At 39.7% G+C, this 102405-nt stretch overlaps 3 protein-coding genes across 8 annotated transcripts; 2 read left to right on the top strand and 1 right to left on the bottom strand.

Moving 5' to 3' along the window:
* Nucleotides 1–1498: 1498 nt before the first annotated feature.
* ARV1 (ARV1 homolog, fatty acid homeostasis modulator) lies at nucleotides 1499–19079 on the bottom strand. 2 transcript variants are annotated; one of them, XR_003926427.2, is made up of 6 exons: nucleotides 18910–19079; nucleotides 9224–9343; nucleotides 7369–7522; nucleotides 5888–6112; nucleotides 4197–5402; nucleotides 1499–4097 (listed from the first exon to the last, which is right to left on the bottom strand). XR_003926427.2 is itself a non-coding variant. In XM_030036038.2 (5 exons), the coding sequence occupies exons 1-5, from the start codon at nucleotides 19006–19008 to the stop codon at nucleotides 5296–5298; spliced, it is 705 nt and encodes a 234-aa protein (XP_029891898.1). In that variant the 5' UTR covers nucleotides 19009–19079; the 3' UTR covers nucleotides 1499–5295. The 2 variants fall into 2 exon arrangements, 1 of the variants encoding a protein (XP_029891898.1); XM_030036038.2 differs by having other exon boundaries at nucleotides 1499–5402.
* Nucleotides 19080–19167: 88 nt separating this feature from the next.
* On the top strand, nucleotides 19168–61305 carry TTC13 (tetratricopeptide repeat domain 13). Of its 5 annotated transcripts, XR_003926426.2 has the most exons (24): nucleotides 19168–19473; nucleotides 22897–22991; nucleotides 25847–25922; nucleotides 28778–28848; nucleotides 31117–31182; nucleotides 32697–32789; nucleotides 33923–34039; nucleotides 34875–34985; nucleotides 36496–36578; nucleotides 39913–40054; nucleotides 41386–41560; nucleotides 41970–42126; nucleotides 43254–43384; nucleotides 43729–43861; nucleotides 44357–44449; nucleotides 48674–48757; nucleotides 50201–50285; nucleotides 52608–52717; nucleotides 54120–54255; nucleotides 54976–55055; nucleotides 56219–56297; nucleotides 57482–57589; nucleotides 58310–58389; nucleotides 61155–61172. XR_003926426.2 is itself a non-coding variant. In XM_030036025.1 (23 exons), exons 1-23 carry the CDS (start codon nucleotides 19254–19256, stop codon nucleotides 61276–61278), a joined length of 2538 nt encoding a protein of 845 aa, XP_029891885.1. In that variant the 5' UTR covers nucleotides 19168–19253; the 3' UTR covers nucleotides 61279–61305. The 5 variants fall into 5 exon arrangements, 4 of the variants coding, with proteins under 4 accessions (XP_029891885.1, XP_029891886.1, XP_029891884.1 ...); XM_030036025.1 differs by lacking the exon at nucleotides 57482–57589 and having other exon boundaries at nucleotides 52611–52717; nucleotides 61155–61305; XM_030036024.2 differs by lacking the exon at nucleotides 57482–57589 and having other exon boundaries at nucleotides 19234–19473; nucleotides 61155–61305.
* A 5587-nt stretch (nucleotides 61306–66892) lies between these two features.
* On the top strand, nucleotides 66893–90362 carry C13H1orf198 (chromosome 13 C1orf198 homolog). The gene is made up of 4 exons (XM_030035249.2): nucleotides 66893–67370; nucleotides 76016–76066; nucleotides 85386–85937; nucleotides 87885–90362. The coding sequence occupies exons 1-4, from the start codon at nucleotides 67023–67025 to the stop codon at nucleotides 87939–87941; spliced, it is 1008 nt and encodes a 335-aa protein (XP_029891109.1). The 5' UTR covers nucleotides 66893–67022; the 3' UTR covers nucleotides 87942–90362.
* The last annotated feature ends 12043 nt before the right edge of the window (nucleotides 90363–102405 follow it).

Below are 102405 nucleotides of genomic sequence, written 5' to 3'. Positions count from 1 at the left end.
TTAGCAGTTCTGAGGAGAGAGTGCAAGGTGAGTAGAAGCACTTCTATGTTGTTGAGATTTTGTTTTCTTGTTTAAGTTTGTGCAGTGTTAGTGGATTCATTTACTGAAAAGATATCAATGGTTTATAATGTTTTTGAAAAAAACAATTTTTATGCAAGACTTACCTGTGCTTTTTACCTCAAAGCCTCAAACTGTCAAATAAGATACCTTAATTTTCCTTTCAGGTAGCTGAAAGTAAGATCAGTTAATGTGCCAACTCCCTCCCCTCCAAGTTTTTTAACTAATTTCAGATTTATTCTGGTACACAGCAGCTGGAGTAACTTAAAATTCACAATAAGGGATTCACAACTTGCTGTATATACTCCTAAAAGTCTTCAGATATGTATGTTATAGAACTGTATGCCAGCAAGCGCCAGAATTAAAGCTTCCCATAACATAATGAAGACTTTAAACGTGTCACCTTCTATATTCACAATCTCTGGCTCCTGGCATGTGTTTCAACATCTGACATTCATGGTGTTGACCGACTCCCAACAACCTGCAGCTGAGAGGACTTAATACTTTTCATCTTTTTAAGCAGACATGAACAAATTAATCCTCCCCCAAATCCTGTAATGGTGGAGGTATAACCATTTTATAGAGCCACGTATATGACTTGCTCAAGGTCACAGCACTAGTCAGCCTTATAGCCAGGATTAGGATTCAGGTCTTAATTCAGGTCCCCACTCCTCTGCTCAAGTAGCTATGGCAGGCAATTCTGTGCAGCTTATGGACAACAGTTCTTTTGCCTAAAAATGTACTCAGAATTATGGTTAGAGAGTATAAGAAATTATGGGGGTCATCTGGATTTATTTCTGCAGCAGCCAGCACATGTACAAACTGTATGAGTTCACACTCTTACGCTACTATGTAAAGGAATTTAAACCACATTTTTACCCAGGAAAAAAACCCCACAGTATCTATTATCCTAATGAATAGCAATTAAAACATCATTGCCAGTATTTTCTAGATGCTTTGCAGACCTGCCGTTTACCTAGACAAGGCTCAAAAGAGCTTTATAAATTTAGGGAAAAGATTTTACAAGGCTCCTCATGTTCAGATCTTCTTTCTAGCCACCTCAGTAATATAGTAAGCATTATTGGAAAGACTAAGAAGGTCAGAACAGCATTATAAGAGGCAGGAGAGAAAATGGGAGTCCTGTTATGTGCAGCTTCCTGCAAATTCTAACTGCAGTAAACTGGGTTTCAAATCAATTCAGCAACAAAATTCCTATTGAATTTTAGTAGTGGAGGAATGCATTCACTGTGTCTTTTGCCACATGAATTTTCTCTGAGCTCAGCGAGGCTACTCAGAATAATCCCAGTTTGCAGGACTGTTTATGTCTTAAAGAGATGCCATGCTAAAATAGTTTGCATTTTATAGCTTTCATGGTGCATATATTGATGAATTGGCCTTGATACCAAGTCATCAAAAAAAGTATTTTGTGACCTGTTTTTCATCACTAACTTCATGCTAAAATTTCTCCAAACTGAAAATGAATGTTAATTTTCAAAGCTCGAATTTGTGACTTTACAGAACAAAAATTAATCAAAGAATATGTCTTTCTAGTGCTTTTAGTTCCTTTCAGTTTTGGAAACAATAGCGCTTTGCTTTTCAACTCCAGATGGCACTGTGGTGCTTAACACAACCCAGCTGGGGGAGAGCTGATGGATTCCAAAAGCATGCAAGCTCCTGAAAAACAATGGCTTTCTTGTTTTATGAGAAATCAGCTGCTAATAGTTTTCCAGTGCAGATGTCCTATTTTACTTTCAGTTCGGTGAAGACTGGGCTAACAAATAGCAGTTTATATGCCTGAGATATGACTTGTCGTGGAAGAAAGGACTCGCTTGTCTGTACTTGCACGAGGTCACAAGGGTAGTAGCCCTTGCCTCCGCCAGCAAAACCTAATGCAACACACACTATTGCAGAATGAAGGGAGAAGCTCTGCTGTTGCACAGCTCTTCCTATGCACAGTGACTAATTCTATCTCTGTACAACTGGTAATTCTGCTTATAAAAGTGTATTTTCAAGGATGAAGTGCAAACCACTTAAGTAATGAGGTTATCAGTAACTTTTCTAGGGAAACCCATAGACTTTACTGTTTGGAGGACATCCTTCGCCATTTCATGTTATCACTTAGACTATTGGAAAAATGTCTACAATAATATTCTTCCTTCATATTCATCCTTTGAAAACTTAGGACGTTCATATATTTGCTTAATCATACACTCATCTATACCGCATCTTTTCTTACGTACTAATTTTTTTTGAGATTCTACCCCTAGTTTTTATAGTCTTCTCAACTCTTATTTTTGTAGAAGTCTGCCTGACACCTACATTCTCTTTTAACCCTTCCTAGCTTATACTCTAAGTCTCCAATTTTGTATAGAGTAATTTCTAAATACTTGTTACCTGACCTATGGACCCAGTTAAAGTTCCCAGCTCCCACTACGCAATCACTAAACCATTGCTCAACCCAAGTCTGAGTAACATCACTGGTTCTTCTGTGCATTTCATCTGATAGAATTCTGGAATTTGCTCCACGTGCCATTATATCCCTTTTGATTCCAAGCAAAACTCGAAGAGTTTACATGGCTTCATTTGCAGACTGTTATATTTTTAACCCAAGTAAATCCTTTCCCATAAGTTAATGAAGGAACTGAAGATATACAGAAAGGGCAGGCTATTTGTCATACATCTTCCAGCACAGGTGACTATTTCATTACAAATAGTTTATGAAAGAAGAGTTGCTCAAAAGACAAAAAGGAATGTAAGTGAGAGAGAGATGACTGTTTTAAACAGTCAGGACCTTAAAATAGCCTCAGTTCTCTCTGAAGCACCATATAGAACCCTTTTCCAAAGGCATAAAAAATGCACATACACCTGCCCCCCCCCCCCCCCCCCCGCCCCGGCATCCTTAAGCTCCCCCTAGATTTACAAAATATTGGTGTATTTGTCATGTTAGTTCTGGTAAATGAGTAGCCATAAAACCACACAAGGCAGAATGTCCTACACTACTAGACAATAACAATGCTTCTGAAGACTAAAAACCTGTACAACACCTGGTTTTGTTCCACAGCTCTGTAGCTCTTGATTTTCTTCTCCATCCTGAAAGTTGCATAAGGACAGTGGTGGCTCCTCGTAGCATTACAGAGTGCATAACTGATATGTTATTGGCATATATGACACAATTGATAAACATTTCTTCTTTCGGAATGTGTTTGTGTCCATTCTAGGTCTTCTGAATAAAACTCACAAAATGTTCTGAAATCAATTATTTTAAATTCAAAATAAAGTTTAAGAAAACTGTCCCAAAGCAAAATTTATATACATTATATTTATGGTTTTGCTGCTGACTAGGCAATATTTACATTACATGTAATGCAAAATCTTCCCCTTGCAATAGTCACATTTAAATGTACTCCACTCAGCCTTTAGACTGAAACCAGTGACAGTGCTGACAGGAAGAAAATGAAAGCAGGCCAGACCAGCATCCCTGAAGCTTTTCTAAAAGACCTACTGCTCTTTCCCTTTGCACCTTCTCAACCTGCAGTCTCTGTTGCAATGCCGTGTGCTCGTCTTGTAGGAGGAAGATGAGCACTACTCAAAGCACCTTTGGCAACGTACTGTTTTTAAAAAAGCTTTTGGGGGTGGAGTATCTCCCCAAATCTAATTATGTAAAGCAAAGCATGTTCTAGGTACTGTGTTGCCAAGGCTGCTGCTCAGCCCGTGAGCAACTGCACACCTACACTCAGTTGTCTGGCCACTGATTCACACCAGTAGCAAGGTGAATCCCTCATATACCTTCACAACTATGTGCTTGCTGGAGCAGTTGCAGTGTTAAACTGTCTCATGTACTTAAAGAGGTTGCAATTTTGTTTTTTTTGCCTTTGCTACATGCTCGTGTAAAGTGTAACACAAATGGCACATGAGTGGCCTCAGCCAGAATCAGCAACCAGTTGCTTTTCTGACCCAAGTAACTTACCGTGGCATGGGCAGTTGCATCAGACAAACATGTCTGATGTCTTCTGTGGTCATAAGCTAGACTTACTCTAAGCCTGTTTGGAATTGAAGATGTTGCAAAATATTATTTGATACATTTTGCAAAACACGGATAGGAGATGACATCTGAGGAAAATGAAGAATGGCAGTAGTACCTATAGATAGTAGAGCCTTCCAGAACTGAAGCAAGAGAATTAAACGTTGGATGGAACGTAAAGGAAACTGGTCTGCACAAAAGAAGTAGGTTCGTGTCCCAATTACTGTCTGCAGAAACCAATTCTGCAAGTTTCTTTGTGGGCCATCTAGCCCTCTCTTTGCCTGGTGGGGAAAAAGGTACAGAACTTCTATAAATGTTTCATCACTAATTTAGGCCTAAACATGTGTTTGTGGGTTGTTTGGGTTTTTTTTTAACAAGTACTACTGTATTGCTGAGCAGCCTCATACTTCACTTTTTGCTTCCACTAAACCTGCTGCCAGATGAGGGCTGGGTGTGGGGGATGTGGCTTAACATTAAATGCAGAAGAAGTGGTATCCCAAACAACCGTGTATGCTGGGGATCAGAGTCCTCCCACTCTCTTTTCAGCTTTCAGAATAAAGCAGCAGGATTTATGAGATCACTTAAAATTTCAAGCTAGTTAAAACTATAGTTCCTAGAGATTACTCTAGAACTAGATATTTTATTATTTTGGATTGTTACATAAACATTCCAGAGCATGCAACTTAGTTTTCCCACTGTAGTTTTACTCTGCAATACTTACCTTTTCTCTAATAAACTGTTTGCACATGTTCACTTCTCTCTTTGAAAATCTGTTTTTGCAGAAATATCAATTTTGGCTTTTACATTTTTTTTTATATCTTCCTCTTAAGGGAACAATTCATCCTCCTCTTTCTGCCAAAATGCAGTGATTGGTAGCACTGCTGAATTTTTTTAGTGTACCTTTTTTGTTACAGCCATAGCTATGCAGCCACATTTATAAAGCTTATTAGGATAGTGATACATTCATATTTTTTAATGGGAAAATAAACAAGCTAAGGCTGAAGTTTTATGGCTCACCACATTAAATAGCCAAACTTTTGAAGTTTCTCATTTAAACTCATCCTAGAGCTGTCTACGCTCACCACTAATGCAAGTTTTCGTTATCTATCACCTTCTTTATCACTATGAAAATAGTGTTTTTGGAGCCTGCTGGCAGAGATCATTCTCAGAAAATGATCATCACATTGTTGGTATTTCTTCAGATCTGGGCTGACGTTTCAAACATCCCATCCCATTTTCTGGAACAAGCACACCACACCATTTTCCAAAATTAATCCAAAGATGATGGCCAACCAAGGGAGCAGTCGGTTCAAGTTCAATGTAACTGCAAAAGAAAACAGAACAAAATTATCACTTACCATTTAAGAAGATCATAGAAACCATGTGAGAATTCATATTAGTTTGTATGTATACGAAATCGCACAAATCTGTTAAAAGTCTGCATTCCAAAGCCATGCATAAAATTACCATGAAATTTTCATTTTCCAGAGACGCAAAGAATTCTATTTTATGTTTCAATGATCCATGATGAGTTGTCTAAAATTCTAACTGATGGATCTGATGGATATAATACAGCATGTACAGAGATGATGGTGAGATAAGAGGTGCTTTTTCTTTTTTTAATGAAGTGTTTTGTTTCATTCACTTTCTATTAAAGTCTAAATAACACAGTTTCAAGCTAGAACTATTTCGTATCTGATACCGATTAAAAAATGTCACAACAACAATAATAATGACTTCTATAACAGCTGCATTCTCTCACACACACTCTGTACAAATAAAGTAGTAATAAAAAAAGCAAAAACGTACCTCTAATTGCCTGAGAGTTTGATATCAAGACAAACACTTTTATAAACGCAAGGCACACAGGTGTGTAGTCATGTTCCCAAATAACAGCTGGAATTAGCAAAAGCTTTCCATAGCTGGACAACAGCAGTGCTTTGAGAAGTAAAATGAAGTCAGACTTTGTTTTCAGCATTTTAGGTCTCATCCACCATAAGGTAATAAAAATGCCAACCAAAAATGAAGTTTGTTCTAAGAGGAAATAAGAGGAGTTGGAAAGAGAGAATGAAGTGCCAAAATCAAGTCCTTTTTTGGATGAATTTCAGTGAAATGACATGTCCCAAATGCAACTGAGTCACTGCTATTTAAAAGACAGACGCAAATATAAACATGTCCTCCATCTCCTGTGTTCATTTTAATAGGCAAATATGAGTATTGCTTACTTAAACTAATTCAGTATCATGACATTCAGAATAATTCTATCACAGAATTCTATCTGTAGGATTGTCATACTTGTCATTTCTGACACCATACAGCACAGGAAGTTTAGCATAAGAACCTCTTTACTTTTCCTTTTTAACAAAAGGAGAGTTTTTTTCAGCTGTCTGTTAGCCTGTAAAACAAAATCAATACTTGTCTTCTTTGAAAAGGTCACCAGCAAGGAACCCTTTCCATCCAGCATGAGAAAGAACACTACAGTGAAAACATCATTGAGATATTAGAGTTTTTTTGACACCGTGTTCCTGTGTAACACTGGAATTAATGCAGATGTCAAAGCAACTCTCACGACAACTGTAACAGATGAATTACTACTGAAGAATGAGTTCCAATATTTTTACTGACATGTTATGAAAACCTACTTCGAGCAACATTAGACAACAAATGACTTAAGTTAAACTCTGAATGTCTAAGGGAAATGCTAGTTTTAGTCTGCGGGCTTGATTTAAACACTATCAACAGAAAATGTATGAGAATAAAAGTATTAACCAAAATAAAACAAAAACCCTCCCTTGCCTTCAAATGTATTTACTCGTTACCAGTAATGACACTGCTCTGTATTTCTGTGTATTCATTAAAAAAAAATACAAACCAACAGATACAGCTTTTCCCAATTATTGTGTACTTCTGTAAGGATCATCCTTAATGTTGTATTGCCTTAATGAATAATGAACCTTGAAATCAACATAAAATATGGAATAAGGCTGAGCTCCACATTGGTCTTCAAACTATGTAAATGGATTCAGAGAAGGATTTCTGAATACTGCCACTTTTCAATATTTTGATATCTAATGCTGATCATATCAGTCTGAACTGTAATCAGGATCAAAATATGCATTTGCATTAAATGAAGGCAAATTAGAGAGTATGTGTATAATCGTTTAACCATACTGGGTTGGACATGACATCCATTCTGTATTAATTTTTGGAATATGGGCTTGCTGAAAGACTCATAAAGTTATTCAATGCTTAAAGAGTAGATAGTGACATGAACTAATCATCTATCTTACCTAAAGAAGCTATACCAAACATTCTATAAAAATCCCATTCCTTGGCATATCTGATTAAGTCATCAGGATCTATGTTTTGGCTTGAATCCTGTAGTTGCAACCACCTGAGGTAAGCTTCACAGAGCAAACAAAATACGCAGAGCTTCCCATGAATCTGGTAAATGAAAGAATAATAAAAGCATTAGTATTAAATCAGCATAAATTAAAGCGTTAGTATGAAATTGGTATTTAAAATACATTTCAACATCTCTACACAAACAACCTCTGTAGGTTTATTATTTTTGTTTAGAAATATAAGCAAATTGCTTCTGTTGAGCCACTAGATTAGCACATCATGCTTTTAACGTCAATCAACACGATAGGCAAATTAGAGGGTATAGAAAACTGCATGAACAGTTCCATACAGAAGAAGGTATATAAATGTGGTTTCTAAAGCCTGCTCTATACTTTTTTAAAATTGGGAATGCTGTTTCAGTTAGGAATATAAAAACAAAATTGTGCCGTAGCTAGTAGAATTATACTAACAAAAATTTCAGTTTAAGGGCAACTATTCCATTCAATGAACTAGTTTAAATAGCCTTGTTTCTCTTTTTCCCTGGGACAATCTCCATTAGAAGAAACTGGTAGTGTAGTTATACCAAAAATAGTTCAGATAAGGGTGAGGTACCAAAAATAAATGGAGCAATACAGCCAAACAAAACTTAAAAATATCCTTTGAAGTGACTGCAAAAATGATGTCGTGAGAGCCCATAGTTAGCATATTTCCACATTAAACAGTCTATAAGCCAGTGTGTATGTGGGGTGAATTCTGATTTTATACAGATTTAAATGAACCAATGCAATTTCTGTGTGTGGATTCTACTTTTGCCATTAGTAACTAGTTATGCCAACTGCACGTACATGCACAGGCTAAGCCAGTTTACAATTCAACTCAATTTATTTGAATAGATGAAATTTCCACAGATGGAATAGTTCTTCCTGAAGCTTCATGGAAAACATCATGAACAGTCTCCAGAAGCATTGAATTAATTAAAAATCCTTTAGTCAGATTTATGCTTGAAAGATGAGGCGAGTATGTTTATCTACATTGCTTAACACTGGACTGGCCAAGAAGTATCAACATGAACACAGCATATGCTTATGCTTGCTTGGTTTGCTCTAGATTAGCTTCCCTCTCCCGGGAAATCAATCCATAAAGTAACAAGATGGATTCTGTCAGAAAAGCTACAACTCTACACTCCAGCCTGGCCAGCACAACTAAATTGACCACGTTACTCTGCATCAACAACGCTTCATGTGAAAGCCACTATCTTTTGCTATAGTTTTGAGGGCATGGTTAATTACTCAGGAAGAAACTCATGAGAAATTAGTACAGTTTTAATTGGCATAGTATTGTCAATATGGTATGTTATACTACCACAGCTCATTTCAGAAAGAATTGTTTCCAACAGGAACTTAATTTGGAAATTAATTTGAAATTAGATCTTTCTCTTTCAATGTAGTTTAGCACATCATCCTTTTAACATCAATTAACATGACAGGCAAATTAGCAGGTGTAGAAAACTGCATGAACAGTTCCACACAGTTCCTTCTCTTCTCTTTAACGTGTAAGATGACTGCTGTATTTGCTGATATTGTGGCATCACTACTGCGGAGACAGTAACTTTCTTAGTAACAGCTGTAGTTTGAGATTTCATGTGTTGTGTTCATGATCTAACTGGTTCAGCTTGCTGGAACCTGTGGAAGAGCAGGAGAAGAACAGTCTCCAAAATTTTACAACTGTTACAATCAACTTGCCAAATCTAAACATATCTTTAACCAAAAAAAGTCACAGGGTGGAGGCATAGCAACTTACATTTATCTTTGTATTGAAAAGAATGTGCCTGTATGCTTGTGCTTTACATAAAATAGCATTAATCAAGATGATAACGGGATCATACTCAATGTATTTGTCCACAGGTTTCTGGCAGGATTTCTGAAAGTCACAAAATAACAAAAATTAGGGGAAAAAAAAGCAAGAGTTTATGAAATGTTCCTCTAATCTTAGCACAACTGCATAAATCCAAACCAGCTATTCAATTCTTACTAGTCTTTCCTTAATGTAATCTTCATTTTCAATAGGTTTTCAATCCATCCAGAAAAACTGCTTCCCTTCCCTTGACACTACAGTTGACACACAGACTTCCCTTGTAAAGCATAAAGATACATTATTGATTTTTACAGGCTTCAGATTAACACAGATAATAAACTATGCAAGGATGTAGTTATCATTTTGTGCCCTGCAGATGCAAAAAAGCAAACTACCTTTCCAAGACTCAAGAAATGCACCAGTATCTTGTTAAAGGTTAACTGATCATGGCTCATCTACTGGGTATTTTAGGGGTTTTTTGGTATTTTTTTGAAAGAAAATTAATTTCTTCTATCACTTCCTTCTTTTCAGAGATGCTTTATCCTCATATTCTACCTTTTTCTTCCTTTCAAGAAGACAGTAAATGTTTTTTGCTCTTGCATTGTTCTTCTGTACTGGTAAACTGTCCGGATGTTTGAACTGATTTTCCATTATTGACCAAACACCAATATATTCAGGATACTGGTAATGTAGTTTTCATGCACAGATACAGCCAAAGAGTCAGAAGTTACTACTAAACAGTGGTAAGACACTAGACCATTACTTCTCCAATACATCTGCTGGTTCCCGCTGTGCCTACTAGAGAGGTTATTTCACCCTGACCACTGGGAACTGCGTGTCATCAACCCCCTTCAGATTTATTGACTTACCTGCATGGGTGACCACTCCTTGACTGGAGAAATGAGAAGGGCTAACAAAAGGCTATTATACTAGCTGTGAACAGGATGGTTAAACAACAGTCTTACAAAAGGCTCACCTAGCAGACCTGAGGGGGAAATAACTTCTAGCAGAGAGCTGAGGAGCAGCAGCAGTTGATCACAGCAACCACTTCAGCTCAAACAAACGCACTTACAGGAGGGTGCTCGCTTGCAGGTCAGCTTTCTCCTGCTGCCGATCCTCCAGTTCAGCTACTTGTTTCCTCCAACCTGTCCTCAGCTAATCCCACTCCCCTGGGCCTTCACATTAGCTGCCATGCTCAGAGTAGAACAGTCATAGAAACGATCTCTATTTCCATTTTAATGAGTGCACGGCTGTGCACTGCCAGAAGAGAAATCTATGCACACAGCTTTCTGAAATGCTGCAACAGTCAAAAATGCAGCATTAGACACCACACACCTACAGACAAAATCCCAAGAAAGAAAAACAATTTTTTTTTCAATTTTATAGGGATTCCTTGTGTCCAAAGTTAAAAGGCCTTGCTATTTACCAGAATTATTATTGGAGAATTTGAGAATGCAAAATTTAACTAGCAAATTGTCTCAAAAGTCCAACATCCATATCAAGAAAAACATCCAAACAAATGCATAAATTGAATAGAGTGTCTATGGAATGTCACTGGCAGTAATCAGTGTTTCTTGGTCCAGCTCAAGAAAAAGCCCAACAAACTCATTTGGATTAGAAAAGAAAATACTGTGTATGACAGTACACAAGTTAGAGGTAATGAATGCAAAAATTGACTCAATTAACCAACAGTTTGATAGGTCTAAAATTAAAGTAAGCGACATGGAAGAAAGGACATAATTAAAAGAAGACCACAGCTACAGGATTTAATAGCGTGAAAAAGAAATTGCAACTATAATTAAAGGCAGTGTCTTGCTTCATTTCTTTCTACAGTGAAATCATGAACAGATATTCTTATAGGTGGTAATTTAGGTATATCAAATCTCTGGGTTGCTGTAGCACAGGAAAACTTTTTTTTTTTTTAATAGGCTTATTCACACAAGCACTGGACAAGCACATACAAAAGATTACTCTTGAACACAATGGGTGTCATAAAGGTTTGATGAAGGATATTCTACATACCCCAGGATTTATTATGCTCTCAAATTTCCCTACGACAGAACATTTTTTGACCAGGGTCAAAAACCTTTCTGAGAAGAGTAAAGAATGATCTTTTCAAGTGGAGGGTCCCAACCAAACACCAATCAAAAAACTTGCAGTTAAGAGGTACTGAAAAATTTTCACTGACAGCTGACATGAATTTTAGACAATTAAAATATATCAGACTAACACTCCAGGCAAAACCAATGATACAGAAATTCTACTGCAGGAATGTAAGGAGACTGCTACCAATGAATACACATATAGTGGTGTTACCCATAAGAATGGGTCTTCTGCTCCACAGCTTCTGGCAGCTACAACCAAATCTTCTGCAGATGTTTTTACATACGCACACCCCCACACCCCTGCCTGTCTTCTAGAGCTAGACAAGAGCCCTATTCTTAATATATTTTATTTCTGTTTGAGTCTCAACTGCGTGAAGGAAAAGTCTTCTGTGCTTACCCAGCCAGTGACCTAGCCAGCGTGAGTTAACTCAGTGACTTGTGACACCGGCAAACCACCTTACTGCAAAAGACTTGCATGTGCACTGCCTATATAGGACTAACTGGACAAAATGAAGATGACACTTGCTATACCATGAGAACATTACAGAATTAATAGACCCTCTAAGATGAAATTTTCTCCATATCTGGCTTTTTTGTTATTTTTTCCAGCTGTACTGCTAAAACATCTGACACTAGCCTTAAATGCCTAGGAAGGAAACCTGTGACTAGAGCCTGACTTCAGCAAAATCAATGCAAGCAAGGGTTAATGCAGTTTAATCACACATAGGGTTAACTAGATGGCTTTATCTAGTTGAAGTGATATAACTGTACGGACATCAATAATCACTAACACTTTCAGAGAAGATCAGTATGAGCAGCTCAGCTATTACAGAGAACTGCTTGCACGCTTCCTTTTAAGATTTTAGTCAGGCAGTTTAGAGTGAGCTACAAAACTGGTGCTCAGGTCTCATTCCCAATTGCAGTTCTGCACAGCAGTAGCCCATGGCCTGTTCAGCATGACTGAAGAAGGCACATCTTTAACAAAACCGAGCTTTTTCAATCTTCTTTGGGCTTTCTCAAAGAAATGCCTCAGTTACCATAACCAGTTCTAAAATGATAGAAAGAAGTAACTGGATTTCTCTCTGTTTTTAACCAACTTTTAATTTCTTCCTTAAATATGTAATTGACATCAGAAACAGGAAATAACTGGTATCTTTCCATGAAAAAACAGACATTACTTTGATTAAAAGGTACTTTCAGATTATGTTGCAGAAGAGAAAGGTCAAGCTTGACACCATAAATTCTATTTACATATCTTCTTCCAAATTGGTAAATTTAAGGAAAATTATGAATGTTTGATACTGACACACAGAATTCCAATAGATACTGTGCTCCCCTAAAAAAGGGTGTTCAATCTATTTCAATATTCTAATGAATTTAAATGGTATTAGTTTAGGAATTGTTTGACTAATCAAATATTTAGGAACATTCGACTATGCTTGACTGTTGTTTCCAAAAAACCCCCAAACCTTCCACTTTCATAACTTTGAAATTTGCTTAGTTATTTTAAAAAAATGTATTTAAAAAAAATGAGCAAAGGCAGCTTTAAGAAAAAAAAGAAATCTTCAAAAGCTAGTACAATCATGTTCTTTGTAGTGTAGTGTATCAGATTCTTTCTGATCAAAGCAATCCAAAACCGTTAAGGAAAGTAACATCTGTTTTAACATCTCGGTTGTGTTAAATAAGACAAAAGAAATACTGAAATGTTAATTCAGACTGCACGTTTATCAGCCTTTTATAAACACTACTCAAAAGACATACATCTTCTTTGTTCATGCAGTTCACAAACATATGCCAAATAAAATACAGTGTATAAATATTTGAGGAAATACCTACTGTCACTGAAGGGCAAAGTTCCTGAAGTATATGAACATGACTTTTTTAGAGTGCTCTCTTCAACATTAAAACATAACTGAATTTTTAAGTAAAAGTATTTTGGGATGTGGGTGGTGGAAAGGGGAAATGTTCTTGAAGAGGAAGCCATAGGACACAGCAGAAAACGAAAATACATAGTGAATTACCAAGCTTCATCCTGAACTAAAAATACCATGAAAACCACATCAGGAATATGTTTGCAAATCTCTGGTCGTCAGAAACACCAGTAAAACAGCCTCATTTTAGTATTTCTTTCTCCAGGGTTTGGAGTTTAGCAAAATTAAGCTACAATCTTTTGCTGGACTACATGTACAGCAAATTTTAACAACATTTACATAGCTTCAACATGCACATAGGTCCATTTACACAGGTTCATAGGGCAAACTAACACAGACCCATCATTTTCCGAGAATGCCCTTAATCCCAGTTGCACCCTTAAGCCATAAAATGTAATTAGCTGTGCTGCTTTCAGGAATGGGTTCTTTATTAGGGATGTGGCTAAGTGTCATAATAAGCTGAAAAACAAAACAGCCCAGTTTCAGATGCATTCCATTTCAGAAAACGGGAATTAAAAATATTGTTTTATAATTTTTCCTTTATGATACATTTTCCAGCGGTGAGTTGGTCTGCAGATTTGAGTTATGTAAATAAGAACAATAACATACTTTGTTTTCCAGGATGATCTTTGTACTCTTGACAGATTCTTTACCTTGCCTCATAAATGCTTCGCATTCAAAGCATTTATACTCTCTCTGCCTTGCTGCAATAAAAGAGCTTTTCAATTATTTTTTAATTGCAGAAAAGATAAATGAAGTGTGCACTGCTCAGGCAATTTGGCTTTCTTATTACAAAACACAAGGGGGATCCTGACTGAGCTCTACATATTGTAATGAATAATTTCTTTCCCTTTGTTAGGGTTTGGAATGATTAACATCTTTAAAACTTTATTTTTAAACACAAAAACATATATGTAATTTAAAACCAAATAAAAACAAATTACATGTTTTTCCTTCTATTTTTTAATAAGTCAAGTTTGCTAATTTCCTTTTATATTCATTACAGTTTGACTGCAGAATTTATTCCAGGTTAGCCAAACGTGGGTTTTTTTCCCTATAGCATTAACGCTATAGTGGCAATGCTATCTGAATGGTATTTTTTGTTACTGTTGTCAATGGTTGGTTCGTAATATATTCAGTGATGATTGGCTATATTATTTACAAATCATTCACGTTTTAAGGATCTCAAAATAATTAACAAAAATCACAATAAAGAACCACCTAGGCTTACTTTCACCATCGCTTCTGGTTCGGAATGGGGAAAACATCAGTATGTTCACAGCATAGGACTAGAACCAGCCCCATGAGTTGCAAAGCGACCACCAGAAGTCACCTTCATTGGAGGCAATCCTAACACGCCTGCACACCCCCCCACACCTCCCGCCACCCCCCAGTTATCATGCTGAAGAAAAAGCACACTGAACAGGTCTCCCTGAGGAGGTGAGTTTCCTCAGAATTTTATTATCCATTTTTAAGTACCTTTAAGTTCTTTCTAAGGAGCAATAGTCCACCTGTCTCTCATAATGGCACTTCCACAGCAGAATATATGCAGGATGAGAAAAAGGTTCATTCACTAAATGCAAATCTCAAGCAAGAAGGAATGTGCAATACCAGAGGTCTGGGCTAGGCTTCTGCTGAAAGTGGCCTTGATTAAACAAAGCAGATGAAAAAAAAGTTACAGAACTTGAAGAATTTGTGGCAGTTAGCCACCTTGCAGAGCTCTTAACAAAAGACATGACCTTTCCATCCCGAGTTTTATGGTACTGTATGGACTTCTATGTTTGACAGAAGAAGCTATCTTTAGGTTCTGCAGTATCCTTTGCAAATTTATTTCCAGAGTGGATAGTAACGCTTGTGAGGTCTTTAATGCTTGCCCACATTAAAATTACAATATGGAGCTCAAAGACACTTTTAATTATCTTAAGAGCAGTAACAAATGCTGCAGGAACTAAATTGAAGCAGCACCATGAATATTAGGCTGAATTTCCAAAACTGTACTCTAATATTGTGGGCTGGAAACAGATGTTCCCTAATGGAACCTTTTAGTATTTGCCTCTGGAAAAAATCCATTCTTCTCTTCAACAGATTAGTAAGAGAACACAGACACATGGTATTTTGCTTAGGCATTCAAATTTAAATCTTCAACCTGAAAATCATGCCCAGATCAGGTTAAACACATCCTAAAAATAAATGTACAACTAGACAAACTGTTGGGAGAACTTAGATTCTTCAACCTCAAGATGATGTTCTGAAAGGTGTTGAATGACAGTAACATCCCAAGAATGGCAAAGACCTTTTAGATGCAGATTTATTAATTTATCAAGGATAAGTTTAAACTAGGATTAGGGCAGGTCTGTAGGTCAGTATAAAACAGTGACGATCTTGGCAATGTTCTGCTTGTTCCTAATTTTCTGTGGCCCTTTATATTACACATCACGTGGAACAAATGTTGGGTTGTTGGGTTTTTTTTTCCTTAATGTGTCAGTATTTTCATGTACTACCTGAAAATGGGAATGAAACACAATTATCCCAAAGCTTTTTAACAAAAGAATTATCTAGACAATGTCCATTGGCCTCACTTCGAGTATCACTATACAATCTTTCTATGTACTTTTTACTTTTTCTTTCTTAAGCTACAATGGAGTAGCAGTACTCAATGCTCTAATTCCACAAAGACAGATGAAAACTGTTCTCAGGCTGGGTGATCACACCTTCTAATCTTACCTAGACCTCCAATTTTTCCTAAATAACTTCAGCTTTTCCTAAGTTTTTAGAGGCCTACACTGTTAAGTTTTATAAATACCTGGTATAAATGATGTTTCACACTGGTAAGTGGGACCTTTGTATTTTCTGAAGTGGAGAAGACTTTTAAGCTATCATTATTTTCAGGTCAAGATGATTCATAACACTGACAAACTCATTGTAACACTGCTCGTGAAAGTTTGTTAAGGGTATCAAATGACATTCTGTACTTGACTGGTTTTTGTTGCCAGTAGCATGATGCTGACCAACTTTTCAAGTCTCTGGCAGGAACACAGCGTTGCCTGCATGGAGTAGAATGCCTGCACAGGGTTAGTGCAGTCACAAAACTATCCTTGCAAATGAAAAGGAAAAAGTAAAACAAGAATTGCCCTATTAGAAACCATGAGGTCTTGGTAGCTAGAGACAACAGCAGTGCTTTCCTGCAATATGCAGATAAATCTGAATTCAGATCAGTTCAATTGAAGGAATCTTTTGATTTGGCAATCTTCTAACATTCTCATCTCCACTTTATAAACCATGAGCTAACATGTTTTTTACTGATGTGCTTCGTATTGCCTGTTTCTCCTGTGGACCGCTCCTACTCTCAGCACTTCCTGGGTGGCCAGATATGGAGAGAAAGGCTTAGAGATGATATGACATGCACCACATAGGAGCAACTAGGACTAAGACTGAAACTAAACCCTGGTAACCCACAACACAGACAGAGGAAACAGCCTGGTAGGAGTCAGTGAAAAATGGTACCGATCTGGACCTGCATGAAAAAAGGTGGACAGAATTCCAATTTGCTAGGAACATGTGATTCTTTGCTCTTTCTTTTACTCTGTTATTTACTCTTTTGGTAAGAGTTTGGCGTTTGTGATGAACACAGCAACTGGGACTTAAGTCTTTGATTCCACATGGGATGGCACAGCTCTGGAAGACCAGGATCTTCGGTCCTCAAATGGTTAAATGCTAAGAGGGCTGAGTGCCATCTACTGGCTCCCAGTTTGCCTTAGAGATTATCATAGCCAAATTAATAACCATAATTGATGACCTGGGTTTACAACATGTGCTAAATCTTATGTGATATGGCTGCAGGCATAAGCTTTATACTTGTCCTTTTGTATCCAACTTGTCCTTCATTTCAAAGACAAGTTCGAAGCTCCACATAAAAGAGCTCCAGAGAAAACCATTTACATTTTTATGATGTACCAATGATGAATTTTGACTACACTATTTGACTACCAATGATTTGATGTACTCCATATCCACTACTAAACATGACACATTATACTAACACAATACGCAACTAAAAATCAATTTCTCCTTGCAGTGTGCATGTCTAAAGCCAGCAGAAATCAATCTCTATTACTTTGTCTTTTACCTAAGAAAACTGCTGATCTCTCCAGTTTTTGGAATGTCTGCAGAGATTTTTGTGTACATTTTCAGCTGGTTTATGCTCTGCAGCAACAAGCCATTTTAACTGACTGCTGGGCTGGGAAAAGAGAAGGATGTGAATCAACTTTTTCTACTATGATCAGTAATTTGTACGTATCTTGTTTTCACAGCCTCTTGTTGATAACAGAAGCTGAGATCTAACATGTACATCTTTCAGCCTGAGCTAACTGCCGTTTCCCCAAATATAAACTGGCCACAGACCACTACGATCTGGTTGCCTATGATCTCTATTTTTGATCTAAGGAATGCTTGAATGACTCAAAGTTATAAACCCATAAAGGAATTCATCACAGGTTTCATACAAAGCTTTCTGGTCACCTGTTATGTTTATAGCTTCCTGGTTAGTAAATCAACCCACCTTCTATCAGCCTTCTCAAAATGCTAAGGGCTACAAAACTAGGGGAAACAACCACAGAGGAAGTTTGAATGATACACAACTAATTCCTTACAAAATATTCAACAATTGCTTGAAGCACAAGGTTTCCCAAATTTATAAGGAGCAGGCAGGATGTTGTGAAACACAATCACGTATAAAATCAAAGGCTTAGTCAAGATGTATTTGCAGATCCCTCCATTCCAAATTTTTTTTTTCCCACCCCAAAATATAGGGCGCCAAGTGATCCATTTTTTTACACGTTATGAAAAAAAAAAGTCAAAACTAACCACTGGTGACAAGGCTACATAAACTGTATCAAAAACTGAAAACAGTGATTTAGAAATAGCTGAAAACAGTGCTTTAAAAGATAATTTTTTTTTTTGCTGCAGCTGCAAAATCTCCAAGAAAACGTAGGATACACTAATAAAGTTATTTTAACATTATGAAAACACCATGGAAAAAGAAAGAACTCTGTGAGAGGCAGAGTGGGAAGGGAGAGCAGTAAACAGCGTAGAACATGCTGGTTCCATTTTGGAAAGTACAACCACTGCAGCTGGGTTAGTAATACAGCAGTCCTCGCACGTACATTGAATAATCATCAGTCAAAACCTGACATTTAGGTCCAGCACTTTCCCAGCCGCGCTGAAGTTGTCTAACCACGCAGCCGCGCTCAGATCTGCCTTTCAGGGAGTAAAAGCCAGGGAGCACAGCGACAGGGCCGCCACAGGCCAGCCGGGACAGCGCTACCACACAGCTACCCTCGAGGAACCGGAGGAAATGGCGGCCGGAAGCGCGGCGAACCCAACACCCAGGGCCACGCGCCCCGCGGGACAGGGCGCGAGGCCGGCAGCGGGCGGAGCTTCCGCCGCGCGGGGCGTGCCGAGGGGGCGGGGCCAGGCGGGCACGCCACCACGTTGCCACCGCCTGCTGAGGTCGCAGCCTCTCACTTACACCCGTTCCCTCCCCTCGGGCCTCCCTCGCCCACCGCCCGGCTCCCCCGTTCCCGTCGCCCCGACTCACGCAGATGGAGATGCGGAGCACGCCGCGCTGGTAGTCCCTGTACAGCTCGGCCGCCTCCCTGTTGCATTCGATGCAGCGGTAGGCGCCAATCGCCGCCATGGCACGCCGGAGCACGCCCCGGCCTGTCAGCGCTTCAAACCGCCTCGCTTCCGCGTTCGGGAGGGGGCGGAGCCGCGCCGCGTTGCATTCCGGGAGTTGTAGTTTTCTGCCGCCGGCGCCGTCGGCCGGGGGGCGCCGGCGCGGAACTCCATGTCCCAGGGGGCAGCGCGGCGGCGGCCTCCTCCTCCCCGCCGGTCCCGTGGGTTAGGCCCCCGCTGTCCCCGGCCGAGGCGGAAGCGGTGCGCATGCGCCCTGGGAAGATGGCACCTGCCGGCGGCGCCGGGGCCGTGAGGGGACTATGGGTGCCGCTGGCCGTCCTGGCCCTAGCCCGGGCCGCGCTGGCCTTGACCGAGCAGTACCCGGCCTTGTCCCTGCTCCAGCAGGAGCTGCACCGGCAGCGCCAGGGCCCGGCGGGGGGCTGCGCCTCGGCGGGGGAGTGGGCAGAGCCGTACTCGGCCGAGTGCGGTGAGTCGGGGCGGGGGGGTGAGGAGGCCCTTAGCCCGGCACGCCGAGCCCTGAGGCTCCGGGCGTGGTGGTGGTGGTGGTGGTGGTGGTGGTGGGGAGCGCCGGGGCGGGCTCGCCCCCCGCCCCTTTCCCTCCCCTCGCCCCGCCGGAGGGCGGCGGGGGCAGAAGAGGAAAGCGCGGCCGGGCCTCGCCTCCCTCTGAGGCGCCGAGGGGAGGCGAGGCCGGCCCGGCCCGGGGCGGTGCGGGGTCCCGGCGGCGGGAGGACGGGCGGCTGGGGCTGTACGCGTTGCTGCTGTTCAGCTGACTCATCCCGAGGCATCTTCTGTGAAAGCTGCACCCCCGAGCAGCGTCGTGCCGCCGGGTAGCGCGGAGCAGGGACTGCCGCTGTGGCAGTGAGCGGAGGCGAAGCTCTCGCCCCTCGAACGGGTAAAGCGGAGGGCCTGCAGCGTCGCCCAGGAGGATTCCTGTTGTCCCACTCGCCAACCGGCCAAGTCTAGGTGCTGGACTCTGCCTGCTTTTTAATCCCTGCACTTCGTAGTACGCAGGCATGCCAACGGCTTGTGCTTGTATTATTGAGTTGAATATGGCTTCATTAATTTTCAGCTACGGTTATGCGTGTTTTGCTGGTGAACTGGATGCTTTTCTTTACGAGCGCCAAGTTCAGGTAGCAGGTCTTCTGGTCTTTTTCAAGTTAATTGATGGCTTGTAATACGGGCACTGTTAAAACTATTCTTATGTACTTAAATACCTGTTGCATCAGGATCATGTGGCTTAAGTAATCTGTTATGATCTTTGATCATGAGCACAGTGTGAATGTGCTATGCAAAAATGCCAGTCTGAATCATAATGTACATGTAATACAGACGGAGAAAAAGGTTCTATCAATTCAGTGCAATCTAGGCACCCAGTTAGTTATATGAGAATAACCAATGATGTGTCAGGACTGCTTAGCAGTCTGCAGGGTTCCCACCCCCCTCCATAAATTCTGTGCTCATATCAACAATTGCTGTGGTCCCTAAGGACAATATATAGCTAGTGTAATCCACTCAAAATTACAAACTTTCTAGAAATACCTTGTTATGAGTTTACTACATCTGCTTTTTTTCTCCCTTCTGTATGTGTGCTTTTGTCATCACAGCTTAAAGGTCTTTAGTTAGTTTCATCTATATCAGATGCGTTAAGTAGGTATTTTACATCAGCTGCTTTTTTTGTGTGTGTGGTGGCTACAGTAGCTGAGAGCCATAGTATGTAAACACTAAATCAGATCGTGAAAGTTATCTCAGCTGACCATTGCTCCAAATGGTTCAAGCTTAAGCACGAAATCAAAAAGACCTTCACCCAGTGTTGAGATAAAATCTGTATACCGTACAAGTTAATAAATGGCAAAGCGTTTGATTACATCTCTTCTGTTACTAGGACATGAATGATTGACTTGGGATACTCCTTCAGAGGTGTATTTGGAAGACTAGATTTTGATTTAATGGTGGATGTTTTAAAGAGACCAGTGTAACTGGGATTGATATACGGAATTCTGCTTAAATCGTCAGGTACCTCAGGTGCTTTGCATGCACTGACAATAAGGTAGTCCTTAATTACAGAACAGCATACTTACCCTGAAATAGCTGTGTACTAGTTCACTCCTTGCTATTTAAATCCTGTGGCTAAATAAATTGCCAGTTGAAAAATTTCCTTAAACTCTCAGTCTTTGTTTTAGTACAACTTTCCCAGAAACTGAGAATCTTTTTATCTCATATAGTTTCTCTTGTATCCTACTATAAGGTCCAGGTTAATTTCTCTGGTTGGTGTTTCTGCTTTTTCATAAAGTTGTTAATGAGGCAGTGTGGCACAGGTTTGACTGTATCTAACTTGCAGACAAAGGCAGATCCGTTCTTCCCTATGAGTAAAGCAGTTTGTTGCCACAAGAATTGCAAGATTTGAAGGGTCTCTTTCCCCCTATAGCTTGTAACAGATAAGCTGTTCGTAGTCCTGCCACCTTATTAAAAAAATTCCTTCACTAAATTCTTGCTGTTATGCAGAAAATTATTCTGGAGGTAGGCTGTGCCTGCACCTCTTTGTTTTGGTTTGTGAAGCAAAAATTGCTCAGTGAGTCCACAGTGATGGCTCTGAAATGTCACTGACTATGTGACAGTGACTATGAACACCAACACAGAACAAGTAATGTGTTAATAATGCTGCCATAGCACAGGAGGGTTTGGCCAATGTGAATAACAAAGGGCAGTGTTGAAACCTCTTACTGGTAATACTTTTTCTAGAAACTATGGGTGGTGAGCCACTGTTCTTGCAGGACTTTCTGACTTTAAACTTTGACCTTCTGCTTTTCACCACTCTTGCTTCTGTTGTAAAACTTCTCCCACCAGTTATCGTTTATGGCTCAACTTAGTTCCAAGTTTCTATTTACAGGGAATTATTTTAGATGCTGTTTTGACTTCTCTTTATAAGAAAATTGATTCTTTTTCTCTTTTAGCACTGTACTTGTGAGAAATGGGGAGTTAACTAACTGCAACCCTTATGTAATCAGTATATAAGAATAGCACTGCCTATAAAAGTGAATTAGAAACACATGCTGCCCCCCTGCCTTTCAAACTTGGCATCAAGCTATCTTGAAATATTTCAAGTTAATAGAAGCTTTAAGAACTGAAGATTTAAAAGCTAACAATTCTGTTGGGATAGCAATTAAAGCACCATATAGGTGAAGTAGCGACTTCTATAGTCTATCAATCTGGGGGGTGTTGTTGATTATTATTGTTACTTGTTTATTTCTTTCCTTTGTTAAATGTTTTCTCTGATATGCCAACAAGCTGTTTTTGACTTTTCATAGATTTGAATCAATCTTATACTTTTTGTAATGGCCTTCTTAGTAATATACCTGTGAGGATCTTTATATATGTTCAGTTAATTACAGTTTACTATTCAGTCTGCTTTTTACATTCTTTATACCTCTGTTTCCTGGACTTCCAGCAGCAGCTCTTTCCCTACCTCTGTATGGTCCATTCCATTTATTTTCCTCTCTGGGTCTGGAATGATAATTTTGTCTTTAATTTCTTGGGCCAGAGAATGGAATCATAATGCCAGATGGGGACATGTCTACCCCAAACTTCTCTTATTTGCTTCCAGCTTCCTCCCTTTTTAACCTCCCCTGCTTTTTTTTTAGCACCTTCTTTTTTTTTTTTTCTTCATGTATTTTTAGCCAAAAGCATAAGCAGAAGCAGTGATTAATTGTATAAAAGCAGTTGTGTCAACTATTGCTTCCCTGGCTGTGTGGATATAGTGCTGTGGGCAGAAAGCACTTCATGAAAGTTCTGCCCTGTGGAGTGCCCAATGAGGAAGCTGTTCAGATGAACGTGAGGAAATGCAAGATGTAACTCTGTGAGTTCCTAAAGGTATTTTCTCTTTTTCCCCCAGATTCATCATTTTTGCACTTCCATGAATCGGATTGTGACATAGGAGGGTCTTCATCTTGTGAATCTGTGCTTTCTCTCAACACAGAAAAAATTCTGGTATGCTATCAAGAATATAATGTACAAAACAATTTTTAATAGATTGTTGAAGTTGCAGATCGCTTCAGCTGCATAACCAGTTAGAATGAAGTTCAGGCAAATAACTACAAATAGAATCTATTAATCAGTAGGCATAGGTCCCCAAAAGGCTTAAGTATGAATGAGCTCAAGTTGCTCATGAAAGTATGATTTCGTAGTATTCCATCATGAGTCTCTAGGGCTGTCAGCAGTTTCAACTAATTGAAGCTGATTTTTCCACTGAAGACTAACCTTCACCTGGATTAGTCTACCAATTAATTTTTTGTTTTTAAGTGTGCAGGGGCTATGGCTGAAAAAGGAAAGGTGTGTTAGTTTTTACCCAGATTAACTACCTGAGGATGTTTACCACAAAATGCGTGTAAGAGGAGTGATAACTTGCAATTGCTACAGAAATAACTTTGTGCACAGTTGATAAAGTCAGAGGCTTCAGACCGTATTTTGCTAAATGTAATACAGACATGGTATGCGGAGAGTATTCTAACAGAGGAAGAGTATCTCTTCATAGAGAAACTTCAAGAGGATTATTTTTTAATTTGGGTTTTCTTGCAACACTATTGTTAACTTATTGATCTTGAACAAATATAATCTTCAGTCTACATCAGAACACAGGTTTGATGTTACTTCTTCAGTCCAGTAGAGTCACAGATATTGAAAATCTTCAAATAATTCCCATGTGAATATACAAAGAAGCCTTGGCAAATTTGTAGGAATTATTGGCTATGGGGGAGCATGGAAACAATATTCTAATTTGAAGCAACTTCTCCAAAGGTGGCATTTGGAAATAAAACTACTCTACTGCAAATCCACCAAGCCAATTATTTAACTTGAATATTCTCATTAGACATTACTTCATCAGATATTGGTCAGATCTTCTGTCTAGTCTAGTCTAGTGGTACCAGCAATTCTTTCTAATGTATAGTAGTTTGTAAGAAATTTCCCTGTTTAAAAACAAAAAAAATTAAAAAAAAAGTTTTGAAGAGAGCAACAATTCAACCTATTCAGTCAACCTATTAAGAGCTGGTGCTATGATGAAAATTCTTCTCTCATTTCTTGAAGGCAGAATGACTTGCAATTTTTGAAAGTAGAGCTGCAGGATGTCTAACCTATAACTGGATTGAGAATTTGTTGAAGAAGTATGAATCCCCTTCCTCCCCCACCCCAAGAACAAAACACTATTCTGTTATTCTATGATAACAAAACAGATGAGGTAGATGAGGGCGGGGGAAACTGTGTGGTACTTCTCTTGCTGAGTGTCACATGCAGCTCTGTAATTTATAGGCTATTAATGTAATGCCAGATTCTTTTGGTTGTAGCTTGTTTTCCAATACCCAGCATGGAATCTTGCTGTATCTTATCTTTTGTCCACAAAGAAGTGTAGGCCTTTTTCGAAAATCCACCAAGGAAGAGGTTGTACTTTAGTAAAAATGATATTTTTCTAATGTTAAGACAATTATAGAAGAATAATATTTTGCAGAGTTAAATATTGAAGATCCCTTTCTGAAGTAGGTTTTCTGGAAATTACCTGAAAGCCATTGATGATATAAAAAGGTTGTGTTTGCAGATGTGTGATGTGTAAATATATATGGTCTGCAAAGTAGATTTAGTTTTCTAATTGGTATACCTGTTGAACTTTGCTCATTCATGTGCTTTTTTTAATGACTTTTTTCTATGAGGAAAAGTACTTTTCCATTCTGTTACTGTAGCTGCAGCAGTAGGTAGAGTAATAATTCTCAGAACGTTATAGTGTCATGCAGAGCTCCTGTATGATCTCTAATTTCAGTAAAAACAAGGTTTGTAAAATCTGATTTGCTAATAGTTCGTACCCTCCAAAATACTCAAGTTTTTAGAGCAGACCAAACTGTCTTCTAATCTCTAAGATTATTAGATGAATAGGGCAGAAACTGTGCAATGGGATTTGGCCAGTTACTTTTGCGCTTTGTAGATTGTTGAAATGTCTGTGTCATGGAAACAAGTAACGAGGCTTCTTTTGATTGAACAAGCCAAAAAAAGTAGAAGGGAGGAGGACAAAGTGCAGTCCTCTCAGTAGAGAAAATGGAGTTAAATATGATCCCTGAAGTTTAAGGTGTTTAACTGTCTTCTCTGAAGTTAAAGGTGTACATATGTGCTGTTTAGCTGAAGCAAAAGAAGAGAATGCTGTTTATGGAAAATACTTGTGAAAATGAGCTGAGTAGAGTATTTCTGTATTTCTGAGGGGTTGTCTTTGGCACTATTGGTTTCTGTAGGCGCGTTATTTGGGGAACAGAAATCTTAGATGAGGCTACAATTGGCTGAACAAAGTCTGTAACTCATAGAAAGTTATTGTTAAAAGGACAGCCTTTTTACTTCAGTATGGCACTGTTAAGTTAAACTTGTCTTTATTGCTGGAGTGATACTCTTTTCAGTGGTTTACTCTTCTGTAGTACCCTTTCCTTTGCAAGAGACAAAGGATTAATTAATGGGGTAAAGAGTATAAACTTTCCTATAAAGTTGCACGTGTCTTAGAAGGACTTCCAAAATTTCATGTTAAGCACGTGTAATATAGAAACATGAGTCACTGGTAAACTGCTGATAATGTCCTTTCATCTGAAAGGTTTGGTTAGCCTTATGTTAGAGAGGGTAACAGCAGCACCTGACTGAAGAGCAATTTTTCTCCCCGTGGAAGACTAGGAATGAATTTGTTTTCAGTTACCTTAAAGCAATCACATTAGCCTTAACCTTTTGATTTAAGGCATTCTCTTAAGGATTTAAGACACAGGTTTTCTATTAAATTCTTTGCTGTTGTTTGCTGAACACTTAAAAAACATGATGTTTTACAGAGTCAAGCGAAGTTGCTTGCAGAGCAAAAACGATTTCCATTTGCTACTGATAATGACAACACAAATGAAGAATTGGGTAAGATGCCTTATATAAGGTTTGTGCAGGTGAATTATGTGCTAATTATTAGCACTGAATGTTTTGAAACTAAACTGATGATTCCTTAGTGATGCATTGATTTTAAAGTGATCCTAATAAGCCTGGAAATACAGTGAGTTTTCTCTGGTCTTACAAAGAAAATATGTATCTCTCTTCCTAAAAATCTTTTCAGCTTTGCTCACTAGAATTCTTTACCACATCTGCTTAAGGAGGTGTTCAAAAAGCATTTTGATTAAATTCTGTTAAACAGTCTCAGCTGCTTCTTGCTTCCCTTTTTGTGTCGTTATTGATGACTAAAACTATTCAAACATTCTGAAAATTTTACCAATGGAGTATGCTTTCTATCAAGCACAGATCTTGGATCTGTCTTCCCCTCTCCACACACTCTTCCCATCAATGCTTATAGGCAGCAGGAAGGCTTTCTGAATTATGTCCTTATCCAGGCTGCTACTTGATGTTTTTCCAAAGCCCACTCAGTGCAGAAAATGGAGGCATTTCAAATAAAGCAACAGGAAATATGTTTCTCAAAGGACCTGAGGCAGGAGTTACTTGCACTGCTTCTCCAAACTGGTATCCTCTGTAGGAAGCAGGGGTATTATGCAAAGAGATTGTTGAGGATGTATGTCAAGGAAGGCAGCAGACTCTTATATAAGAGCAAAGGGCAACTTTACTTATAAGTTGTCTAATGAAATTAAAACAGTTGAGTAGTTTTTTGTTGACATAATTTCTGCCTTCACAGATTTATCCAGAAAAATTTGGGGGCTTAATCTTTTTTCATATTCCTAGCATACCAAACTATGTTCGTAGAATCACTCAGGGAATACCGAACTTCCATCCAGCAGAAAATATTTGATGCTTTTAGTGTCTGCTCTATAGACTTGGAATATTATGCCAGAAGGTCCCTATCCTCATGTTTGGCCTGTAGGCTGGCACCTACCCACTTTATTTCAAGTATGTCATGGTGTGAGGAGCCGGGGCCCTTCTTGTTTGTGCATGTTACTTTTAACTGTTCTGAGGAAAAGCAGTATGAAATGTATGGGGCGTTCTGAAGCAATGTTGGTACCCAAATACTTGGGCTAATGGACCATTGTTAATCTTCAGATTTTTCATAATAAAGTACTTGTAGTTTTGTGGTGTTTAATTGAAAATGAAAAGATTAATTGAAGAGATAAAATTTAAAAAAAAGCTGATACTGTATCAGCTACTAGCTGCCAATCACTTGCCGTAGTTTTACAGACATAGACTATGACCTCCTGTGTTTTGCCAAGAGTTTTGGATAGACAAAATAAACTCATTATCAGCAAGACCATGAGTCTTTATTATCTTGCTTCCTCCACTTTTTTCCTTAATACTGGCATGGTTGAGTTGATTTTATTTCACTTCACGTGCCAACTGTTCTGTGTTCTGGGATTGGAACTGTAAAGATGCTATTAAGAACTGCATAGTCTTGGAGGAGAATGAAACAAGGAAAATTCAAGAGCTCTTCAACTGGTCCTTCACTCTGCCAATTTTCTTTCCTTTTGTGGCAATGCTATGTATCTGTACCAAGTGAAGCTTTTTATGTATTGAGGAAAAAGCTTATATTGCACACAAATACTTCCTTCTGCATAATAGAAATGCTCCAAGAATGAGGCAAGCTCTGGATTAAATACAGTTCTTATTTCTCTTCCATTTAACTTTTTTCCTCCTTTAATGAACAATGCTTAGCAACATTGCCAAAACAATGTGGCTCTGCTGGCATGAAAGATAAGTGTCTGTGTCCTATTAAAAATACCTTTGTTCTAACTGGCTTATTTGTCTGTTCTCATGTTTGAGTAAATAATTAAGCCAATAGGCGCCTCTTCCTTTCTGTTTGGATGATTGCTAAAACCAATTAGAAGTATGGGGAAAGTGAATTCCCACTCTTAGTTCCACTGTCAGCTGTTCGTGCAAACTGCCTGGGGAAAAGTTATACTTTAACTTTCATGGCTCTGGTCTGCAAGATATTTGGGGTTTGTGGGCAGAGTAGACAGAGCTTAGTCCAGAGTTAAGAACTGTGGGAGATTAAAACATGCAAAAATGAAACAATCTTGAGATATTCAGCTGTCAGAACTGAACTTCAGTCATGCAAGCACAACCACAGCTTTTCAGTCTTGTGACTTGACTGTATATTTATATCTTGTGGAGATTACAGGAACATGTTTCTAAAACAGTCGTCTGTTTCTTTTTCAAACACCTGGCTTCTACTCCAAAGTGGGGGGATATGCAAGAACTTTAAAGCTTTTCATAATTTTAACATGGGTAAAGATTCTGTAGTTTTTCAATCTCATTTTTATAAATAATGGAATTGCTTTAGTTGAGGTTTTTCTAGATAATTCAAATGAAGGAAAACTTATTATGAGCTAGTAAAGTTTAGCAAGATGTGCGTAAACAAGTACCATTGGATGTTCTCTAATGGAATTATCAAAAAAAGTTAGCCAGTGTTAGCCAGGCTCACGTACAGTGGAGAAAGCATCTAGGGCTACTAAATGGGATCATGGTACCTTTCCTGGTCCAAAGTACTTTAGAAGCCAACATGGACCCTTTCCTGAACAGCTTGTAAAAAGGACAGAAAAAAAACCCAAACGAGCCACAAAACTCCAAAACAATTCTGATGAGCACAGTATAAATTGAATAATTAACAAATGCTAGGTAATGGTTGAGGGAAGTTATTTCAGTGGCAGTTCAGAAATCCTTTGACTAACTAAATCTTCAGTGCAATGTAGGAACTTGTAAAATAAGTTAGTTGTATTTAATATGTATTAAAAAAACCAGATTTTTTTTCTGTTTTATTTACATTTGTAATGTTTTGTTAGCAATTGCTTACGTGTTGATTGGCAACGGCTTGTATGATGAAGCCATACGACATTTTTCAACAATGCTGCAGGTAAGTTTTCTGTTTGGACCCCTAAAATACCACTTTATGAAATTATCCATTACAACATGTGGCTTTAGTAAAACAAAGATTCAGTTAAGGATTTTAAAATGAGAGTATTCTATGAGAGTAATTATTCTATTATTTGTTCATTTGTTTCCGTCCAAACATAAGCATACTCAGTATCTTGGTTATTTGCTGAGTATTTTTCTCATCTGTAGGAATAAACTTTTTATGGCGCTTTGACAAAAAAAAAAAGGCATCTTCAGAAACCTGACCTGTGGAAAATTGAAGTTCCTTTAATTGCCCTCTTAATGTGTAGGCTGAGATACTTTAATGTGGATTTTTTTGGGCAACAGTTAGCATGTTGCCAGTAACATCAGAAAAAAACCCAACAGAGATCACTTATTGCTAGTGGCAAGTACCGTGTTGCTTTCATGATGATAAATGTTTTTTGTATGTTGGGTTTATTCTTCTTCTTCAGTGGTAAGCATCTGATGAGTTTAATATACAAGTAAAACATAACTAATACTTCAACATCTTTTTTTTTTTTTTTTTTCTGACCAAAGTAAAGAATTCAGAATCTTCTTCTATGAAGTAGAAGGTAGCCACTTTTAAAACAAACCCAACTCTAACAGTTTAAAAAGCTTTGACTAAAGCTCATTTCCAAATACTGTATTTTTATGGCTAAGAATCTGGGACTACCAGAAGCATGGACCCTCTTTTTAATCTAAATTGGTTGTAGTAGACAAATGCAAGCTGAAAGTAATACTGCAAATACTAGCATGTATTTTTTTTTTAACTCAAATGTCATATGGCTTGTACTTAAATTGAGTGAAAGTGTGGCAATTTAATGGAATTATTCCAGGGAATTTATCAGAGGACCAGAATTTTTTTTGTTGGGGTTCGTTTGCTTGTTTGTTTGTTTTAGGTGTTTAGTGATCGCTCTCTTTTTTTGTTTTTAATGGGAGGAATGATTTTTTTTCTTACCCTAATGAGAAATCCTGCTTCAAAAACCAATGGATGTATATAATGTTTCCTGCCTTCTCTTTATTAAGAAGGAAACTTAATATAAGTGAAGATAAGCAAGATACAGCAACTGTAGAAAGATAATGTGAGAAGTGTATATATAATAGAGTACCTTTGCAATGCACACATCTCAGTTGAAATGAATATCATGCTTATTGTATGTCTGAAAGGCTGTAACGTGGCTATGATTGTTGACTCTGTCTTCTATAAGGCAATTTTAAATACACATAAAGTGAATATTAAAACATTTAACAGAACAAAACAGCCTTGCTTAGCCACTGTATTAAAATTAGGGAAGTTACCTGAAGTTGATGTTGGCAAGCGTACACTTGGAATCAGCTCAAGTCTGGCAAGCTGGCAGCATTGGTGTGCCAGGTATCTGTTGTTTTGTCAAAGAAAGAGTTTGGGTTTTGGCAGTTGTCCCAATTAAATGAGACCAGGCCTATGCTACAAACTTTTGTAGCACAGCTGTGTTGGTTGCAGGTGTGAAGATGGCTTAATTCCTGACTGGTTTTCAGGGAAACTGACTGTATAGGCATTGTTGTGCCAAGGAAACCAGTTTTGCTATTGTAGTTCTTCAAATTTGGACGGGAAACCATGGCTGGAGTAAATAACATTGAACAAGAATTAGATTCACTATGTAAGTTGCATCCTCTTAAGTGCCTGAGTTGGAAAGCCATGGACTTAAATCTAACCCAGGGAAGGTTTGTTTGAATTTTGCAGAACTATTTTGGCAGAATATCTCTAGTTTTAGTTGCTGCCTGAATACAAATTTCATCAGGATGTCACAGTTGCCTGCTTCCTAATTTTAAATTTTCAAATTTAAATTATAAACAAAACAAGCTTGGAATGGCTGAATTGTATTTGTTTATTATCACTTCAGTGACATTAGATAAAAGAAGTCATATAATTACTGATAACGTTACAAGTAATGAAGTTTGGACAACAGACTATACTAATGTGTACGTAGCTTCTGATAGGTGGTCACTGACACTATAACTGCACTGTTTAGCTCATTTTCCAGACAAATACTTCAGAACAATTCCAGTGAATTGAATTGGAAGTTGTGAGCATATGAAAGCATGGACTGTAACACAATTTCTTTGCCTGACAATGTGATTGTTCATTGCTTATTACTTAAGATCAGCAAGAAATAAATACATATTGAAGAAAGATACCTTTAGAACAAACAAACAAACCCAAAAAAACAAAACCACAGCTGATTATTGTATTCATTTTTAATCTTAACAGGAAGAACCAGAGCTGGTTAGTGCAATTTATGGACGAGGGATAGCATATGGAAAAAAAGGACTGCATGTGAGTAGATAATTATTTAAATTGCTATCTGACCAAATTGTTTGAATCCAAACTGTAATATGGTCTGTAACAGGAGGAGCTAGGCTGATTAGCACTTGATAGGTACATCCCAAAGTCTTTGTGCTGTCCTACTATAACAATGTGTCCAGGCTTTGGTAGGTACTCCATAACATAGAGGAATCTAGTGGATCATACCGCTCAAGCCATGGGTACATTTGCTTTGTGGGACTGTGGAAGTAAAGCAGCACGAAGCAAGGGTGCCAAAGGACAATATAGGCACAGTTGTGAGTGGTGGATAGTAAGGCTGAGAGCCACAGCCACTTGAAAAAGTTATCTAGTAAGATAACAAGGAGTATCTTGCCTCTCAGAGACAGCTTTATGAAGTCCCACTGAATTTTTCTCCAAATCTAGTCTGTATTTGGAAATGAAAAGGTCTTTTATTGCAACTTGGAAACATCATCAACTCTTGCAATCCAGTAGGCTTTATATTGCTTCTTGATTGCCTATGCCTCTCTATGTATACCACCTTGAATTTGTTTGAAAAAATTCAAAGTTAAATTACTTACAGTTAAGCTGACTGCTTAAACAACTTCCTGAGCAAAAGTAAGTTTAAAAGTAGACTATGGATCCTTGTAGTTTGAGTTTGTGGCCTGTTGAATCGTGATTGAATGGTTGCTGGAATTCTAGAAGCAAGAATAGTTGAATAACTCTCTGAAAATTCTTTTTGTGCAGAATATTTAATTCTTTAGTGGTGCTGACAGGAGCTTGAAGTCCCTCATATTTGCATGGTTTTAACACCAGCATAAGTTTGTTTTCTCAGTTTGGCTAGATGTTGAGACAGCTTACCTCATAAAAGTTTCTGTGAGCGACACTTTCAAGACACAAAGATGATGTTAAGCACATGCAAAATTTCTTTGCCTTGAAAAAGAAGAAAAAGATCAATGAAATCTAATACAGAACTTGTTATATAACCAGTTTGGATTTTTTTTTTTTTTTTTTCCCAGTTAAGTAACTGTTTCCGTCCTACAATTTATTGAGGACAATATAAAAACTTTGATAGGCAAGAGGCTGATGGCATCAACCCATCCACCAGTAGTACTTGGATTAAGTTACAGACAGTACTGATGAAAACACTGGTGGGCAAGAGTATGCATGTGTTAGAGTTCACATAAGAGCTTAAGCCAGCTTTGCTGCCAAGAAAGGTACCTATGGAGCCATAAACCTCATGTTTATTCACAGAGTTATATTAATAAATTATTAAAGGTATAGCACAAAGATGATGTGTACAAGCAAAGTTTATTTTTCTTGTTTATAGCGGACAGGTGGTTTAGGTTTTTTCAGCTATTTGTAGAATACTGCATCTTAATGTTATTAGCGAAGGTGTGAAGGGCTTTTAAACTGATACACTTTCAGAAATTTAGCCAATCTAATTGTCCATCACTCTTCAGAGTATATTATTCTAAGTATGCACAGTTGTTTACTTTGTTTATTTTTCTCCTTTTTCTCCTTTTCAGGATATGAAGAATGCTGAACTTGCTCTGTTCGAGCTCAGTAGGGTGATTAGTCTAGAACCAGATCATCCTGAAGTATTTGAACAGCGAGCAGAAGTGAGCATTTTTTGTCTCTTCAGATTTTTGGAGAAGTTGAAATTATACAGTATTTTCAAGTATTTCTTCACTGATTTAGTGACTAAAGCTCTTATCTGTGGTTTTTCTGTGAACATTCCTACTTTCTTTTAAAATACACATATTTGCTCTCAAACAGTGTCATTTGTGGAATGTTTATTTTTAAAATGAAACGTACACCATATGGAGTTACTATAGCCAATAGAATAGCATATATTATGTCTAAGTGTTTAGTTTTTGACATACTAGATAGCAAGATCATGTGTGGGGTTTTGTGGGTGGGTTGGTTTGTTCGTTTGTTTTTAATGAATCAAAAGATCACTTGAACCTTACTGTTTGCAGTTAGTGTCACCTTAGTAAATTTATTGTTAGGACTAGCTGGTAAAATGCCAAACTTGTAAAGAATGAGTTTTTAATCAAATGTTTTGGGTTTTATATTCATGCATATAAGTTAAATATCATTCAGATACACAGATACTTTTCATTTTGAAAATCATGTTTTGTTTTGCCAATTAAATTACAGAAAATGGATTTCAAGAAGCAGCTTTGTAGACAAATGAAAAGCATAAATATTTATTAAAGTCAGCATACTGTATAACTGCCACAATATGAAATTGTAATTCACAATTTTAATGTTTTTAATGATTCGTTAATACATTTGTTAATAATCTTGATCTAAAAATGTGAAAGGCATTCAAATAACTGGAAAATAGCCCATTTTCCATTGCGGGGAATATTTTGCCAGGATAAAAAGGTTTATGAGAATACTTTACTACATTTTCAGTTGAATGTGTTGAAATAACTTGAAATAGAGTATTTTGCTTTGGCTGACTTTTTATTTGGAATACTAGGTTTCTGCAAATGTTATTGGTGATGTTCATGTACACTTTTTTTTGGGGTTTTTTTTTTTCTTGAGAAAAATGCTTTCAGATTTTCCCTTTGATAGGTGTTTAAAGGCAATAAGTACTGAAATTTATAGCAGAACTTTCCAGCCTGTTCTAGCAAATACAGTTACTCTGTTACAGCTGAACATGGAAAAGAGTAATCTTTGTATTTCTAAACCAAATCTATTCAGCCTGTTTGCTCTAATCTATGTCTTTGGTTTATACTCTTAGATATTGTCCCCACTGGGACGAATCAGTGAAGCATTATCTGATCTCACCAAAGCTATTCAGCTACAACCATCAGCACGGCTCTACAGGCACAGAGGTACCCTTTACTTCATATCTGAGGTCAGTGGATTTGGAGAATTCCGTTTGGTTTGTTTGCGTGGATGTTCTTGATTATTTTGTTGCTGCTGTTTGTGCCAGTTGTTACTTTTGTTCAAGAGCTTCTTTCCTATTTAAATTAAAAAACGAAATAACAACAAAAGCCCTGATTTTCCTGTAGTTGACTTTCTGACAGTTCAGAGGTATTCAAGTATTTCATCTGCGTATCTATTTAATACAGAGAATCAGAGGGCAAGTACCTTGCATGCACATCTCAGGTTGTTATGTGTGTTTGAGGAGTAGGATATGGATAAAGAATTTGACTTGATTTATAACCTACAGCTGCATTTAAGTAGTATTGTTAAATGCCAGTCTAAAAAGGAAAACAGTTATGGCCAAGGCAGTAACTGTCCTGTATACTGAAAAAAAACCCCCACACCACACAACAAACAAACAAAAAAAAACCCTACAAAAATGCTAACATCCTGTTTTGCTATGTAATCTGTGTGTGTTGTTGTTACGCTTTAAGGTAAAACAAGTAACTTTATCTTCAAATATTGTGTGAATACTAAATAGCTGATTTCCCACTTTATTCTTCTGATTTCACTCTGTTTTCAGCTATTTTCCCCCTTACTTTACTATGTTTTATATAGCACTTGCTGTAAAAGTTGGAAATGTATTGTGCATTCCTTATTCTTTGATATTCTGACCAGCACTTGACAATTTTTGCTGCTTAGCCCTGAGACTGACTTCGTATATTAAGCAAAATTCTGTTGTTTACTTTTATTTTCATGAAAGTATGTATTCCTCTTTATTTGTATGGTGTTTCCTCTGTTGCCTAAAATCTTCTTTGTCACAGGATTATGCAACAGCCCATGAAGATTTTCAGCATTCATTGGAACTGAACAAGAATCAGCCTATAGCTATGCTTTATAAAGGCTTAACCTTTTTTCACAGAGGACTTCTGAAGGTAAAGTTATGTTAAATAATAGTTCATGTCCTCTATTTGAAGTTACTTCTGTAAAATAGTATAAATATCGTAGGTGTTGATACACATATTTTCTCTCGCATAAGGGAGACTTTTTAAGGCAAAAGAGTGCAAGCAAAATGAAAAGGTGCCATTGCTGACTGTAATACTTCATGGTATGACATGTAAATACTGCCAGTCTTGGTAGGTATTGATAAATCAATGATAACTGACGTGTTTATAGAGTGCTTTGAAAAGTGTTTGTATTTGGCACCTCTGCTACTAATAGCTGTATGGTTATATTCAAAATGTAATTTTAAACTCTTCCTCGAATGAGTAGAAGGTAATGAAGGAGACTGCTGATAGAGAGCCCTGCATGTGTGCATGTGTATTTTAGTTATATGTTGATTCTGAAACGCTCGTATCTAAATTGAGGGAACATAGTTGCTCCCTCAGATTCTAAAATCAGCAGGGAAGTAAGTTCTTCCCGTGCTTTTTTTTAATGTTTCACCATTTTCTGACTTAAAACTAGGCTTTATGTTTTAGGTGTAGTAATATTGCACCTGTTTCTTGTGATGTATTTGGAGATACTGCTGCCTATCAGTAATGATAGGTGATTATGTTTTTATTTTTGTTCAATAGATATTTTTATGCATGTTGTAGTGCTCAGAATATATTTGCTATTTTTTCTGAATAAGAATCTCTAAATTGACTGAAGATACTGCTTCTTTTCTTACAGCATTTAATTTCTTGCACTATAGAATTCAAGATGCTTTTCAGGCATTCCTTCATAATATAAAGTAGTTGATAATTCCGCCCTTAATTCTAAGTTTAAGTACTGCATTTGCCAATTTATACAGCCAGTCCAGTTTAAAAACCTGAGTTCTTAATCAAATCCTTTGAAAAAGATTTGTTTGAACATATGCATATAATTATTTTTAGCGATTTTATTTTTATTACATTGTATTCCTCACAGTACATGCTATTATGTGAAGATGATCACACATCCTCAGGAGTGTTTGCTAACTGCAGTAATCCCTCAGGAGTGTTTGCTAACTGCAGCTAACACAGAGTGCAGTAAAACAGTGAAAGGCAGAATAAAGATTTGAAGGAGTCTTATGGACTGCAAAAATCAAGATGTGTATTATGAATGAAGAAAGAAGACTGTAAGGAGAGACTGCTTTGCCTTAGGAACCAGGCTGAGCTTTGAAAGCAAGCTCTGAAGGGATTTCATCTCTGAATTCTGTTAAAATGCTAGAAGAATCACTCATTCTCATATCATGTTAGACAAAGAACTCCAGCTAAATCTGTCATTACCGTAAAGAATTTTGCAATATTTCATTTGTTATATGAAGATTATTACTCTATAGATTTTGTAATAAATTAACGCCTTGTTTGTTCCTTCCAAAGGTTTTGATGAGTACCTGTAAATCCATGGCTAGTAACTACTGAGGATGCTAAAATTAAACGAATGCAGTCAGTGACAAATATTTCTCTTGGTGTCTTTCTGTAGGAAGCCATTGAGTCATTCAAAGAAGCTCTAAAGCAGAAAGCAGATTTCATAGATGCATATAAAAGTTTGGGACAAGCCTACAGGTAATTGCATTCAGAAATAGTTTTAAAGTCTGTTTTCTATCTGATTGTGTTCTTTAAAATGCACTCTTTTTAAGTTTTACAGGTTTGTTACAAAACTGTGCAGAATCATATGTGTATTTGTTAGCTCCTACAGCCAGTATGGCTATGTCAGGATATGTTCAATATAAATAATTTCTAGGTTTGCTTTGTATTTTTAATTCAGTCTCTGGTAGCTCTTTGAGTCTCCCAGACTCAAAGGTTAGGTAAATGGCAGTTTCCAATAAGGTGTGTTTTAGGTATGCTAGATGATTTTTAAATGATGGAAATGTTTAATATGAACTGTTGATTAATATGCTTATTAGTTGCCATCTGAGATTATTGTGCTACTTACATTTATGAAAAACTCATTGCATAGTGCGTATCATTTTATAGAACTGCTAGATCCTGTATCAATTTATCTCTCACCAAAGAGATTTACAATTCTGAGAATTTAGCTAATTTCCTGTTTAGGGTATTTTTAATAGTCATGTAGTTTCTTAGCTATTAATCAAATAATTAAAAAAAAAAGCAATCTCTAGGAAGGCAACTAGTCACTTCTTTCTTTTTTTAAATTTACATTAAAGATAAAATAATTTAATTTATAGTTGAATAAAATGTATTACTTTAAAGGTGATCTGCAGATAATTACTAAGGAGGCAAGTACATATAGCTTGTATACAACAAGACAAGAACATAAAATAGTCAGCGACTGAATATCTCTGCCCATTGTAGTTCTTTTCCTAACCTGCTGTGTCTTGTCAGCTTTTTATTTCCACTTTTACATTTTTATTTTTGGAAAGCACTGATCTACAGCATAGATGCTGCTGCAACATAAATGGCTTTTGTGTAGCAAGGATTAAGTTGGGTAGGGTTGGTGTGCAAGCATTACATGATCATGTACTACTTTTTTTTTCTTCAGGCTTTATGTTTCTGTCAGCATACAGAACGTAGAATATTCACTAAAAGCATTGTCAATTAAATTTTTTTTTGTTATTTTTTGCTTTGTGGACTTGTGCCTTATTTACGACAGTGTCTAAATTCTGAACTCAATGTTGAATCACTAATTTCCTCACGAGTTTTTCTGTGGTACTTGTTATTGTGGTGTGTAAGTGCTTTCAAGGTGCTAAATAATAGTAATTTAGCCTGGAAGACGGGCAGTTGTCTTCTTACATTTCCAATAAATGCTTTAACTTTTTTGTTTTGTATTTGGATGTGGGACTGCCTCTCTAGTTGATCAGCTGTTCTACCCTGTGCCCAAGAAACCTTAATCTGAAAGAGTTTTATTTTGAAGGAGAGAAAAAAGCAAGCCTTAAAATAGCTCATTTTGCACTGCATTGTTGTTTTACAAAGCAAAAGTCATTTAACCAGAGTATTCCTAATCAGCTTAAATTTGTTGCTTTTATTCCCTCTCACTGTCCCCTGCCTCCAAAAGTTCTCTGATCCTCAAGAAATTATAGGGGAAGGAATGTACAGAAATCTACCTCTTTTTTTTTTTTTTTTTTTTTTTTTTTTTTTTTTTTTAAGAACTTAATGTACAAAGCAGAGTTACTATTGACTTTTCTAAATGCTCAGCAGTTAGAGAAGGTGAGGAGCTGAATAGAATATTGTTTAATAACTGAGGACACTGTAATTAGTTACAATTATGAAAAGTCTAAATTACTTTCCCATGAACACTCAGGTCTTAAAACAGGCAGAAATAATCTCATTTCTCTGGGGCACTGTTAACTTTAGCTGTTAAATTCTTTCTTTCTAAAACCTTGTATTTTAAGTTCACACTTGCTTTCTTCTGCATCAAATAAGTTTGAAATACAGTGCTTAAAAATACCTTTTAAAGAATTCTTTTTCTAGTGGAAGCAGACAATTCTGAGTCTGATTTGTCCTTCTGTCCAACATGAGTTATAGAATTTTACCTATTAATTCCTGCTTCAAATCTAGTGACTTTGGTGTTTGTGCATTTATTTGAAACTAAAGAGCTGTGGTTAATCACTGTTCTGTCTAAAAATTCTTTTTGGCAATTGTATTTAAAACTAATAAATCTTGTTTGGTTTTTTCTAGCATTGCTCTTGTTTGGATTAATTCCATCTAGCATAATTTGATGTGTGTCGTGGTTTAACCCCAGCCAGCAACTAAGCACCACGCAGCCACTCACTCACTCCCACTCTGCCCCCCTCAGTGGGATGGGGGAGAGAATCGGGCGGGGGGAAAGTAAAACTTGTGGGTTGAGATAAAAACAGTTTAATAGAACAGAAAGGAAGAAACTAATAATGATAACAATAATAGAATGGCAACACTAATAAAAGGATGGGAATATACAAAACAAGTGATGCACAATGCAATTGCTCACCGCTCACCAACCGATGCCCAGTTAGTTCCTGAGCAGGGATTCCTCTCCCCGCCCCCCCCCCGCCCAGTTTATATACTGGGCATGACATCCCGTGGTATGGAATACCCCTTTGGCCAGTTTGGGTCAGCTGTCCTGGCTGTGTCCCCTCCCAACTCCTTGTGCCCCTCCAGCCTTCTTGCTGGCTGGGCTTGAGAAGCTGAAAAATCCTTGACTTAGTCTAAACACTACTTAGCAACAACTGAAAACATCAGTGTGTTATCAACATTATTCTGGTACTGAATCCAAGACATAGCACTGTACCAGCTACTAGAAAGAAAATTAACTCTATCCCAGCCAAAACCAGGACAATGTGGAAAGAATTTTATGATCTTAAACTTATGGGATAAAAAAATCTGAAGAAAAATTGTGTACTATTTCTATTTTAATTTTTTTCATTATAGTTTCTGTGGCTATTTTTACTAAAAGCTGTCCTGCACATGGAGTAATTCCAGTCAATACATTTTTAGTTAGTTTCAGCTTTCAAACACCCTATGTTTTCTTCTTAATCAGCATTTAAGTACGTAGTATATTTTTAAAAATGTGTTTATATTTAGAAGTTTAAAAGACCTGTCATAGATAGTGTTTTCCAAGAATGCTTTCTATGGAAGTTTTGTTTCTTTTAGTTTCTGAAGAAATACCATAGGTATGTATTTTTATGGTTTATGTCCACTGGGGATTGTGAAGATTTGTGGTTGTCTTGGGTTGTATTTCGGAGTACACATTTCTGGGAGTGAAAAACTGTGCAGCTGTTCTGTTATTACCACTGAAGAACAGTTGCAGAATTACTGCTTTTGTTAAAGACGTTTTCCATTAATACTGTGTTCCTCTTTAATGATACCCCCTTCGGAAGTGTTAAAACAACTTTTAACAAGTAATTTCATTGTCACTGTTGTCTTCTATATTCTTCACTTTCCACTTTATGGAATCGCTTAGAGAACTTGGCAACTTCGATGCTGCTACAGAGAGCTTCCAGAAGGCTTTGCTCCTAAATCAAAATCATGTTCAGACGTTGCAGCTCAAAGGAATGATGCTTTATCATCATGGTAGCTTAGATGAAGCGCTAAAGAATTTTAAGGTAAGCAGGCCCTAAGTAAATACAAAATTAGAATATTTTAACAAGGACTAGTATTCAACAAGTGTAATAAAATGAGACAAATGTCAAAGGTTTTCATTCTGAGTATGTGTGTGCATTTGGACTAAAATTATTTTTTTGTGAAGTCTGTGTTAAAATATATATAAAACCTTACAGTTTTTAATTAAAAATGGAATTTTGCTAAAACTAAGATACTTCCTCTAACTGTTTTATGAATTTGTACAACCAAGCTCTGGTCGACATGTTTTATCTGTTTTTTAAACTGGTAATTGTGTTCTTGCTAGTATTTATTTTGGGTTGAAACTTAAAGTTTTTTTCATATCTGATGGAAGAAGGAATGTAGTCTTCTTTGTAACTTTAAGCTTAAAATAAGCATACAAAGTTCCAATATTTATCTAATTTTTCTGAGGTATTGTCTTTGTTTTGAAAAACTCAGAGTATGTTGTAATTCATTGAGCTTGTAAAAATGTGCATGTTTCCATAGGTAAACAAAATCTTGTGCCTCTCCACTGGCATTAAATAATGGCCTCATTTTGTAGACAGAACAATAAAGGCATATGTTAATCATATGTCCACATCCTTAAAACAAGAATGAAATAAGATGTGGAAATGATTACATCCCTTTGTGAATGAGTGTGTGCTTATCCCAAGGAGAACACTTCATGTGCATTATTACATATTTACCTTCTATAACACAATTTGTAGATACTTGTGTAATTGAAAAGATATTTCAACTTTTAGGATGGAGATGCTCTTCTGATGACATGTAACTACTAGAAGAACCAGAGCATTAAATTTGAATGATAAATATGAATTTGCTATGTATTTAACCTATAGTAAATAATTGACTAACACAATGAAGTGTACTAGTGCATGAACTAGCAAAGGTATGGGTGGAAGAAATGGCACAATACATATGTTGAACTAGCCAAAAATGACTTGTTACTAATATTGTCAGCAGTGTGTTTTGTCTAATTTCATTCAACTAATGTTGAAACTTCTGTAGTGCCAATATCATTAGAGCAAACATCTGTTTTCATAACAGTTCAAGTGTGATCAAAAACATATTTGCACTGGCAGTTCCTTTTTTTTTTTTTCCTTTCTCTCCCTTTAATGAAGGTGAAAATATTTTTTTCTTACATTTGCTAGCAATTTAAGTGCTCTGCATCATTTGAAAGAAAATTGTGATGGAAGTGGATCTTAATAATCAGTAAATCTTTTCATGCAGGTCTTCTGACCGAACAGGTTAGTTTATTTGAAGATACTCGTTCCCTCTCTTGATTTCTGGGTGCTTTGTTTCTTTAATCTCCTAGAGATGTCTACAGCTAGAACCATACAATGAAGTATGCCAGTACATGAAAGGTCTCAGCCATGTTGCAATGGGACAGTTTTATGAAGGCATAAAAGCTCAGACTAAAGTTATGTTAAATGATCCACTACCAGGTCAGAAGGCCAGCCCAGAATATCTGAAAGTGAAATACCTTCGAGGTGAGTTGGAATTGTTTTTCTTTTTTTTTTAATTTACTTAAATCCTTCGAGAACCCTGAAAGTGCAAGCATGCTTGTAGCTATAGCCATTTTAAAGAAACCATCGTACATTCTCATGAACACTCTTGAGTATGTCTGTTTAAAAAAATGTGCGCTGATTCTTATTTGTTCATACAGTTAAAATCTAGGACCACAAATGAAATACACATTTCTGTATAATGGTAAAAAGTTGAAATAGACTTATTTCTGTCTTGAAATTAGCTAATAGCAAAATTAAATTACCTCAGAGTAATGACTTATTAAAGTCATGATGGATAACTGACAAACATATAATCTGGCTTTTGTTTTTATGTAATTACATAAGTAGACTGATTATGCAAATGGTATTTAATTTTATCTCTTTCCTCCAGAGTATTCTAGATACTTGCATGCACATTTGGATACCCCTCTTACAGAGTATAATATTGATATAGATCTTCCTGGAAATTTCAAGGACCACTGGGCCAAAAATCTTCCTTTTCTTATAGAAAATTATGAAGAACAGCCAGGGTTACAGCCGCATATAAAGTGAGTAATTTTTTTTTTTTTAAAGCCTACTCCAAATGTTTTTTTCAATTTGACTTTTTTAAAGTGCTATTCCGAGGCATTATAACATCATAAATGTTTAATGCTATATGAAAGTGGAATTCCACTAAGTGTGTAAATGCTTTTCAAAATCCTAGGGTTTGGAGTTGGTTTAGCCCATAAAAGAGGAAGAATGAAACTTAGGATGACTTTCTTCACTTCTGTCTTCACATAATAATATTCACATAGTGTTGTTTCATATTCTGTGGCCTTACTGATTAACTATTCTATTTCTTTTTTCCGTGCAATTAATGTTAAGGAGTTAAGCTTGAGATGCTCAGTGTAGCGTTACGTAGCACCCTTTTTACAGTTTCTTGTTGTGTGTTAAGTTTTTATTTTTTATAGGTGTAATTTCCTAGATAATTAATAGATTTTTTTAATGGCAGCTGGGTTTCACTGGGAAAAAATCTTCTCTGGAGTAATTTGGATAACCAGTATTTTAGGGGGCGGGTGATTTTAATCAACAAAGCAGGGGGTTTATTGGAATAGGCTTCAAAAATATATAGCTAGAGGAAAGAGCAATTTCTCTTGCTGTATACTACTTTCTAGATGTATTTTCATGTATTCACTTTGCCTATGTGAAAAAATGCTGAATTAAAAACTGATGGCTTTTGTGTATATGGAATAGAATCCACCTCTTTAGCACAAGAAGCTTTTACAGAATTAAGGGAGAAGTTACAGAATAAGGCTTCTGGTTTCTATACATATTCTTTTCTTACTTAGTGTTAAAGTTCCTCAGGGTTGAGTGTAACATTGAAGGATAATGTATTATCTGTGAACTTTATTTGGTATCATTACGAGCAAGTCTGAAGGTGAAATACTGGTTGTGACAGTAATAAGATCAGCCATTGAATTCCGTAAGACCAGGATTTCATTTTAGGTATTGAGTGTAACTGCCATGTACTGTGTATGTTCAGTGGGGTGGGAGGAGGAATGAGTGTTGTTTATACTACTTTTAAGTATTTCTCACACAAATGGTATTGATTATCAGACAAACAAATCTGTGGTTTACAACTTTCAGGACTTTTGTTGCCAAGTTATGTCTGATGCATGTTTTTCTCCTCTGTAAGAGATGTGTTATTTCAGAATTTTGAAACCTATAAGCCTGATGTGCAAGAACTCATATGTGTAGCTGATCATCTGGGTTCCATGATGCAGTATGAGACGCCAGGATTTCTTCCAAATAAAAGAATACATAGAGGTATAGTGAAAATGCTCTGTAAATTTGAATGGAAAAAAATAATCAAGGTGGTGATAATTTAATGCTATACCTTTGCTATCTGCAAGTTAGTTTTATGCTCTGTTCCTTTGAAATCAGATAAAAAGTTTAAAATGAAAATAATCATTATGTCAGCAGTTTCTCAACCTAATTGGGGACTGGAAATCATGTTCTCCCAGATTTTATTGATGTTGGCAATTCTTTTCCTGTAAATACATCCCTTTCCTGCTTCAATTTTCCTGTCTGTACAAAAATGAGTGTTTGGCTCTAATTGGCTTTCTGGTTTTGTTGTTGTTTGTCCCTCTCTCCTCCTCTCCCACCCCCAGCAATGGGACTGGCCACTCTAGAAGTAATGCAAGCTGTGCAGCGGACTTGGGCAAACTCAAAAGTTCGGATGAATGGGAAAACCAGACTGATGCAGTGGAGAGATATGTTCGATATTGCTGTGAAGTGGCGAAGGTAATAGTCAAAGAAGAGAGAGAACAAGCCTTATGTTGGTTATAATAATGGTGCATGCTTCAGTTAACCAAAGGGCTGAAGTCACAGAGGAGAAAATGAACAGTTGCTACCGCACTGTAACTATAAAGTGTTCTGATAAAAGAGAAGGATGGTTTAGGTACAAGGAGTGCGCTTCTGAAAATACTCCATTTTTCTTCTTTTTTAGAAGAGGTGAAGAGTTGGGAATAGCATTTTCTGGTTGAGGCAAAGCTGTGAAAGACCATAGGATGCATTGCAGCTTAGGCTAACAAAAACTAAGAAACGCCAGTAACATAAAATGCTTATGAGTTTATTTTTTTCTTATGAAAACCGTACATGTGTTTCAATAAAAAGTTCTTTTTGTGATCTCTGAATTCTAGCTTTTGCCTAAAATTATTCTGTGTGTGAACAAAGCTCATTTAAAAATATTACGTGGAGTGAAATGTGTGCCAATATTAATGTCCTTTGTCTTTGTAGGATAGCTGACCCTGACCAGCCTGTGCTTTGGTTGGACCAAATGCCTGCCCGAAGCCTTAGCAGAGGCTTCAATAATCACATTAACTTAATCAGGTATGAGAGTTTTACCCAACAGCCTTCCCCCCCACACTAAAGGATTGTACCAAAACTTACTAGCTGTTCATGAAACAGCATATTATAGTATTGAATGTATATGTGCTTATTGTTTTGTATTTTATATTTTCTAATGGAACATTTGGGGTTTGTTTACCTCAAATTTTCCCTCATGACATTTCTTCGTCTTCCTGAATTTTAGTTGTAGAACTGAGTTATAGCAAGATCTAACTAGGATCCAGAAGATGCATATTTTTACGTGCTGTTTTTAATTCCCAAATAATCTAATTTCTACATTTAGGGTAAAGTTCATCACAGTTGTAATTTTTGCAAACGCTGCTTCTCAAAGATAGTAGCAGCAGTAATGAAACGATGCTGTTCTATTGGCTGTAATACCAATTTACAATAGAGAGGAAAAGCATAGTTCTTTTAGTTGTTTTCAGAGCAGGCCAAAGTAAGGCAAAAATGAGAAAATAAGTAACCTGTGAAAGGTAACAGTTGCAGTTTCAAACAAAGGTAAAATTTAAGAGATTCAACCACTGTTGTACGTTCCATCTTCTCCCATGCTGCAAGACTCAGTATTGTAGTCATGTCAGTGCTACCTCCCATGAAGTGGTAGAAGTGTGAGACTCAATGTGGCAACATCACTGTCAATCACAGGAGCAGAGTGTGTTTGTGTAAGTAAATATCTAGCCAGGTTTCATCTTATTTCCTTCCCCCACCCCCATCATGGGAAGTATTGAATCTTTGATCTATCGTTCTGCTTTTGTATCTATTTCTTTCTTTTTTGAGAAGCCGTGTGGAAAAATGAGGGTAAGGGAGGCAAAGCCTTCTCAAGAATTGTTTCAGGCAGAGAAAAACAGTGATATTCCAATGTACACATAGAGGCTAACAAGAATTTGTCGACGTTCTTCCTTCCACTCAGTGGAATGGACCCTAGCAGCCTCCCCTTTACTTTAGGGAGTGGTTACAATGTAGAGTTAAACTCCACTGCAGATCAGTAGTTGCCTTGCAGGATGTGCTGCTTCTTGAACAGTCTTGTGCTCAGGCTTCTTTCTTCCCTCAAGCCAAGTGTTACATTTGGGCTTCAGGCTCTGTCCACTTTGCCACTGCTGCATTTCTCTCTTCTCACACATACGATGCAGCAGAAACCACAACCATCTGTACTTTGAGACAAGGATGCGTTCCATACTTCATCTGTTTCTTCCTGGTTTTATTTTAAATGGGAGAGTAAAAGCTTAACTTCTAGGTGATCTGTGCTCACAGAAGGGGATTCATGCAACAACACTTGATTACCATGCTGAAAATAACATTGAACATTTTATCTGGGGAAATGTGTCCCTGCACTGGATCCCTGTGTCAGCAACTCTTTTTCACTGGCCAAAGTACTTTACTTGTCTTTCTCTCATTAGAGAATGCTAGCAAAACTCATGATTTACTGTTCTAGTTGTTTTGGTGATTTTACAGTAATCTAAAATAAGCTTCATGAACGTTCAGAATGGTAGGCCCACTGTGAATCTAATTCTAACCTTTTGGTTTTGGCTCAGCCTTGGCTTTTGGGGATCTCATCAGCATTTTGGTCATGCTTTTTTGATAGCTAGGTAGTGGTTCTCTGAAAATTATTGATTTGGTGCTTGTTTGGAAGGAACAATAGATTCAAAGCAGCCTAAGCACCCCCTGCCTTAGGAGTTGATCATACTTTAGTACTGGATGGTGATTGCATCCTTTTTGATTCTGGAAACTCCTCCTTGTTTGATCATTCTGCATCCCAAGTCATAGCTGTTTCATAGGTCAGCTTTCCGTAGTGATTTGTTTCTGCTTTTGGATTCCCTCCTGATGATTGCACATGAGGTGAGGGATAAAAGAAGTAATATATTAAGTGGTAATAGGGGTTTTTTAAAATATATTTTATTTTACTTTTGAAGCATGTTCTAGTCCATTATGATTTCTAAGTGACAGTTACTCTTAATGGATTATACAGATGTATATAATCTCTTTTTTGCATTACTCAACTGTAAAATGGCTGCTCATTGAAGATATTAATAGGCTACAGAGCTAATACCTTTTTGTTGATAATTGAGATCAATTTATGGTTTTTTGACTGTTTTTCAGCAAGACATACATTGCTTTATATTTGATTTATGATTTGAAAGTTATTGTCATAACTGTATGACTAAGGCTGAATTCTTCCAATAGCATGGCTACCTGAAAACCAAGTGTAACAGTAGATTTATTTAGGCTGACAAATGGCAGCCTTCATGGTTATTAAATATACAAAGATACAAGCTGTTCAGTCAAATAAGTGTAACAATAGCAGTTGGGTGTTCTTTTAGTATTCATAACAGATCTAGTCATGATGAGCTCAAGATACGTCTAGATTTTGTTTGGTCTAAATTGTACACCAGTAATTTCTGTGTGCAAAAATATTTGGATTAGATATCTGTTAACATAACTTTTTTCTTTACTTAGAATTCTTTGCATTTAAAGTCCATTATTGTTCAGTGATTCCTGTCAAATGAGTCTTGGCGTGGAGGCACTAGCATTCAGTGACTGCTGAATTAAAGATTGTTTTCCAGAGTGGCAAAATGTTTGGGGAGTGTCAGAAAACAAAAACTTTGTTTGTTTTAAATCAATTTGGGGACCTTTTGTTAAAGGTGTGTAAGAAACATCTTGCCCTTCACAATGTTTGATAGACTTCCAGATCTTAGCATTCTCCAGATGAAAGTATATTGGCTGTCACTACTACTTCATGGGTCTATAGACAAGTGTGACTTCAGCTTTTCTCCTTTCTGCCTTAAATGATCAAAGCTACCAAGTTTCATTTAAAGTAGAGAAAATGTTTTTGAAAGCTTAAGTTATTTTCATAGGCAAAACAAGGATTTGGGATCAGCTAAACATTAATTATATACTCAATATTCTTATAAAAAAAAATGAAGGCACTGTCTGGAACACTGCTAGTTTTGAATTCTTGGTGTTAGTGTTTATTAAACAAGGCGAAAGAGTGGGAATAAACACAAAGCACTTCTGACCACCCACCAAAAGTCTTTTCTTGGTACTACTGCTTCTAGATTGCCTTACGGAATGATAGGTCTGGCTTGGATGTATTTTCCAAGATACCACTAAGGGAAAATCCAGTTCCTTATACTGACATGCTTCTGCCTGTTGTACAGATATTTTTTTAATACAGATGGAAAATGATGGGACGTACAACAAGGGCAAATTATGTATATAGATTGTCTTCATCCTTCTGCTTTCCCTACCTCCCTTTCCTATGTGCAGATATGTATATGTGTTCTAATTCAGTTTTTAAAGACTGATTCTGCCATTATTCTGAGACTAGGCCTACTAAAGTGTGAGACTGTTGAATGAGACATTAGACAGGGACTTAAGCTGCCAAAAATCACTTAGAGTGTGAAAAAAAGCTAGGTGTACACACCTTCCTGTGATTGACAGTGGTTTTGCTTCCACAGAGAGCGATAACGTTTGCTTTATAAAATCTTGTTTTGTAGACTGGGAGAAGAGGAAGGACTCCTACAAATGCAATAATGGTATGTAATTTTTCTTCTCAGAGTGGTTATAATCCTAGCAGATTTCTACCAAGTTTTTAACATACATTTTTTTCCTTAGTAGTCCCAGGGGAAAAAACAACACCTTTTTGATATTTTTGTTTAACAGTTACTACTTGTAACTGTTAGGAGTCAAAGCAAAATTACTTCAATATAGAGGGGCATAGGTGAATAAAGAAAAATGTATGTGGACTGTCAAAGCAGATCAGCATATACATTGGCAACTACATAAACTGGAGAGTGTTGGTTCTCAAAGTAAATCAATGTGCAGATTGAACTCTCCTAGTTCTGCAATATCTATGAGTGTAAATAACTGTCTAAGAAAGATTATATCCTTGTACAAATTGATAATTATCATATAGATAAGATTTACTGGACATGGGCACGCTGAAAATGGGGAAATCGCATGAAATGTGGTTTTATCAAAGAACACCACCACTTAATGATGTGTGAGCTTTTGCAAGTTCACTACGGAATCTATATTCAAAATGGGGGATGGGCAATTGACCTTATCAGACAACCCTCTAGTTCATCCTTTAATTTACAAAACATTTGTGGATAAAATTCTGTCAAATATTAATGAGTAATATTTGTGTCTTAGCCCTGAAATGTTGGATTGAAAAACAAGACTTTAAAAAACCTTTTCTTTTCTTTGTAGGGGACAGGTCATTAACATGCGGTACCTGGAATATTTTGAGAAAATTCTTCATTTTATCAAAGATAGGATCCTTGTTTATCATGGGTAAACTACTGATATATTTTTTTTCCCTGCCTTACTCCCCTGGTAATACTGATTTGAAATCTACATAATATTCATTTGAGAAAGTCTGAGGGATATTTTCTTAATTTCAGTAAGTTCTAGTTTTCTTGGTATCTATAATTGTCTTATTTTCTATTGGAAATGCAAAATCCTATTCATTGCCATGTAAAGAAACTTAAACTAATAGGAAGAAACATTGTGAATTACAGTATACCTAGAAAGTAATAACAGTGTTGAATTTGTATCCACAGTTTTGGCATGAGTGCATCTCAATTCTTTCTAAAAATATGATTTATTAAAGACGTTGGGTTTCTTCCTGGTAGAATAGTGTACAGTTTCTCTGAATATTGAGATTAATTTATGAAATAGTAGGAGTGAGGAAAAAAGAGAAAAGAAGATATGGAAGGTAATTTTAATTGAAACTGGTGTTTGACAAGTAGTTGTAAAGGAGCAGAGAATCTTTACTACCTGTTACATAGATAGGTTGGTAGACTTTGTCCTGGAACAGAAGACAGTTGTAGAATCTTGAATGAAAGAATGTGACTAAAAGTAATCTGAAAATTGATGTTGGCATCTATTTAAAACTTTGATCAGTTCTTTATGAGTAAAATGTCTTCCCCACCTGTGGCTCATTTGTAGCAACAGTGTTCTGATAACATTAAAAATTAAGAAACTCTTTTAGCTTTAAACACTCTAATTTTTCGTTGGCCTGGTAACATTTATTAGAGTTCTGTTTTTCAATCTCATTATGCTACTTAAATATAAAAAAATGAAAGTGCAGAAAATACGACAGTTGAAAACATTTAAGTTTTAGAAAATTTGTGATAGTTGCTGAAGATACGCAAGTTCTGTAGTAACTGGGAAGTCTGGCTCTATTGGGAGCAAGTTTGTTTAGGGTGAGCCAGCAGCATTTGAACTTAAACCAGAACAATTTGTGCTGTGATTTTTAAAATAATTCTGTTCTTAAAATCTGGGTGTACAGTAATTAATAAATACTAGAGCAGTAGTTCAGTAGGTTTCTTCAAGGTCCAGCTGTGCCTGCATCTGTAGTATTTACACACTTTTGAGGCTACACAGATGCATATATTTTGAGAAGAGTATTTCTAACATTAACTCTATTCTTCCATCTTTCGTCATCAACAACCCCCTGCCCATGTGCACTCATGCAAACACTGTTCAGTGCTTAGAGTGGCCAACAGCAAAGTTTGAAGTTGAGGTTTGAAACTGAAAAAAATAAGCTGAGCTGATATAGGAGGAAATTGCTTTTTGAAGAATAGGAGAGTATGAATGAAGAAACTGATTTTCAGCAAAGAAATAATTAAATAACTCATTCCACTATGGCTAATTAGGTTAAAGCTAGATGGATTTCCAGAAATGCTACATGTGTTCAACCACTGCGATTCCATATTTAATTTTTTTTTCCAGTGCTAATAATCCAAAAGGACTATTAGAGGTTCGAGAAGCCTTGGAAAAGGTACATAAAGTAGAAGATCTTCTTCCCATAATGAAGGTAAATTAAATAAAAACTTCAAAAGATTATAAAAATAATAGAATGTGTTCTGGGAGATATCCAGTTCCTCAGAATATAACCATTATGTATAAGCTTAAAATGAATAACCGGAAACACTAACTCAGGTTATTTCAAACCTGCATATGTAGGGTATGACCTTCCCTTTGATATACGCAGATGTGTGATGTATATTTGAAAGGCTTGGCCTAACTGTGAATTGGTAAAGAAATGATGGGAAGACAAAATGTTTGCAATTCTTCGAAGCCAGCCTTATCAACCGGGAGGGTCTGTGGTCAGATCCACCATAACGGGCTCACAGTATGCCTGTACAGTATGAAGGAAAAAATTGAAGATGTGAGTCTGAAAGATGGGGAACATGGAAGCTCTTTTTATCTTAGGTGCATTGGTGCAGGTCAGTACATGGTGGGGCTGGCAGGGGGAATAGTTGCCTTCAGTGACTGATAGCTAATCTGAAAGGAAATCTTGGTTTACATTCTTGTGCATTGGAAGTCTGTCAGAAAAGGAGTGGGGAAACCTGCAGGTTTTCTTCTTGCTGGTGGTGGTCTTCATAGAAAGGCTTTGGATATATGACGTGCAAAATTACTTATACTCTTATCTCAACTTAAGTAATAAGGCTTGAGCTGGGTTTAAGTAAAAGGTCTTCCCTCTCTCCCCCCACTCCCCCAAATTAATCTAGGATGAGCAGTGTGCAAGTATTTGAGTTTGGGGAAACACTGTTACAAAGTATTTCATTTGAAAGGATTGGACAGGATTTTATTTAGAATAGAATAAAATTTGGGAAGAAACAGTCATTCTAAGTAGAGACAAACTCATCGCTTTCGTATCGGGTGTGTCCACATTGCAGTTTCGTATCTAAGCAAAGTTGACAGATTGCCATAGAACAGAGCTCTCTGAAGATACATTGCTGCTGCTGCTGGTAGACTGTCTGGGTTTGGATTTGTTCACGGTAGTAGTGCTCACTCACTTGTGCTCTACAGATATCTTTACAGAAGCTACATGGCTCAAGCACTAAATTTTTATATGGCTTTTTTTAATATGTATTACTAATATAAGTGTCTTCAAAGAACATACCATAATTTTGGAGGTCCTTTTTATATTACTGTCTTGTTCTTGGCCTTGAAAGATGAAGCCAAGTAGATACTAAGTGAACCTAAACAAAAACTTCTGATGAAGAGCTAGTAGATGTTGGGGTGGATAGACAATTAAATGTTCCCTACTGACACACGAATGTGCAAATAGGGCCCTGTAGAGCACCTAATATGGCTGCTGTTCAATTGTAAGCCAGAAAAAATGCTATTAGTGGAGTTAAAAATATAGGTTACTCCAAGGGGATGATGAAAATACATAAACATAGTGGACTATACATGACTTATTTCAAAATAAATGTCTCAACTGGCAGCAAATACTCTTCCTGGTTTTCATAACCTGTACATTTTGCTCTGGCTTGAGTCTCCTGTATCCCATTCCAAATTGTATCAAAGTGGAATGCTGTCTGTCATGAGAGGCTTTTAGATTTGTTTCTTTAAAATAAATGCAGATGCTCTTTAAACAAAACATCCTGGATCACAAGTTCTATCTTAAAATAAATAAATGCTTGAGTAATTCATTCAGCACTATTGCATAATAGTCATTAATAGTCCCTGTATAAAATGAATGTTTGCTAATATTGATGTAGTTCAGTTATTTGGGTAGCTGGGAATGTTGTATGTCAAATGCTGGGCTTTTGGCTTTACTTAAATACAGTTTTGTCTGGTTTATACAACTCTTTGGCTACAGTATTACGCTTAGATAATGTAGCTTTGTAAAATTCTTAAACTTTGATATTTTTCCTTCTGATGAGGATAAACGTTAATTGAAACTGTATCACAGTTAAGAAATTGTTGCTGTGAGCTGTATTCTGGAATCCACACTTGGACTAATGCAGCTACTTCTTAGTGTAAACATAAAACAGGCTCTCAAATTCCTGCTTTTGCATTTACATAGTTACACCAAAAGGTTACTATCAACATGCAATTTGGGGACAAATCCGTACAACTCAGACTGCTTTGTACAGTTGCTTTACATAAACATTGCTGCTTACATATAGCAAATATAAAAGTTGAATGTCAGTGCGCCTCATTCAATATTTATGATTGCCATTCAATACGAAATAAAGGATAAATGAAATGGTGTAGTTGTCCTGTTCCCTCAGTTTGTCCATTTTCATTTCTGGTCCATGTATTTTAGGTGTTTCAAAACAATAGCTAGGCAGTCTGTCTCTGTTCATTCTGATGTTACTCTTTTTTTTTTTTCTTTTGAAAGCAGTTTAACAGTAAAACAAGAGATGGGTTTACTGTGAACACAAAAGTCCCCAGCCTCAAGGATCAAGGGAAAGAATACGATGGATTCACAATTACAATAACAGGAGATAAGTATGTTTGCTATTTTTAGGGGTTCAGGTACATTAAGTAATGCTGAAGTATTAGCAATTAATCTTCTCAAATACCATTTCTACTTGCATAAAGCGGGTTTTGTTTTTCACTAGTGGCATTTTTGTGAATAACTAAAAATTCTTTCATTTGCGGAATTCTGATTCCTGTTGTGTTCCCTAACAAAGAGGGAATAGGGATAACACTGATGGAGTAGGCCCAGTTGAGATGATTCTCTAACATATAAAGTGAAGAGAGACCTTGTTGCTCATCTTAGATTATAAAATGCCTAAACGGGAAAAAATCTCAAATATCTTGGACTTTATCCATATCAAAATACATTTCTTGTTGTGAGACCTAGTGTGTTGTGGTGACTGAAAAGTCCTGAATGGAATGGAAATGTCTATGATCAAAGAATGGAAGAGACTCTCTGCTATTTGGATTGTTGGCCTTTTTTTATGTTTATTTTTGAGATGTTTGCAGACCTTCTATCTGCAAATGTCAATTTAGCTAGTACCTGAATGTATGAGGATACAATCAGGAGGCTTTGGGCCACTCTTTGGGTGAAATAGTAAATTTCTCACTTTATGGATACTGGCTGCTTGTCTTCCTGAAGAATGAGCATTAATCTGAAGCTCAGAAGCTCAGTCCTACTACTAACTAAGAACTTTGGCTTATTTAAAATTTAAAATTCTATGCATTGGAATTTTTCCCAAAACTTGTGTGCTTCCAATGAGTGGCATGGAAGCCAAACTTCTCTGAAATGTTAATATATCTTTTGGTTTTTAATTTTACATTCTAAACCATATACCTATATACAGTGAATTGGCATTAAATATATAGCCTCACTGTTGGGGGGAAAATATTTTGGTGTCAGTAGAATGGTCTAACTCTGTTCTGCACAAACTGTTCTGTATCAGTCAGTCTGTTTTGATCCATAGTTTGTAACTGCTTTTATACCAAAAGAATTCCATTTTGGTAGTTTAAAAGTTAACAAAACTGCACTTTACATTCTATACAAAAATCTCAAGCCCATGAAGATATTGTAAAATTTCATATTTCTTATTTTTTACCTACACTTTAAGTGAAACAAGAATGCTTGTCAGGTATTCTTCAGTGGAAATACTTCATCTGTGATTAGACAGCAATCTTTATGTATTCTTTCAGACAAACTTACAATGTGACAAAAAGTTTTTAATTTAGTGTTGTGTGGTTTGTTTTGGTTTTTTTAAACTAAAAGGGGGGCAATGCACATAATCTCCTGCTTAAGGAAAAATTATAGGAGAAAGGTTATGATGTGGTATTTAACTGTAGTATACTTGTAACTTGCCCTGGATATTAGATTATGCTTCAAGTTCTGTTCAAAAAATTTCTTACTTTCTTTTTTGTTTCATCTACTCGATAGAGTGGGGAACATACTATTTTCGGTAGAAACTCAGACAACAGAAGAGAGAACACAGCTGTATCATGCGGAAATAGATGCGCTATATAAGGATCTAACAGCTAAAGGAAAAATTCTAATTCTGTCTGCAGATCTGGGGGTAAGGCAGGTTTAATGGAAATGATGAATTCCTTGATAAAATTCTATTATGTCTTTATATATTCTGTTTAACAGTCACTGTTCTAATAATTTTTGACGGAGATTTTAAGTAATAAAATTGACTACTTGCTTAAACCCAATTATGAAAAATACCATAAGAAGTTGCCATAATTCTATCTGTTACTTTAAAATTTGCTATGCTTTGCTGCAGTAACAGAGAGAGTCCAGACAAGTTCTCAGTATCACATTGTGTTCCTCCCCCACCTCCCCTTATTTTCTTTATTTTTCTCATGGGTCTGTGTTCACTGTTTAATCATCCTTATAAGCACTACTCAGGATTTGGCTCATGATGGCTACACATAAGATGAGAAGTAACACGAATTCATGAGAAGCACTAGAATTTTGTTTGTGTTGATTTGTGTTGCAGTGAGAATCTGACTACATTTAAGCTTGTGACATCTGAGCTTGTGCTTTCCATTTTTCATCCTTTAACACAGCGTAGATGAACTGTTTCACCTAAATTTTAAAGATATAACAAAACAATTTTCTTAAACATCTCTTAATCAGACTTCAACTTCTTAGCTTGACATTTTTCACATTTGAAATGGTTCTTTAAAGAAAAAAATCATAGTACTGTAAGACTTTCCAGTATGTGTTCCTTTATATGGTATTACCTCTCTATTAAATTATCTTTAATTAACTTTTTTTTCCTCTTGCTTAGGAAGTAGATGCTGTTTGCAACTTGATCCTGTCATTAGTTTATTACTTCTATAATTTAATGCCACTTTCAAGAGGCTCTAGGTAAGTGATTGTCTTCATCATGTCTGTTGTCTTGGATACACACTGTAAAATGTCCATGTGTTGCAGTATCTTAATATATTTTCTAACATAAAAAAAGCTAAAAAGCTCTGGGTTGCGCTGTGTGTCCTGCACAGTCTCTCATTTTGTGCTGCCATGACGATGGATACTGTCTTAGTACTGGTTTAAAAGCTAGTTTCTAATGCTGGTGGTAACTATTCATAGCTGCATGTATATTTAAAATGATGAGTAGTCTGTATTTATAGACTTCAGCTCACAGATTTAAGAGTGTCATTTTTAAATTGTAATGCTTGGGTTCCTAATCCATGTTATGTTACACCACTGCAACTTCACTCAAGAAGCTTTACCAAAATGTGTATTTAAGATGAAATATACTTTGAGATAACTTAATAAAATACACTAAAATATTGTTTTAGTAATTTATTGCAACTGTTAGCATCACCACATGAAACCCTAGAATAAAGTCCCACATCGCAGATCCCTTTAGCTGAAATTCTAGTTTAATTCAAACTTGGCTACATCTAAGACTATTCTGAATCTCTGTCCCATCAAGCACTTAAGATCTTTAAGCTTATTATTAAACACAGTTCAGAAGAAAATAAAATTTAAAAAATCCTGAGACATCATTTTTATAATCAGACTTTGCCTTTATCTTACAGAATGTAAAAATTAACAGAAATTCTGAGTTTCCCAATTTAAAAAACAAAAAAAAATTAAGTTAAAAAAACCTAAAGTAACTGAACAACTTTACAGTGCCTCTAGCTCTGTTGCAGTAGAGTTCATAAACTCTTCTGGGCTACAGCTAAGCTTCTTGGGAACAGGCGTTTGCTTTGTTTTCAGCACTGTGGAGTCTTAAGAACTCATGTCTGAAATTATGATTCTGACTACTGTAGAAACAGTGCTCTTCAGTAGTTAAATTCCATAGGATCATAACTTCATTCCAGTGGTGTTGGAAAGTAACAGTGATTTCACTTTTTAAGTGTTTCATGGTTATTTTTACTTCTAAAATAAAGTAACTAGCACAGTAATTTTTACTAGCCTTCTATGAAAGAGTACTATATTCTATTTGTTTTGTAGTCTAAAAAGAGCATTATGGAAAGACTTTTACTGTACTTTCTTGGTCTTGATTTTTTTTTTTTTTTAAGTGTGATAGCTTATTCAGTGATCATGGGAGCACTAATGGCAAGTGGAAAAGAAGTATCAGGAAAAATCCCTAAAGGAAAGGCAAGTATCAAAATACACTGGTTCAGCCTTAATGGAGGAAGTCATACTTGTAAATGTGAGGAAGGAGCTGTAAGAATGAACAGAAATTGCACGCTGCTTTACTGGTGCTGAGTTAGCTGCATACTATGGTGTCTTGCAGCCTGAGAGAGTTTTGAAAATGTCATTGCTCTTCTGTCAGCAGGTGAGATTTAGAGATGGTATGTGCAATTCTGGTTAGTCAAATTGTAGCAGTTTGTGTCCCACAGTAATTACAAATATGTAACTGAAGCATTTCTAGTGTTCTGAGCTGCTCTTTCCAGCTTTCTTTGAGAAGGGTTCTGAGAATACTTGGGCAGAATTAGTGACTCATCTGGCACACAACAGACTTTTTCTGCCTTTGCTCTCAATGTATTCCAGAGCATTTAGGGCTTGGTAAGTAGAAATGTATTAGCAACTTCTCTTGATTTCTCCTTCCCCTCTATATTCTGCTTAATTTAAAATAAGTCCTAGTTTTTAAGTGACTACATTTGAATATTATACCACCTTGCTCAGTAAAGGGTTTCCCTTTCTTTATTCAACTATTGGTCTGTTAGCTGTGTTACCTTTTCAGCATGAAAGGAGTGAGAGCACCTCTGTCTCTTTAATGTGTTGTCAAAAGAATCAGTGAGAATTCCAGTGAGAATCAAAGTTGTTGAAGAAAATATCCTGCGTGGATAACTGAAGAAGGAGCGACTTTCCCTTTTGTTCTAGGAAGCCCTGAAAACAATGAAGTTTGTCCTTTCAGTCCAATGAACTCCTAGTAGCTTTTAGGAGCAAACTGCACTTGCTTAGTAGCAAGAAAGCTTCCTTTTCAGTACGCCACTAAGCTGATATCTGCACCGTTCTGTGGGAGTTCAAGCCAAGGTAAAAGGCTTATGTGGGTTTTCTTATGCATCTTCTTAGGACTTAATAGCGTAGTGCATTTTGCTGACTGATTTAATGCAGGCAAGCAGAGTTGCAGGATTACTAAAAAGCAGGATTTCTGACTTACAGGAAGCTTTTGGGACATTTTTACATTTGAGGTTTTTTCCTGAAACAGAGTGCTTGAATTGGAACAAAGCCATTTTTTAGAAAAGTTTTCACCAGCTGGAAGAAATTGTTTTCCCCAGTTGAATGAAATTGGGATTTTTTTTTAAAATTTTTTTAATTTTTTTTTTTTTTGCCAGATTCCTTAGAAGGGTATTTCTGGTCCCAGGCTTATGACAGCATGCCTTATCAGACCACTCTGAAGACAAAGATACCCAGTAGTCAAGAGTCCTGTTATTGCCTGACAGGTCAGTCAGTAGCCACAGCCAATGTAACTTCCAGTATTGGTTGTGGTGGGGTGTGGAAACCCACAGAGAGTTTTAGTGCCTAGCACGCGTGCTGACTTCCAAACTGGTGATGAGGAACAAAGTAGTCTGGGCACAGACTAGTTAGTAAGCTTACTGCTGTCTTACCAAGAATATAGGTAGCATGCTCTCAGAACCCTTCCTTGAATTCAGCCAAAGTTCACTGAACCACAAATGTGTCACCTTAAATGTTTCAGTACTAGTGAACCAATGTTTTTGAGTGAACATTGTTTTGCTGAAAACTTATTTTCAGCTGTAGATACGAAGTTGCACAGAGTTCTTGGCTATATGTAATCAAACTTGTCTGAAAACCCACTGTGGAAAGAAGTAATACAGAATGCCTGGAAAGTCCAATATAAATCTACCAATCATGTGATACAATATTTTGCAGAATACAGTATGTAGAAATGAGAAATATCCCCATTTTATTGGGACATTGTAATAAAGGGATGAAGACAGTCAATATTTTCTGGCACTGACTCATTAGTACAAACATCTTGTTAAGAGATTAGAAAAAAAACTGGATTTTTGTCACAGAAGAAAGGATATGTTTTTAAAGTTGAATTTATATGTTAAGAATATTTGAGGATTAAGGTCTTGAAATTAGGGAACTTAAAACTTCTCTAATTTCTTAAGATCTTTTTTATTTTGTTGCATTTTCAGCTGGTTGATTTTGAAGCAATGACAGCACCAGGGTCTGAAGCTTTTAGCAAAATAGCAAGGAGCTGGATGAATCTGAAAAGGTAAATTTTTTTCTTCAGATGGGGGGTGGGGAAATAAAATACAAAAGACTTAATATGTAAAATTTAAACCTATACTAAAAAATGTTACTTAGAAATTATGAGCTTAGTAAATGATTCAGTGTATTTTTTAAGACTGTTTAGGAATTGATAAGACAAGATTTGAATTTACACACACAGTAGTTTATTTCTAGTCTAACAGAGTAGTTAGTAGTCTAGACATTGTTATGTGAGTGTTATCCTCTGAGAAAATTATTTAGGTTAATATTTTCTTCATTTTGTCCAGTGGTCAAATATGCCTTTTCATTATTGTGGTTTTTTTATCATTAGTAAATCTGGTGATTTAATTTGGGTTTTTTTTCCCCATTCTTATGGATCTCTTCAAACTGTATATCAAAAGTCATTTGCTTATCCTTTAGTGCTATTTTAATTTGGAGAGTAAGTATTTTCAAAGTAAATGGAAGTTTTGAATATACAGAATTATGTTACTTAGTATAGCTGCAAGACTCTTGTATAATGCTTTAAAATTTTTATTTTCATATGAATTGATTTTTGAATACGGAACACATTAATTCCTTGTCAGTATTATGAACCTGGTGTGTTTGATTTGTCCCTTAGTGGTTATTCCCCATACAAAATCTAAAAATCAGGCCAGAGACAAAACCAGTTTTAGTATCCTTCACTTCAGGGTCAAGACACTTAAAGGGTGCTGAGAGAACTGGCCGATGTCCTTACAAGGCCATCTATAATCTCTGAAAGGTTGTGCACATCAGGGGACATTCTTGGTGACTGCAGGAAAGGAAATCTTGAATCTGTCTTCAAGAAGGCCAGAAACGACAACTCAGGGAAATTATAGGCTGGTTGGCCTCACTCTAGTCCCTGGGAAAGTCATGAAGTGGGTCCTCTAGGAAAGCATTTCAGGGTATATGAAGGAGAAGGTGACTGGGGACAGTCAACATGGGTTTACTAAACATTGTGTGACCCAATATGATTGCTTTCTGTGATAAAACGACTAGATTTGGGGATGAGAAGAGAGCAGTTGATGTTGTTTATTTTTACTTCAGCAAGGACTCCCACAATACTCTCATACCAAGATAGCACATTATGGTCTGGACAAATGGACAGCTAGATGGGTAAAAAGCTGTTTGGAGAATCAGATTTAGGGGGGTACTCAGCACTTCAGACCACACCTAGAATACTGCATCCAGTTTGGGGGCAGCTGCAGTAAAAAGACTACGATAAACAGGAGCAAATCCAGTAGGGAGCCACCGAGATGGTCAGGGGGCTGGAGCACATGCCTTAACAAGAGTGAGATGGGCTTGTTCAGCCTGGAGAAGAGAAGACCCTGACCTAACAGCAGCTTTGCAGTACCTGTAAGTGTTGAGAAAACGGAGCCAGGCAGTGCTTGGTGGCAGGACAAAAGGCAACGTGCATGAGTTGAAATGAGGTTCAGACTGAGCATAATCTTTTCACCCTGAGTGTAGTCAAGCAGCGGAGCAGGCTGCCCAGAGAGGCTGTGCAGTCTCCATCCCTGGAGATTTTCAAGACCTGACAGGATAAAGCCCTGACACCCTGGTCTGACTTTGCAGTTGACCTTGCTTTGAGCAGGATGTTAGATCACAGACCTCCCGAGGTCTGGTCTAACCTGAGTTATTCTGAGCGCCTGAGGAACTTTGCAGCTGCTGTTAGCGCCGAATATCTCATACTGATTAGTGTTGTTTAACTTAATTACCAGTGGTTCTCAGCCTGGTGAATTTCACTAGACTATAAAATCTCTTCCTAAATGAAGAGGGCTATTAAGAAGACTCAAGGACATCTTTGTTAGACTTGGGCTAAAAATCTACATGTAAATGCAGTCAAACTTGGCATTTATTAAGGAGTGACATTTTTAAACTACAGTGTAGCAAGTTGTGGTTTTTATTGCAAGTAGTCTGCATAAATATTGTGACTTGGTTGTCTTGGAAATATAAAATATTTATGGTTCCCACAATTTTTTACTGTAAATCTCCCAATTTATATACTCAACTTCTTTCCTAATCCTCTGTTCATGTTGTCTTTTTTTTTTTTTTTTTTTTCCCCAAGACGTATCTTTACCAAAGGGGAACTTCTGTCTTGGGAGCAAAGTCAGCTTAAGTCATTTCAACCCTACCTATGTGTTTCTGACCCTCTTAGTTGTACTGCTGAAATTTGTGTGAATCCATAGCAAACCAGATCAGGTAACTGATTTGTGTTAAAAGTAACCTTGCCAAAACCAAAATTTATTTTTAACCGAGACCATTTTGTAGCATAGTCCCACTGATAGTATTGCTGGCTCAAATGAGAGATGTATAATGGGTGAGGAATGAGCTAGAGTGGAGAAAATGCTAAAGTTGGCTTTGCCTGATGCTGGGAAAAATATCCATAGAACCACAGCCCAAAGGACTTGAAGTAATAATATGAAGGTAATTAACCTGAGCAGCTAATTTGTCTGTGGTAGAAGAATAATAGTGGGTAAGGTAAGTAAGGCTTGAAGACTTAAAGCAATAAAATTTTGCTTTAACTTCTGCCATTTCTGAAGCCTCTTCTGTGCAGTCATTGGTTTTGTTCTGTATAGCGAGTGAAGAGTCATGAGAAGCAAGAGCTGGCTGTGGGCAACAGGTTCTTGACTTCAGGTCCCAAATTTGTTGGAGAAGGGGATGATGAGAAGTATAAGCTAATGTGTTAACTTCCAGGTAAATCATAAAACTCTGCAAAAGATAAATAATCTTCTTTTTTTCTCCTCTTTTCAGTATTTCACCTTCTTACAAGAACCTACCATCAGTATCAGAGACTTTTCCAACCCTGAGAACGATGATTGAAGTACTAAATACGGACTCATCTCATTGTCTAAAAAAAACTATAGTTGTTGTATAATTTATACAAATAAAAGGCTAAGAAGTACTGCTTCATAAATTATTCTGAAGGGGAAATTATGGTCAAAATGGTTCGATTTCATTTTAATAGAGGAAACTTACTTGACTAGTTATCACCAGAATAAAAGGAATCTTTCCGTGATGAATAATACTAAAAAGGAAAAAAGAAGTAGAACAGCTGATTTCTTGTATTGAGATGTACTCTAACAGGAAGTAGTTGTTCAAGGGCCAAACCAAAGAGCAATAAGAAACTTGATCACAGTTGTGATCTGAACATACTGCAGGTGAAAATTTATTCAAAAAAAAAAAAAAAAAGGAGAAAAGTAGTCTGTGTTGGAAATACCGCTATGCTACTTCCCATTAGTTGGTTTGTTTTGTGTGTTGTTTTTTTTTTTCAAAGCTTCTGTCTTCTGCATGGAAAACTTCGTGAGCCATACATGTGTGAGTAATTGGTAAATACACAGGCATTTCATGTAATGCAATCCAGTGAAGGAACAGATGTCAGCTTAAAAGAATGGGTTTCAGGAAGACATCATTTGGAAACAAAAACAAACAAATGACATATTTGGAGTTAGGCTCTTGGTGAGTAAATGTCAGAAACACAGCAACTGTACATCAGTCTCCTTTTCCAAGTACCCATTGGTGGTGGTTGGCAAAAGATATCAACGGATTGACAGTATATTGGGAGAGCTAGCTAGGGCTCCTTGGGTTGTTTTTGTTGGAAGGGTCTGGCAGCATTCTGGAAAGGCAGGCTTCCAGTAAGGCCGGGCTAATTCAGTGCAAACAACATGGACAGTAGCATGAACCAATTTCTGATTGTAATAGTGATGATATTTCTGGTGAGTCCTAACTGAATTGTACTCATTTTAGCTTGAGCTTTGTGACTTTGGAGCTCTTTACCAGGTGAAGTGATTTCAGAAACAGTGAGCAACAGTGGGAAGAATGTCTGGTTTCCTCAGTGGCTTTGATCAACTTTTTTTCTTGCCTGAATATTCAGCATTTCAGAAAGTGTACAAACTGTTCTGTTTTAGATACAGCTTTCAACTTGTTTAATATTGATGGTCTAAACTGTGATTCTGTTGCTGTCATCTTTTAAACAAATACTCCATTCTTTACTTTGCTTGCTTCTAGTTTTCCAGAGGTTAGGGCTTTGTTGGGCAGGTGCAAATATCTGTCCTAACCATGTAATATGAGATGCTAAAGAGTAAGTTATTTACTAAGGAAGAGGGGAGAACATCCTGCATATCCCAAGCGTACCAATAGCAGTGTTGTGGTTACTTTTCTCTGGCTACCGCACAGGGCAATCTCAAGCCCCTCTTTAACGAAGAAAGAAATGCAGCAAAGCATCAAGAATGTTGATATAAATGACCTACTTTAATAGTGGGACTGAAAACAGGGTGGATCTATTGAATGGAGGGTCTTTTCTTGATTATTTCACACAAGTATTTATCAGATTCAAAGTGGACTCTGTGAGTGTGTGTGCGAGTTCGGGGGGCGTGGGGGGAAGTGCCACAAGGTAAGTTAGAAGCTGCTGTGAACACTGACATCCATTGTAAGAAAAGCCCTGTTGATTTAAAGTTAGATTTCACTATGTTACCTTAATCACTGGCAGAATAGGACAGCTATGGGTAGCTAGAGACCTGAGTGTTTACATGTATGAAGGATTTTCATAGAGATAGAAAATGAATCCTGGAAAGTGGATGCGTACTATGTCTACATTAGCAAGCAGTGCATCCCACGCAGTCCGAGTAGCTCACTTCCCGCATTATATGCATTTCAGAGGTTTTACTTTTGTCTGCTTGTCTAGTTTATGAACTGGCTGCTCATTGCATTTGGAGTGCATGTTAGCAATGCATCTTCCAGTTTGGACGTCTTTTGGGGGAAACAACATGTATTCTGAAACCTCTCTGCACTGTGAACCAAAATGTGGTAAGTGGAGAAAACAAGGAGACTCGCTTCAAAAGTGTGCTCTGAATTCAAATTAAAGCAGTGGTGCATATATACCCATGGGAACTTTTTTTCATGAACTCTTGTATTCTAAGATTGTATGTTGAAAATACAAGGGTAGGGAAAGAATGTGCTTTCCTTCCACTTACTACCTTTTTACCATCTATTGCTGAAACAAATGTTGCTGTCTGTGTAGTAACTCTTCCTCCCTAAGAAGTGCTGTTACAGTATTAACTTCTTGCCAGCTGACCTGTGGTGCTGTTACCAGACTGGTAAGCACAGCAGAAATAATGTTGCATGAAGGCAGGGGAAGGAATAGGAAGCAGATTTTTTTTTTTTATTAAATGTATTTAATCCTGATTCTGGTATGTCTGTGAGTAGGTCTAGAATCTATTTCAAAATTTGCATGGACTGTACTGGAGCTACAGTGATAACATGGTTAGATTTGATGAAAAAATCATGACCCAACTCCCAGCCAAGGGAATAATGATCTAATGTGCAATATCTTGAACTGTAGAAATCAACATTTGTTTTCCAAATATCAGAAAGCAAATGGTGTACCCATGTCTAAGCCCATTTTTCCTAAAGCCTATCTTTCTCTTCTGCTTGTTTGCAGGGGAAATAACTAGGTAAGTTCAGGTACATGTATCTGATCAGGGGATGCATAACAGATGAGTGCCCAAAGCGGAAAAGGAAATCTAGAAAACTGGGGTAACACCTGTTTGGAATCAAAGTTGTTAGCCATTAGTGAGCACTAATGCACTTTGTAATGTTGCTAAGCTTTTGGGAGGATAGGTATCATTTTGAGTAAGTAAGTAAAACTCATCAGACAAAAAAAAGAATAGAAGCAGAATTTCATATGCAGACCTAAGGTTCATTAACCAAACCATAATAAATGCAAAATTCACCACCTGTCTGGCTGGTACTAATGAACATGCATTTTAAACTTTCTTGATCAGAATTTATGTAAAGGTCAAAAGTAGGTATTCCTTTCCAAGTAAGGATAAAGGAGGCTTGTGAGTTTTCATGGAAGGAATAGGGTTGCTGTCCAATTGTGACAAAGGTATTTTCCCACCATTCTCTTGCTTGAGTATCTTCCATTACCCCACTAGAAATAAGCACTATTTGCTTCTATGGTGTCTTCTATGTAAAGGTCTAGAAGTTTCAGAAACCTCTATTAGATTCCATTATGGAGGAAAGGAATTGTTATTTTCTGCCTACCTAATGGAGAAATGGGTACAGTAGCCTGGAAGAGATGCCTAACTTTATGCCTTGATTGTATTCTAATAGTATGGTCTTTCCTTTAAGCCTGTAAGTTTTCTTATACCATGTATTATTAATTGAGAAAGGGAAAATCTATGTTGGTACTGACTAGACAGTTGTTGGAACTATAAAATAAGAGGCTTCTTGTTTCAGGGATTAGACCAGAGGGAGTTAGGAAGGGGGGGCAGGGAAGAAGAAAATTCTCTGGACAAAAAAGCCCACGTACAGCTATCTGGGTTTTATTCTCATTTCTTTTACTCCTGTGACTGACTTCATACCCATCCCCCTGCTGACAGACAAAAAGATGATATTAATGGGAGATCAAGGGAGGGCAGGTGTAACATGTATTACACCTCTATGAGTGTGTGTGTATATGTGTTTCAAAGGCTTGTTTCTCTGGGCGTGATACAGATGACTAAGAAAGCAAGTGAGCTTGTCAAATGCTCTCAAACAAGTTTAACAAACAAAACAGGATTATATAACTGGGCTGGTATGTGATGACTTAGAGTACTGTAATTACCTCCTAAGAACCAGATATGTGCAGAATTCTAATTATCATTTTCCATCCTCTTCTGTGTCATCTCAGACAGCTGGTCTAGCGATATCATTTGAACTCTTAAATGGAAACATTAATGCATTGCAGCCCCAATCATTTATCTATTAAGACTAATATTAAAGAAAGCAGAGTGAGGAAAAAAAATAGGCTAAGCAATGAAACCCCATTAATCTGAACCTCAATATTTGTGTGACTTCATAATATAATTTGAAGATAAAAAAAAATTCCCATGCAACTACCTAGAACAAAAGGCAAAGTAGATTTAGTCTCAAATAAATCTTCTGACATATTTATCTGTCTTTGGTAGGCTTGATTTGGTTTTGTGGAAAGGAACTATGCTTCCCCCGAGGAGACTTTGGGGGTCTTCTGGGAGTTTGGCAAAGCATTTGCTGAGGTACCACACACAAAGTTAGGACTTTATACAGGAAAAGAGAGTGTGTGTACAGTGACTGAGGAGCTATCTGAAAGGGAGAAACAATGTGGTGGGCTGCCAGGCATGCTGAGGTTAGTAGTTTAGTTCGCCAATGAAATTTGCAGGTTATGGAGGTTTGGGTGTGTTAATAAAATGAGGCACAGAATAGCAAGTAGGGAGAACTCAACATTTGAAAGTACCTGAAAGGATTTTATTGAATACAATTTCATCCTGAGTATTCTGTAATTTCCAAATACTGAGTTCCAAGTTTGGGTAATACAAGTTGCAACTAATGAAATTTGCTACGATCAGGTGGCTGTGGAAAAGGCATATGGAAACCCTTGCGTACGCCAGGAAAGATGCTCTTAGTCAAAAATTTTGTAAAGATGTTACACATCACTGATGGGCTGTCCTCTGCAATAGTGGTGTGTTGGGGAGTTCTGGTGGACAACTTCAGCCACCTGTGGTCAATAAAGATGAGTTCAGACAGCAGCAAGCATGGAGAAGGGCCACTAGAACAAGCAGGGTGCTGGAGTATATTAGTTAGGAAAATAAGACTCTAAGAGTTAAGGCTAAACAGAACCCTGCTCTTGACAGAAGCCGGTCATAATGCTGGCAACTTGATTTCAGAGAGTTGAACAGTTTGGCAACAAAACGTTCTTTTAAGATGTTGGTGTTTGTGCTGCAATTATTCTTCACCAACTGCTTTCTACCCTCGTTCTCCTAATTCATTGAACGTTTTGGAAGAAAGCATTCTTCCTCCTGTAGCACACCGAAGACTAAAAAGCCCTAGTTATTTCAGCCTATAGGAAATCTCTTTTACCGATGTAACTAATGCCTGCTGCACGGACTTGTTACGCCTGGGCTGCAACTTTATTTATTTTGCCAAAATAATACAGAGGCTTTGGACCGACTTGCCGCTGAACCTGTTGAGTGGGACGGAATAGCCCATCCCAGGCCTGACGGCTCTTCTGACAGGAGCTGCTGGACCTTCTATCGCGTTAAGAAACGAGTAAGTCTTATTTAGGAGTTGGGCAAGGCAGGTTCTTGGCTCCGGCGCTGCTCTGCCAGCTGAGGCAAGTCGTTTCCTAGCGCTCCCGGCCGCGGCAGCGTGGGAATACTACTACTGCTCGCCGCCTCTGGAACGGAGGGGAAGGGCGGCGGGGGGCGAGCGCTCGGGGCCCGGCCGCGGCCGCAGCCTGGGACTCGGCTCCGGCTCGGCACGCCTGGGGCTGGCTCCGACCCGGTCAGCTCCATGTTACCGAAGCGGGCTCGGGAGGCGGCCTCCCTCCCTCCCTCCCTCCGCCCGCCCCAGAGCGCCGGGCGGCCGGCGCCGCGGGGGAGGCCGGCCGGGGCTGCCGCGGGCGCTGGGCGTGCGGGAGGCGGGGTGTGCGGGGCGGCGGCCGGCCTTTATAGGGAGCGAGGGGAGGCGGCGTTTGCCGGAGGGGAGCGGAGCAGGGAAGGGAAGGGAGGGCGGAGGAGGCGGTTCCCGTTCCCATTCCCGTTCCCGCCGTGCGAGCGCGGCCGGCTCGGTGCGTGCGGGGCTGGCGGCGGCGGCGGGGTGGCCATGGCCTCCATGGCGGCGGCGATCGCCGCCTCCCGCACGGCGGTGATGAACGGCAACCGGCCGCTGGACGAGCGGGAGCGCAAGCGGTTCAGTTACTTCTCCTCGCTGAGCCCCATGGCGCGTAAAATCATGGCGGAGAAGGAACGGATCCGCGAACGCTACGGGCCCGAGTGGGAGCGGCTGCCGCCCCGCCAGCAGGACGAGATCATCGACAAGTGCCTGGTGGAGCCGCACGTCCAGGCCCGCTACGCCGCGCACCGCGGTGCCGCCCGCCCCGCCGCGCCGCCCGCCTCCTACCCCAGCCTCCGCCTCAACACGGGCCAGAAGGTGGTGCGCTTCGGCGACGAGGTACCGCCGCCCCGGCCGGGGACGGGGGGACGGGAAAGGCGGCCAGGGGGGCGCCGGCGGGGCCCGCCCCTCTCGCCTCAGTCGCCGCCGGGGCGCGGCGGTTCGGCTCGGCTGTGTGAGGGGGTGGGGGTCCGCCATGACGGGATCCGGCAGCGAGGGGAGCTCCGCGGGCCCGCCGCCGCCGCGCGGGTGGGGTGGCCGTAGCCCCGGTGTCACGGGTGGTTCTTTGCCGCCGAGACCGGCGCTCGGCGGTGGAGAGGAGCGGGCCTTTCTAGTCGCTAGCAACGGGGAGGGTGCGGGGGGCGTGTGTGTGTGATGAGATTTCCTTCTTTTCGCCCCTCCGTGACTCTGCGGGAGGGCGGGATGTTACACCGTAAGCGAGGGGACTTGGTCAGACGGTAAGAGCAGCAAAGGCACCAAACCGGGAGTTTGGCTGAGAGAAGCAGAAGTAACTCTGAGGTGGATTTTGCAAAACGAAGACTTAGAGAAGAGGCCGGTACCAGCTGCCCCCCCGAAAGCGGGGCATGGCCGTGGCTAGCTCTGGAAACAGCCCCTTGCTGAAAACGGGCCGTAGGGAATGTTTACACCCAGTTAAACCTCTTCCTTTTTGTTTCTAATTTTAGACACAGTTAAAAATACAACACTGAAAACATTCCAGCTCTTGGTATTTTTAACACCTAGGAAAAAAAAAAAATGCAGCCTGTTCCATGTCACATGCCAGGAAAAACACGGGTGTGGAAAGATAGATGGCAAAAAGTATGGATTTTGAAGCTTCCGAGAGCCATCTGTCTAATGGCAAAGCGTGGCAGCCCTTGTAGAAATCCACAGGTATAAGGGTACCCGGTCCGGAGCAGTGGGTCATGTTACCGAGCGTGATCCCTTGAAGAGGAAGGTCTAACAATGCTTGCAAAGACCTGGCAGTGCTCTTCAGATCCTGTGTCTCTCTTATTCTGCATATGAGATTTCCTTTGTTTTGTTTTCTTTTACATCTTGGTATGATTACAGAGCTGCTATCTTTCGCTATGTTCGTATAATATCTTAAAGTGACCTATTGTTGATTAACTTTAGTGGCTTCTACCAGAAAAAAATAATCTGCTTCTGCATTTGTAGTCATCAATCCAATTTAAAGAGAACAGTGCTGCTTTTAGTCTCTTTGCCAATATCCCTTGCAATTGAGTTTCTAAGAAGCGTTTGAAGCACATAGATACTTGGCATCGTGGTTCCTGACCAGCTTTGTGCTAGAAGACTGCTGCCTGTGTTTCACCCGTCAGGAAGGTGTGATGATGTGTCCCGCACACATCGTATCTACAGTTAGAGAACATGCAGTCAGGCTCAGTTTTGTTTAGTCCGTGATACCAGAAATTCTAGGTAAATATTTGCTAGTAATAGACCATAACTCCTGGTGAAAAAGAGGTATAGAAGGATGCAAGACAGCAAATTTAGTTGTGCAAGCAGTCTTTGAAAGGAAACCTAAACCTGAAGTTAGTTGTGAAAGGGTTTAGGTTAATGACTGTGGAAAGTAAGTATATTCAGCTTTCCCAGTCTCAGACAGCTCTGCAGTGCTTTCTGCTTTGAATTATGTGGATCCGGAAGGAAAGCAAGCAAGTTGTAGGTTGTTGTGCTACACTGTATGGAAGTAATCATTTCCTGCTTGACAAAACAGCTAGAGAGTCCATCTGAAATTTGGCAAGTTGGGGTTTTTTTCCCCTCTTTCCCCCAAAATACAGCTATGATACAAATAGTGTTGCTGTTAGCGTTTGTGAAGCCATTAACCAAAGAAAGCATGGTTCATCAAACTACGTGATGCAAGATGTGTAATTTTGGAAGCATCTGCCTCAACTGACTTCCTCCTTGACTTCCAAGCTGGAGTTAATATATATTGTATTTCTGAAGAAAAGAGATTCCACTCATTTTGGCATCCTCCGCTTCCATTTTAGTTCTTCTAACGGCACTATTGAGCCTTGGAGCCTTTCCTGGCTTCTCATCTGATAGCTTCCTCTCCCCCTGCTCCCTTGCTGGCATTCAACCTGATTCTTGGACATTTGCCCTGGCTCACTAATTGTTCCTCCTTGTCCTGCTGTTACAGAGCCACGGCATCTGGTCTTTTGCCATTTCGGTTCAACTTTCCAGGCTTGCAAATGCTTTGCCTATAGAGCTTTATTATCTTGCCCTCTTCTGGTGTGACAGCTTACTGAGCTGTACTACTGCCATCTTTCTAAGATGTAACTGCTGCACATACCGTGGTCACCCAGCCCTTGCTCAGGGCAATTAGATTGGTCCTGGCCGCTGTCCTTGTCTCATGGTGGATGGTATCCTGAGGCAAGGAAATGGAGAGTAGTCTGCATACCTCAGAATCACTCGTTGATGATGTTGCAGCGCTTTCAGTGTGAGTGTGTTTTGGTCTGATGATGTTCTTGCTGACACCTGCTCCAAAAGCTTCATGTTTCCAGCCACAGCTCATCTTCCCTGTTAACTGATGTTGAAATCTGTAGTGATCTACCTGTGCTTGCTTAAGCATGGAAAGTTGATCTCTTTCACCTCGTGTTCTTTGGAGGACTTGGGAGAAAGCAATACAAGAATGAATGCTGAAGATACTGATTTACCCATCCAGGACTCTCACCATTTCAGTCCCACTTTCATGCATGTGACCACTTTGATAAGGTGGTCCGGAGGATATATGTAGTGGTCTTGTATCTCTGAACAATTGGTTCCCTCTTTCTCGCCCCCCACTATTTCCCATATATCTTTTTGTCCTGGTTTTGGCTGGGCTAGAGTTAATTTTCTTTCTAGTAGCTGGTAGAGTGTTATGTTTTGGGTTCAGTACCAGAAGAATGTTGATAACACACTGATGTTTTCAGTTGTTGCCAAGTAGTGTTTAGACCAAGTCAAGGACTTTTCAGCTTCTCGTGCCCAGCCAGCAAGAAGGCTGGAGGGGCACAAGTTGTTGGGAGGGGACACAGGCAGGACAGCTGACACAAACTGGCCAAAGGGATATTCCATACCATGTGATGTCATGTCCAGTATATAAACTGGGGGGAGTTGGCCTAGGGGAGGGATTGCTGCTCAGGAACTAACTGGGCATCAGTCAGCGAGTGGTAAGCAATTGCATTGTGCATCACTTGTTTTGTATATTCCAATCCTTTTATTAGTATTGTTAATTTATTATTGTTATTATTATCATTATTATTCTCTTCCTTTCTGTTCTATTAAACTGTTCTTATCTCAACCCATGAGTTTTACCTTTTTCCTTCTGGTTCTCTCCCCCATCCCACTGATGGGTGGTGGGGCAGTAAGTGAGCAGCTGCGTAGTGCTTAGTTGCTGGCTGGGGTTAAACCACAGCACTTATCTAACACCAAACTCATCTCCTGAACTTGTAGCCCAGGACTGTAAGTTCTCAAAGTATAAGCATCTCTTACATTCTAAAAAACACCTTTCAGTATGTTGGCTGTGTGGGAAGGCTATGACAGAAAATAGATGTGCAGTAACAGAACCGTGGCATCCTGTAGCCATGATCCACTCATTTCGTAGTGCTAGAGCACTGCAGCACGATGTGTGACTCTTAGCAAAAGGCTAGAGTCAACTGAGTGCCGCTGCTCCTTCTCTTCCATTATCTTATCCTCATTGCGGCATTGCCAGTCATGGAGTTAATAACTGAAGCTGGACGTCCACTGTGAATGCGGTTCCTAAAAAGGATCGGTGCCAGGACACCACAGCTGCTTTTTTAATCTCCCATCTTGCTGTCAAAGAACTGAAGGTATTTTTAAAAGTCTCAAAAAGCTTGATGAAAGAAGTGGAAGTACAGAAATTGGGCTCTCTGATTCCCTAGACAGCATTTCTCTCTCAAGCACAGAGTTGGGTTGGGTGGCACCCAGTTGACTTGGCATTTACCTGTGTGAACAATGCTGTCATGGTGAGGATGCACGCAAATGCTAACACCAGCCATTACATGTTCACTGGTGTCGAGTTAAGGCTTCCTAGTTGAAACGGACCCCAGGATACACCAGCTCAATAACCTTGATGGGGTTGCAGGCCTTAGTATTTTCTAACACCACCTCTTAGAGAGACCCAACATCTCTTGCTTCTCTATCTTGTCCTGTTTTATAGAGTCACATGCTCTAGGTCATGCATATATTTTTCATCTCTTCCAGGCTAATAGGGTCGTTTAACGCCTCATGAAAGAAGTTTTGTCCTGTTTGCTGAAGATTGACTTGCTGTCATCACACATGGGCCCAGCACCAGGAGACTATTTGCTTCACCATCATTTTCTGTGTCTAGACAGCCTAGGCCTTCTGGCTGGGGGCTTTTGGAGGCTGCAATCTTCAAGCAGAGCTTCCCCTTTCCCAACAAGCCTCCAATTGCTGGCATTTCTCCATTTATGTCTAGGGCTTGTAGTGGTAGAAAATGAGGTTAACTGAGCAGAGGAAAATCTGGAAATAGAATCTGGGATTGAATATAAATGGGCTATTTTTTAAATGCACCATAAATTATGAGCCATCATGAGAGGAATAGGTGGAAAAACAGTAGTGTGTGGGAGGTATCACCCTTTTACCACTGTAGAGGTCAGCTTGGTTAAGCATCTGGTTTGATGTTAGCTGCTGCCACTGGATGCTCCCTGTATAGTTCAGTGAAAGATAGTTTAGATATTCAGTTTACAACAAGTTCTTGCTCTTCTCTTAATACTGTTCCTCTTTATCTACAAGTGTGTGACATACACATGGATTTAAGGTCTGATTTTTCTTTTTTTTAAAGGGATATTGAGTATTTGAGTGGTAGTCAGCAGCTCAAAGAATTGGACTTGAAATAACTAAACTTTTCATGGAAGAAAATGCCATGTGCTTTAGGAAGTGGTAAACATTTCATGTGGAGGGAAGACAGATGAGAGAGTTCGGTTAGCTTCGTTCATCATCTTTTAATAGGGAAGCTTGACTTACCTACCTGAAGGCAGATAGAGTATTTGTTTTGCTTAGCCTTAAGAACTTTGGCACCAAGCGAAAGGATTGACCCTTTTATCTCCTACTTAAAAATGCTTTAAAGCAACAAATATTCAATATAGCAATAACTTTTATGTTGGGCCTGTTATAGACTTGTGCTTTTTAAAAAATAAAAAATGCAGTGCAGCTTTTGAGTGCAGTTAAACCCCAATAACCAGCAAGTCCTGTTCCGATAACACTTCTAAGATGCATTTGTTGGTGGGTTTGTGACTGCCTGGTTATTGTGAGCTGCTCTGAGCAATGCTCGTGTCAGATATGCTGGCACGTTTCTACCAGTGTCTTCCATTTTGAAATTCAGATGCTGTTTTGCAACAAGCTGCCTACATATAGCAAATGTAGTTTGTGATTCTTTTTTACGTATTCTGCAGCTGGTTGTTGAAGTCAAGTGTATGACTGGATTTTTGCCTCTCTTTTCTTTTTTCAGCTATGAAATATGTTGCATGAGGCCCCGTTTCTTACAAATAGGTTCTTTAATGCTGGTGAACAAAAGTGTATTTATTTGCCTTCTTTCTGGAAAAAGGCTTTGTTGTGTGCTGAAAACAAAAGCTGATCAGATATGGATCTCTTCTAATCTGTGTTGATGATAAATAGCCTTGAAGCCTTTTTCTCTAGAATTTCCAATCATAATTTACTTTTGTGAATATTGAAATAGTTGATGCTTTTGCTCCCATTTTCTTAAAGCGTGTGAGAACTTGTTAATCCTACAGAAAGCAAACTTACTTCTCAGATTTTGTTGGTGATAAACATGAATCAGGCACGTCAGACAGGAAACTGTTGAACTGTGTTGTTCTCCTGCTTCTCACTTTTTCTTCTGCATGTCCTCTGTGTGAGGGCACAAGAGGTGGAGGCCACAAACTTCCTTCCCTTCCCTGACAATGGACAGAACCTGACAACTGTCTCCTTCACCCTAGCTTCAAGTACACTCCAGATAACTACAGACACCGACTCCTTGAAGCTTTGTATCCTCAAACCATGTCTATTCCTATTTTATCCTTTGCTAGATCCTATGGATGATCTCTTGAATGTGGGCAAAGCTCCTCAGACTTAGTGGCTCTGAGGTGTGCTGGGCTGTGCAGCCTGAGATACAATGAGCCATCCTTTTAAGAAGAAAAATCGATGGTTGTTTTGTTTCAGGGAACTGTTCCAGCCTAACAAGTGTCTACTACTTCCATCTTTTGAAATAATCTATGAAAGGCTTAGATTTTTTCTCTCACAAGAACTTTTTAACAGCCAGTACCAAAATACCGTTAATTCATTTCAGGAGATTTCTGTCTGCCTAAGCTGGAGGTTGAGACTACAAGTTGAGGTGCCAACAAGTGCAATGGCAGTGGAGAAGATACTGGACTCTATGAAGTGGGAAGCTGACTTGCTCCGTCCTGTAGGGAATGATGTATCCTGGTCCACGACAACTTCATACCTTCCCTCTGCCTTCTCTGTGCTGGTTTTCTATCCCTGCCTTTTGTCGGCAGGGCTTGCTTGCAGCTGCAGTGTCGTCGCTGAGTTGAGGATGTGCAGCGAGCGTTGGGTGAAGAGGTGTCCCTCCCAGTGCTGTCTACACTTGCCTCAAATACAGGAAAATAAAGAACTGGCTGTCTCAGATCCGGGACGAGGATGGTCTTGGCTTGCTCCCAAGATTAAAACTGGTCCACGGCTGGTTTGCATGTCCCGTAAATGGCAAGAAGTCAGAGCTTACTTTAAACTCCTTAGGTAAAACCCACTGACAGCTATGGCTACGTGTCTGGAGCTTTAAGGTGCTGTGACAGCGTGTAGGAGTGTTACACTGTTTGCTGGACTTCATTTCTGTCCTTTACTGCTGTGGTTGAAGTTGAGTACTGATTTGTCCAGACCCCATGTGAACAGAAGGGTTACGGTCCTACCTTGTGTGTGAGACTCAATCCCATGGCTGGGGCTCTTCCGTCTCTCTTCCCTCCTGGACCGTGATTCCTGTCATGCGTGCTTCAGAAATGAAGTGCCAACTCCACCAGTTTCAGAGGCAAAGGATACAGTCTTAAAATGATTTTGAAATAATTTGACACTCGCCTGCTGCAAGGCATCCCACCTAAGTGGTGTGGCATTCCCATGGGGTCAGCAGCACTTCGCAGTGCAAATACTGATAGAAGTTAGAACAGATACTAAAAAGCAGACTCATACTCCCTTTGTTTCCCTTAAACATTAATAAATATGAATATCCATTTCCTGGAATGAGAGAACCCAGTATTACACTTGTGTTCTCGGCAAAAATTTCCTGTACCAAGTTTCCTTTTTGGCCAGAATGTGTGGTCCAGCAAAGCCCAGGCCTTTTCTTTCAGATGGTCTCTATCAGCCCAGTTCTTTTTAAGAGCATGGGATTACCCTCATATATACACCACAAATACTCGCTGCTAGAAACCCTGTGTTTCAGAGGTGAGTAATAGTTGGAGAATGACACATTTTCATGTTTAGGAGATGGTTTCAGACACTTCTAATTGAGATTTCATAGCCCTTGGCCAGCAAAATCTGCCTAGGGAGAAATAAGAGATAGCGGATCAGGAGAAAGCTATCAGATGTCTGAGAAACTTATTTCTATAAAGGCAGAGGTCAGAAATAAGAAGAAAAGGGCAGTCATAGTAAGATGCAGGGTTCCTATGTTAGCTTAAAGCATGGTCTAGTTCTGTTTTCCTTTGAACAGCAGGAGTGTGAAACAAGCCTTGTCCTGTCCTCTCCTTCCCTGGCCTTTCTCCTTCCATCCGCCGTTCCGACTCCTGTTCCTCCCCTGATGTACTGGGGTAGCCAAGCAGTGGTATACTCAGTATGGAGGGTGCAGCTCATTACCTCTACCAGCGTGAACATCCAATGTACAAATAAGACTCATCCACGACTAGGAATAGAAGTGTGATAATTTTGTTGCAAGTCTGGAACAAATGTGAGCAACGATTATTTATTTATGTACTTATTTTCCACCCCTTCTTTTTTCGATGTGGGTCACGTGTATTTCTGGAGGGCATGCTATGTATGAAGATGTTATTTAAACTTCCCAAATCGGGATTATTTTCAGAAAAATAGCTTCTTAAAAGAAGCTATTTCAGATTGGGATTTTACTCTAGACTTTGTGTGGCTCTTTCAACAGCACCGAATACTTATTTCAGACTGATCATCATTGAAGTGGCTTAAAGATGTGTCTTGTCAGGGCTGGATCCAGCTGTGGCTTGGCCTGATGGATGCACAGCTGTTTCACTGCCATATGACTGCCTGGTTGCACATGTGTTCTTCGGTCTGTGGAGGGGAGGAAATGGGACTTTATTTCCCTAAGGCCCCTGCTCCTCTTGTTATTTCTGTCCCTGTGTGTTGCTAGTGGCTACCAAAGAAAATGCCTAGTAGAAAACTGGAAATATATATATATTTTTTTTTTTAAAAAAGCTATTTTTTAAATCTATTTGTAGAGAAACCATATCAAGAGGTTTAGACCAGGTTAAACCTTCATTTATTTTGTAGGTTAAATTGGTATAGTAGTTGATAACCTTGCCCCATCTCCAAGTAGTGCTCTCGCTTTTTAGCAAGTTCTGTGGTAGTGGTTGTTATGCTCCTAGCAGTGCAATGTAATGTCGTCTGTATGATGCTCCTGAGCAGGTAAAGCTGCTCATCTGATTTTTAGTCATTCTTGAATTTTATTTCAGGACATAACTTGGCAAGATGAACACTCGGCTCCGTTCTCCTGGGAAACGAAGGTAAATATGCTGCAATTTTATTTTTAATGTTGGTTTGTCATTTTATACTGTTCCTTGTGCATTTATATTGTCTTCGTTTTGAGACTTGATAGACTAATGTCACCTTTATTCTGTGAGAGCTGTGTAAAGTGACCATCCTGCAAATGAAGCGGGACTGGTGTGCTTCGATTTACGTCAACAGAAACACAACATGTACTTCATGAATGTTCTGCCTTCAAGTGCAGGCGTAAAACTGATTCATTATCAATTATTTGATTTTTCATTGTAAACTTTTTTAACAGATTTCCATGTTTAGCAAGACCAGTGTCTCAGATATTGTACAAACGTAACTGCATTTCACTTTTCAAGTCAGCAGTAAGGTAGCTGGGAAATGGGGTGAGAGAGGTACAGATATCTAGTAACTTCACTGGATTCTTTCTTAAAGCCTGTCTTACCCTTCATCTTTTTGTTATGTACTAGAATGTAATGCAACTTATTAACCTGGGGCTATGCTAGAAGCATTGTGTTATTTCCTCTCCAAAAGGCAGCTCCTTCAAAAAATAATGTAGTTTTCTGTGGTGGGTTGGGGGTTTTTTGGTTGTTTTTTTGTTTTGTTTTGTTTTCTCCTTGCTTTATCTCTGGTATTTTGTTAAAGCATTATTTATGATGGGATTCTCATAAGGCTAACACAGAGCCAGATTTCTCCATCTTTCTGAATGGAAATATAGTTGCACCATATTTGTGCTGGGAAATCAAGTTTGGTGGTTCTTGTTGAAGAAAGTCTGGGAGCAAAAACACAGCTTGTTGCCTTTCTCAACTGGGTATGGTGGGCATGTTAGTTTAATCACGCATTTCAGACTTTGTGTTTTCTGGCTTTATCTGCCAGAGAAAGCTGCTTCTCCCCTGTTTCCTCCAATTTTTGCCCTTGAACTGTGTAGATAATCATGTATGAGCTTATGAATATAATCTTAGCCTAATGCAGAGTAATTATTTGGAAATGCCAGTGAACACAAAATTAATCCGGTTGACCCTAGGCTTGTTGTCAGCCTTCTCTGCTCAAGGTCACTGCCTGTAGCTAGCACCCCATCTGTGCTTTGCAGATGCTGATTAACCTATAACTTGATGTGACTCCTGGGTCCCTGCAGCATACAGTGCTGCAGTTTAAGAGAAACCATTGCCAGTCTTCACTGGCCTTAGAACTCCATTGTAAGCTGTGGTCGTTCAGGAGCCAGTGGAGGATTTCCTGCAGTGGAAGCCTGGTAGCTCAGGCAATCCCTCCTGTCTTTCAGGACCCTTAGAAGAAGCAGCCACTGGCTTTTAGTACAATACTAAAGAGGCTTTTAGTATGGGTGCACTTGGGTGAAGCTGTCAGAAAGAAAAGTAGTGAGAAGAGTGTGGACCTCGTTAACAGTAAGGTGAAATAAATCATATGTTGGAGACAGTGGTGTTGTCTCTCCCCTACTTTCTGGTGCAAACCCTAAAACCCAGTTTTGGGAACATGGCAGCTCTAACTGTATTTCTAAGCTCTGTCTTGATAGGATTTTGTAAGTTTTAAATACTTGAACTTCCTGGAGATGGTGGTTCGTGTAATGCACCGACTAGTGATCCATGATGAGATGCATCTGCACTCAAATGGATTTTCTCTTTAACTGATAGTTGTCTTTTCTTTTAAATGCTTGTATGTCTAGTGAAGTGTTTTTTCAACCCAGCCTGTGGTTTGTCCCTTGCTGATTAAGATTATTTTTATGATCCTCCTGGTGTCTCAAAATGAGGGACTGCAATGGATAGATGCTCTAGTTTAATGATTTTCTGTAATGAATGGAGGCTAACAGAATGATATGGGAACACTCTTGTAACTGCTGAAGAAAAGTGAGGTGGGGAGGAGGTTGCTTTAGAAATAATTGTCTCAGCTAATCAAGCTGTGCTTCCCTCTTTCTCCCACTCCCTCCTTGTTGACCAGAGAGAAAAGCTGTGCCTCAGCTGTAGGTTGAAAAGTTGCATGATCTTTTCCTTTAGCAAAACTCTAGAGAATCCATTTTGTCTGGCTTTACAGGGTGTGGGTTGGTTGGTCTGTGTGGGTTCTTCCTTTTGTTTTTTCCTCAGTGCCTCATATTGTGTTAGTCTTTCAGCTAAATCCTTCAACTGCTGAGTCTTCCATTTCTAAAGGTGGAGATCTTGCTTTGTGCCTACTCTTTGATCTCTTCCCTAACCAGTACTTTAATAAGATAATATTGGAATGCAATTTCTCCATGAGGTACCGGCTGAGGAACAAGTATCCTTGCCCAGTCGGTCCAGCATGGGGAAACAGTGAAGAAACCGGAATGAGCTGTTTAATAAGGTTGACATGTTGTAATGCACGTTCGGTGTCTTGTGAGCCAAATCTGTTCCCACTGTTATTTCACGCTGTCAGGCTCTTTCCATTCCATGAGCTCTACCCCATGATGGGTTATTCTTTCCATAATATTCTTTTCCCTGATGTCTCTTTAATGCAGAGGGTTTGGTTTGGGGTTTTTTGCATGTTATTGCCATGATGATGAAATTCCTTCATTCTTTTGCAGCTTTGCATGAATGTGCTCTGCCTTATCCAAGGAAGGGAATGTGGTGTTAGCTTTCTGCTTTTGCAGAGGAGGAGAAAACAGAGATGTAAATCAGTAAAACCAATAGGGTCTTTTTTTCTTTTTTTTTTTCCTTCTTTTTTTTGACATTGAGGCTAAAAAAATAAAGCAGCAAAATCAGTATTTGTCTGTAACTAACCTCAGGAAAAATGAGAGGGTAGTGAGAAGAGGGGAGGGCATGTCTTCTGCACGTTGGAGCCTCTCTCAGCTGTTAAAGTGATGCCAGTGGTGATTCCAGTTGATTAGCTATGGACAAATTTTTCTCATGCTAGCTAGTGGAATGGATTCCCTAATTCCATGGCTGTCAAACTTACACAGAGAATGGTGTACTAAATTGCTGTCATTTTGGGCAGAACATTGTTGAAGGGCTTGATAACTTCAATTCTGTCAAAAGTAAACTTTCTGCGTTCTTATTTTAAACACAAATGTGAGATATGGCTCAAGTAGTTTATATCACAGCAAACACTTGCATGAATATCTCCACCATTTTTAGCTGTTTGTCTTACCTCTTTATTTTTAAACCCTCAAACAAGGCTAACAAAGCAGAAATACAATGTAAATTGCTGAGTTAGCTGTTAGACAGCATTTAAAATACTAATTTTTTAGTAGAAAGCTGTAGCACTTCTCAGAAGGAAGACTACTCAGGAAGCAATGAGTTCTCATGGCACTGTGAATAAACTGACATTTTAAAACTAGAGATTGAATTTGGAGGGAGTGATTTAGTTCATGGGTGGAGCCCCTCATGAACATAACACATCTTGAAATGTGGGTTACATTTTTAACTGGGTCTAAAGCCAGGTTTATGAATTTAGGGCATTCTATTTATGGCTTCAGGTTTAAGTGAGATGAAAGCTGACGTTTTGGCTGAGTTTAGCCTTTGAGGTTTTTTGGTTTGTTTGAAGTAGAAATTCAGTGAAACTCAGCACGGACCCCAAGATATAAATGGAAAACAAGAATCATGCCTGGGTTTGGAAACAAAATTTCTCTGCAACTCTTCTGAACTCAGAACTTTCTGGGTTTGGTGTGTTTTTTTAAAAGAAAATTAATTTAGTAGTGGGCAGAAAATGTAATTTCAGTCTGCCACCTCAGGTAATACATTGAGTGCGCAGAGCAGCATGGGAATAAGTTGGGATCTATTTCTAATTCATACTATTAACTAAAATAGGTTTTATTCCAAAGGCTTAAAATTGACACATGCACATATAAAAATTTGTTGGTCTTGATACAGGTAGAATAGTTGTGAAGGTAGCTTTAGAGAGTCCTTTTTGTACTTATTTCTTTTTAACTCCTGGCTTTTTCTGCATTCAGCTCGCTTCTACTTTCAACAGGCCCTCAAACATTTGTTGAAAAGAGAAGCCTTCAAAGTGTGTTTAAAAATAAACAAACAAAAAAAAAAGCAAAAAGAGAAAGTGTCAGTCTTCAATCCTTTCCATAATCTGGTTGCTCCCTTTCTGTCTGAATTCTGTAATTATATTGCTACAGAAGTGATCTAATCCTAGCGATGATTTTGAAAGAAAAATTTATGTTGCACTTTAAAAAAGTGGTTTGCAAACTCTTTCCTTTATCTAAAACTAGAAGACAGTCTTCAATATCCTTCTTTGTACAAGTCCTAGTTGGTTTTGTGTTGTTTTTTTTTAAATAGGAAGAAAGTGGCAGAAAATAATTTTTTTTCCCTCCTTCTTTAGCAGCCTTATATTAGAATTGTTTGTTACAAACTATACTTCAGTGTGATTATTTTTATCAAGCTGGTATAAATGGCAATGCTTCCTTGGAAGGAGAGAAGAGTGATGCCTGAGGTTTTCGGTTTTCACTTCCTTTTTTGATCTAGACTACAGATGTTTAAAACACAGTACTGCAAGACTACTTTTGACTATTAGTTCTTGAGGAAAGAAAAAAACCCAACAACTTGTGGTAATAGTAGCTGTGTTCAAGGTTTATTTTAATCTGCATGGCCAGGTGTTCTCGGCTAAGGATTCAATTACCTACATCAATCTTTAGATAGTTGGTTTTGAGCATAAAACCATGCACATAGCAGATACTGTCAGTATGAGTTTGCTCAGGCTAACCAGTAACAGTGGCAGACTAAAATGCTGTTCTTATCACCAAAGAATAGATCATGAAATTTCTTCCAAAGCTCCATGCTATGTATCTTTGGCATTGTCTTTCTATATGGACTAAAATTACTTAGATTGTTTTTGAGTGCTTTGCTCTATTTTTGCCCTTGCAATTGGTCTCTGCTGACTAGGGATTTCTTTCTGACTCTGAAAAGATCCTGAAAACACCCACGGTGTGCACAGGAAACAAAGCAAAAACTGCAACTGCTTTGGGTCCCATATTTATTTTGGTTTTGTCCATGCAGCAAAGCAAAATCATCTTCTAAATCATTTTAAACTTGGCTTTCTTACCTCTGCATATATCAGGCTGTGTTTAAAACAAGTTGCTTTTGACAGTGTTTCTGCAGTCTTTGTCTCAACAATTTGGATTTTTCAGGCTGCCAAGCAAAACAATTTGTTTTGGCTGTGTTTGCTTGACTGTTTAGTAAAATACTACACATTCCTGATGAGTGAATAAGATGCTTAAAAAAAAAAGCTCCTGGGTTCTTTGTGGTCATCTTGTTTTTAATATAGACTTACGAACTGAGACCTGATTTTATACAGTATTATTAAATCATTACATTCTTAGTGTGTGGTGCCTCTCTTTTAGAATTCATTGTTTCCCGTGGGTATATACAGCCAGTATGACGATTTGGTGGGTTATCCCTGCCTTGAGACTGAAGTTAGGTCTAAATTTTTTAATCCAATAAATAAAATTCCTGAATACCTTAATATGGTCTTTTTAAGGAAAGATGGACATGCAGCTTCCTAAAAACTGCAATTTTTAATATTACTTATATTTATTAGACAGAAAGATGATCCAAGACCTAGGCATCCTTTATTTTAACCCTTGCAGGGGTTTGGGACCAGAGGCATAAGACTGAAAAGAACACAGACTTCTAGGTTTGCTCTGCCTCAAAATAACTACTTGTGTGTGCTTTCACATGAACTCTCTCTCCCTGTCTCTCTATCAATGTGTTCAGAATGACTTGCTCTTGCAGTATCTTTAAAATACTACTGCTGTTAATAGCTTTTATTTGAATTCTGATAACTTCTAGAAATTGCAGTTGGGACTGTACTAGCCTGTGTGCAAACTCTCGAGACTTTCTGGGCTGAACAGTTCCCAGAAATACAATTTGGACAAATGGTAGGAAAAAGAAAGTATTTTTATTTTATTCCCTAGGTGGGGAATCAAGGAACAGAAACTGCAGCTCATTCGAAGTCATACAAAATCTGTGAAAGCAGCTGGGGACTGAAACCCTATTTCTAGAATCCAAAACTGTGCCTAAATGACAATTCACTTTTGAGCATGAAATCTTACGCAGCGTTCAGTGTTTGCTTCCCCAAAGTGGCAGCTGGTAGAGTGCCACAAGTGCAGTTCTGCTGCTAAATTGTGAAGTGTGCAACTGCAGATCACAGCAGCTCTGCTTCAGCCCAAGGAAAGCGAACACGCGGCATGGCCCGTTACGGAATAGCTGCTACTCTAAGTTTGATTGGGGCCAGGAGAGATGTGCATCAAGATATTCTCATGGCTGGCAAACCTAAAGGAAAAGGAAACGTTTTGGGGGTAACTGTCTTATAAATGTCGTTTCCTTCCCTCTCCTGCTGACCCAACCAATTGCCAGTTTGCAATCTGATGTAAAAAATGGAGAGCAGAACACTAATTAAACTCGCACTTCTAATGTCTAGTGACTCATTAGAACATACAGCACTGCTCATGACTTAGATGTCAGCATGGCATCTTTCACGCATGGGTCTTCTCCATCCCTACATGAAATCATCTCCCTACTTATACTGCTGCTCTGTTGTGGTGGGGTTTTTTTGGGGGGGAGGGTGTTTATAGTATTTTATTGCCAATTTTGTGACTTAAAATATTGCATATTAATAGTTTTCTTTCATCAGCTACATTTCTTAGGGGTTCAGATGTCTTAAGTAGCCTTGAAAGTCAAATAGAAGCATTATATATTTCAAGGAAAATAGAATAACTTGTGAGTGGTGTACAGAAGTTCTTGGCTTCTCAAGTTAAATGCTAGAAGCAGAATTATACATCTGACCTCTTGGGGCTGTATTTGCATCATGCTGAGACGCAGTGCTTTCAAAACCTGTCAGGTTAGTCTTGTCATCTTTGCTTTCCTTGGGGGAGAAAGTAAACTCCTGAAGAAGTATTTTTATTCAGATTATTCTGTGTCAGGTTATGAACTGTTTGATCTCCGAAGCATACCGTGACACAAATATGCAATCTTAAATGTCGGGTGGTCCTGTCTTCTGAAAGGGGAAGGTACACCCCATGGTCTCTGCTTTAAAAGGACAAAGAGGGCATCCTCTCCAGAACATGCATCCATGAGTGGGTTGGAAAGGGTACAACTGCCTGGCGTTGTGCTGCAGTGCCACGCTCTTCTCTATACTAGAAGCGGTCTGCAAACCAGAACTCTTGAGTTGATATTTGGACCCATATGAAAGAACATAAAACATGACCACAGTTCCAACCAGTTCCAACCATCCAGTTCCAACCCCCCTGCCATGGGCAGGGACACCTTCCACTAGAGCAGGTTGCTCAAAGCCCCATCCAGCCTGGCCTTGAACACTGCTGGGGATGGGGCAGCCACAGCCTCTCTGGGCAATTTGTGCCAGTGTCCCACCACCCTCACAGTAAAGAGTTTCTCCCTAATAATCTAATTTAAATCTGCCCTCTTTCAGTTTAAAACTGTTACCCTTCATCCTATCACTACACTCCCTGATAAAGAGTCCCTCCCCATCTTTCTTATAAGCCCCTTTTAAGTACTGGCAGGCTGCTGTAAGATCTCCTCAGAGCCTTTTCTTCTCCAGGCTGAACAACCCCAACTCTCAGCCTGTCCTCATAGGGGAGGTGCTCCATGCATAAACAAACTATGGATGCAAACTATGGATCCATAGTTTGTTTATGCAGAATTTATCTAAGGAAAAATCTCCTGCTCTTAACTTTACATCATGACTTTTGTTTTAAAAAATAAAAAAATGGAGCACTAAGGTTTTTCCTCTTAGTTTTTTGCAGGCAGGGTGGGGTGTCGAGCTGTTTGGTAAGAGTTGCATGTATCCTTGCACTCGCCTTATTCTGGCTGAGCTATAATCACAGCTTGTTTGTGTTCTGCATCTTTTGGTAACACAGTATATTCTTAATGAAAGCACGGAACTTGGTGCTTCCTTGCCTATAACCTTGGAAAAATATCTAATGTATCTAATTCTTTAGAAAGGTCAGATGTTAGTCCATGAATCAAATTATGTGTAGTCAGCTGCTGACTGTTTGAAAAAAAATTGTTTTATAAATAATCAGTTGCTGAGTTAACATTTGTACTTTGATGAGAAGTTTCTGAATATTAACTACTAGGCGTGTGAGAGCTGCTAGATCTAGACTCCCTTTGAACTTAACATGCACAATAATGTAGGACTTGAGATCAAACACTTGTAGTGAAAATGATATGCAACTAGGACTTGTTTTAGACTCAGGCCCATAGATGCTATTGCAGTTTTATTCAGGAAAGGCCAGGTAGTGAAGTAGAATGGGGAAAACTTCACAAATCTGTAATGAACTTCAAAAGTATCTATTAACTGTTTGTAGCAAAAGCTAGTATTTGAAATGTCCTCTGAATTTTTTCAAAACTAATTAGGCCCATAATGACAACAGTGTCACTCTAACAGTAAATGCAATTTTAAATATTTTTTTTCATTGTTTGTTCCATTTTACAAGCGGAAGTCTAGACATTAGGTTGTTCTTTTCCAGTACATGCTATGGTGCTGTGCTCCTAAATACAGTAAAGCTTACGTGTTCCTCAGTGAAATAGGGCTTAACTTTAGTGTCCAGCTAGTTGACAATCAAGATTACTGAAGTGGTGGTAAGTAAAATGAACATTTTGAAGTACTCTTCACTTTTGGGTGGCTTTTGCAAGATCTGTATCATGCTTTAACTGTGGTCACTTGCTTCCTTGACCCAGTGTAACCTCTCAGAAATGAGTATGGCTATCTGCACTGCAAGTAAAAACAAAACAAGGCTCTGGAATAAGTGAAGAACTGGTCCTGCTGGAGTTGTTTCTCTTCCTTCAGAGGGGCATTAGAATTGTAAAAATTACTTGTCTACACATACCCATTACATCTAATCCTTTGTCTTGGAAGTAGATGGAGTTGTAACATGTTGCCAACTATTTCAAAGACTATAATGGAAGATTACCTTTTAAACTGCGCTGTAAAGCTTTTTTGCTTTATATTTTCATGTAAAACTTCTATGGGTTTCAAAATGCATCCACAACTGGTCTAATGTTTTAGTGCCACTATGCTAATATTTTAGCGCTGTGCATGCTATGCACTGCTATCTTGGATGGCACTGAATAACTCGAATACGATTGCTTTCTCTGACTCCTCTGCAGCAGGTCTAGGACTCTTATGTTTGCTTAGAGTTCAGAATTTTAAAAATTATTATTTTTATGTGGCTACAAAGATAGACATTTATGGAGAAAATAAGTTAGCTTTGCTGTGGTGTCTACTGTCTGGGAGTTGCCTAGCTGTGGGCAAAGGTGTTATCTATATGCATCAGGAACAGAAGTTCAAAACTGTGTCTTTGTGAAGGGCTTTGAAATACTGTTTTTCTTTAACCCTGAACAGAGTCAAATGGAGTTCAGCGTTGCATCTCTGTCCATACAAGAGCAAGGTGGTGCCCAGTTGCAAAATGAACAGAGGCAGCCCGTTAAAGCAGCACCTGGTGTCCAAGTCCCTAAATCTTCTCAGGCCAGTAAGACCCCTGGCTCTGATGGGTTGCTAGCATCCAGAAAGGAAGAAGAGTCCTCCTTCTGGAAGATAAATGCAGAGCGCTCAAAGTTTGAAGGAGACAAGTCTGAGTTCCAGTCCCTGACTCCCAGCCAGATCAAGTCCATGGAGAAAGGAGAGAAAGCCCTTCCCTCTTTTTACAGACAAGAGTCTACTCCAAAGGAGGTGGCAAAAGCTGAGAAGCCCAGTGTAACTAAACCAGAGAAGTCTGTTGCCCCCAGCCTACCTTCTGTATCTCTTGAATGGGAGAAACCTCGACCCACTCAACTCCCTGTTAGTTCTCTAGATGACTTCTTTCTTCCTGACCCACCGCAGGGCCTGGCATCTTCTAGGACAAACAAGGAAGATACTGATGGTACTATACTTACAGATCCACAAATGCCTGGACAGGTAAGGACTGCTGTATCCGCTGTCCTTAGATTTAAAAACTGTATAGCACGTTAAAATCTGACAAGGCTGCTCTGGAAGATTAGGGACTCCATAAAGCCTTAAGCCATAGCTAAACTTGCTGGCTTTTTATCCTGCAAATTTAAAGTAGTCTATCTAACCAACATGTTAACTGAAATTGTTTGTTTCAGTCAAGCATTTTTTTAATGTAGTAAAGTGCATAGGATAAAGGCATCATTTAAATATAATACCAGAAACACTGACATGGTATCCAGTGGCTAAATGACAGCAAGCCACCTAACAGTTTGGGGTAAAGAGCTTGCTATAGCAAGTAAAAGAGTTGTTTTGGTTGTTTTTTTTTTTCTTGAAACAGCAAAACACTCAATGGAAAAAAGTTTTTTAATTTGGAAAGTAGATAAACTAGAGTCTAGGATACTTTTATTGTTACACACAGCATAGCAGTGAATGGTGAACTAGGTTCTCAGCTGTTTTAAGCAGTAGCCCAAGGGCCACTTCCCAGTGCTTTGTCCCAGGCAGCTGGGCTGCTTTCAAATGTGTTTTCTCTTGAAGTCCAAAATGGAAATGGAATGAGCTTCCAGAATTAGCCTTCTCAATGTTTGTTTTGTTTTGTTTTGTTTTTTTAATAAAAAAACCCCAAACAACCCATCAACAAAAAATAACCTTAAGCAGCTCAATAGCCAATTGAAGCTATTTAGAAAGCTGATCCTGATCTGTGAGAAAAGAAAGGGAACAACAGGACATGACACCGTGGGGGAAAGAAGCGGAAGAGGTCTGAAGCCTGAAAACTGTGAAGTAGAAGAGTGATTCTTCAGAGCTGTGCAGTTCTGTTTGGAATCTGTAGCATCACTCTGGCATTAGCCTAACATATTAGTGTACACCTTAAGCATGTCACATAGCTTTTTCTCTACCATATTTTCCCAACAGTGATGTTTTAAATTCCAAACAAGATGATGTAAGGTCAGAAAAATGCATGATGAGGTAAATACTTGCAAGAGAAGGAAGTGGCAGCACTTAGGACAGAACACTACTTAAGCCACTTCAGTATTTGGAGCCCTGTGTTTAGTTATTTTTTTTCTGAAGCTAAGACATAATGCTTCTTGAGCTGATTTGCTACTAATTGTGACCACGGTAGTCGTTTATATTTAATTAAAGGCTTTATCATGTTTTCCTACAAATGGTTTATTATAGTGTTAATTCCTTTGTGAATGTTTTCTAGCGAACTGAAATAGTTTGAAAGGCCTGATTTTTCTCTGTGGAGAAACAATCCTCCCAGGTCAAATTGTGAACAGAGTAGCAGAGAAGATAGTATGACTGAATTTTCTTTGTTTCCTCTTTTCTGGATTATCTTCCCTATTCTGGGGAAGAGAGCCATGCTCTAGAAAGAGAATCCAGAAACTCAGCTGCGTCCCTTGCATAGTCTTCCTGAACACTAAAATCACCATAAATGTCATGGCTAAAAGTGCAACACTGCAGGATTGAGCATGTTCTTGATAGCCCAGTAAATAACTTGTCAATAAAGTTTAAACTGTAGTTTTCTGGAAAAAAATGGCTGTCATTGCAATAAGGAATCCATTGAATTAGTGATGCTTACATTCTGTTTGTTTCATTCTCTGCAATACCCACTCTAGTCTAAAAATTGATCTTCATGAATTTTTCCATGGTGAAAAAAAATAACATGTTGCCTGCAGTTCACTATAAGAATTTCATTTTTTTTATCTGGAATTGCCTTTTTGGTTGTTGTGAGTATTTTCGCATTCTAGCATTTTCTGGTGTAGGTTCTTGGGTATCGTAGAGCAAGGTGAAGAACTTGAAATATTGGCAGACAACATTTTAAACTTTCTTTTGTAGGCAGGCAGTCAAGTACTGAGTTTGTAATACCATAATTAGCAACCACATCTTACTACTTTTTTTTTTTTTTTTTCCTTGCAGACTAGTACAAGCAATGTTATCTTGAAGACTGGCTTTGATTTTCTAGACAACTGGTAAAAGATACTTCAAAATAGATCAAAGCAATTTTGGGGAAGGAGTGGAATATCTTTCTCCTTGTATGTTAATTTACTAGCATTTGTGTCTTTTTCTAGAAGTAACTTTCAAACTCTTAAATGTTGCCTTTGTATAAACTTTTGTAATACCATATGCGTTTTTGGTTTTTAAACAGTGATAGAAGTGTGGTTTCTTTTGGATATTTTTTTAATATCTGTTAAAATTTTTAGTAGCTACTGTATTGAGAGGGTGGGAGAAGTTACCATACACATGTTAAAGAAAAAGAAATCAGAGTCTCCATATCCTGGAAATGGAACCTACAGGACCAGATTGCTGTTTTCAATCAAAACCTTGCTAGCGTGGCTTGTAAGAAATAGCATTGCACATGCAATGGTTCCAAATGAGCAAATAATTCCATACTTCAGATAACTAGCAAAACCAGTATGAAAAATAAGCATACGGAAGAACTGCATTGATTCCTATATTTCATTTAGTAACTTTTTTACCACTTATTTGAAAATACTTTTCTTTTGAAGAAGGCAAAGGCATTGCCAAAATGATGGATCCAAAGAAGCACTGTGTGTGTACCCTACAAATCTGCTAAAATAACATAACAGTGTTAGAAAAATGACCTGGGGAAATGACAGGTGTTTCTGATCTTTGGATTAAAGACTTGGGGGTGGGTGGAGGGGAATGGGACACCACCTAATAAATGGGAGAAACTGTCTTCAGGGAACACAAGCCTGATGATTTATTTCACTGCCTCCTTACTAGAGCATAACTCTTCATAATGGTAGTGCTGGAAGTACAGCACTGGGAATTGCTGGAGTGTAGATTACCTTTGTGTCAGGAAACCACTATGTTTATGGGAGGTCATAGCAGTATAAGGCTTCTTTGTTTTTTAAGCAGCTTATCGTCTCAAGGACTCATCAACTTTGGTGCTTTTTCCTCCTTGTGGGTACATTCTCTTCAGCATTCAACATCTGGGTTACAGTTGTTCCCGAGGTGCAGAGAGGCATCTCAAGGTGGCCCTCAGCAGACTTGCCTCCAGTTCTGCTTTCGAATTACCTTTGTTTGGTGTTTAAAATGTAGAGAACAAGACTAGCTGTCATTTGAATCTGTCGTCTCTGAAATGCAGCATGATTTACACACTGACTCTCACTGTGTTTACCTCACCTTGAAGCCTTAATTCCCCCTACGCACAGCCAGTGACTGGTCTGCTCCAATGCCAAAGGTTTGACCTTTCCCTTTACCTCAGCAATAGTCCCATAGCATTTGTTTGGGGTAGAAGGCAAAACGCAGGGCTCTAATGGGTCTAATGGGTCCCAGCCAAGGCTATAAGAAGGTCACCATCTCCTAGACCATAATTGTGCTAGGCTTCTCATGGATTAGCACTTGACATTTGGTTCAGTGCCAGGGGCAGTTAAATGTGCAGAATTGGATGCTTCAGGATTTTCTTCTGCCTGTTACAGGAAGAGTTTGAGATGTCCTGGAAGAATCCTTGCCTCTAATTGGTGTGCTGCTTGCTCTGAACAAGCAGAGGATGCTGATGGAGCATTAAAACTTACTTGCTGATCAAGGAAAATGCTTTAAGCTACACCACCCTCACCCCCCACCCCCCCAAAAAATAGAGCCATCAAGCCCAAAACCTCCAGTTTTTCTAGTGTTTTCTTATAAGGTTTCTTAGCTAAAGGGGAAGATTGCCACAGAGTATAAGGCATTTGCGTAGCCTTATTTATAGACTTCTGAAAGCTTTACATGCTTCCTGAGAGGTACAAACTCCTGTAATTCGTGGATATTATCTCTGCATTCAGCAGTTCAGAAGACACTTGTTGTTTCTACCAGCATGGACTTTACTGCTGGTTTTTTCTTGGCTGACCCTTTTTAGCATTTGCTACAAGCATCCAGCATTAATATAGCTTAGAACAACTTCAGCACAAATTCTTTAGGTGTATAGTTAGTATTGACTTGCACCTTCTTTTCAAAGCTGACAAATGTTAACCCTGGGGTTTATGGTTACCAGTGAATCTAATTTTCTGTACATTCAGCTGCTGAAAAGTTATAAATCCAACGTGAAGATGCGCATTCTAATGTTACTTTGATATGGGGAGATCTGAAAGCCAAGTCTCCTGCTGTTGAGGAGTGTAATTTTAAACCTCTGCTAAATACCTTAAAGCTTCTTAGGGAAGAACCTGGGCTGCCTATCTCTTCCATCGGCTAACTTGACCCTAATACACATTGGGACCAGCTGGTAGAACATGCTGCAGAACTTTTTACTTATCCTGGTAGGTTTTTCCTGTGCTTTGACAAGAGTTGATGCTCCTTCTTTTCTTTAATATGTTTTTATTAAACATTCTTACAAAAAAATTGTACTTGGTCACATTTTATATTAACAATGTTTTAATAAAGTCACTTTAAATAGAACATTCAAGGCTTTTGTGCTGCTTTGTGTATTGTCCTTTATACTCTGCTTTTCTCAGTGCCACTGGAGTTGTTTGGGGCATCTTGAATCTGCCTGAGAAGCAGCCAAGAGTGATCTGGTCTAGAATTCAGAAAATGAATTTTTCAGATAAAAAAAAAAAATCAATACACTGCAGCTGGTTTTCAAGCTTTTAAGTGAGGCTGTTTGGGAAAGTGTCTTTGCTTTATCATTTTATCTGACAGCCGGAGACAGGATGAGATTTGGGACTTTTTTTAAAGACTAAAATCTATTTGTACTTCACTCCGACTTACACCTAAGGCACGTGCTGCACACACACACACACACACACACCCACCCACCCAATATCTTCAGATAATCCAAAGCAGTGTCTGGATCAATATTGCAGGAGCAATTTGAAAACCGTATGTTGTGGATTAACCCCAGCTGGCAACTAGACATCATGCAGCTGCTCACTGGCTTCACCCAAGCAGGCTGGGGGAGAGAATTGGAAGAGTAAAAATGCAAAAACTCATGGGTTGAGATAAAGACAGTTTAATATGTAAAGCAAAAGCCACGTACACAAGCAAAGCAAAATAATGAATTCTTTCACCACTTCCCATCAGCAGGCTCACTGTACTTAGTGCAGATGACCAGAACTGGCAATGACAAACTTTCAGGCAGTTTTCCTGTCAGCCAATGGTTGCATATGAGTTTTAAAAGCATGTCACAGAAAGGAAGGTGCTAGCAGAGGCCGCTGGGGAATCTCTCTTTCTGCCTTTTGTCTTATGCAGTGAGTTCTCAAAGAGTGAGAGAATCAAATGTGCAGCTACAAGGGTAGTTTTTCTTCTGCGTGCCCATATCCACTTCTTCCAGAACCATATTTTGAAAAACAACTCAATTTGGTTTATACTTCAGCTGAATTTCTACCAACAACTAAAAAGGCATTTGAAGAAGAATTTGGGTCGGAGAGATGCAGCAGCCAGTTAAGGGGTGGTATTCCAACTATATTTAGGATCTGGCCTACACATAGTTTGTTTCAGTCTTGTTTAAGCTCCGTCTTAACCTTTAAAGGTCCTCTCTAATAAAGGCAAATCCACAGCGTCTGGGCGCTGTCTCGGCATGTGGAGTCCGCAGGTCTCATGACTGACTGAAGATTTGTAAAGGCAGAGTCAAAAACATGCTGCGGCTGCCTGCCGAAGGATAGCGATCAATTTATTTATTGGTGACTTCAGTCATAGTTGCTGAGGTTCAGACAGCACGGAGCTGTCTTTGAGGTCACGGCTGTGGGTGCTGGAGCAGCACCCAGCAGGCAGAGTCCTGGTGATTGCTCAGCAACAGCATCCCCCAAAGAGCTCGCAAGTCACGTACCCTGAGATACAAACCTGACTTTGTAGGCATTATTCACAAAAAAGCCCCCGGGCTTTGCTGTCTAAGTTTGCCCATGACCCACTTGAATCAGTATGTTCTTGTTACAGTGAGGACAAACCTGGAATCTGGCTGTCCTACGTTTGTGAGTTAATATTGAGTTAATGCCAGGGAAAGCCTTTACAGAACAGGTAATTCTCTGATTCTTCTTAGCAGGACACTTTCTACATTTCCGTTGAAAATCTCTGTTATTGTCTGCTTTTCACAAGCAGGCTTTACACCTCAACATGTAATATAACCAAGTAGTTCATAACGAGGATCTACACCTTCATCTGACCTCCCACCGTCTGGGAAGCTTTGACAGCACCTTCTAGAGTCAGTGAATGTGAGGTGGGAGATGATCACAAGATTTGTTTGCATCCCTAACCGGCAGTTCCCTAGTGGTACTGAACAGCACCCAAAGGATACTGATCTGGGACCAAGTTTGTTCCATCCTAATGGAGCAGAGAAGGAAATCTCACGATTAGCTCATCCCTCTCCTTCAACAGACCCTCTGTCCCCTAAGATCCTCTTCCCAAGGACATTGCTCCTTCCTGTTCTCCTCCCCGCTGTTCAAGGTGAAGATGCCAAGGGACAGGCCACAGCTCATCCTGCTCCTCACCAGCAGCCTGATTTTCTTGCCAGGACAAGTTCACGTGTTCAGCACAGTAAAGGTACCTTCTCTTAGGGCAGCTGCTGGGGGGGACAACCGCCCATTACCCCTGAGCCAGGCTTGGCCAAAGCCTGGCAGCCATGTCTCAACTCACCTTCAGCCCAACACGTTACTGTTAAAGCTTACCATTTTTCTGTAAGTGTCACTGTGGATTTTACTCTGAATTTCTTCTGGGGCAAAAGATTCCATTAAGCGACCTCTAAATCACAGCATTTACCAGCTCGGCTGCCTAATGGCTGCGAAACTTGGACCTCGTACAGGACCAAGGTACAGGGCTGAATGCCCTTGGCAGGTCAGGATTTTACTGGGATGCCAACAAGTCAAAAAACATGTAGCTACCCTGAAAAGAGCTTACTGCAGTTTTCCTATAATGCTGGTCTCCAAAACGAATGAGGGAATAAAAAAAAAAAAAAAAAAAAAAAAAGGGTGGGGGAGGGAAAGAGTCGTTTGTGTTTTTTGGATGCTTCAACGATTTCAGTGACCAACCAGAGGTTTACACAAGGGCCTGACCTCAGCCTTAGCTTCCCTTCTTACCAAAAGTGGCAAGAGTGCCGGTGACCCTGACATTCAGCTGGCCATTTGTCTCCTGGGCTTGTTCTCTGAAGTCCAATAACCAGAGTGAAGGCAGCCTTTGAAAATTTCCCACTTGCGGCTAAATACAAAGTATGTTACAAGGATTGTTTTTGTTGCTGTAAAATGCCAGCTGCTATGAAAAGATGCCGTGGTGTGCAGCATTGCAATGGAGAGGGGAGAAGAAAGAAAAAAAATCAAATGGGAGGAGAAAATTCACCACGTGCGTCCTCTCCACCCTGACATTTCCCAGCTACGTGATCTGAAGCACTAGCTCCAGTTAGCTTGGTGGCAAAATTTATTTTGACTTGTAGGAAGCCGGGACTTTATTACAGCTGTGTGTTATTAAAGGGTTGACCGAACATCCTGCTCTCCTTGCCACATTTTTCAGAGCTTACATCTGCCAAGAAGGAAACTTCTGGTGTGTGCCTATAAGCTTATGTTTAAGAAACCCTGCTCTGGCCCAGGCGTTGTACCGAACCCTTTGGCTTCCAGCCCTGTTTGGCTGCAGCTCAGTTCCTCCGGAGCACAGTATACTGCAAATGCTTGTGGCCAGTAATTACAGCTTTTTTTCACTTCTCCATCCTGGAGAAACCGAGCTGCTGCCGGTGATTTGGGGCACCGAGGAGCTCGCAGCAGGCTGGCAGCAGTGCAGGCAGCGACTGGCGGCTGCTGGAGGGACTGAGCTGCCGGTAGCTGCTGCCCGGGGCTGCGCCGCTGCCTCTAAGCCCTTCAGCAAATCCCATGACCTGCAGTCTGAGACACACTGAGCTGGCTCCACAAACTGAGTCTGGCCAAAGTCACAGCAAAAGTACCAACAGATGAGAGTTTCTTGGCCCGCTGCCCTGCCAACACAGGAGTACTGCTTATTGCTTGTCCTCTCTTTTGTCCTCTCTCGCTCTCATCTCACCAAGAGAATGGGCTTGCTGTCACTGAAGTCATGCAGTGCCATCTTAGCAAGAAGATGTGAAGTTGCAAGACATTTTAATAACATAGCTAGGTGTCAGGCACTTACTTTCACTGAGGCACACCTGGCATATTAAATTTCACGCAGACCTTGCCTGCATTTCCTCCAGAAGTGACTAAAAGGAGTTGAGGAAGGGGGAAAAACTCCCAGATCAAACTATTTTGAATGCCCAATCCTTCGTCAACTTGTACCATATCTCTACCACCAGCCTTGACCCAAACTTTAGATTCACCCATTAATTGTGGTATCAACTCAACTGACTGTGTGGAAATCCCGCAACAGCCCCAGGGAAGCTGGAAGGGTTTCACCAGTAATGTTACAGGAGCACAGATGACTAAGGACGAGCTTAGCAAAGAGCGACATACGTTCCTGTATGGTCTTTCCACCAGCTGGTTCAAAACCAGTACTGACTGGGAGCGAGCAAAACTCGCTTATGACTTCTTAGATGAATCAACTTCTGCCCCGCAGCCCCATGCGGTCCCTCATCACCGACGTGTCCAGCACCTCTCTGCCGGGAACGACGTTCGCTCCCTCCATTCCCAGCATGGCAGGAACTTGCCCAAGCCCCAGGCCAGGTCCCTCAGGTCTCCGTCCATGCTCCGGGGACTGAGACCTCTCCCTGCCCAGACAGTCACTGGTCTAGGTCACTTCTAGCAGACAGCTGTCCTTTTGGGGTTATGCGGGCTCTCCAGGGCTTTAGGGGAGTTTCGGTGTTGACGGATGGAGCAGGATCCGGGAGCTGGCAAGGTGGGCACTAGCTTGCCCGCCTCCAGCTCCAGCACTGGGCTTGCCCTTTTAAAGGAAGTTTTCCCCTCTCGGGCTGCCGGCTCGCTCCGCAGCAGCATGGTTTATTATTGCAGAAGCAGCTTAGCACAAGGCCCTGTGCCAGGACGGGCCGCTTTCCCTTCGAGGCATTTAGCTGTCAGTAGCATGTAAGCCAGGCACCCGAGCCCGTCTGCAGCCCACCAGTGCAATCCTCATGACCCTCAGCGCAGAAAAGCATTTCATCGGGAGCTGTTAGCCGCTCCCTAATTTTCTGCCTTCCTGTCAAAGCCCCCACCCCTGCAGCAAGCACCTCGGTGGCCAGGCCACAGGAAAGCTTCCCCAGTTACAGCAAAGTCTCCTAAAACACTCGGTTTAAAACTCCCTGTGCAAACTTCTCACGCGTGCCTGGAAAATCAAGCACAGAAGTATTTGCAAAGCACGGCCATTACGAGACCGCTGGATTTTTGTGGGCATTCTTTAAATATGTTATTTTTGTCCCTCTCAACATCTTTTTTTTTTCCACCCTAAAGGGTGCACAGCCCTGAGATGTGCAGAGCCAGCCCTCGGTCCCTTTGCTGGCATCAGCCTGGAGGTGGGCATCGGGGAGGGACGACAAGGTCACCAGCCTCCCAATGCCCTTTTCTCACACGGGAGCCCAGCTCCTTTCTCACTCCCACACCGCTCCCTGAAGTCAAACGACTTTGACCGGCGTAGAGCCAGAAGAGTAAATGGCAAAACTGGGTCGTGATGGTAATGTCCTGGTAAGGGAAGTTAGACGAGGATAAGCAGCAGAGTCAGGGGTGGCTTCTGAATCTGGTGTCACAGGGTTTACCCAACAGTTGGGGACCGCAGTTACAGAGGACTTCAACTGACATGAAAAAAAATCCAAATCCTGACTCCTTTCAACTGTACATTCGGTTGAAATCCATAAAAGCAGCGGCGCTGAGTCCTCCTTAGTTCATTTGCAATGAGTCCCCCAGGGCACTACTTTTGCTAGAAATGCCATTAGCATTTACTGTTAAGTTCACTGGGAGGCACTTCTGGTTTTAATTATATAGCCCTTATAATGCTTCCTCTGGCATTCTCTTAGTATGGAAAAAATGAGCATAGGATATAGACAGATAAAAAAGCTATTAATTCCAGGACTAACAATACCAGATCAGTATAGTTACAAACAAATAGATTTGTCTCCGTAACCCAGCCCAAACAGCTGGCTTTCAGTGTTCGGATAGGAATGTACCAAATATGACAAAAATGTCTTTATCTGGGGAAGCTAATTTTAGACACCAGTTTTGGCCAAGCAGACGAAATACTTAGGGAAGAAATTACTAAACTTCCAATTTAAATAAATGCTTTTTTTTTTTTGCAGCGTTTCAGAAGCGGTCTCCCCGCTACGTCCATCACGGGGAGGCTCTGGAGCGGCTGCTCGGCCGTGCCGCCGCACCCAGCCAGCAGCATCCATCCACCCTGTCCCCTCTGCAGCTTCTCCCTGTCTCTGTAACACCACCACCAGCCCGCAGACCACGATGGACCGCAGCTCTGGCTCTCCGCCTACTCCTCGGACACGCAGCCCAGCCTGACCAGCACCCGACAGAAACAATTTGCCAGTGGCTCCCACGAGGCTGGGAGAGGTGATTGCCAGCACCCACGGTGTCTCAGCCTCCAGGCCAGCACGGTACCCACCCCACATCCTCACCCACCCTGGAGAGACGAGGGTCGGGCGCTGCGACTGATGGGGGAGCAAACCAGATTCCTGCCCCACGAAGGGGGAAAAACCAGCATTTCAGAGCTTCCCACTGCCTCAAGATGAGGCTGAGGTGTTTCACAGTTTAAATTAAAAAAAAAAAAAAAAAAAAGGCAGCAAAAGCAAGGTAAAAAGCAAAACCCAACAGGTCCAGCATCCTCCCAGCACATGGGCGATGAGGCTCAGTTCCCTGCTCTGCTCAGGCAACCTGTGCAGGGCTGAGCGGCTGCAAACCAGCTCCCCAGGTGACTTCCCTGAGATGGGGGACAACCAGACCCGAGCTGCCAGATTGACTCGAGAAGAGCGGGCACGATGGGCGAGAGCATTCACCACACATAGCATTGTAAACAGAGTAATTATAACCCGACTAAAGAGAGAGGAAAAGCACATGGCACATAAACAAGTTGTTACTGGAGAGGTGCACTGAAAGATTTTTAATTGATCCAGAGCTCCGCCGTTTAAAGATTCATAGGCTTCAAGTTACTTCTGTCATGTTTAAAATCACTTTTGAGTTCAACAGCCTCAGCGCTTGCAACCAGCTACCTCCAAAATGTGCTCAGTTCAAAAGCCCTTACCTACGGCTGGTCCATTTTTGTGTGACGTGTTTTCTTCCCATGCCCAGTCATTGCAGGAGACAGCAGGACACAGAATCGGTGGTGGTTGTAGGGAAGGGGCGTTCACGGTCCTGAAGGACACCAAGTGTCAACAGGACGCAAGCAAATAGATATGTATATTTTTAACTTCAAGAAATCGGGGCTTAGAAATGCTCTACTCTTGATAACAGCAATCGAAACTCTGAAAATCTGCCAGCGTTTCCCCTTTCAGCAGCACTCTGAGAGCCGGGGCCAGCTCCATCTGTCACGTTCGCGGAGCAGATTGCGGCACAGCCCGGCTCTTCGTTGTCCCTTTTGGTGGCAGGGCTGGGCTTCCACCCCGAAGCACATCGTCCTGCTCCGGTGCCGAAAGGGTGAGCCGGGATGGGAGCCGCGGACAGCCGAGCCGCAGCGATCGGGACATTGCTGCGGGATACCTCCGCTCAGGTCTTTGCCTGCGGACTTGGCGTGAGGTCAGATCACTCGCTTCACTTCCAGATGCCCTTACAGGTTGTCCTGCGGGGATGCTGGTCGTGTGTGTGTAGAGCACATACGAGCCTAAGGACAGTAACGTTGACATTCGTTGTCGTCTTTTGAGGACCGGCTAGATAAAGACCATGGGGGGCCTGTGAATTAGTTCTTTTACATATGAAATAGAAAATGAAAAGAGAAATCAAACATGAACATTTCCTGGCAAAAGTGGTTGCAAATAATCGTGGTAAAGACCATGTGCTCATGCCCCTCATGGACTGTCTCAGCCTCAGGGACACTAATGACGGCAGTGTTTCCCTTCCCAAATTACTCACAGCCCACAGTTCTTTGCTCTGAAGAGCCAAAGAGGACATCCCTTTCTCAGTTGACTATGAGCTGTAGCCCAACAAATGAACTTGCAGATTTTGTTATTACAGGACATCATTTGTTCCAGCACTGGAAGTTATTCCAAAGAGCTTTTCTGCACTGAAATCCTTTGGATATTCTCTTGGTAACAGAAAGTACATTGAGTCTCCTGTTCTGAGACTTCCAGTGAGAGCAGGAGGCTCTGATCCTGCTGTCAAATGGCAACGTTCACCTCAGTCTGAATGCTGGCACGCAGCTCAAAGCATCATTTTAACCTCCTGAAAAGCTGCGAAAAGCATCAGCTGAAGTCACTTGGAAGCAGCCTCATGGTGGGGAGTGCAAGAAATAGACCTTTGTAAGTCACTTGAGACGGTGGCAAAGACGTCTTTGGGGACACTAGCCAAAAGCACGGGCTAGCAGTGGAGTAAATGTCCCCACGCTTTGATAGACTTCATGCTGGTGCCTGCACAGGGACACTCCATGGTACGAAATGGCAGCTGGCCAGTACCACCAGCAACCCGAAAGCGTTTCCCGCACCGAGGTGTCCTGCAGAGGTGGCACCCGCCGGTACGCAATAAAAGCAAGTGTTTGCTGGAGCAAGTCATTCTGACTAGAGTTTATGGAGAAACTTATATTCAAAATACACTAACGAACAGGAAAGGCTTTCGCACTTGCCAGACATGCCTGGCAAGGAGCTTTCTGTAGCCCACGGGTGTTTCGGGACACTCACACGTAGTGGGAACAGGATCGATGGGGGACAGGACACATCCCGGCTGTGCGAATGTGGTGGCCCTTTCTGGGGAGGGCTTCCCAGCCTTCCCAGGGCAAGGGATCCTCTCTCCCTGATATTTCTGTGTGCCGTGTTTCTGGCAGGCGGCTGCAGCCCCAAAATCCTGCGCTTGGAAAACAGCGGCTTATTGTGCCTCCAAGGAAAGGCAGACCCGGCGTTTCACCCGTGCTCCTGCTGACGGCTGGCAGAAAGAGAGGCAGCACCTCCGAAACGGGGCCAGCCGTGGAGCCGCTTTTGGATGCACTTTCTACTCATGGATCTATAGCTTTTAGTTTATTTTATTTTTAACCTCCTTTGCAAACACAGCTAAATACCCTGCCCTGTGCCCGGAGATGGCACGAGGCCTCTCCACCGACGATGTCCCACTGAAGGTCGGTTTTGTGGCTTTCCAGGTGGTCTGCAGGGCAGACCCCCTTGGGTCAGGGGGGCACCGCCGGGCTCCGGCACTCATCCCACTGCCGAGCATCTTGCCCCGTGCGCCCGCAATGCCAAAACCTAGCTGGCACATCTAATTTTAGCCTCGGGAGCACCGAAAGCCCTCTTGAGTTGCAGCATACCTTGATAAATCATCTAAATCGATGCTGCTTGGCCTAAAACTGGCTTTCAGATGGGAAAGGCTAAGTGCTGAATTTTAAACATAATTTTGATGGAAGGTGAAGGTGTCTGCCTTCAGCATAGAGTGACCCAATCTGAGGCTTGCAGGGACTGGAAATTGAGAGAGACACCAAGGAGAGGCAAAAATGCCTGGGATATTTTTGTTTTGCTGTCTAATGCGAATTTGAGAATGAATCTACATGTGCAATATGCAGGATGCAAGCTAGAAGCATGGAAATAAGCAGCAAATACCTGCAGGGTGCAGAGCATTCTTCAGGTCTATGGATGGACATCAGGGACAGCCGGTTCCTTGTTTCAAGATGACCAAACACGTTGTAGAGGCTTTACCAACCTACACAGCAAAGGGACTGACCGGAAAAAAAGGGCATTTTGCTGCGAGTTCTGCGTTCACTATTGCCTGCTTGGCCCAGCCGCTCGGTCAATATTTAGATTTTTGAAGGCTGGCTCCCATTTAGAGACAAAACAAGTGATGCAAGCTTGATAGGGCCTTTGGCATGATGGGTTTTGTTGACGGAGAGCACCCACAACGGTTGGTCCCCCGCTCGCCGCGGGCACTGGCCACAGTGGGCTCTTCCTTACAGCCACCACATCCAGGTTCCCCACGTGGGCACGCACGCACGGGCCTACATCTTTTCCTTCAGGGGTCCATGAAAAAAAGATTTATATTACATATTTTATATAAAGTATATACACCTAACTTAATAAATATCTTAACATGCCTCTGAAGCAGTGGTTTTCTGTCTCCCTCCCTTGTTTGTGCATCTGAGCACAAGAGCAGAAAGACTACGGGGAGAAAAGGAATACCACGCAGTTAAAGAATGCAGCATTAGAAAACTAATGTTAGGTCTTCAAAGGTCTTTAAACCACTAATTCCCACTCTTGTGGTAGTTTGGTGTTAACGTTTTTCAAGAGCTGGTTGTTAGTGATCAGGGAAACTACTAAATTAACAACTCTGGAGACTTAATTGTCTGAACACTTTCAATCATTTATTAGGGAAGGAAATCCCTGCCTGTAAACAAAGCCAGTGTAGGCTTATTTCACATCAGGACCAGTAACAACACATCAAAGCATTCACAAGCCATGAGTTCGGGCGACTAAAATTATCAACAGGGTTTAGACTTCAAGAAATAATAAACTGGGGTTGATCTTTATTTGTATTCTGGTTTCTGAACCTTTAAGGCCTGCTCAAATGCCATTTCCCAGTTATTCTCTGTAATCATAAAAGCTGGCAATTCTCACTTTTTCAGAGGTTTCTGGAGAAGATGAAATTCTGTGGCACTGACAGCGCAACTGTAAAGGCTGCCAGCAAGGAAGGCATCTTTCTAATGCAGATTGAAATTCCGAGCAGCAGTGGAGCAATTTCCACCTCACACGAGGCACAGAGCATCTTTTCAGCGAGCCCAAATCCTGGGCCGTGTCTTTCTGCCGTAACCAGGGCAGAAACACTTTGTCTGGTGCCTCCTGGGTCATCTTAGGTCCCAGGTGTTGCGTGGTAATGGCATCTTGCTGGAGAAATTTGCTGTGGTCTGCGGAGGAAAATAAGGACAGGACCATGTTTGCCTTACGTGGGCATTTTGTCCCTGTGTTGTGGGTACATCCCTGCATCCACCCACAACAGAGGGGTCCAGCCGCTGCCTACCCAGCCCCTCACGCCATCCTTATTGAGGTGTTTGGGGTGCAACGTGGCTGCATCCCGGCAGCAAAGCCGCTCTGTGCGCGCAGCTCTTCAGGTGGGCTTTGGCACCGTGAGTGGTTTTTTTTACTCCCAAATAGGCAGCTGGTTTTAGGCAATGCAGAAGTTAGATGGCTGCCCTCTAGGTTGTGCCTGGAAGTGCATGAGGTCAGCTTGAATGCAAAATTTATACACAGTTGGGAAAGTTTCTTTCCAATGCTGACCATAGGGGTTTGACTAATAAGGTTAAATGGTTTTACTGAAGGTCTTTATAGGCTAAAATAACGAAGACCACTGTCCCATCCCCAGAAGCTGCACACAGATGACTGCTTTTCCCAGAGGGACTTGCCCCATCCATCGTCCCTTGACGTCGGCGGGCTCCTCAGTCCCCCTGACAAACAGGTCTCTTCTCCTCAGACCCTTTGGGGCGGGGATGGAGCCTTTGCTTCTGCTCCCAAGGCTTAAACCCGTGACTATCACGGCTGTTTATGTCTCACGTGCTTTCATCGCGCTGGCAGAAGGGAGCAGCACATTTGCTCCCTCGTGGGCTAGGCAAACTGGATCGCCACCCAGTTAAGCCAGAATTGCAATGAAATGTTTGTGGACGGCAGTGCAAGCTGCTGAGGGATCCATTGCTCCCAGCTCCTTGCAGGCTCACCATGTCACACTCAACCCAGCGCTCATTTTCTTTTCCTCACACTGAGTACATGTCTTTCCCCCCGGGGTTATGTAAACTGCACTGTGACGCTTTTTCAGCCAGCCAGCCAGCTGTCCACCTGCTTTCGATTAAAATTTTTCTACTGTAGCTCTTGTTGGCTCAGAAAAGTGCTTTGACAAGCTTGAAATTTCCTGCCTCGGGAAGGAATAACATCTCTCTAAGAGCGCCATGGGTTGCGTTGGGGAGGCATTACCCATGAACTGCAGAGAAAGTTGGACTTAATAAAAGGATCAGAAACTGAAACAGCCCTTGTGGTGGCAGTACTGAAGATGTCCCAGAGCTCCTGGCTCCAGCGTAGGACACGGCTTGGGTCAGTGCCATTGAGGCACCTCCATAAAGACACTTCTCAACCTCTGTTTCTTGTGCTCAAATGTTTGCTTACCCCAGTTCAAGAAAATGTAGCATATATGATGTCCTTGTGAGGAGTAAAGTCAGACACTCTTCAGCTGAGCCTGGCAGGGCAGAAAGCTGAGCTGAGGCTGCAGCTGATTGCAACTCACCCTCTCCCCTTTCCCCAGTGACCTGAAGAAACCCTCCCTGAAATGGGAGAAATATTTACGCATGCTTTCACGCTGGAGAAGAAATCTGTGAGGGTGGCAGTTTCTGTACAACGGCCCCTCGAGTTTTGCCTTCACTCTCCTTGACCTGTGCTCTGCTAAAACTTTCAGTAAGCTATTTATCAGGTAAATATGTAGAC

This window comes from Aquila chrysaetos, chromosome 13 (genome assembly GCF_900496995.4).
Source record: "Aquila chrysaetos chrysaetos chromosome 13, bAquChr1.4, whole genome shotgun sequence".
NCBI classification, from domain to species: domain Eukaryota; kingdom Metazoa; phylum Chordata; class Aves; order Accipitriformes; family Accipitridae; genus Aquila; species Aquila chrysaetos.
The sequence above is the reverse complement of the archived record's forward strand: the minus strand, read 5'-3'. Positions and strand labels throughout refer to the sequence as shown.

Excerpts from the sequence above, each read along its gene's own strand:
- ARV1 (XM_030036038.2), bottom strand. The coding sequence starts at position 19,008 with ATGGCGGCGATTGGCGCCTACCGCTGCATCGAATGCAACAGGGAGGCG. Across the intron at positions 9,344-18,909 it reads TGCTCCGCATCTCCATCTGC|AAATCCTGCCAGAAACCTGT; the intron begins GTGAGTCGGGGC and ends TGTGACTTTCAG. Across the intron at positions 6,113-7,368 it reads GTTTGGTATAGCTTCTTTAG|AACAAACTTCATTTTTGGTT; the intron begins GTAAGATAGATG and ends ATTTCCTCTTAG.
- TTC13 (XM_030036024.2), top strand. The coding sequence starts at position 19,254 with ATGCGCCCTGGGAAGATGGCACCTGCCGGCGGCGCCGGGGCCGTGAGG. Across the intron at positions 43,385-43,728 it reads AAATAAAAGAATACATAGAG|CAATGGGACTGGCCACTCTA; the intron begins GTATAGTGAAAA and ends TCCCACCCCCAG. Across the intron at positions 56,298-58,309 it reads GAAAAATCCCTAAAGGAAAG|CTGGTTGATTTTGAAGCAAT; the intron begins GCAAGTATCAAA and ends TTGCATTTTCAG.
- C13H1orf198 (XM_030035249.2), top strand. The coding sequence starts at position 67,023 with ATGGCCTCCATGGCGGCGGCGATCGCCGCCTCCCGCACGGCGGTGATG. Across the intron at positions 76,067-85,385 it reads CGTTCTCCTGGGAAACGAAG|AGTCAAATGGAGTTCAGCGT; the intron begins GTAAATATGCTG and ends AACCCTGAACAG. Across the intron at positions 85,938-87,884 it reads ATCCACAAATGCCTGGACAG|ACTAGTACAAGCAATGTTAT; the intron begins GTAAGGACTGCT and ends TTTTCCTTGCAG.